Here is a 144179-nt window from a genome sequence, read left to right on the forward strand (position 1 = left end):
CAGATTGTAAAGTTAAGCAGATGTGTTCTTGCGAGATGTACAAAGTGCTGTACCATAGGAATATGCACTGTGGTTGCAGCTTTTCAACATATATGTTAATGACTTGGATGAAGAAATGCAAACTTGTGTATCCAAATTTGAAAATTGAATTTGGGAGGCACAGTGTGTGGATGGGAGCAGGATGTTATAATGGGACACAGATGGCTGTTAGTAAGGTAATTCAATGTAAAATAAACTGCAAGCAATTTGTACCTGAGCAAGGCAAATTCGATTTTTTCTCTGAATTATGAAAGAGTAAAAACTGTGGAGCTGCAAAGGGATTTAAGAGTACGTGTACAAATCAGTAAAACCTAATGTGCAGGTATGAAAGTAATTAAAATGGCTAATGAAATGTTAGCCTTTATCTCAAAGGAATTGAAGTACAAAAAGTGAGGAAGTGATGCTTTAGTTGTACAGTGCCTTTGTCAGACCCCCAGCTGGAGTACTAGATTCAGTTTAGGCAGATACGCCTTTTAAAAAAGGATGAAAGAGCTGCAAACTGAAACGCTAACTCCCTTTCTTTCTCCCTTTCTTGCTTGGCCTCCCCAGTGTTTTCTGTATGTATCTCAAAAATATGTATTGGTCTTTATATTGGAAGATGTACAGCATAGATTAATGAAACTAAAGGGCCAAGTTATCAGGATAAGTTTACAGGATTGAGAGGTGATCTAACCGTCACAGAACAAATGATGAAAGATCTTAGGAGTATACAAACAGAAAAGCTATTTCCTCTTGTGGGAGAAGCTGGAATACAAAGGCATTATCTTAAAATTAAAGCTGGGCTATTTAAGAGGAAGCACTTTATGCACAAAAGGCAACCTGGAACTCACTCCCTAAAAGGTTGCAGCTGCTAACTCGATTAAAAGGTTTAAGACAGAGATTGATAGATTCTTGTCAGATAAGAGCATGAAGGGACAAAAAACAAGGAAAGAAAATGGAGTTGAGGTAGAGATCAGTCAATATCTAACTGAGTGGGACAGTGGGTTCAAGGAGCAGAATAGCTCACTCCAGTTCTTTTGTTCCTCTGCCCCACACATTTTATTCCAATCCTGCATCATTCCAGAACTGTTGATTTCTGACTCCAGTCTCTTGTGCATCCTAGCCTCTTTCACACCACAACTCTCCTTCTCCACTTCATCAGCTTCCTTTCTTCCCTTCAAAACCTTGAAAACCCTTGCCTAAGGTTTTGATCACTCCTTTTTAATCGTGCTTTTCTTGATATAGCATGTTACTAAGAGAAATCAGAGAAAATAATGAGAAAGAGAAAGAATTGAATGGCTACAAGAAGGTAGGTGAATATTGACGACAGGAAACAATACAGAGAAATATAAATATAGAGGTTTTGGGGCGAAGGCAGGCAGTGGACTATCTGGAGTTTTGGAGAATTCAACTTTGTACTCTAGGCCCTTTTTGTACACCCTGACTTGGACTCCCAGAAGCAGGACTCAGAATCGGTGAAGTGTCAGATTTCTGCAAGAAACCACCAGAGTAGTTTCCAGCAAAGTATGTTCATACGGTAAGTTCATATGGTTTTCAGCAAAGCCTTTGACAAGTTCCAACATGGGAGACTTACAAAGCACGTGGGATACAGGGTGACTTGATTAGGTGAATTCAAAATTGGCTTAGTTGTAGGAGACAGAGGGTGATGACAGTGATTGGAGCCAATGTCCAGTGATTGTAGCCAATGTCCAGTGAGGTACCACAGGGATCTGTGCTGGGTCCCCTATTATTCATCATTTATATGAACGAGGTTGATGACTATGTGGGGGGGTGGGGGATCAGTAAGTTTGCAGATGACACAAAGATTGAACGGGTGATTAACAGTGAGGTTGAGTGTCATGGGTGACAGGAAGATATAGATGGGATGGTCAAATGGGCAGAAAATTGGCAGATGGACTTTAACCTTGAAAAGTGTGAGGTGATACGCTTTGAAAGGAGTAATTTTACAAGGAAGTATTTAATGAATGGCATGACACGGGAATTTTTGAGGAATGAAGTGACCTTGGCGTATCTGTCCCTAGATCTCTGAAGGCAGATGGCCAAGTTAATACGGTGGGGGAAAAGGCACATGGGACACTTGCCTTTATCAACCGAGGCATAGATTGAAAAAGCAGGGAGGTCATGTTGGAGTTCTATGGAACTTTTGTCAGGCCACAGCTGGAGTACTGTGTGCAATTCTGGTCACCACATTATAGGAAGGATATGACTACACTGGAGCAGGTGCAGAGGCATTTCACCAGGATATTTAAGTTATAGAGAGAGATTAGATGGGCTTAGGTCGTTTTCACTGGAGCAGAGAAGACTGAGGGGGTGTCTTCATCGAGGGGCACAAGATTATTAGGGAAAGACAGGTTGGATAGGGACAGCTGTTCCCCTTAGTTAAAGGGTCAGTTGAAGGGACACAAGTTCAAGTTGAGAAGCAGGAGATTTAGGATGGGGATTTGAAAAAAAGCTTTTTTACCCTGGGGTCGGTGATGGTCTGGAATGCACTGCCTAGGAGGGTGGTAGAGGGGAGTTGCCTCACATTTTGCCTCTTTTACCTGCTATAAATAGGGCAGTCAATAAGGTTGCCCTTCTTTCTTTAGATAACGATACTATATTGCTTTCAGACTCGCCAGGTATCAAATGATACCACCACAAGGTTCAACTGGATATCGATCAAACAACCAGTTAGTTAGTTCAAGATCAATGGTACTTTATTTACACACAAGATTAACTTACACATGCAACATAAATGCTATGAACTAAATGACACCTAACAACTATGACAACCTGTACTTAACCTCAGGCACCCGGCTTAAGTCAGAGGAGCAGTGGCCTTTGTTCGAATCTGGATCTACCGGGTCTGGAGAAGTAACTGCTGTTCAGCTGGGCTCATCCGTCTGGTAGAGAGCATTGAACTTGAACTTGCTTCTGGTCGTGGTTCTGTGATTGGAGATGGACATTGCCGGAGCGCCAGGTCCAAAAGAGATCAATCACATGGCAGTGTCTCTCTTTATCCTTGGGGGGGTTTTGCGCTCTTTTGGGCAGTCCTTAGGTTTGGACCCAATTAATTGGGTAGTTCTCGATCACTGCCTTCGATCTGAGCCAATAAAGGGGCGGGTGCCTTGGTGGCTGGGCGCGTCCTCAGCGCTCATTGACCCTGCTGTTTATGCTTCCTGAGTAAAGGGAGTGGCGCCGAAATGTCTGGACTTTTATCGGTTACCTTAGTATCAATCCTTTTTCTTACGGAGATGATCCATTAAAATTCTAATCGGTTGGGGGTTTCGATACCGTCTGGATTCTCTGCTCACAAATATACATGCAGGCTCTGTGCCTGCCTGAATCTTACATTGTCCACATTTCCCTTTAGGCTTTGTGAACGTCCATGTTTCTTGTTTAAATGGCCATCCCAGATGGCTACAACATCCTAAAAAGCAGTAACTGGATGAACACTTGGTAAGTCATAAAATTCAATGCTATGGACCAAGTGCTAGCAAATAGTATTAAGTACGCATGTCAGGTGTTTTTCATGTATCGGTGCAGACTCAATGGGCCGAAGGCCTCTTCTGCACTGTATTTTTCTGTAATTCTGAAGTCTATAACTGGAAAGCCAGGGCCAACTCTGGCATGGTCATTTTCAGAAGCCCCAACATAATTCGATGTACATCAGGCATTTGGCGCTTCTGTGCCTTGAAGGGAAGAAGTCCTGCCTCCAGGATTTTCTGTCCACCAGAGGGCTTGCAAGCTCCTCAGTCTGAGCAGCATCAATTGACCATTTGAGGGGCTCAATTGACCACCAGGCGGAAAGACCATCCTCGGGTTTGCCTGCCCTGACTGAAGCAGGCAGAGTTGGGAAAGCGGAAGTAAAAAACTAAAGTGCTGGCAAATCTGGGCATGTCTCGCAGCATCTGTGAAGAGAGAAGCAGAATTAATATTTGAGTCTGAATGACTCAGATTCATACGGACTCAAAACACATTTCTCTCTCAATCGATGCTGCTGAGCTTTCCCAGCATTTTCTGTCTTTATTTCAAATTTTCAGCATCCGCAGTATTTTATTTTAATTTTAAGAGTTGGGAATGTGATGAGCACTCTGTCCTCCCCACCTTCTCTCCGAATTATAAGTTGCTTCCCAGTCTGCTCCTGAGATGGGAAATTAAATGCCTCCCATGGTCGTAATTTTACACTGAAAATCTCAAATATATTTGGATATATCATTATCCAAATATTATACATATATACTTACATTCAACGAGGAATAAATGTCTCTTGTCGTGCAAGTTTGCTGAGAGAAAACGAGAAAAACATCACAGTAATGGTCCTGTAGCAGTTTGAAAGCTGTGAAAGTAGTTCAGTTCTGAAATAGTTAAATGTTACTATAATGTTATAAGTGATGCACAACACTATTATCCTCTGGAAGAAAATATTGTTGCATATAATGATCTAAATTCAAAGTTGAAAATTGTGTTAATAATGTTTCTTCCTACTAATATGCGCAAAGAGCTTTTGTCAGTTTTCATCTAATGGGGCTTTCCATTATGTATATCTTGCCTTAGGGATGCTGGCCAAGTCACTGATCAGCACTGACTCTGGAAGTCCTTGATGATTCTGCAGCACTGACTCTTTATGGCTCTCACATCTGGAGCAGGATGATGCGGAAAAAAGAAAAGATTGATGAAAAATATAAAAGTGCATTCTACAAGCTACAGAATAAAACACTGCCAGGGTTTTCAAATAAATTAACAGATTTCAAGCCTTGTCATATTTAATGATGCGGCATTAACATCATATTGTCATCAGAGGCATGTGCGCGACAAACACCAGAAATATACTAAAAATACCTTTCCGGCATCAACATTTTAATATTTAATGCTGTAGTATAGAAATGTGTCTGTTTGTCACTCAGAACTGAGGTGCTATTAGATATTTTTCAAGTATAATTGCTATGTTTATGTAGAAAGAGGTTGTTCCATTCACTCTGGTTTCTATAGTTTGGCAAAATAATAAGTGACAGATAATCCACTTTCAGATGACAAGGGGCTGCCGAAGAAGCTATGATCTGCTCAGCAAATAGACAAGTGAGAAATTTGTTTGGAGGGTCACCATGTACTGAGTGATATGTTATGACCCATCACAAAAAATGGTGTTGCATCTGAAATCAGAGATGAGTTCGACAACATAATGGAATGGAATTTCCAGGGTGCCACACCCCTTCCCGCCAGCTAAAGATTTGTGCCGGGGTCCTGCCCATGATCCCTTTGGCTGCCAAGCAGCATTAATTGATTTCTGGCAAGATCTCTGCCCCTTTCATGGGACAGGAGCTGGGGCCACTGTTGAGACTACAGTAGTCCCTCTGCACCAAAGGAGCCTGTTAGATCCAGGGTCAGGGGTCTTGATGAGGGGTGGATGAGATGGTGGGAGAGTCACAGAAAAATACAATGCAGAAAGCCATTTGGCCCATCGGATCTGCAACGCTGCATGAAAGGCACCTGATCTGCCAATTCTAATCCCATTTGCCAGCACTTGGCACAAAGCCTTGAATGCTAAGACGTGCCAAGTGCTCATCCAGGTACTTTTTAAAGGATGTGAGGCAACCCGCCTCTATCATCCTCCCAGGCAGTGCATTCCAGACAGTCACCGCCCTCTGGGTAAAAACGTTTTTCCTCAAATCCCCCCTCACCTTCCACCCCTTACCTTGAACTTGTCTCCCCTCGTAATTGACCCTTTAACTAAGGGGAACAGATGTTCCCCATCCACCGTGTCCATGCCCCTCAATCAGGTCACACCTCAGTCTTCTCTGCTCCAGCAAAAACAACCCAAGTATCCAAACTCTCTTCATAACTTAAATGTTCCATCCCTGGCAATATCCTGGTATGATGCCTATACACCCGGTCCAGGGCAATCACCTCCAGGTTCAAGAAGCCGATGAAGGGGGGGCAGTGGTTAAAGGAGCGGATGATGTTTGGAGGACAGACGGCATCTCCAATGGGGCCAGGGGTCTATCAAAGACTGTCCCCCGCCTTAGCTGACATCAGCCCATGCAGCTTATGTCTCCCCCCATTGCGAATGCAGGTATGAGCCCCTTAAGTGACAATTAACAGGCCTGAGAAAGGCTTCATTAGGCCCAAGGGTGGACCCAACACTGCACTCGTCCCCCACCACATAAAATTTCAGACAGGTCTGGTGTGGGTATGTAGGTGGCAGGAAGGCCATTTGCTGCTTTTTACATGAATCACCTTCAAACCCTGCTGATGGCAGAATGCAAATTCCAGCCCAATGAGAGGGCAGATTAGGCTGCAAGACTACCAACTGTGAGACATGCATGCACTCTGTCCCTTCATATGTGGAAGGAAAATTGTTGTCGGCAGGCTGGTCAATATTTATTTGAGCTGTTCACTTACACATGGTTCAAATGACATTACTCCACTACACGGCAAAATTATAGGCTCATGTTTAATGTTAAGTAGAATTTGCGACCTAGTGTGTTATCAGTTGGTAAACCTTTCGATTAGCAGCAAGGCCAGTTCATCCTTGTTTGTACCACTTGTCTATTACCCTCCAGGCCTAAATTGAACATGAAATCTGCGAAGCATTAATGTCCAAATTGGAATCTCATCTGAAAGCAGAATCTTATCTGAAGTTGGAATCGTATTCTAAGCTCTGAAAAATAATCCTTCGATTGTGAAGTGTACTTTGACTTAATTAACTAAGTAACAGCAAATACATATATATGAATACATTCTGAAATGACAAATTAGTCAGCACAGAAAATACCTTAGTTTAAGTGAATGTCCGATATATTCATGTGTGGCCATGAATAAAGGACCATGAACACAAATTTCAGTATTGCCCCATTAGTTACTAAACATCAGTCAAGTTAACAGCTTCGCACAGTTACCTCAGGGTCAGAAGGCTGAAGGTTCAAGCTCCACTCCAGGGCTTGAGCAGGACCTTGGACTGGCACACAATCAGCAATTCAGTGGGGATAGGCTGCTTCAAATAAGAGACAAATATTGCCTTGCTGACCTCTTTCGGATAGGTATTGAAAATCCTATGGAACATTCTCCTGATGCACTAAGTAGCCAATTCCATTAAAAACAGATGAGTTGGTTTAATTCTTCATTTTTTTTAGAATCATGCTGTGCACAAAATGACTCCTATGTTGCCAACATATCAACAATTAGCCACTGAAAAATATAGAAAGAAACACACTATGTAAATGCAAGTCTTTTCATTTCAGTATTTCATTATAAGTCAGAGGGAATTTGTGAACCAGGGCACAAACATGCCAGTTCATAAAAGCAAAATACTGCGGCTGTGAAATACTACAATAAAAAGGAGAGATTTGGGAAATAGTCAGAAAGACTGGCAGCACCAACAGAGAGAGACACAGAGACAGCTGAACAGACAGGGGTGAGGTGAACCAACCTCTATTTGGCCATGTCACCTCACTGTGATTTAACAACAATGGACCATTAACTGAATCAGGGCAATACATCAGCCCTCATCCCAGAGGAACTCCCACATCCGAGAACTGCTAACCAATCCAATGGTTGGCAGATCTCTTTTTTCCAGCAGTGTCACCAGGAATGGTCACCACTCCTAGATCAGCAGGCAGCCCCTCATGCTGATGAACCATGCTGCTGGAGGCCCAGGCAGGTGTGGGATTTCACCATGGCTAGGCCAACAGCCTCCAATGAAGGGGTTGAAGGGTCAGGATCAGCAAGTCTGGGAGAGGGATTGCACAATGGGGAGAGTACCATGGTGGGTGCCCCCTGTTGGGCACAGGGTGCCAGAATAGGAGGGACCCTCTCCCTAGCTGTAAAAAGGCTGCATCATCGTGTGACATTGACACCTCCCACTGCTGGTAAAATACCAGCAGTTGCAGGAGGAGTCCCTTAAGTAGCCATTAATTGTTATACCACCCAACATCTACTCCTACATGACTGGAGGAGTTTGTGAGTCGGCAGGCACAGCGCATTTTCTTGACATTGTACTACCACGCCACCTCCCAGCCTAATCTAAAATTCCACCTAATGCATTAGGTAAATGCCCTTTCATCACCAGGAGCTATGATATTACAACTGGGACACACTGAGGTCATGAAAATGGTCGTATAACTGCATGTCTTTCTTGCTTTCATCTTTGTAATGAACTCCAACTGGCTTTATTGGTTGGTCAATTGGAGTATGAGCTCCCTCAATGATAGCTCATTGAGGGGGCCCATATAATCACCTGTGAAGGCTTGTGAGCCAATTTTAAGTTGACTGGACTGCTAGCAGCACTGTTTGTAGCTGCTCCTGTAATATCGTTATTGTAAATAAATATTGGTGTGGTGACGGAACTCCTGCCTCCCGTGGATTACTACAGTGGCGACGAGGTAAACTAAGAATTTTGCGGAGACCAGCTGCCGCACTCGGAGGGTAAGCCTTGCCATTTTAAAAATGCCGTTTTATGGGAGGTTAGAGGCATTCAACCCGGCTATTGAGGACTGGTCCCAGTATGTGGAGAGAATATGTTACTTCTTCCAGGCAAATGATATACTGACGGGCGAAAGGAGACGGCTTATCCTGCTGTGTGCGGACCCACCGCTTTCGCCATTATACGTAGTCTGACTTATCTCGATGCGCCGGACACGAAAACTTTCCAAGGATTAACGGAATTGGTGAAAGAGCACTACGACCCAAAACCACCCCTCATTTTGCGTAGGTACAGATTCTACACAGCGAAGCGGGTAGACAAGGAGTCAGTCACAAATTTCTTGACCCGCCTGAGAAGGCTGGCGGAAAAATGTGAGTTCGGCCCGACGCTAAATGAAATGCTTCGGGACCGGTTAGTGTGTGGTATAAACGACCTCACAATACAGAAACACCTCTTGGCGGAAACGGAGCTAGACTGCAGGCAGGCGTTACAGCTCGCACTGTCCCTAGAAAAGGCAGCAAGTGGGGTGCAGGAACTACAGGGCATGCCAATGGAGGTAGATACCTGTGAGAGGGACTACCACAACGGGTCCTGCTACCAGATTGCCGCTCTCAGGAAAAACCTGAGGAATAGAGGGAAAAAGGAAAACCCCAGAACTGCCCCTAAGTCTGCCAGGACTAACTGGAGACAGAGGGAAGTACCGGCTGAGGCTCCCCCAACAGAGAAGGACCGTTTCTGGCACCAGACAGAGTGGGGTAACAACGACAGAAACCCTAGAAGGAGGTGGCAAAAGAGGAATAGCAGGTGGGGACGCAGGGAAGTACACAACCTAGACGCCCCATCCTCCTCCGAAGGGGAACAATTATATAATATTACAACGAAGAAAGCAGAACCCATTAGGATTACCCCACAGGTGAACGGGCGGCCGACAATAATGGAAATAGACACGGGTGCGGCCGTATCAGTAATGGGAGTGGCAGCATTTATAAAAATCAAAGATGGACTCCAGCCACTAACCCTAACAAAAACATCGGCGAAACTTAAAACCTACACGGGGGAACCCCTGGAAGTTCTAGGCACGACTCATGTACCTGTGGAATATGAGAAACAATTGCTGAGATTACTGTTGACGATATTAGAGGGCTCCGGACCGAGCTTAATTGGACGGAACTGGCTGAAAGACCTAAAATTAGATTGGATGAAAATTTTCCGGAGTGGAAGCGGGCAGTTGAGTGGAGTACTCCAAAAATACCCGGAGGTCTTCCAGGAAGGTTTGAGGGAAATCATGGGCGCCAAAGCAACTTTGCACGTGGACCGAGAAGCCCTTCCGAAATTTTGTAAGGCCAGGCCGGTACCTTTTGCATTAAGGAAGAAAGTAGATGACAAAATAGAAAGGTTACGGCGCGACGGCATTATCAGACCAGTACAATTCTCGGAATGGGCAGTGCCGGTGGTACCAAGTTTGAAGCCAGACGGCTCGATACGTCTCTGTTGAGATTTCAAACAGACAGTAAACAAATACGCACTGCTGGACAAATACCCAATCCCGAAAATAGACGACCTGTATGCCAAATTGGCAGGTGGGCTTTTGTTCACGAAACTAGACATGAGCCATGCCTACCTGCAGTTAAAACTCGACAAGGGCTCCCACAGGTTCGCTACGATCAACACCCTGAAGGGCCTTTTTCATTATATTAGGCTACCTTTTGGAGTGTCATCAGCCTGCGCTATGTTCCAGCGTACGAAGGAAAATATTCTGCAGGGACTACCGCAGGTGGCGATTTATTTGGACGATGTCTTAATCACGGGTAGGACAAACAGGGAACACTTAAGGAACCTGGAGGAAGTGCTCAGGCGTTTCGCAAAGGCAGGCGTACGGCTAAAAAGGGAAAAATGTTTTTTTCTGGCCCCACAAGTGACATACCTGGGATATAAAGTAGACGAGTCAGGCTTACATCCATTAGAAGACAGAGTAAGGGCAATAAAAGAAGCCCCAGCTCCCACCACAGTCCAGGAGTTACGATCATTTCTAGGGTTGGTAACCTATTATGGAAAATTTATTGAAAATAGGGAGTCCATCCTAGAACCCCTCCACCAGCTACTAAAAAAGGGGCAAGAATGGAAATGGTCCACTCGCCAAAACCGAACATTTAGGGAAATTAAGGAACAGCTGTCATCTGAAAATGTCCTAGAGCATTATGACCCAAGGAAGGAGTTGGTGGTCACTTGTGACGCATCCCCTTATGGGGTAGGAGCCGTCTTAGCCCATAGAGGAAGGAATGGGGAAGAACGGCCAATAGGCTATGCTTCGAGGACCTTGGCGATGGCTGAGGGGAAGTACGCCCAAATCGAGACGGAAGGTCTGGTGGTGATATTCGCAGTAAAAAAATGTCACCAGTATCTGTACGGGCAGAAATTCACCACAGTGACGGACCATAAGCCGTTATTAGGGTTATTAAAAGAAGACAAGTCAATACCCCCGATTGCATCAGCTAGAATCCAACGCTGGGCGTTGCTACTGGCGGCATATAGATACATTCTGGAGCACAGAACGGGAATGCGAGTAGCACATGCAGATGCTTTGAGCAGACTTCCCCTCCCGGACACTCCGCCGCAAATACCAAAAGTAGAGGAGACAGTAATGACTCTAAATATTTTGGACACCCTACCAGTAGACGCACAACATATTCGGTTGTGGATGCAAAAAGACCCAGTTTTATCCAAGGTGAAGCATTTACTGCTAACAGGGGAACTGGAAAGACCAGTGGAGCCCCAGGTGCACCCATACTGGAGCGGAAGGGACCAAATAACCGTAGAAGACGGTATCCTATTATGGGGAGCCCGGGTAATCGTCCCAGCTCAGGGCCGTCAGGCAATCTTAACTGAGTTACATCACGAACACCCAGGGGTGTCTAAAATGAAGATGCTAGCTCGAAGCTATGTTTGGTGGCCAGGTTTGGACACAGACATAGCAGCCTTGGTACGTCGGTGTCAGGAGTGCCAACAGGGGCAAAGAGTGCCACCAGTGGCGCCATTGCACCCGTGGGAATGGCCAGGCAGACCATGGACCCGCCTGCATATTGACCATGCCGGCCCTTTCATGGGCTCAATGTTTTTGGTGATAGTGAACGCCCACTCCAAATGGTTGGACGTCCACCGGGTAAACACGGTAAGCACAGCATCGACAATAGAAAAGCTCAGGGCCTCATTTGCAACACATGGACTTCCGGAGGTATTGGTATTGGACAAAGGAACGGCATTCACAAGTGGGGAATTTGGAAAATTCCTGAAGGAAAACGGAGTCCGTCACATCACAACGGCCCCTTACCATCCAGCGACCAACGGCCTGGCAGAGAGAGCGGTCCAGACACTTAAAGCGGGACTCAAGAAGCAGCCGGCAGCGTCAATGAACACAAAGCTCTCCCGCTGCCTGTTTAATTACAAGACCACACCGCATTCCACAACGGGCATACCGCCAGCTGAACTCTTAATGGGAAGGCGGCTGCGAACGAGGCTGAGTCTCCTTTTCCCAAATTTAAAGGGGAAAGTGGAGAAACATCAGGAGGCCCAACGCAGGGGGCATGATAATAGTTGGCACCAGAGACATTTCCAGGTGGGCGCACCGGTTTGGGTCAAGAATTATGGAAATGGACCAACGTGGGTCAAAGGCACAGTAGAGTCCCAAACAGGGCCCATATCCTATGAGGTTTCAATAGGAGGTAAGGTGCTGAAGAAACACCTAGACCAAATAAGGGCAGCGGAACCACACCTGGAGGCAGGCGAAGCAGGACCGTCTCAAACTGGGATAGCCCAGACGGAAAGGATACCCACACCCCAGCCCCGAGCAATTTCTCCAGACCCCGTCATTCAGTCATCAGAGTCGGAGATGGACACACTCGACGAGGCCGCCGCGACACCTCTCCCCGAGGAGGAAGAAGAACAACTTCCAAGGAGGTCATCAAGGAAAAGACGGGCACCTATAAGGTACACCCCGCCCACTTCGGAGAACGACCCGGCGGACGACACAGAGGTGACTGACCCAGACATGAGGAGCAGGAAGAAGCTCAGAGGAATGCCAGCTGGCAGGAATTCCTAGGACCTTGGGGGGGGGGGGGGGGGGGGGGGGGGGGGGGTAATGAACTTCAATTGGCTTTATTGGTTGGCCAATTGGAGTATGAGCTCCCTCAATGATAGCTCATTGAGGGGGCCCATATCATCACCTGTGTAGGCTTGTGAGCCAGTCTTAAGTTGACTGGACTGCTAGCAGAACTGTTTGTAGCTGCTCCTGTAATATCGTTATTGTAAATAAATATTGGTGTGGTGACAGAACTCCTGCCTCCCGTGGATTACTACAATCTTTCCTTTCTTTATAGAAACTGGAACCCTATATTCAGATGCTTTAAGTGGCAATGGACACAAAATGTATAGATCTCCTAAGAAGCTAGAGTCTTAAATATATTTGATTAACGATATATCCTCTGGCTGTAAGACTAATTGCTGAGAAACTAGAAAGTGCAAAATGTTACTGTGTGAAAGGAATTGGCAGACTGGAATGTTTTTTTTAAAAAGGTAATAGTTTGTCCAGGAAACTACAGGCCAGTCAGCTTCAGGTGAAAAGGAGAAAATATAAAGGAAAAATCAATAAACACAGAGGCCAAGGCCAGAGCTTGATGATTACCGGTGGGTTTGCAGGCAGGGGAGAGCTTGTGATATTCTGCAAGTGCTTTTCCTGCCTCCTACCGCTTGCCTGCCCTGGCTGCGATTGAATGGGTGGCGGACAAGGCACTGGAGAGCCCACAAATCACATGCCATTTGAGACCTTTACGTGGAAAATTAATGGCCACTTAAGGGCCCGTTTGCACAGCAGGAGGAGTTTGGCGATGGTGGGAAGCATGTCAGATGGGCTTGGGCCTGCTTGGGCCACAAACGGGAAAGGGTGGAGGAGGGGAAATGCTTCCTTCACAGGTCCCCTTTTCTGATCGGAGTCCACCATGCCAACCACCTCCCAAGGTCTACTTGCCCGTCCTGGGTACTCCATCCCCACTTTGCTGAGGTACCACAAAATAAACTAAAGATTAAAGTCAGAGCAGTCCGCGTCAGGGAACATGGGCAGAAAGGATGGATGTTTATCTGAAAGACAGAAAGAAAAGGTTAGGGGCAAAGGGGTAGCTATTCAGATTGACCGAATGTGAGAAGCACGATTCAGCAAGGATCAGTGCTGGGATGATTGTGGTTCATAATTTATAATGGTCTCCTTCTGCACTGTCGGGATTCTATAACAATTGAGCAAAAACACAACTTCAAAATTTTTGGATGTCACAAAACTGGGAGAGATTGTAAAAGCTGATGAGGAATGCAGCAAAGGAGATATTAAACTTGAAGCATCAGCGGGATTCTCTCCTACCCGGCGGGGCGGGGGGTCCTGGCGGGACAGAGTGGCACGAACCACTCTGGCGTCGGGCCACCCCAAAGGTGTGGAATCCTACGCATCTTCAGTGGCTAGGCCTGCCCCGGAGTAGTTTGCGCCCCGCCGATCGGCGGGAAAGGGGCTTGGCGCCACGCCAACCGGCTGCGAAGGGGCTCCGCTGGTCGGCGCGAGTCGGCGTATGCGCGGGAGCACCAGCATGTGCTGGCGTCATCCCCGCGCATGCGCAGAGGGCTTCATGTCCGCACCGGGAATGGCGGAGGACCACAGCCTCCAGTGCGCAAGGATAGAGTGCTCCCACGGCACAGGCCCGCCTGCGGATCGGTGGGCCCCGATCACGGGCCAGGCCACCGTGGGGGCACCTCCCGGGGCCAGATACCCCCGCGCCCCCCAAGAACCTCGGAGGCTGCCCGCGACGCCAGGTCCCGCTGGTAAGGGACCTACTCCAATTTACGCTGGTGGGACTGGCAAAGAACGGGCAGGACTTTGGCCGATCAGGGGCCGGAGAATCCGGGCGGCCCCGGGGCCCATTGTGTCACGCCGGACCCCGCCATTCTCCGAGGCGGGCGGGGCAACTCACGCCGGGCCGATTTTTGGGGGCCCGCAGAATTTGTAGGACGGCTTATCTATCTCCCTCTGTAACTTGTAATATCCTTCCGCACTGTCCACAACTCCACCGACTTTAGTGTCATCTGCAAATTTACTCACCCATCCTTCTACACCCTCCTCCAGATCATTTATAAAAATGACAAACAGCAGTGGCCCCAAAACAGATCCTTGTGGTACCCCACTAGTAACTGGACTCCAGGCTGAACATTTCCCATCAACCACCACCCGTTGTCTTCTTCCAGCTAGCCAATTTCTGATCCAAACTGCTAAATCACCCTGAATCTCATAGAACATAGAATTTACAGTGCAGAAGGAGGCCATTCGGCCCATCGAGTCTGCACCGGCTCTTGGAAAGAGCACCCTACCCAAGTTCAACACCTGCACCCTATCCCAATAACCCCACCCAACACTAAGAGCAATTTTGGACACTCGGGGCAATTTATCATGGCCAATCCACCTAACCTACACATCTTTGGACTGTGGGAGGAAACCGGAGCACCCGGAGGAAACCCACGCACACACGGGGAGGATGTGCAGACTCCGCAGACAGTGACCCAAGCCGGAATCGAACCTGGGACCCTGGAGCTGTGAAGCCATTGTGCTATCCACAATGCTACCATGCTGCCCTTAAAATTGGCAAGTCACGTTGCAGCTGATTAGAGCACATTACCAGAAGGATGTGGTGGCTTTAGACAGGGTGCAGAAGAGACTTTTCTTTTTTAAATAAATTTAGCATACCCATATCATTTTTTTTCCAATTAAGGGGCAATTTAGCGTGTTCAATCCACATACCTTGCATATCTTTTTAGGCTGTGGGGTGAAACCCACGCAAACATGGGGAGAATGTGCAAACTCCACACGGACAATGACCCAGAGTCGGGATCGAACCTGGGACCTCAGCGCCATGAGGCAACAGGGCTAACCAACTGCGCCGCCGTGCTGCTCGTAAATTGTCCTTGCCGCAATGAGGCAGCAGTGCTAACTACTGTGCCACCGTGCGAACCCCAGAACCTCAAAGAGGCTTTAAGAATAAAGCTGGTTCCTTTGAGTGCTAAGACCCTAAAAAGTATGTTTTAAAACTTTTAAATATCATGTCTGCTTTAATTCAGTAAGAAACTAGCTAATCTATTTGAATTATTCACACATTTGTGAAGGTAAATTTCAGTCATTTGCGAGATGGTGGTTTGAAATTTGTGATTAAAAATGGAGGTCATTGTTATAATTCTCATTGAGACTGACAACTTTTAAAAAGGGATGAATTTCCCAATGACTGATGGAAGGAACTGAAGGACAAAATTTTATATTTTAGGCTTTTACTGTAACAAACTAACTGAAATCAATATAAATCATTCATTACTGAATCACTCATTAATACATCAAACTACCATGGTATTTTTGCATTAATTAACAAATGCAAGTGAAATATTTCTTACAGAACCTCTTCATCATGCTCCGTATGTCTGGCAAATATGTTGCATTGCAGAAATTAGCCCACCGTCATTCCCACTGCCCATTCAGGATCACTCCTCTTGTTATGACAGGTAAAATCTCCAATGTCCCTCAATAATTGTTCCACTCCATGTCCCAGCATATCACCAGCATGAAGCACCATGACAACACCCCATTTCCTAAATCTCCAAAAAGTTTATCTGTTCGGTTTCCTTTCTTCTGAACTGAATCCAAACTCTCACCAGCATCCTGTTTGATCAGGAGCACAAAACACTCCACTTGCTTCTCCACAGTAGTAGCTTCCTTGTCTCTGTTTCACAAACTGTCCTTCTCCTGTAAAATATTGTGAAAAGCTGTTAAAATTATACCTGACACTTCAATGCGTTTTGGTTTAAATTTCTCTTCTCGTAGTAACAGAATTACATGGGCATGTTTCCAAGTGAGGCATTTATCATGACTTCACCATCCACCTCTTCAGAGCATTCTGTTTTACTTTAAGTTAAGTGGGAAAATTTAAAACATAATTGTTTGATAAGATTCAGGATTCATGGCACCAGAATGAAAGCAACTCAAGGATTAGAATTTATTTCTATGTGGATAGAATTGAAAAGTAAGGACATTTTTCTGAACTTTTATCAAACCTTGTTCGACTGATATTAGCATATGGAGTGCAGTTCTCATTGCCATGTTGCAAAAATGAGATAGAGGCACTGGAGATAAAAAGATTTCCAAGGATGGTACCAGAATTGCAAGCTAATACCTATGAAAAAAGGATGAATAGTCTGAGTCTCTGTTCTCTCGAAAAAACAAAGCTGAGGGGTGACCTCGTACAGGTCTTTAAAATAATGAAAGGATTTTATGGGACCGGGAGAGATTTTGTGAACTCATAATGGAACCAACTAGAGGCGGGACAGTACAAAAATAGCCACTGGTCTGGGCAGAAGTCTTGCTTCTGTTTTCACCAATGACCATTTTGCAAGACACAGGAAAGGGCATGGAGCAGGAAGCTCCATGAAAGAACCAAGGTCCTGAAGGATTTTCAATGGAGTGGGAGGGCTTTAGAAGTTGTCCACAACCCCACTGGGTCAGAAGAAGCTAGAATAGCCACAGGGCTGGAGTCTCCACCTTGCGACGTCAGAAATGCAATTCGCAATGGGGTGGAGAATCAGGCATGCGGCAAAGATCCAGGTTTGCTGCCAATGGGCGCCATGGTCCAGTCCCTCCCTGGCAGCAGAAATTAGGTTTCCACCACGCGCCGGCAGCGACAGGCAAAACCGGCAATTGCATGCAATTAAATGTGATTAGCGGGTTGGACACAGTATGCTTCGTCCTTCCGCGATGTTTCGCCCCTTTCAGGCATAAGTCTTGTCTGTTCAAATTACTACAAGTATTTACTAATAGGGGCTGGATGTCATGATTGCAGAGGGCGAGCAGAACGCTAACAAAACACTGAAAAACCATTTTAAAATGTCGGGCTTGCTGGAGGTTGGCTGCCCGGGCCAAGGGCAACAGCAGGGAGTGACTTGAATCTGATCTGTGGACTTGGGTTGTCTCCCTTGGGATTAGGGTGGCCTGGCTCAGACCACCATAGAATCATAGATTCATAGAAATTACAGTGCAGAAAGAAGCCTTTCGGCCCATCGAATCTGCACCAGCCCTTGGAAAGAGCACCTCCACCCCATCGCCATAACCTAGTAGACCCACCTAACCTTTTTGGACACTCGGTAATTTAGCATGGCCAATCCACCTAACCTGCACCTCTTTGGACTTTGGATGTTGCTGCGGTCTGTCTTTTAAACTTACAGGCTCCTGGCTGCTCACACTGCTGAGTGCTGCCTGTACCCTTTGAACGTTCAGAAGGCCTCTGGTTATCTGGGAACCCACCCTGGCTGCCCCTCTGGACACCCTCATATCCCAGCTGTATCATCAAGGGATTGGGAGTGGCCACACTCAATCAGCCAGCCACCATGTGTAGGCACTCCTTGTGGTGATATGCCTGTGCACAGTTCTGTATGTAGTTCGCAATGCGACCTCCAGCCAGTTGGTGGCGATAGAGATATATCAAGTGACTCAAGGCCAGTTGGTAGTAAGACGTACAAGACGTTAGTTGCATTTAGAGTAGCTCCAGGAGAATTCACTGAATTCATTTAGCAGCCAACGTCTGTATTGTAGTTCCTTAGTTATCTTTTCCACTTGTTTATTAGTAAGTCATCATTATCGTTAAAAAGTATATGTTCTGTGTACATCATTACAAGGGTTACATCACAGAACACAACATGGTACCTGTCAGAGGTGACTTGCGGTTGAAGGTGCAGTCATGCAATTTTAGTACTCTGAAGTCGTCGATGATCCACGACCAGATAGTGTTTGGGATATCAAATGATAAACTAAGTGAGATATTATTATGGGAAGAAGTCCTGAAATTAGAAAATGCGATCAAGATCCTCCATGCAAGTGAGTTGGCTGCACAGCAGATCAGTACGCTCAATCCTAAAAACTTTTGTCGCGGGCAGCACGGTGGCACAGTGGGACTTTGTCGCCAATCTGGATGGAGACGCCAATGCCATCAGCACTGTGATGCAGTTTAATAAAAACGTGGGCTGGGATTCTCCCCTACCCAGCGGGGTGGGGGGCCCCGGTGTGATGGAGTGACGTGATCCACTCTGGCATCGGGCCGCTGCAAAGGGGGCTGCGGAAGTCTCCGCAACTTAGTTGCCAAGCCCACACATTGAGAGGCTAGGCCCGTGCCGGAGTGGTTGGCGCTCCGCCGGCTGGCGTGGACGGCCTTTTGTGCCACGCCAGCCGGGCCCGAAAGGACTTCGGCGGCCGGCGTAAGTCCGCGCATGCGCAGGAGCGTCAGTGGCTGCTGACGTCATCCCCGCACATGCGCAGAGGAGGGGGTCTGTTCAACCTCCGCCATGGTGAAGACCATGGCGAAGGTGGAAGGAAAAGAGTGCCCCCACGGCACAGCCCCGCCCGCCGATCGGTGGGCCTCGATCGCGGGCCAGGCCACTGTCGGGGCAACCCCCGGGGCCAGATCACCCCGCCAGTCCTGCCGGTCAGGTCGGTGTTTTGATTCCCGCCGGCAGGAGAGGCTTGACAGCGGCGGGACTTCGGCTCATCGCATGCCGGAGAATCGCCGGGGGGGGGGCCCAACGACTGGCGCGCCGTGATTCCCGCCCCCGCTGAATCTCTGGTGATGAAGAATTCGGGACACAGCGGGGGCATGATTGACGCCAGGCCCCGGCGATTCTCCGACCCGGCGGGGGGGTCGGAGAATCCCGCCCGTGGTCTCAGTGCGGGTGGCCTTTTTAAGCAGCTGACCGGGTCTGCCACCTTATGCCTGTGATGCGGTAATCATCATAGGCCACGGCAATGTCCAACATTTGGGAAATTGTGTTCCAAGTGTGTCCGTATAAATCGTTTTACGAAGCAAAGTTTTTCGCATCCTACAGAGGATCAAACAGGGTCATTCAGCGCAGTTGATGAGATGTCCCCTGAAGAACAGTTTTTTGATGATCTGATTTCAATGTTGAGGAAGGGATGGTGTAGAGTTGGTGTGATGACTCCATAGAAAGGCCAAATTATGGGCAGGCGTTGATTTTAATTGGCCATCTTCAGAGTCCCCAGAAGCGTCATATATGCACTTTTAAGCAGTGGCAATTATGACTTGATCTTTTGCTGCCACTTATAAGGAATCATTGGAACTATTGAAAAAAATGGCAGCTGAGATAGGTCCTTAAGCAGGCCCAGGCTGTGAGTCTCTTCAGCTGATCCAACTTTGCAGAAAATTGGGCCATCCACTGGGAAAATCCATATTTTGAGAACAAAGGCAGGATCACAATGATGGAATTTGCTGCCTTCCAATTTCCACCTCTGACATGAAAAACCGGTCCACTTGTGGGGTGAACGGACAATAGACAATCAGTATAAAATAGTCACCAAGAACTCAACTGAGGAGGGTCAGAAAAAGGACAATGGTGGTGTTGTGGTAATGTCACTGGACCACTAATCCAGCGATCCTGAGAACATGGGTTCAAATCCCACTTGACAGCTGATGGCATTTAAATTTAATGAATGAAACCTGGAATTTAAAGCTATTCTCAGTAAGAGTGAGCATTAAAACCTTTGTTGATTGCCTGGAAAACCAGTCTGGTTCATTCATGTCCTTTAGGGGAGGAAATCTGCTGTCCTCACCCGGTCTGTCCTGCATGTGACTTCAGACCAGCAGCAATGTGTTTGACTCTTAACTGCTCTCTGAAATGGCCTGGCAAGTCCCTCAATTATAGGGCAATTAGGGGTGGGCAACTAATGCTCACCCAGCCAGTAGCACCCACATCACAGGAAAGAATAAAAACAGAAGAAATGTCTTTACCCAGAAGGTGGTGAAAATGTGGAATTCTCACAGGAAGCAGCTGAGATGAATATTACGGATGCATTTAAGGGAAAGCTAGATAAGAGTATGAAGGAGAAGAGTATATAGACTTACACTGATAAATTTAAATGCGGAAGGATGGCTTGAGTGGAGCATCAACACTGATATGGACTGGTTGTACCAAATGGGCTGTTTCTGAGATGCATATTCTACATAATTATAGTTACAAATGCAACGCACTTGAATTTCCACACGCAACCTCTACTCATTTCACTTACATCAGTCCATCTATAATCTGACTATCATGCCGATCAATCTTTGTAACTTGGACACGCTTTATTGATTATATACTTTCACAACAAAATTGTAAGGCTATGTAGTTACCAAGTAGACTCACTCTGATTGTGTTTACTTCATACCATTGAGATTATAGATTTCAGTATATAAGGGACACAATTAACAGTTGAGATGAAATAAATCTTTGTTAACGTTTCTTCTAATTAAAAAAGGCTTATGGACAAGCATAGTTATGCAATGGACAATGACGGAGTAATTCTATACCATGTATTTTCTCAAAGAATACGTTTGATGTCCTGATGCAGCATCATGTCTATTTTTACAACAATGAGCCACTGCTGTCCATCTTTTTTTTTTAAATTCCTGCACTTCTCCATTCGAATATTCTTGGTCTCTCCTGCTTTTTGCAGTGCTCTCATCCATGCATTGATGCACGTATAAAAAAGATCAAAATGATGAGAAAATGCAGCTGGATCTGGCCACAGCAACACTCACATTTCCTTTCAGTTCAATAACCCTTTGTTTCATCACCTGTATTTTCATCCAGTAATACTGCTACTAATAAAAATGCATTTTAGACTGAAAAAACTGCAGGCATTCTTTTGGGCAGTTGGAAATAAGGATTACTATTAAGTCAATCATGCTCCATTTGCAGCTCCAGTGAGTATTGACTTAACACCAGAGGAAAGTCAATGCAAGTAATTAGATGCTGGTTGAAATTATTCAAATAGTCAAGTATACCTACTTAATGAGTGGAAATTAGTCCCTGGACATATTACTCTAGTGACGGTAAAGGGTAAAAAAGGGCAACATGGATGACCGTGTTTCTTTGAAAGGAAATTACTTAAATTAGCAGTTACACCGTACAAAAAACTGAAGAATACATCCGGCTTTCAACAATATCACCCATGTGGTACAGTGGTTAGCACTGCTGCATCACAATGCCAGGGACCTGGGCTCAATTCCAACCTTCGGTGACTGTCTGTATGGAGTTTGCGCATTCTTCCCATGTCTGCATGGGTTTCCTCTGGGTGTTCCAGTTTCCTCCCACAGTCCATAAATGTGCAGGTTAGGTAGATTGTCCATGATAAATTGCCTCTTAGCTTCCAGGGACGTGCAGGTGAGGTTACGAGTAAAGTGCGGAGTGGATTAGTGTAGACTCGATGGGCCGAATAGTCTGATTCTGCATTGTAGAGATTCTATGATTCATCAGTGTTTATCAGTTAATGATACTTTAGATATGCAATGTGATTGGGGGAGTACACAATGTAAAAAGTTGTAAGAACTAAATGTAATATATAATGTCCACATCACTTGCATTATGAAGTCACAGTCCTGAGCAGCTATTCGTTAAACTTTTGGATTGGTTTTAACAGCCCTTTGGAGACAGGCTGATGATCTCGTGAAATGGTGGCACAAAGGAGCCTAATGTAAGAGATTACCAGTAACAGGAACTCAGTGGTGTGGCCAACAACCAACGAGAAGTGGGCAACTCATTTAAGTGGCTTTCAAGGGCCACTTCCCACTCCTTTACTGCCAATCAGGAGGCACTGCCATTGTATGGCGAGACTGCCAGGTAGGCCCTGGTGACCTCCCAGGTTTCCTGGTGTTTGGGGGGGGAGTCTCCATTACTACTATCCCAGCTCTGATGCAGCTGCCGGTGCCTTCACCTCACCTCCATTGTCAGAAGCCTGCCTGCCTAGCCTTGGCATGGAAAATAAATAATAAGAATAATTCTTCTATCTCCCGTAGCCTGAGCAACAGTCATCTTAAATAGTGACACTGTCAATTCTATCAAGCTGCTGGATCTCTGTTTGGCAATGTTAAAACACGCACGGAGGTCATGGGATCTGGACCATGTGTTTCCCTGTGACCTCACCTGAATACAATCTTCGCCAATGTGGTGAACCACTGTGTGCACCTGTATTAGGGGATGTAAGGTAGGACCTGCACTACAGGTTCGCCGGTAGCCCCTGCCGGCTAGCTCCGCCCACAAGGAGCTGTATAAATATGTGTGTCCTCCTTCTGATCAGCCATTTCGCCAGCTGCAGCAGGAGGCCACGCATCTGTTGTAATAAAGCCACAGTTGTACCAATCTGAGTCTTTTGTGCAATTGATCGTGCATCAGCCAATGAGGGAGCGGGGCTGAACCCTTAACCAGGAAGCTCTGTTAAAACCATTAAAGCCCCAACCTGAGTGTGGGGTGGGGCAGGGGACCCTTCGGGCATGATAAGTGTAACTTGTTATTTGTGTATTAAAACTTTTTGTTCCATATCCAATATTGTTTCCTTGTGGTCACTTGAAATGAAATGAAAATCACCTACTGTCACAAGTAGGCTTCAAATGAAGTTACTGTGAAAAGCCCCTGGTTGTCACATTCCGGTGCGTGGTATGGGAATTGAACTGTGTTGTTGACTTGCCTTGGTCTGCTTTCAAAGCCAGCAATTTAGCCACATGCTAAACCAGTCCCAGTCCTGGATCCTACAGGCAGCTGGGCCATATCCTCAACTGGATGACTGGCGTGATGATGGCCTCTTAATTGGCTGTCTTAATTACCTGACATGATAAAATGCACCCACCACCCACCCATATGGGCTCAGGTCCTGTTTAAGGTCCTGTGCTGGGAAATCCTGCTCTTTGATAAAATTCTGGCTTTCATATCAAGTGGAATAAAACAAATTCTCACAGACTCAATTGTGATATCTGGGTCGGGATTATCCCCTACCAGCGGGACTGGGGGTCCCGGCGGGATGGAGTGGCGTCAACCACTCCGGCGTCGGGCCGCCCCAAAGGTGCGTATTTCTCCGGACCTTTAGGGGCCAAGCCCTAATCTTGAGGGGCTAGGCCCGCGCCGGAGTGGGTTGGTACCTCGCCGGCCGGTGGGAAAGGCCTTTGGCACCATGCCATCCGGGGCCGAAGGGACTTCGCTGGCCGGCGTAAGTCCAGGCATGCGCCGGAGAATCAACGACTGCTGACGTCATCCCCGCGCATGCGCAGGGGAGGGGGTCACTTCCGCATCCACCATCGTGAAGGCGATGGCCAACGCGGAAGGAAAAGAGTGCCTCCACAGCACAGGCCCGCCCACCGAGCGGTGGGCCCCGATCGCGGGCCAGGCCACCGTGGGGGCACCCCCCCGGCACCAGATCGCACCGCGCTCCCCCCAGGACCCCAGAGCCCACCCGTGCCACCAGTCCCGGTAAGGGAGGTGTTTTGATTCCCGCCGGTGGGACCGGCATGACAGCAATGGGACTTCGGCCCATTGCGGGCCAGAGAATCGGCAGGGGGGGCCCGCCGACAGGCGCGCCGCGATTCCCGCCCTTGCCGACTCTCTGGTGCCGGAGCCTTCGGGAGACGGCAGGGGCGGGATTCACGCCGCCCCCCCCCCCGCCGATTCTCTGACCCGGCCGGGGGGGTCGGAGAATCCAGGCCCTGGTCCGCGTAACATGGTATTGATACATGACTGTCAGAATACGTCATAATAACTTCCACAGCATCTTCTGGAAAATATATGCCAGCAATTGTTAATAGATCATAACTTTCAAGTTCCAGGGATTTGTACAAAAAGTTGCACTAGGAACCCCACTCCCTCCTTCCCACACTCCCAGCTGTCACCCCAAACACCAACCCCTCACCACCTGCAAGGCCCAACCCGATAACCCCCAAGGCCTGAGCTGACCCAATAAACCCCCGCAAGACTCCACATGACACGTCACGTCCTCTCAGTCATACCCACTTTCCTTACATAGTTACCTACTCCCTGTCTTGTCAAGGACCTTTAAACCTGGCTGGGTCTTTAAACTTACCCTGTTTACGTAGCTCGTGACATAAGGATTCTCCTTACCTGAGAATCCACAACCCTTCAATTCTCGGCCCCGGGATGCGCTGCATTGTTCATACCTTGCCCATTGTGAGTGAAAGGTCGGGCAAAATAGGATCGCTTGGATTTTAACCAGGCGCTTTTGAACAGAGTGGCAATCCCACTATTTTGATCCCATAACCATTTGCTTTACTTTGAACTTTGCTCGGTTCTTTCCTCTGTATCAAATACTCAAAGATTGGTCATTCAGTCGGTGAAGCCCAATGTTAAAAACTGTCTACATGGAGCTCCTGAGGTTTCCTGAACATTCCACTACATTTAGTGGGCGCGATTCTCCGCACCCGCGGAAAATCGCGAAGTTGGCCGTGAAAACGGCCGACTTTTGCGACGGCCCGACACGGCCCATTTCCCGAGGTATTCACGTCCGGGAAATGGGCTAGGATCGGGGCCGCGTCAATCACGTGCGCGATGACGCCGGAACGTGGCGACGCTACGAACACGCCCACTTGATGCCGCCCGATGCTGTAAAAGGGCGCGGGCGAGCACAGAAACTAGGCCAGGATGTCGGAGCTCAGGAGAGCAGCCCCGCGATTCGTTGAGGCTGACGTGGAGATGCTGCTCGAATCAATCGAGCAGAGGAGGGGCATCATCTGCCCACGTAGAGGGCATCGCCACCCTGCCAGCACGGTGCGCCCGGCCTGCCGTGAGGTGGCTGCTGCCATTAGTGCTGTGGGGCAGATCCCTCGCTCTGCAGACCAATGTCGGAAGAAGATGCACGACCTCACCAGGGCTGCCAGGGTAGGTGCAAAGAGGGTGCCCCCGGGTCACAACCACCCCTCCCCCTGAACTTAATCACCCACCTTCCCCCCACACCCCCGGCACGGGGAGTGGACGGGGATTGGGGCAGAGTGAGTTGAGGGTGGTTCACAAAGTTGTCACAGACCCAGCGCTCTGGCCCCCGTGGAGAGATGCAATGGGCTTATTACAACTTGACCCCCAAACTGTGCCAGTATCTGAACGGACTGCTGATACCTGCCGTATTGTAATGATGTACCTATGCCCCCTCCCCCCAACACCTCACAACACCCGTGAGCGGAACAAGAATGGAGGGGGTTCGCCCATCCTGAGCCCCCTCACCACCTTTGAGCAGAGGTCACTGGACCTTGTTGGGGGATCTGCCACCCGGGAGATCGCGCAATGCGAGGTTGGCGGAGCTGCAACAAGTGAGACAACCCTGCATGACAACCAACCCCCCCTCCCCCATCCTCTGTTCCTTCACACCCTGCCCACTGGGTCACCTCCCCCATCCTCTGTCCCTTCACACACCCTGCCCACTTGGACACCTCCCCCATCCTCTGTCCCTTCACACCCTGCCCACTGGGTCACCGTCCAGCGCCCGGCCGAGCGAATCTAAATAACCCGTTTCATTCTCTTCCGTAGGACGTGATGCCGAACGACCAGGGCCGTCTGCCTCCAGGCAGACACAGGCATCTGCCCCCACCTCACCCAGGGCCGCACAACTGAGGGTGCCCGATCAGCGGGGAGTCCCATCTCCCCAACAGAATCTGTGGAGCAGGACGCCCAGAGGGCGGCGACACAGCCAGAGAGAAAAATGGCCCGCCAATGCCCTGCGGCCTCTTAGCGGGCCGATGACATAGAGGAGGCGTCAACCCAAGACGACCTCAAGCTTGCGGCACAGCTATCTCCCACACCATCCACCATCCCAGAGTCACTCACCCCGGTTGGCCTATTTAGTGATGAGGCTCCTGGGTCACAGTCTGGGTCGCACATCACAGCTGAGCAGGTACAGCAGGTGGAGGTCGGAGCAGCCGAGGGCCCGGACTGGTGGAGGCCAGGCCATGCCCAGCATGCAGCTGGTTCCCAGACGTTTTCCGAGTTCCTGGACTTTCTCAACCCACCCGCTCATGGCAGCAACCCAGGCCGACACCGCACGGGTGGCATCGCGGTGGAGGCAATAAGAACTAGGAGCAGGAGTAGGCCATCTGGCCCCTCGAGCCTGTTCCGCCATTCAATTAGATCATGGCTGATCTTTTGTGGACTCAGCTCCACTTTCCGGCCTGAATACCATAACCCTTAATCCCTTTATACTTCAAAAAACTATCTATCTTGACCTTAAAAACATGTAATGAAGGAGCCTCAACTGCTTCACTGGGCAAGGAATTCCATAGATTCACAACCCTTTGGGTGAAGAAGTTCCTCCTAAACTCAGTCCTAAATCTACTTCCCCTTATTTTGAGGCTATGCCCCCTAGTTCTGCTGTCACCCGCCAGTGGAAACAACCTGCCCGCATCTATCCTATCTATTCCCTTCATAATTTTAAATGTTTCTATAAGATCCCCCCTCATCCTTCTAAATTCCAACGAGTACAGTCCCAGTCTACTCAACCTCTCCTCATAATCCAACCCCTTCAGCTCTGGGATTAACCTAGTGAATCTCCTCTGCACACCCTCCAGCGCCAGTACGTCCTTTCTCAAGTAAGGAGACCAAAACTGAACACAATACTCCAGGTGTGGCCGCACTAACACCTTATACAATTGCAACATAACCTCCCTAGTCTTAAACTCCATTCCTCTAGCAATGAAGGACAAAATTCCATTTGCCTTCTTAATCACCTGTTGCACTTGTAAACCAACCTTCTGTGACTCATGCACTAGCACACCCAAGTCTCTCTGAACAGCGGCATGCTTTAATATTTTATCGTTTAAATAATAATCCCGTTTGCTGTTATTCCTACCAAAATGGACAACCTCACATTTGTCAACATTGTATTCCATCTGCCAGACCCGAGCCCATTCACTTAACCTATCCAAATCCCTCTGCAGACTTCCAGTATCCTCTGCACTTTTCGCTTTACCACTCATCTTAGTGTCATCTGCAAACTTGGACACATTGCCCTTGGTCCCCAACTCCAAATCATCTATGTAAATTGTGAACAATTGTGGGCCCAACACGGATCCCTGAGGGACACCACTAGCTACTGATTGCCAACCAGAGAAACACCCATTTATACCAACTCTTTGCTTTCTATTAATTAACCAATCCTCTATCCATGCTACTACTTTACCCTTAATGCCATGCATCTTTATCTTATGCAGCAACCTTTTGTGTGGCACCTTGTCAAAGGCTTTCTGGAAATCCAGATATACCACATCCATCGGCTCCCCGTTATCTACTGCACTGGTAATGTCCTCAAAATATTCCACTAAATTAGTTAGGCATGACCTGCCCTTTACGAACCCATGCTGCGTCTGCCCAATGGGACAATTTCTATCCAGATGCCTCGCAATTTCTTCCTTGATGATAGATTCCAGCATCTTCCCTACTACCGAAGTTAAGCTCACTGGCCTATAATTTCCTGCTTTCTGCCTACCTCCTTTTTTAAACAGTGGCGTCACGTTTGCTAATTTCCAATCCACTTGGACCACCCCAGAGTCTAGTGAATTTTGGTAAATTATCACTAGTGCATCTGCAATTTCCCTAGCCATCTCTTTTAGCACTCTGGGATGCATTCCATCAGGGCCAGGAGACTTGTCTACCTTTAGCCCCATTAGCTTGCCCATCACTCCCTCATTAGTGATAACAATCCTCTCAAGGTCCTCACCTGTCATAGCCTCATTTCTATCAGTCGCTGGCATGTTATTTGTGTCTTCCACTGTGAAGACCGACCCAAAAAACCTGTTCAGTTCCTCAGCCATTTCCTCATTTCCCATTATTAAAACTCCCTTCTCATCCTCTAAAGGACCAATATTTACCTTAGCCACTCTTTTTTGTCTTATAGGTCAGGTTTGGCAAGGCATTGGGCTTAATGTGCACGCGTCATCCTCGGCCCTGGACAGGGTTGCCCTCTCACAGGCAGCAATGCGCCAGAGCCAACATGACATTGCCGGCGTGCTGCGGGCCTTGGCCGAGTCTCAGCAGGTCATGGCCCAGTCGCAGCATGCCATGGCACAGTCACAGCAGTCGATGGCACAGTCCCAGAAGTCGATGGCACAGTCCCAGCAGTCAGTCGCGGAGAGCATCAACCGCCTGACACATGTGCTGGATGGTGTCGTGCACTCACAGGTTGAGATCGCACAGTCCCTGGCGGGAATGTCTAACTCCCTGGACTCCGTCTCTGCAAACCTTAGGATCCTGGTGGATACCGTTGCAGGCCTCCAGGACTGGCAGCGCCAGGTGTCGGTGGCGCGACGGGGTACCTCCCTGCTTGCACCTCTGTCCCAAAGTGAGGCCCGGGGGCCACTGGGCTCCCCGAGGGAGGAGGTGGTTTTCGGAGCCCGTCCCATTAACTCCATCACGGGACGTCCCGGAATTCACGGCCTCCCCCCGTCCCATCCCTGGTGCATCGGGTGGGCAGCAGGCAGAGCAGGGTGGCACAACGTCACCCGAGACGCCCGCAGAGCAGCCTGGCCCATCAAGGCCGGGACGCCACAGGATACGCTTGCCGAAGGAGAAACGAGTCGAAGGGGGCGATTCGCAGCAGTGCTCCTCCACTCCTGCTGTATCATCTGGGGAATCACTTAGACGCAGTGGTAGGGCCCGTAAGGCAACAAATAGAGACACTGAGTAAGTTGGCACGGGTGAAGGGCACAGTTTAGTTGTAGGGGCTAGGGCATCTGTAAATTTTTGTTCACATTAAACGCACTGTTCCACCTTACTTGTAATACCGTGTGATCGTTCCACAGCCACAGGAATCGTGATGGTAACCGAGTGTCGCTGGGGTTGACGAGCGATGAAACTTCGGTGCCGGGTGTGCAGTCCCTTCCCCCCCCACCCCCTCCCACAGCTAGCCCACGTGGGCATGTGATGGAGTGTCCTTGATGATCTCAGCGGCCACCAAGGTGGATGGTTCAGCTATTGCCATGGGTCAGACTCTCTCTAACGATTCTGAGCTCACAGCTCTTTGCAGAGCAGCCTGTCATCATTCCACATGGCACTGATCACACCCGCTGACACAGCCATCAATGTTGTGCCATACTGTCTGGACCCAGTGGTAAGGGTGATGTCGAAGTGGAGCAGTGTACACTGAGAGGGGGGGGGGGGTTGTGGTGGTGGCAGTTATGTGTTGACCCTCTGCACGACTAGCGATGCAGGTGGTGGTTTGGTGTTCAGCGGGGACGTCGCATACGACGCGTGAACCGTGCTGCCACCAAGGCGTTGCATGCCCGCCGTCCTCGCCGGGTCCGTCGTGACGCCTCCTGGACATCACCAACACCAAGGTCGTGTCTGCGTGCTGCGCCCGCCACTCCGCCACCCTCCTCCTCCTCTTCCTCCTCCTCCTCTGTGCTGGCACCACTGCCACTTGCTTCTCCCTCCGCCTCCTGCAGCAGGTCATCTCCCCTCTGCATCGCGATGTTGTGCAGCGCACAGCAGACCACAACAATGCAAGCGACCCTGTCGGGCTGGTACTGCAGAGCCCCTCCGGAGCGGTCCAGGCACCTGAATCTCATCTTCAGGAGGCCAAGGCAGCGCTCCACCACACCCCTGGTTGCTGCATGGGCCTCGTTGTATCGTGTTTCCGCATTGGTCTGAGGCCTCCGTATAGGCATCATCAGCCAAGACCTCAGCGGATAACCCCTGTCGCCTAGCAACCAGCCCCTCAGCCGGGGGGGGGGGGGAATGTCCCTCAAACATCGCAGGGATGAACGACTGCGCCAGTATGTAGGAGTCATGCACACTCCCTGGGAACCTTGCACAGACGTTCATGATCCTCATGTGGGGGTCGCATACTACCTGGATATTCATGGAGTATGTCCCCCTCCTGTTTGTGAACATGTCCCTGTCCCCTGCAGACGGGCGTATGGGGACGTGAACACAATCGATTGGCCCCTGCACCATCGGTATCCCGGCCACGCTGGCAAATCCACGAGCTCGTGAGTCTTGAGTTGCTCGGTCCTCGGGAAAGGTGATGTAGCGATTGGCGATGGCATAGAGGGTGTCGGTCACATTCCGGATACACCTGTGCACCGATGACTGGGAGATCCCGGAGATATCCCCGCTCGGAGACTGGAAGGAGCCGGTCGCACAGAAGTTAAGAGCAACCATCACCTTGATGGCAACCGGGATCGCGTGTCCTCCCCCCGTTCCACGTGGGGCGAGGTGCGCCACGAGGTGACAGATATGTATCACCGTCCGCCTACTCAGCCGGAGTCTCCTCCTGCGGGTAATGTCCTTCATTGTTAGGAAAGAGATCCGGGCACGGTACACCCTCGGCCTTGGTCGTCGCCTCTGGCGCCGTGGCTGCACCCTCACTCTCTCCTCCTCCCCCTCCTCCTCCTCCTCCCCGCCATGCTGCCCGACGACTGGCAACTCCTTGGCCCTTCCCTCTGCTGCTGCAGCTGGCCCTACATGCACTGCAGTGCAGCGGCCCCAACCACTGCGTAGAACATAGCCGTTCTGTTCGCAGACATTGTGTTAACCTGCAGAAGGGTGGTGGGGGGCAGAGAAACGGGACATGTTAGACGGAGGTTAGTCGACACCTCGGCAGCCGCCTGCCACGGGATACCTGTGTGTCCCGGTGGCCTGGTCGCGCTGCTGACACGCGGGCAGCCTAACCCCTAGTCACTTTCTGCATCCAACGGGCAGTTAACTACGTCCTCTTCACCGGTGCGTCAGTGGCCTGTGGCCGTAATCCACAGGGGAACCAGCGGCCGTGTACTCGTGACCGGCACGCCATGGCATGGTGGCAGACATTTTGTAACCGGGGTTGGACAAGTCACTCGCTCACTCTCTCCCTACCCCCCCACTCCCACTCCCCCCCTCCGTCTCCCCCACTCCCCCCTCCATCTCCCCCACTCCCCCCTCAGTCTCCCCCACTCCCCCCTCAGTCTCTCCCACTCCCCCCTCAGTCTCCCCCAGTCCCCCCTCCATCTCCCCCACTCCCCCCTCCATCTCCCCCACTCCTCCCTCAGTCTCCTCCACTCCCCCCTCAGTCTCCCCACTCCCCCCTTCCATCTCCCTCACTCCCCCCTCAGTCTCCCCCACTCCCCCCTCAGTCTCCTCCACTCCCCCCTCAGTCTCCCCACTCCCCCCTTCCATCTCCCTCACTCCCCCCTCAGTCTCCCCCACTCCCCCCTCAGTCTCCCCCACCCCCCTCAGTCTCCCCCACTCCCCCCTCAGTCTTCCCCCTCCCCCTCATCTCCCCACTCCTCCCTCAGTCTCCTCCACTGCCCCCCTCAGTCTCCCTCACTCCCCCCTCAGTCTCCCCCACTCCCCCCTCAGTCTCCCCCACTCCCCCCTCAGTCTCCCCCACTCCCCCCTCAGTCTCCCCCACTCCCCCCTCAGTCTCCCCCACTCTCCCCTCCATCTCCCCCACTCCCCCCCTCAGTCTCCCCCACTCCCCCCCTCAGTCTCCCCAACTCCCCCACTCCCCCCTCAGTCTCCCCCCACTCCCCCCCCACTCTGGACCCCCCTCCCGTTCTCGGGGATGCTTTCCCCGTTGTGGCCAGACTCCAGCAGTGCGCTGAGCGGTGCGCTCACCTAATCGAAGCTCTCGTCAGCCAGCACGACTGGTTGACGAACTTGAAAAGCAGGTGTGTTGGCCGGCATGAAAACAGTGCGTGATGATGTCGGGACTTCGGCCCATCCGGGCCGGAGAATAGCGGGGGGCCAATACGTAGCGATTCTGGTCGTGTCGGGGGCGCGTTCGAGGCCTTTGCCGGGAATGCCGACGTGTAGTTTGTGCGGGTTTTCGGAGAATAGCGGGAGGGCGTCGGACCTGCGTTGCCGTGAAAATGTGCGCGGCCCACTATTCTCTGAACCGGCATGAGTGCGGAGAATCACGCCCAGTGTCTTCCGGTTGAGATGTGGGCCTGGATTCTCTGCCCTGTGGAGCCGGAAACGCGAATTGCGATTGGGTGGAGGATCGGGAGCCTGCCGAAAATCAAGGTTCACTCCTGGCGCTGAAGCGAAAGCCATGAGGGCTGCATTGGTGGCAGAAACACAATTTGCTCTGGCGGCGTCATGCAAAACAGGCATTTTCATGCGTTAACATGTCATTACCGGGTTTGACCCAGTGTGCTCTACACCTCTGCAATGCTCCGTCCCTCTCAGGCAGAAGTCACGTGGGCACAGTTTCCGAATAGGAGATTACAAACAGGAACTGGGAGTCATAGCTGCTGAGGGAGAGATGAGAAGGTAAGAAAAGTTTGTAAAATTGTTAAAACTGCACTACTTGTTGGGGGTGGTTGCCAGGGCCAGGTGTGTAGCAAGGAGCAACTTGCTGACACATCAGTGGATTCAGGGTGTCCCCCTTGGGATCAGGGTGGCTGGACGCTGACCACCATTGCTGCAGTTTTTAATTTAAACACACCCATTTGGTACAAGTTACAGGCCCCTGGCTGCTCACTCTGCTGACTGCTCACCGTGTACTGTAAATGTTCACAGAGCCACAGCCCATCTCTCTGGAACCCCTCATACCCCGGCTGGCCCATCAACGGGATTGGCGTGGCCAAGCTCAGTCACCAGGTACTGCCACTCCTCAGTACACTCATCAGAAGCACAGTCCCACTGCAGGGGAAGCAGGGGATTAGCAGAGCTCACCCCAAACAATGTTCACATGCACCGTGGCCTTTAGTACTCTCCCTGGTACACTGCCTCTCTCAGGGCAGAGGCCTCACTAATCACACTGTCAGCTATCCCACTCCACAGGACCACCTGCTGTTTCCAAGCCCTGCCTGCCCACTGCTCCCCTGCTCCCATCCACCCTGCCCTCAGACAGATTGTCACAACCTGTGTCACACCCAGGACCCACATCACACTGCAGCTAAGACCTCAGCAGATGCCGACCTCCCCTCACTTAACCCCATCTGCAGGACCTGCCCGCACACTAGTCTAAGCATAGATGTGATTGGTGGCACACCATCACCTATCCACCGTACAATCAGGTGCAACTCTGCTGGCAGGATAACACCTGACCCACCCAGTGAAGACACCCATAGTAACCCCACTGGGGGGCTGAACAGGGGCTGTAGAGCCTACCACTGACAGGGGCTGTGGCAGCCACCTCTGTCGATAGGGACGGAGGGTGAGGATATCGGCTCCCTGGTGACACTCACTGATGGGGTCAGGCATGTAGGCTGATAGGCAACATCAGCACACAGGTGCATGCGTGCCATTATGGATGCCCTGTCTGCCCGGGCAGCGGACTACATAAACTTCAGTCTGGACCAAGCCCATCAGGGATGCCTCGGAAGGATTCGCCGCCATCGCCGGTATTCCCGAGGTCCGGGGGATGATAGATGGGATACCCCATACCCCCCTCCTCTGAGAGTACTCCCTCCCCAGAATAGAGACCCATATCTGGAAGCTAGAGAGAAGTCCAGACAAGTACAGTGAAAACAATTACATCTGTAACACTTACCAGGAAGCTTCACTGCCCATTCGTGAAGGAGAACAGCTGTGACCAGTGTTTAAATAATAATAATAATCTTTATTATCATAAGTAGGCTCACATTAACACCGAAAAATAAGTTACTGTGAAAAGCCCCTAGTCGCCACATTCTGGCGCCTGTTCATGTACACAGAGGGAGAATTCAGAATGTCCAAATGATCTAACAGCACATCATTTGGCACTTGTGGGAGGAAACCGGAGCACCCTTAATGAAGGAAACCCGCACAGACACAGGGAGAACGAGCAGACTCCACACGACAGTAACCCAAGCCGGGAATCGAACCTGGATCCTGTGAAGCAACAGTGCTACTGTGCTGCCCCTTCAAATCCAGTAGCTCCATGTCATTCATTCATTTCCAGTAGTGGGCTGTGATTGACAGCTTCTGTAAGTGTATTCCGATCACTAAGTGCATTTCAACCACTCAAGCATTTGATTGCAATCCACACACCACTCTTTAATGTGTTTGATGTTTGTAAAGATTGGGGTTCCAGCACTTAGCGTCACTCATCCATGAAGGGCGATGAATGAATCAAGGCTGCAGCTGGTTTGTGGAAGCTGTCAATCACGGCCCACTACTAGAAATGAATGAATGGCTTGATGCTGTTCTCTTTCCAGGAATGGTAACGTGGAGCTTCCAGGTAAGTATTACAGCTCCAATTCTTTTCACTGCTGGACTGCTCTCCAGCTTCCAGACAGGGGTCCCTTATCTGCAGGGGTGGGGGACAGGTGGGGAGGTATGTGGCAGGGGAAGTTCCTTTAGTCAGGGTGTCCCCATGATTGGTCCCTTTAGTTAAGGTGTTGCTGTGGGGCTGTGGGGGGGGGGGGGGGGTCCATTAGTTAGGTGATCCCTGTGGGAGGGTCCTTTCATTAGGGTGATCCAAGGGGGCTGGGAATTACTTCAAGGCGGGGGTCGCTGTGGGGGGTCCTTTATTTAGGGGGTCTCTATGGGAGAGTTCCTTTAATTATGGGGTCCTGGGACGGGCCTCCCTATTAAGGGGGTCCCTGGGTTTCTCCCTATTAAGGGGTTCACTGGGGAGCTCTCACGTTCTGGGGATCCCAGGGTGTGGGTGTGGGGGGGGGGGGGGGACATGGTTAGTAGAGGAGGGCGGGCAGGTTGCATATTGTGGGGCAGGTGACTCTCGGGTGGACTTTGGGGAAACTCTCTTCCGGAGTTACCCCTTTGGCCCACCAAGAGGTCCACCATGTCAGACACGTTTGGTGAGTCCTCTATTGATCCATGCCCACATGATTTCTGGCCTAGGGGACCGGAGAATGAATGATGGCTGGAGGATAGAATGCCGGGCCTGCTAAATGGAGGCAAATGGGTTATTAAGACCTATTTACATTCATTTACATCAACCTGCTGGCGTGCAGGCGCAAACTTCCATCCCGCTGCCAGCCAGAGTTCGGAGCATTGCGTTCAGATCGCTGCCCGCTGACTCCCGGAAATAATCCGATATTTTGATTCTCCGCCGCATCGGTGACCGCACTACCGACAGCGGGTGGCGGAGAATCCAGGCCCTAGTCTCCCAAACAGAGAAATCTGGTTGTGGCTTCCTTCACTGTCGCTGGGTCAAAATCCTGCAACTCACTGACTTTGTGGTGGCTGTAGATCACCACCATCTTCTCAAGGAGAATTAGGGATGGGCAATAATTGCTGGCCTAGTGTGGCGATTAGGGGATTTTCACTGTAACATCTTTGCAGTGTTAATGTAAGCCTACTTGTGACACTAATAAAGAGTATTATTATTATTATGTGTGAGTAAACAATCTTAAGAATGAAATCTGAAAGTTATTTGATTTTGGGTGCATCAAATTGAGCCTAAAGAAAACTTGCCTACAGACACTTTGCAGCACTGGTTATCCAATAGAAATCTGGAGCTATCCCCCTCCAGCCCCCACAGGAACATATTGACAATTTTGGGGCCATTATTGGTGCTATCATTGAAATGAGCTAATTGATCACAAACAAGTGTGATCTTTGGAATGTCAGTCTCGGATCAGCAAGAGTACTCTCACCTTTGAGTTAGCAGGTTGTGTTTCAAGTCTTACTTCAGAAATTTGAGCCTATAAATGAGGTTGACACTTCAGTGTGGTGATGATCAAATGTTGCACTGAGTTTTGGCGAAACACAGGCCCTGACTACCCTCTCAGGCATACATAGTAGAACCCATAACATGATTCAAAGCAGAGACACAGGGCAAGATTTTCCAGCCCAGCCCCGTGGTGTGTTTTCCGGTTGTAGCTTGTCATTGGCTGCCAGCAGGATTTTCCAGACCCACCAATGTCGGCGGCTTTTTCCATGGCTCACACCTCCGCCACTGGGGAAGCTACAACTGAGGATTCCCATCTGCAGGACCAGAAGAGCCTGCCAGGAAAAGGGCTGGAAAACCCCACCCGTTGTGTTCTACCCTATCATGGCCAATTTTTTTGCCACAGTGAGACATATCTAAATAATAATCTGGTCATCTATCTCATTGCTGTTTGTGGAACCTTGTAATGCAAATTGGCTGCCTCATCTCTCAATATTACAATTACATTTCAATCACTGCTCAGTAGCTTTGAAATGTTTTGAGAACATCCCGAGTTAATGAAAAGTATTATTTCAATGCAAGTTCTTTCTTTCTGGACTGTATATTTAATCAAGTCCATTTTAACTGCATGATAGATATATTCTCTTTAACAGTAAACTGGAATCAAAATGATTGACAGTCTCCAAATAGAACCTGATACAAGTGACGGCACAAGAGGATTTTCTCATTGATTCAGCAATGTATTCCAAATAAATTTGATTTTGGCAAAGTTCTCTTAGAGTTCATAGTTCAGTGCCATGACAGTTCTTATCTAATGGTGATAATTACCAACATAACTAATGTAACAATCAATGTTTTACTAATATAGCTCTTTGTCAAAAACATAATTACCACAGTTAATTCAAATTTCTAAGACTGGGTTTGATAGATTTATTAGGTAAGTGTACAAAGGGGTATGGATCTAGACAGCTAATGGGCCAGAATTTGTCATCAGTTGGGCAAGCAAATTCAACAAGTCTGGAACCGAGTGCAAAGCACACTTCTGGCCACAGTCTGCCCAAGAGCTCTATTTCATGCTGGCTGACCAATTAATGGCCAACCAACATGAAGCGTGCTCTGTAAGGCCGAATCCTGCTGGGGAGGGCGGGGATAGGATTGGCGGCGAGAGAAGTGAAGGTACAGGCAGGCGTTTTGTTCTGTGATATGGCCGTTGTAATGAGATACCCAGAACATCTTGTTGTTTAACCAGAAAGATGATTTATTAACAAGCACGTGGAAAGATACTTAATCAGATTACTATATAGACAATGACTTGAATTAATTCAGTGAATTCTCCTGGAACTACTTGAAGTGCGACCATCCTCTCGTACGTCCTACTACCAACTGAACGGGTATCTCAAGTCATGTGAAGGATGTCTGATGCGACCAGCTGGTTGGAGGTCACATAACTAACTATCTACAAAACTGTGCACAGGCATATCACCATAAGTGAGCATTTTCAACAGGCCTCCTGAAGGTTGACAATTGCCTCAGGGAGCTGGAGTATTGTTTCAGTGACATACGTACTGAAGAAATGCTACAAACTCTCTTTATCACGCAGAACCAAGCAACTGGCAGCATAACACATAACGCATCAACCCTAAAATATTTTCTTTTATTTCATCCTGGAATTTTAACCTGCACTCAATCAAGAATGGTGAAAACGTGAGCGCCGCCTGACGATTGCCCATGCACCAAGCATCAAGGCCACGTAAGATTAGGGTCAGTTGTATGCTAAATGTCCTTAACTGACCTTTCAATTGTCGCGGGTGAACTTCCCACTCTTGCTTGCATCTGCCGACGGAAAAGTTGTCCATGGGCGCCAGTACATCGGGAAGTGCGCCCAAGGTCCTCTAGCTCGATTGCACATGAGTTTGGGTCGGGTGCACATCTGCTCAAGCTCCGTAGAATTCTGACCAAGGCATTGATGTACAGATTAGCCATGATTGCCACAAGGCCTGCAATCAATCAAGAATGTGGCTCACACCATCTTTTTAAGAGTAACGGGATAGAGGAACTGAATGACCTACTCCTGTTCCAAAATGAGTCTGAGGTACTTGTAGGGCGGCAGCATCACAATTTTCCAACAATCAGAACTCGAGCATCAATACGTACATAGCAGACAGAGGGAGAGTTAAACACAGAAAATTAATTTCTGAATGTTCCTTGAAGTTATAATAATGTACACGTCGTTCAGTGGAAACTATTTCCAAAAACAACAGGACAAATTATGAACTCAATCAGAAGCATAAACTATGGTTGTTACAATCACTGGTTCAATAGATTTTTCTCACTCAAGAATGCTATTGTTTGTCACTTACTTGAAATCGTAGATTTAGGTTACTATGGTTACTAAAAGCTAAACATCATCACGTCCAAGATCTGAATTGTATGTGTCTACAACAGGGGTGGGCAAACTTTTCCGTGCAAGGGCCACATTCAGAAATTCACAATTTTAAAGGGCCGCATAGCATATTAAGTAAAATAATTAATATTTAAAATAGCCAAAATAAAAGGTTTTTAAAGAAAAAAACAATTAATTTTTATTAATTAATATTTTAAAGTAGAAACTTTACATGAAACACATTTATTTGAAAAACAAAGTAACTCAGTTTAAAGAAAAAAAAGCAATTAATTTTTATTAATTAATATTTTAAAGTAGAAACTTCACATGAAACACATGTTGTGCCGAGCAATGATCACCCTACTCAAGTCAACGTATCCACCCTATACCAGTAACCCAACAGCCCACCCGCCTTTAACCATAAAATTTAAAAAAAAATTTTTCATGACTTGATCTTGGTGGGCCGCATAAAGACCTTTGGCGGGCCGCATGCGGCCCGTGGGCCGTAGTTTGCCCACCCCTGGTCTACAACAATGAAACAAAGTTGCTTCGATGTTATTGTTTACCGGCCCCAACTATCACCATGCTTTTGCAGGTTGTTTTTTCTTATTTTGCAGCTCTGACAGTGTTTTGTAGTGAGGGAGAAATTAAGAATTGTATACATTATCCCACGAGAAACAACAATATCAGGCCTTCTTGAAAGAATGGGCAGGACTGTTTGACCCTTCCCACTGGCGAGATTTTCCGGCCCGCTGATGTCGACCCACCTGCGGCTGGCATAACGTAACATACAGAGCCACACAAACATCTGTAGAGATCAGCAGGACCAAAAGTGTTTTAAAGGAATGTAGAAGTTTTTTAAAAGTTCTTATTGCTCTGTCTTTTAAACAGGGATTATTGTTATTGTTGATTCTTTAAAAGTATTTTTTTATTTTTTTATGATGTTGGTCGTTCTGGGTGAGTGTGCTTAACACTCAATTTGGCTCTGTTTCTTTACTTAGCTCAGGAGTCGCCAGGTATCGTTAAGATACCGCCACAAGTTCAAGGTGAAGTTCAAAGCAATGAAACCATAAACCAATTAGTAAGTTCAAACAACTGAGTTTATTATAATACAATTATAATAACTACCCATGCACACGCTAAAAGGATTAAGCTATTCCTACCGCTAAATAAATTAATACTTATCTCGAAGGAACTGCCGGGTCAGGGAACAAGGCCTCTTGCTCTGCTCTGGTCTGCAGACTTCAGGTTGGTATAAGTTAAAAGGGGTCAGGAGTGTCTATCTCTGGTAGCGATCGCTGTGAGACACTTACTTGCTGGCGGCTGCTGTCTGAACCCTCTCCTCTCCTTCAGGGTCTTCTTGGTAAAAGCTGGTCGAAGTGCTGGTCCACGGAGGAGTGCTGGTCAAAGAGAGAGGAGGGCTGGACAAGAAGACTGAACCATGTGTGGGACCTGTCTTTTATAGGTCCCAGGGATCCGCGCCCCTTTGGGCGGACTCCCTTACCTGCTTGGAATCGATTGGGTCTCTTCCCAATCGATATGTTTGAATCCCCCCAATACTGAGGCTGTTCCTTAGCTACTGGGCGGGCTCTCAGGCTCTTTGTTTTCGAACCCTGTCGGTGCCTGAGTGTCTGGTATCCTTTACAATGTTGCAGTTGCTACCCCATTTGTGTCCATTGTATCTGGAATCGTTCCATTAACATGCTAAATATCCCGGTAATTGCCTCATTACTATGCGGGACGCTTGTTTCGGTGCTGTCTGCTTTCTTAGCAGACAGAATCCACACCTGCAAGGTGCAGCCTGCTGGGGCTGCAAACATTGTCCATTTTATCCTGTATGCTTTGCGTTCCTCCATTTTGTATTTAGGGAAATGGCCAACTTCGGTGGCTAAAATGATTAAAGGTGATTATTTATTTATAAGAGAACATGGATTTGGTTATTTGTTTTAAAACTGTGAAACTATTTAAATCTGCACAAAATTATTACATAATTTTACGTATGGCATGCTTCAAAATGTTCATATGTTTTAATTTAGATTATGGTCATCAGATAATAAAAGCACTCAGGACTTTTTGCTGTCACTGTCCTTGTAACATCTGATTTTTAAAAATTTGTATTTATAGAATGATAGAACTACTGCAGTGCAGAAGAAAGCCATTCGGCCCATCGATTCTACAGCGACACTCCGAAGAACATCCACCCAGGCACACACCCCGTCTTATCCCCATAGCCCCACCTAACATTTGGACATTAAGGGGCAATTTAGCAAGATCAATCCACCTAATCTACACATAGAACATAGAACATAGAACAGTACAGCACAGAACAGGCCCTTCGGCCCTCAATGTTGTGCCGAACAATGATCACCCTACTCAAACCCACGTATCCACCTATACCCGTAACCCAACAACCCCCCCTTAACCTTACTTTTTAGGACACTACGGGCAATTTAGCATGGCCAATCCACCTAACCCGCACATCTTTGGACTGTGGGAGGAAACCGGAGCACCCGGAGGAAACCCACGCACACACGGGGAGGACGTGCAGACTCCGCACAGACAGTGACCCAGCCGGGAATCGAACCTGGGACCCTGGAGCTGTGAAGCATTTATGCTAACCACCATGCTACCGTGTTGCCCTTAATCTTTAGACCTTGGGAAGAAACTAGAGCACTCGGAGACACCTCCACCCTATCCCCGTAACCCAGTAAACCCCCCCCCCCCAACACGAAGGGCAGTTTAGGACACTAAGGGCAATTTATCATGGCCAATCCACCTAACCTGCACATCTTTGGACTGTGGGAGGAAACCGGAGCACCCGGAGGAAACCCACGCACACACAGGGAGGATGTGCAGACTCCGCACAGACAGTGACCCAAGCCGGAATCGAACCTGGGACCCTGGAGCTGTGAAGAAATTGTGCTATCCACAATGCTACCGTGCTGCCCCATGCTACCGTGCTCCCCAATCTTGCTTCCCACAGATCAAAGATATGCAGGTTAGGTGGATTGGTCAGGCTAAGTTGCCCCTTAGTGTTCATGGATGTACAGGTTAGATTTTGGGGATTGGGTGGGGGAGTGGACCTCGGTAGGGTACTCTTTCAGAGGGCTGGCGCAGACTTGACAGGCCGAATGGCCTCCTTCTGCACGTAGTAATTCTATGGTTCTAATGCCTGGTAGACCTTTGCTCCAAAGAGACTTACTTGGATGAACCTTCTGATTGAAGGGTGACAATTCTTCGAGAATGCCCGACTGCAAGAAGAGGCCTGGAGAAGGAGCCTGAGAAAGGAAAACCCATGAACTAGTATCCAAGGACTAATCACACCTTTTGGAAATTCCTGCCAAGTGATTGATTGAAGATGCAGCTCTAGGATTGGGCTCAACAGCCATGTGAGGATCTGTAGAACCCATGACCAGTAGCACTGAGTATCTTAGTTGGACAATAATACCTGTTAGCGAGCGATGACCACATCTGTCCATTATAGTTCTTTTAATCAAATTAATATCTTCATGACAAACAACAGTTAAAAAAAATAATTATTTCACCTTCTGTGACTCCAAACTCACTTTATACAGTAAAGTACCCTTTCAATGGAATTAACAGCCTCATGACAAACCAAGTTTAAAAAACTATATGTATATATCTTGCTTTCATTTTATTTGCATTTTAAACATATATATAAACTCTAAACACTATTAATATAAAACATTAACTTACCAAATAAAATGTCCCCCAATGTCATCTGCCTCTGCTGGACTGAAAAATAAAAGTGCAAATAAAAAGGTGGAACATCTCACCTAAAATCTGGTCAAGTGGCCCAAGTTAGCACCGTCCCTCCATCTTTCATTCAACAGTTCCAGTGCAGCGCAGGACTTCAAGCTTGTAAAAAAAAGTTGGCTGGGGGTTCGAATGCCACACGCTTCCAGCGTGCATGCCCGTATGGCCGCACTTAGGGAACATCATGCAGCGTACGCGCAGTTGCATCAACAATTTAAGTCGCTTGCTGGAGAGGAAGTTACAGGCCAATAACTCTGTGGAAAGTTGAACTTCTAAATGGCAATTTACCTCTTCCCAGGACCCTCCAAAAAGGTCTTCAACTTTGAGTTAAAGTTGGAGAGTTTGGATGGTTGAAATTTATTTACCTGATGGTTTCCCAGGAAATATTAAACAAAAAAATCCTAGTCTAACTCCTAGATTGCTAGACAACTGATCCTCCAAGTCACTCACACTGACTCCTGGACTCGCCAATTGATATCTCACTAACCCCCGAACTCACCCCCTGATCCCCCCAACTCCCCCAAACTGCCTGCCAACTGCCCCCAACCTGACCTGACCTCAACAGGTGACTCCACTACCAAATCCTCAAATCCCCCCCAACCTGACTCAACCCAACCTCACTACCCTACCCAGCTGCCTCCTTAGCCACTTATCCACTAACCTTACCCAACTCATCCCCTTACCTCGTCAACCATACCCCCATTTAAAAAATTGCCTTCTCTCCTAAGTTTTTGAAAGACTTGGGGCGCGATTCTCCGCACTCACGCCGGTTCGGAGAATAGCGGGCCGCGCATATTTTCACGGCGACGCCGGTCCGACGCCCTCCCACTATTCTCCGAACCCCGCACAAACTACACGTCGGCATTCCCGGCAAAGGCCTCGAAAGCCCCCCCGACACGACCAGAATCGCAACTTATTGGCCCCCCGCTATTCTCCGGCCCGGATGGGCCGAAGTCCCGACGTCATCACGCAATGTTTTCACGCCGGCTAATACACCTGCTTTTCAAGTTCGTCAACCAGTCGTGCTGGCTGACGAGAGCTTCGAATAGGTGAGCGCACCGCTCAGCGCACCGCTCAGCGCACTGCTGGAGTCTGGCCACAACGGGGATGGCATCCTCGATAATGGGAGGGGGGTCCAGAGCAGGGGTAGTGGGGGAGACGGAGGGGGAGTGTGGGAGACTGAGGGGGGGAGTGGGGGAGACTGAGGGGGGAAGTGGGGGAGACTGAGGGGGGAGTGGGGGAGACGGAGTGGGGGAGACTGAGGGGGAGTGGGGGAGACTGAGGGGGGAGTGGGGGAGACGGAGTGGGGGAGACTGAGGGGGGAGTGGGGGAAACTGAGGGGGGAGTGGGGGAGACTGACGGGGGAGTGGGGGAGACGGAGGGGGGAGTGGGGAGACGGAGGGGGTAGTGTGGGAGACAGAGGGGGGAGTGGGGGAGACGGAGGGGGGAGTGGGGGAGATGGAGGGGTGAGTGGGGGAGATGGAGGGGGGAGTGTGGGAGATGGAGTGGGGGAGATGGAGGGGGGAGTGGGGGAGACGGAGGGGGGAGTGGGGGAGATGGAGGGGGGAGTGGGGGAGACTGAAGGGGAGTGGGGGAGACTGAGAGGGGAGTGGGGGAGACTGAGGGGGGAGTGGGGGAGATGGAGGGGGGAGTGGGGGAGACTGAGAGGGGAGTGGGGGAAACTGAGGGGGGGAGTGGGGGAGACCAAGGGGGGAAGTGGGGGAAACGGAGGGGAGAATGGGTGAGACGGAGGGGGGGGGGAGTGGGAGTGGGGGGGTAGGGAGAGAGTGAGCGAGTGACCCGTCCAACCCCGGTTACAAAATGTCTGCCACCATGCCATGGTGTGCCGGTCACGAGGACACAGCCGCTGGTTCCCCTGTGGCTAACGACACAGGCCACTGACGCACCGGTGAAGAGGATGTAGTTAACTGCCCGTTGGATGCAGAAAATGACCTGGGGTTAGGCTGCCCGCGTGTCAGCAGCGCGACCAGGCCACCGGGACACACAGGTATCCCGTGGCAGGCGGCTGCCGAGGTGTCGACTAACCTCCGTCTAACATGTCCCGTTTCTCTGCCCCCCACCACCCTTCTGTAGGTTAGCACAATGTCTGTGAACAGAACGGCTATGTTCTGTGCAGTGGTTGGGGCCGCTGCACTGCATTTGGAGATGCAGCAGCATCCACACCCACAACCCGCAGTGGATGCAGGGCCAGCTGCAGCAGCAGAGGGAAGGGCCGAGGAGTTGCCAGTCGTCGAGCAGCATGGGGGGGAGGAGGAGGGGGAGGAGGAGAGAGTGAGGGTGCAGCCACGGCGCCAGAGGCGACGACCAAGGCCGAGGGTGTACCGTGTCCGGATCTCTTTCCTAACAATGACGGACATCACCTGCAGGAGGAGACTCCGGCTGAATAGGCGGACGGTGATACATATCTGTCACCTCGTGGCGCACCTCGCCCCACGTGGAACTGGGGGAGGACACGTGAACCCGGTTGCCATCAAGGTGACGGTCGCTCTTAACTTCTACGCGACCGGCTCCTTCCAGTCTCCGAGCGGGGACCTCTCCGGGATCTCCCAGTCATCGGTCCACAGGTGCATCCGGGATGTGACCGACGCCCTCTATGCCATCGCGGACCGCAACATCACCTTTCCTGAGGTCCGAGCAACTCAAGACTCATGAGCTCGTGGATTTTCCAGCGTGGCCGGGATACCGATGGTGCAGGGGGCAATCGATTGTGTTCACGTCCCCATGCGCCCGCCTGCAGGGAACAGGGAGGTGTTCACAAACAGGAGGGGGACATACTCCATGAATATCCAGGTGGTATGCGACCCCCACACGACGTTCATGAACGAGGAGGAGAGGGAGGAGGAGGAGGAGGAGGCTGGCGGAGTGGCGGGCGCAGCACGCAGACACGACCCAGGTGCTGGTGATGTCCAGGAGGCGGCACGACGGTCCCGGCGAGGACGGACGGCACGCGGCGCCTTGGTGGCAGCACGGTTCACACGTCGTACGCGACGTCCCCGCTGAACACCAAACCACCACCTGCATCGCTAGTCGTGCAGAGGGTCAACACACAACTGCCACCACCACAGCACCCCCCCCCCCCCCCACCCCCCCCCCCCCCCCCCCCCCCCCCCACCCCCTCTCAGTGTACACTGCTCCATTTCGACATCACCCTTACCACTGGGTCCAGACGGTATGGCACAACATTGATGGCTGTGTCAGCGGGTGTGATCAGTGCCATGTGGAATGATGACAGCCCGCTCTGCGAAGAGCTGTGAGCTCAGAATCGTTAGAGAGAGTCTGCCCATGGCAATAGCTGAACCATCCACCTTGGTGGCCGCTGTGTTCGTCACTGACACTCCATCACGTGCCCGCGTGGGCTAGCTGTGGGAGGGGGTGGGGGGGGAAGGGACTGCACACCCGGTACCGAAGTTTCACCGCTCGTCAACCCCAGCGACACTCGGTCGCCATCACGATTCCTGTGGCTGTGGAACAATCACACGGTATTACAAGTAAGGTGGAACAGTGCGTTTAATGTGAACAATAATTTACAGGTGCCCTAGCCCCTACAACTGTGCCCTTCACCCATGCCAATTTACTCAGTGTCTCTCTTTGTTGCCTTACGGGCCGTACCACTACGTCTAAGTGATTCCCCAGATGATACAGCAGGAGTGGAGGAGGACTGCTGCGAATCGCCCCCTTCGACTTGTTTCTCCTTCGGCAAGCGTTTCCTGGGGCGACCCGGCCTTGATGGGCCAGGCTGCTCTGCAGGCGTCTCGGGTGACGTTGTGCCACCCTGCTCTGCCTGCTGCCCACCCGATGCACCAGGGATGGGACGGGGGGAGGCCGAGAATTCCGGGACGTCCCGTGATGGAGTTAATGGGACGGGCCCCGAAACCTCCTCCTCCCTCGTGGAGCCCGGTGGCCCCCGGGCCTCAGTTTGGGACAGAGGTGCGAGTGGGGAGGTGCCCCGTCGCGCCACCGACACCTGGCGCTGCCAGTCCTGGAGGCCTGCACCAGGATCCGAAGGTTTGCAGAGACGGAGTCCAGGGAGTTAGACATTCCGGCCAGGGACTGTGCGATCTCAACCTGTGAGTGCACGACGCCATCCAGCACATGTGTCAGGCGGTTGATGCTCTCCGCGACTGACTGCTGGGACTGTGCCATCGACTGCTGGGACTGTGCCATCGACTGCTGTGACTGTGCCATGGCGTGCTGCGACTGGGCCATGACCTGCTGAGCCTCGGCAAAGGCCCGCAGCGCGCCGGCAATGTCGTGTTGGCTCTGGCGCATTGCTGCCTGTGAGAGGGCAACCCTGTCCAGAGCCGAGGATGCCGCGTGCACATTAAGCCCAACGCCTTGCATAACCTGACCCATTGCCTCCACCGCGGATGCCACCCGTGCGGTGTCGGCCTGGGTTGCTGCCATGAGCGGCACCACTCCCTGCTCGTCGGCGCGGTTCGACTCCTCTAACAGCATCTGCAGAGTCTGGAAGACAGCCCTCATCCCGTCATTGTTTCCCTGGGTTTCTTGATGCATCGGCTATGCGGGTGGGTTGAGAAAGTCCAGGAACTCGGAAAACATCTGGGAGCCAGCTGCATGCTGGGCCTGGCCTGGCTTCCGCCAGTCCGGGCCCTCGGCTGCTCCGACCTCCACCTGCTTTACTTGCTCAGCTGTGATGTGCGACACAGACTGTGACCCAGGAGCCTCATCACTAAATAGGCCAACCGGGGTGAGTGTCTCTGGATGGTGGATGGTGTGGGAGATAGCTGTGCCGCAAGCTCGAGGTCGTCTTGGGTTGACGCCTCCTCTATGTCATTGGCCCGCTGAGAGGCCGCAGGGCGTTCGCGGGCCATTTCTCTCTCCAGCTCTCTCGCCGCCCTCTGGGCGTCCTGCTCCACAGATTTGGTTGGGGAGGATGGGACTCCCCGCTGATCGGGCACCCTCTCTTGTGCGGCCCTGGGTGAGGTGGGAGCAGATGCCTGTGTCCGCCTGGAGGCAGACGGCCCTGGTCGTTCGGCATCACGTCCTAGGGAAGAGAATGAAACGGGTTATTTAGATACGCTCGGCCGGGCGCTGGACGGTCCCAGTGGGCAGAGTGTGAAGGGACAGAGGATGGGGGAGGTGTTCCAGTGGGCAGGGTGTGTGAAGGGACAGAGGATGGGGGAGGTGTCCCAGTGAGCAGAGTGTGAAGGGACAGAGGACGGGGCAGGTGTCCCAGTGGGCAGGGTGTGTGAAGGGACAGAGGATGGGGGAGGGGGGGTGTTTGTCATGCAGGGTTGTCTCACTTGTTGCAGCTCTGCCAACCTTGCATTGCGCGATCTCCCGGGTGGCAGATCCCCCAACAAGGTCCAGTGCCCTTTGCTCAAACGTGGTGAGGGGGTGCAGGATGGGCGAACCCCCTCCAGTCTTGTTCCGCTCACGAGTGTTGTGAGCGGTCTTGTCCTGTTGGGGGAGTGGGCATAGGTAGATCATTACAATACGGCAGGTATCAGCAGTCCGTTCAGATACTGGCACAGTTTGGGGGTCAAGTTGTAATAAGACCATTGCATCTCTCCACGGGGGCCAGAGCGCTGGGGCTATGACTACTTTGTGAACCACCCTCAACTCACTCTGCCCCAATCCCCCTCCACCCCCCGTGCTGGAGGGGGGGGGGGGGGGAGAGGTGGGTGATTAAGTAAAGGGGGGGAGGGATGGTTGTGAACCGGGGGCACCCTCTTGGCACTTACCCTGGCAGCCCTGGTGAGGTCGTGCATCTTCTTCCGACATTGCTCTGCAGAGCGAGGGGTCTGCCCCATAGCACTGACGGTAGCAGCCACCTCACGCCAGGCCTGGCGCACCGCGCTGGCAGGTGGCGATGCCCTCTGCGCCAGCAGATGATGCCCCTCCTCTGCTCGATTGATTCGAACAGCGTCTCCACGTCAGCCTCAACGAATCGCGGGGCTGCTCTCCTGAGCTCCGACATCCTGGCCTAGTTTCTGTGCTCGCCCGCGCCTTTTTACGGCGTCGGGCGGCGTCACATGGGCGTGTTTGTATCGTCACCGTGTTCCGGCATCATCGCGCACGTGATTGACGTGGCCCCGTTCCTAGCCCATTTCCCGGACGTGAATACGTCGGGAACTGGGCCGTGTCGGGCCGTCGCAAAACGGCCGACTTCTCGATTTTCCGCGAGTGCGGAGAATCGCGCCCTTAAACTCTTTACTTACCAATATATGGCAACTAGTGCTTTAAAAAGCGGTGTGACTTCTGTGCAGATTCTCTCAGCTGCCTTCTCCAAAGTTTCCCACGCTGAGTCAACTTGAAACGACCCTCCATCGAAAGATTGCCCATAAAAATCAGAGGAAGGTAAGTGGTTGATGTTAATGATGGTAAGCGGTTGAAGGTAATGTTTTGATTGATCATGGTCATAAATAAAGGTTCTGATCCCCATCCCTTGCCACAGATGCTGACAGACCTGCTGAGTATTTTCAGCATTTCCAGGTTTATGCAACCTGCGCCAATAATTTAACTCTTTCAACTTTGATTTCATTCTGGTGAATTTGAGTTGTTTCCCCGAGCCAATTGACGTTTCTTGATTTTCTGGGTGGAGTACTGAATGCTTAACTTCCACCAGGTCTATTCCAAATCCCTCAAGGTAAAGGGCAATATTCCATTCGCAATTTTGATTTATTTTTGTATTTGTGCACTAGCCTTTGTTGATTTGTGTTCTTGGGCACTTGAATCCCTTTCTCTTCTTTACTCTAGTCTGAGTATTTAGAAAATAAATTGATTTATTTTCTTGGATCCAGAGCGAATTACCTCACACTTCTGCAGATTGTAGTGTATCTGTCATAGTTTATCTGACTCACTGAATCTGCCTTTTATTCTTTTGTAAACTTCTTGCTCTCATCCTCACACCCACATATTACTGTGCCACCTAATTTAGAACAACCTGTATTTGGTTATGCAGCTGTCTATTACTTTATCTATATCACTGATACATATGGCGAAAAGCTGAGGCCCCACACAGATCCTGAGAGGGCACCACTTATCACATTCAGCCATTCTGTACACATTCCCTTTATTTCGACTCTTTGACTCCGACAATTCAACCAATTACAAACATATGGCACAGAGCTACCCCCAATTCCATGTGCTCTCATTATTGCTAATAATCTCTCATGTGGAGTCTGATCAAATGCCTTCTGGCAATCTATAGTTACCACACCATAGGAAGAAATTCAAGGCCTTGCAGAAGGTGCAGGAGAGATTTATTGGAATGGTATCAGTGATGAAAGACTTCAGAGGTGTACAGAAGGGAATTTGATAAAGACGTTCAAAATCATGAATTGTTACGATAGAGTAAATGAGCGCGGTATGTTTCCAATGGCAGAAGGGTCATTATTAACCGGAGGACACAGATCGTCATTAGAGAAAGAGCCAGAGATGACATGGTGGGGGTGGGGGGGGGGGGGGGGGGGGGGGGGGGGTGGGTGGGAGAAACATTTGTTTTTTAACACAGACTGTTATCAGTGTAAAATTCATAGGGCCCAATCATTCAGTATCATGTTAATACAAACGCTAATAACAGATATGGAACCAAATCCAAGAATATTTATGGTAGCCATAACTCTGTAACCAAACCATCTTTCCAAAGATAACATATATTGACGTTTTAATTTTTAACACTTCAGTATCAAACCTTCTAACTTCCTCAATCTATTGTGGCATACGACAGATAAAAAAAAAACATAAATGGAGAAAATCTGAAATGAAAAATTATTGGAGGTTTTGAAGTGAAAAACCTATTAATTCTTCACATGGGGCCGGCCCATTATCGGACGAATGGTCTTGCTTGAAATGCTTGAAAATACTCTCTTCTCTTTCATAGACAGACAAACATTTATTGCATTTTGGTGGTGTAGTGGTATTGTCACTGGACTAGCGAACCAGAGACCCAGAGTAATGCTCTGGGAATCCAGATTCACATCCCACCACTGCAGATGTCTAATTTGAATTCAATAAAATAAATCTGGAATTGAAAGTCTAATGATGACCATGAAACCATTGTCTATTGTCTCAAAAACCCATTTGGTTCACTAATATCCTTTAGGGAAGGAAATCTGCCATCCTTACCTGATCTGGCCAACGTGTGACTCCAGACTCACAGCAATGTGGTTGACTCTCAAGGGCAATTACGGATGGGCAATAAATTCTGGCACACCCTGCGACGCCCATGTCCCATGAACGAATTAAAAAACAACTTTTTTTTCTAAAATTCTCATTCAATTTTCCCACATCCTGGATTAACCACTTATCCCTTCTCTGGACTTTAGACCACAGTCAATTTGGTAGACTGGAGATTATTAACAAAAATGTGATCATGCATCCTCATTTCAGTTTTTAATTCACCGTTTCAAATGTGCTTTACACTGTTAAAAAAAATGAAGGAAAATGGAACCCAATTTAACATTTTTAATAGTATACTTGTTCCTGATCAATCACCATTGCAGTCATGATCCACCAGATTGTCTGTTGATCATTATCTTGGACTTGCAGTGTTCAATTTTGCCCTGTTAGAGGGTTAACTGTCAACATTCTTCACAGCGGCAGGGTGGCACAGTGGTTAGCACTGCTGCCTCACAGCGCCAGGGACCCGGGTTCGATTCCGGCCTTGGATCACTGTCTGTGTGGAGTTTGTATGTCCTCCCTGTGTCTGCGTGGGTTTCCTCGGGGTGCTCCTGTTTCCTCCCACAGTGCAGGTTAGGTTAATTGGCCATGCAACATTGTCTCTTAGCATCCAGGGATGTGGGGAGGTGGGTCCAGGTCGGGTGCTTTTTTGGAGGAGGGTCAATGCAGACTCGATGGGCTGAATGGTCTCCTTCTGCACTGTAGGAATTCTATGGTTTTGTGTTCTACAATTCTTGATTGGTGAGTGGACAGATCCTTACAACTTGCATATGGGATGATTGTCATAGATGACGGCATTAATACAAGGACAGCTATGCAACTAGTTAATTGTGATATTAGATCATGTTTTGTTCATGTTCTGAAGTTTATAGAAATGTTCAGGAAATCTAGAAAACATAAGCAAATTGTCCTTGAATCTGTGGACACTTCCACCCTTCTGCAAAGCCATAATGCAATCAAAACATTGCCATATCGTTCTAGCCATCATATGATACAAAATGTTGCAATTTTAAGCTCAGCGAAACAAAACAAAATCCTCTTGACAACTGATTAGAAGAGAACTTGGAGCATCAATATTGAACTGTGGTTAAGGAGGCTGCTGTTCCACAGTAAACAATTTTTTAAAAATCCTTATGGGTTGTGGTGAGTGACAAAACTATGCACACACGTGTGTACAAGCATGCAGATTTATGAATTTATCAAAGGAAGGCACAGCATCTTAAGTGATGTGTTGAATTTGATATTGGCCAGGATTCTCCGTTGCGGGTCCACCTCGCTACCACTGCTATCGCGGACGAAGAGGGGCTGGTTTAGCTCACTGGGCTAAATCCCTGGCTTTTAAAGCAGGCCAGCAGCACGGTTCGATTCCCGTACCAGCCTCCCCGGACAGGCGCCGGAATGTGGCGACTAGGGGCTTTTCACAGTAACTTCATTGAAGCCTACTCGTGACAATAAGCGATTTTCAATTTGATGCTCGGCCAAATGTCCCATTCACTGCAGCAGCACCGGAGAATCCCGCTGGAGTGAACGGACGGAGAATCTCATGCATGATGATTGGTCCTTTCCTGTTCTGTCCATCTCTAATATTATTAGCCAGTTCCGAAGAAGAGTCAAATTGGACTCGAAACGTGAACTCTGTTTCTCTCTCCACAGATGCTGCCAAGCATGCTGGGTTGATCCAGCATTTTCTGTTTTTATTTCATACATTCTTAAATTCTTCTTTCACTCACCTCCGCAGCCAGAGATTTGAGCGCATTAACCAGGTGAAAACCTCAGTACAATACTGAGGGAGTGTCTTACTGGGGCCAATCTCCCTTATCAGTTGGACATAAAAGCTCCCATGACATTGTTTGAAGAAGAGCAGTGAGGTTCTTCCCATATACAAAGAACAAAGAAAAGTACAGCACAGGAACAGGCCCTTCGGCCCTCCAAGCCTGCGCCGACCATGCTGCCCATCCAAACTAAAATCTTCTACACTTCCGGGGTCCGTGTCCTTCTGTTCCCATCCTGTTCATGTATTTGTCAAGATGCCCTTTAAACGTTACTATCGTCCCTGTTTCCGCCACCTCCTCCGGCAGCGAGTTCCAGGCACCCACTACCCGCTGTGTAAAAAAACTTACATCTGCTCTAAACCTTGCCCCTCGCACCTTAAACCTATGCCCCCTAGTAATTTATCCCTCTACCCTAGGAAAAAGTCTCTGAGTATCCACTCTGTCTATGACCCCCATAATTTTGTAGACCTCTATCAGGTCGCCCCTCAACCTCCTTCATTCCAGTGAGAACAAAGCAAGTTTATTCAACCTCTCCTCGTAGCTAATGCCCTCCATACCAGGCAACATCCTGGTAAATCTCTTCTACACTCTCTCTAAAGCCTCCACATCCTTCTGGTAGTGTGGAGACCAGAATTGAACACTCTACTCCAAATGTGGCCAAAGTAAGGTTCTATACAGCTGCAACATGATTTGCCAATTCTTATACTCAATGCCCCGGCCAATGAAGGCAAGCATGCCGTATGCCTTTTTAACTACCTTCTCCACCTGCGTTGCCCCTTTCAGTGACCTGTGCACCTGTATGTTAGACAATATCTATCCTTCGACCAACACCAGTGAAGCAGATTGTCTAATTATTATCTCATTGTGGTTTGAGGTACTTTGCTGTGAGAAATTGGCTGCTGTGTTTCCCACAGTGCAGAAGTGGACGACACTTCAGAAATACTTCATTACCTGCAAAGCATTTGATGGCATGGGATCATGAAAGGTGCCACATAAAAATGTGTTTGACATTGAAAGGCATAATTGAAAGGGCAGCATAGGGCAGCACGGTAGCATAGTGGTAGCACAAATGCTTCACAGCTCCAGGGTCCCAGGTTCGATTCCCAACTTGGGTCACTGTCTGTGTGGAGTCTGCACGTTCTCCCCGTGTGTGCGTGGGTTTCCTCCCACAGTCCAAAGATGTGCAGGTTAGGTGGATTGGCCATGATAAATTGCCCTTAGGGTCCAAATTGCCCTTAGTGTTAGGTGGGGTTACTGGGTTATGGGGATAGGGTGAAGTTAGGTCTCTTTCCAAGAGCCGGTGCAGACTTGATGGGCTGAATGGCCTCCTTCTGCACTGTAAATTCTATGAAATCAATACCATTTCAAGAATCAAAATATTTTTGTCACTGTGATGGAATCTATGGTTTCAAAGCTTGTATTTTGTGAGACGGACCCTGTTTGAAAAAGAGAAATCGAAACGTGAAACTAAGAACGGAAACAGACCCTCCCAGCTTTTAAAGAAAGAAAAACTGAAACTGAGGTTGGAAACTGAATATTCTGGGGAGACTGAAATTCATTGAAATGTTTAAAAGGGCACAGATCAATACAAGGTCAGCAGAAGTTGATGAGTCTCGTGGTGGCAAGTGGAGGGAGCCAGAAGCTACACCCAGAAGCTGAGAATAAGGAAATACACAGTTGCTGCAGCTGCTTCTATTGCTTGAATATAAAGTTGGTGGATTTAGGGCATTCAGACCAAGTTGAGGATGTTCTATGGATGTTGCAGGGGCTAGTTTAGCACAGTGGACTAAATCGCTGGATTGTAATGCAGAACGCCAGCAGTGTGGGTTCAATTCCCGTACCAGCGTCCCCGAACAGGCGCAGGAATGTGGTGACTAGGGGCTTTTCACAGTCGCTTCATTGAAGCCAACTTGAAGCCAACTTGTGACAATAAGCGATTATTTATGGTGACCACCATACGTGTGGCATTCAGATTGGTTGTGTGCTTCTGCCGTCCAGGCATCAGGCTAACTCCTGGGAGGAGAGGAGCTGAAATTCTTTGTGAGGAAGGCTGAGCTTTGAGGAACTTTGTGACTGAGCTGATTGATCGATACACTGAATGGACTGCTGAACTAATTTTTAAGATTTATCTTAGTCATATCTGCCATTTAATGTGTGATTTATAATTTATGACCAACCGTCATTTGCTTGTTAATTTATGATTAACTTAGATTTTAGAGTATACAGGGGTGCCTAAGATAATATTTAATACCTGTGGTGTTTGTACCGCTATTCCTTCACCGTCCCTGGGTCAAAATGTATGGGCCAGTTTAGCTCTAGTATGGGCTGGTTTAGCTCAGTGGGCTAGACAGCTGGTTTGTAATGCAGAACAAGGCCAGCAGCTTGGATTCGATTCCCGTGCCAGCTTACTCAAACAGGCGCTGGAATGTGGCGACTAGGGGCTTTTCACAGTAACTTCATACTTGTGACAAGGAAAGATTATTGTTATTAAGATCCTTGAACTATTTCCCCAACAGCACTGTGGCCGTACCTGTACACATGAGGGTCTGCAGCAATTCAAGAAGGCAGTTCAGCACCGCCTTCTCAAGGGCAACTAGGGATGGATAATAAATGCTGGTCTAACCAGATATGCCCATACCCTGTAAATGAATTAAAAAGCAAACAAGCTGAGAAGGTAGGAATGAGGATGGAGCATCTAGCAAACATGTTCAGTCTATCATTTAAATTTTGTACTTCACCTGCAAATGCGAAATAGAAACTCAAACGGTGTCACTGGATTTGAGATATGTCAGTACTTTCACTTCCTGCTTTGTCTCTGTCATGGGTCAGCTCAATAGTAGCTTGATCTTTCATCTGTGAGTCAGAAGGTCATGAGTTCAAGACCGACTGGACCAGATTTAAGCACATAATCCAGACTGATCTTCCGTGGTGTAGGAAATGAATGTGGTTGGGATCACCATTTTCTGAATGTGGCTTTAAACTGAGGTGCTGTCTGCCCTCTCAGGACAATGAGATCCCGCAGCTGTGTTCAGAAAGGAACATGGTATTCTCCTGCTACACTGGCCAACATATATCTTGCAATTAACAGCTAAAATAGATTATCTTGTCATTTATCTCATTGGTGTTGTGGGATCTTGCTGTGCACATGTTGACTGTTGCATTTCCTACATTATACAGTCATATGATCAAAAGTAAGTTGGTTAATTGGATGTAAAACATTTGGGATGTGCAGAGGTCATGAAAGGAGCTCCACGAATGCAACGTTATTTCTTTCCTCATTCATTGAAATGAACTGCTGTTAGGAATGAGCACCCAGCTGGTCCATCCATTCTGCTCATGGCACAGAATAACTGAGCAACTCCTGGCTGTTTAATTGGTAGTACAGCAGGCCAGGATAGACGAAGATTTAGGCAGATGGGTTTTCATCTAAATGGCGCTTCCTTGATGGTGGGTATGGTAGTGTGGCCCCTTTGAGAGGTGAGCTCCACTGACCACATGACTGGCTCGGGGCCAATCGATTATTCTCCAATATTTTAAGTGTAACTCTGCAGTGAGGGTCCATGAAGAGTCTTTCTCAACCTTCATAGCCAGGTTTCGCCAGCTTGCTGAGCACTGTGAGTTTGAGACTATGCTCAGCGACATGTTGCACGACCAGATGGTTTGTGGGATTCATGACCTTAATATCCAAAAGAGCCTTCTGGCGGACACCACAATTATGTTGGAAGAAGCAATCAAGATTGCTCAGGCAACGGAGTATACCAATAAAGGCACCACTGATGGGAGGTTATCCAAGTACGGTATGGCCGGGAGATCTGCAGTGGGATCAGTGAGCACAACTCAGAGCCAGACATGGGGCGAGATTCTCCGCAAATGCGGTGCCCACCGATTGGTGCCCACCGATCGCGGGCCGTGCGTCCGTAACGGACAAACTCTTTTCCCTCCGCCACCCCGCAAGATCAAGCCACCACGACTTGCGGGTCGGCTGAGGGAAAAGACGGCAACTGCGCATGCGCGGGTTGGCGTTGTCCAACCTGCGCATGCGCGGCTGATGTCATCGGCCGCGCCAGCCGGCATGACGCTTGGCGTGCGGCCTTGATGACGGTCACCAAGGCCGAGCCGCCGTGACGCACGGGGCCGCGCTCCTAGCCCCGCCCGGGGGGGAATCGGCCCCGGAATTGGGCGTGAAGGCTGCCGTGGGTCACGGCCTGTCCCATGGCAGCCTTTACGATTCTCCGCATTTGCGGAGAATCTCGCCCACTGAACATAGTAGGAAAGAGTTCTGGAGAAGAGAATACGATGAATTGGTTGAATGCAGTCCAAGTGAATAAAACGATTCTGGTTGAAACTGACTTTCAAGGGTAAATGGTAGACCTTTTAAAATGGAAGTTGACACCAGGGCTTCGGTGACCCTTTGTTTACTATTGGAAGCCTGCAGCATGTGTCTTGAGACCCCGCAGTGGGCTCAGAAAATAATAGCAATAAATTCCTTTTGGATCAACTGATATTCAATTTGCCTCTGATTGGGGCCTACATACAGCGAAGAATGGCACCGACATGTATTTCCTCCTACTGGTCTGCTGACCACACCACATACTCCTGAATAAGTGTCTGAACATACTTCAATCTACAATTAGGATTCAGGGAGTGATGTACCATCAATTGAATGCGAGCCGAGTTGCTGAACAAAAGTATGGCTTTAATCTACTAGATGTTAGCCCTGCGGTCGATTACAGTAGAAGGACGACCGTCGGGAGTACTGGGTATTTATACACCGCCCTGGAGGCAGGGTTAACTCAGCCTCTCGACCAATCGGGGAGCCGTCTCATGACTGGTCTCAACCAACCGGTTGAGAGGCACATGACCGACCAGGGCCAATGGTAAGCTGGTGTTCTGCACCAATGGCAGGCAGCTATGCTAATCATACCACCACATTCACCCCTTGTGGAGAAAGAAGCCGGGGGGGGGGTGTCAACGAGAGCTTGGGGAGGGAGGGGGTGTCAACGAGAGCTGGGGGGGGGAGGGAGGATTGGTGGTATGAGTAGTAAGGAGAGGAAGAAAAAAATGTATCCTTGGATTCCCACTGGCCCAGACATTTAGCAACAGTACATAGTGTCCATACAAGGTCCATGGTGGTGTTGAAGTTAAATGGACTCAATTAGCCTTTTCGTTGCCCGTGACGTCCTGGCAGAGCGCCGCAGGAGAGTTGGTGACGTTGGTTCAGCCGATGGTGGTGGTTCAGCTGATGTCCTGGACTCCGGGAGCGATGGTCCTTGAACTGTCTCCGTACCCCGGGCTGGTAGTGGCGACGCCATAGATGAGGAAGGGGTGGCCTGGGTGGGGTGCTGGGGGAAAAGGGGCAGGGGGGTGGTCTGTGGTGAAGGGGGGGAGGGCCGCACGCCGGCGGGTGCCAGGTCCCAGAGGGAGACAGTGTCCTGCCGACCGTCGGGGTACTCCACGTACGCATACTGCGGGTTAGCGTGGAGTAACTGGACTTGTTCCACCAACGGGTCGGACTTGTGCACCCGCACATGCGTCCGGAGCAAGATGGGTCCGGGGGCGGCCAGCCACGTCGGGAGAGGGGATCCGGAGGACGACTTCCTGGGGAAAACCAGAAGACGTTCATGAGGTGTTTGATTTGTTGCGGTACAGAGTGAGCGGATAGAATGTAGGGCATTGTGGATAACCTCTTGCCATCGGGAAATAGGGAGATCTCTGGACCGGAGGGCCAGGAGGATGGTCTTCCAGATGGTACCATTCTCCCGCTCGACCTGGCCGTTACCCCGGGGGTTATAGCTAGTCGTCCTGCTAGAGGCAATGCCCCTGCTGAGCAGGAATTGACGCAGCTCGTCGCTCATAAAGAGGACCCCCGATCGGTATGTATGTACGCGAGGTAGCCGAACAGGGAGAAGATGGAGAAGAGGGCCTTAATGACGGTCGATGTGGTCATGTCGGGGCAGGGAATGGCGAAGGGGAAGCGGGAGTATTCATCGATCACCATCAGGAAGTAAATGGTGCAGCTGCTAGAGGGAAGGGGCCCCTTGAAGTCTATGCTGAGACGTTCGAAGGGGCAGGATGCTTTGATCAGATGCCAGCGCTTGGGGCGGTAGAAGTGCGGTTTGTACTCTGCGCAGATGTGGCAGTCACGGGTTACTGTCCTGACTTCCTCGATGGAGTAGGGCAGGTTGCGGGTCTTTATGAACTGATAGAAACGGGTCACCCCTGGATGGCAGAGGTCCGCGTGGAGGGAGCGGAGGCGGTCTATCTGCGCGCTGGCGCAGGTACCTCGGACAGGGCATCAGGAGGCTCATTGAGCTTCCCAGGACGATACAAGATATCGTAGTTGTACGTGGACAACTCGATCCGCCACCGCAAGATCTTGTCGTTCTTAATCTTGCCCCTCTGTGCATTATCGAACATGAAGGCTACTGACCGTTGGTCTGTGAGGAGGGTAAACTTCCTGCTGGCCAAATAATGCCTCCAGCGTCGCACAGCTTCGACTACGGCCTGGGCTTCCTTTTCCACTGAGGAGTGGCGGAGTTTGGAAGCCTGGAGGGTTCTGGAGAAGAAGGCCACGGGTCTGCCCGCTTGGTTCAGGGTGGCTGCCAGAGCTACTTCTGATGCGTCGCTCTCAACCTGGAAGGGGAGGGACTCGTCGATGGCCCGCATCGTGGCCTTTGCGATGTCCGCTTTGATGCAGCTAAAGGCCTGGCAGGCCTCTGTCGCCGGCGGGAAGGTCGTGGACTGAATGAGGGGACGGGTCTTGTCCGCGTAATTGGGAACCCATTGAGCGTAGTAAGCGAAGAAACCCAGGCAGCGTTTGAGGGATTTGAGGGTATTGGGGAGAGGGAGTTCCATCAGGGGGCGCATGCTTTCGGGGTCGGGTCCTATCACTCCGTTACGCACTACGTAGCCGAGGATGGCTAGGCGGTCGGTGGTAAACACGCACTTATCCTTATTGTAAGTTAAGTTAAGGAGTTTTGCGGTTTGGAGGAATTTTCGGAGGTTGGTGTCATGGTCCTGCTGGTCGTGGCCGCAGATGGTGACATTATCGAGATACGGGAAGGTAGCCCGTAATCCGTACTTGTCGACCATTCGGTCCATCTCCCGTTGGAAGACCGAGACCCCATTTGTGACACCGAATGGAACCCTGAGGAAGTGGTAGAGGCGCCCATCTGCCTCGAACGCGGTGTACTTGCGGTCACTCACGCGGATGGGGAGCTGGTGATAAGTGGACTTGAGGTCCACCGTGGAGAAGATTTTGTATTTCGCAATCTCGTTTACCATGGCGGAAATATGGGGGAGAGGATACGCTTCCAGTTGCGTAAACCGGTTGATGGTCTGGATGTAGTCGATGACCATCCGGTTTTTCTCCCTAGTCCGGACCACCAGCACTTGGGCTCGCCAGGGACTGTTGCTGGCCTTGATGACCCCTTCCTTCAGCAACCTATGGACCTCGGACCTGATGAAGGTCCGGTCCTGGGCACTGTACCGTCTGCTCCGGGTCGCGACGGGTTTGCAATCGGCGGTGAGATTAGCAAACAAGGAGGGGGGGTCCACTTTGAGGGACGCGAGGCTGCAGACAGTGAGCGGGGGGTATCGGGCCACCGAATTGGAAGGTCAAGCTCTGCAGGTTGCACTGGAAGTCCAGTCCTAGGAGTGCCGGTGCGCAAAGGTCGGGGAGGATAAGGAGTTTATCATTTTTAAAAACCTTCCCCTGGACCGTGAGGTCCGCGATGCAGCACCCGGTGATGCGGACGGAGCGCGAACCTGAGGCTAACCCGATTTTGTGTTTTACAGGGTGGACAGGGAGCGCACAGCGTCTTACCGTGTCAGGGTGTACGAAGCTTTCTGTGCTCCCGGAGTCCAGCAGGCAGTCCGTCTCGTCGTCATCTTGGCGAGCGTGCGTGGACGTGACTGGTCGAGTTGAATGGCCGCGAGCCGTGGAGAAGATCCATAGTCATCGTCGTCGGCCGAGTGGGTGCTGGCAGGACCTTGTGTGCCAGTCCAGGATGGCGGCGCCCAGGACCCGCACATGGGGTCGGGGCCCCAAGATGGCGGCGCCCAGGACCCACACGTGGCATCCGGGGCCCAAGATGGCGGCACCCGCAGGACCCTCGTGGTTGCTGGGGGCGGGGTTAGCGGTGCCGGCGGGCCGATCAGAGCGGCTGAAAGTGGGGGCAGAGAGGTGCGCAGGCCGGGCGCGGGGGCGGGGGAGGGATTGATGCGGTGCACTGGAAGGGCCCGGAGGAGGAGATCCTCGGTCGCTGCGCAGCACAGCAGTATTTATACCCGCCCTGGAGACAGGGTTAACTCAGCCTCTCGATCAATCGGGGAGCCGTCACATGACTGGTCTCAACCAACCGGTCGAGAGGCGCATGACCGACCAGGGCCAATGGTAAGCAGGTGTTCTGCCCCAATGGCAGGCAGCTATGCTAATCATACCACCACAGGGAGGTGGAAAGAAAAATGCATGCCAATTGAAATTTACTGTCAATGCATTGAAACCCAAAATTCCAGTTGCTCCAATGCTCCAATTCTAGCCAAAATAGAAGCAGGATCTCTAAACTATTTCTGTTTCCAAATTGTATTCTGGACCCTCAGTGATTCATTAAAATCACTCCATTATGCTTTGTAATTTATAGACTGTAGCATCCTTGCAAAGTGAATGGACATGGAACTGCCTGCTGGAGGCAATAATACGTTTATTCTCAGCACACATAACTCTCCACTCCCCAAAGGCTCTCCCTCCATGACCTGCACCCAGGTTGGGGTTTTTATACTATGAGGGTTCCCCTCGTTAAACGGGAATCCCCGTTCTAGTACTGGGGAAGTTCATATTCCGCAGAAGTCATGGGGAATCGGATGGTCCACACCTCGTGACCTCCTTAGGGGATGTAACATCGACAAACAAACCTATCACACGGGGCCTCACGGTAGCATAGTGGTTAGCATCAATGCTTCACAGCTCCAGGGTCCCAGGTTCGATTCCCGGCTGGGTCACTGTCTGTGTGGAGTCTGCACGTCCTCCCCGTTTGTGCGTGGGTTTCCTCCGGGTGCTCCGGTTTCCTCCCACAGTCCAAAGATGTGCGGGTTAGGTGGATTGGCCATGCTAAATTGCCCGTAGTGTAAGGTTAATGGGGGGATTGTTGGATTACGGGTATACGGGTTACGTGGGTTTAAGTAGGGTGATCATTGCTCGGCACAACATCGAGGGCCGAAGGGCCTGTTCTGTGCTGTACTGTTCTATGTTCTATGTTCTACATGCATTTGAACAGCAGCACATTTCCTGAGTACTGAATAAGAGCATAAGCTCACAACATCAACTGCTTGTTTGCTCCACAGGTGCTGAATCACCTGCTGTGCATGCCAATAGATTTGCAACATTTTGCTGCGTCACTTCGTAAGTATTTGATTTGACACTAAACTTCGGTTAATAAAAACTGGAGATTCTAGCTGGAAAGATGACCGAGGGAATTAAAGAACTCAAAAAAGTTTGAGGTGAGCAAAAATAAAATAACCTGATGCAAAAATGTTGTATTCCTCGACCTCGATGAGCAGAAGAAAATCTCCTCTCTTCAAAAGAAATGTTTAAGAAGACCATAAAACTGGATACTTGACTTATTGCTCATAGAAAGAGGCCAACATTTTAAAAAGGATAATAATGAGAAAATTCCCTTGTAGTGCAGTCCTTATTCTTCATACACATTACCAAGCTTTCATTATGAGACAAGCTTCTTAACTTGCATACACAAATAAATTGCATTGTGAAAAGTGCATCAGTATTGTATTGTGACAGAAACACTCAGAAACTCACTAAGACAGTCGATGAGGTACCATGCATTATGTAAAAGTACATCAGAGATTTCAATATAACAAGGATTTAGAATGCTTTTATATCTGAACCAGGTAGATTTTATGCAGCGTGGAATTGTTTTAGATTAGCCGTTTTCTTTCTCGCCTTGGTTCAGGAATTTTCTTTGAGGGAAATATGTGTTTCTCATCTGCTGCCAACTCCGCACCCTGAGATAGGAGTGCTGTATAATGAATAAGAAGTGAGTTAATGCTCAGCAAAATTATTCTGAAAGGATAAAATAAATACCAGGTGTGTGGTTATGTGGGATTTCAGTGCAGCACAAACCACAGCAAGTAAAGCTTGAAGGGTTACAAGGTCAATTATTTTGAATCCAGCAGGGCTCCGAATATTCCCTGTTTGCTTGGCATGCACGTCTGCAGCCGAGATGGGATCTGGCACCACATCATGCTCACAGTTTGGACCCATCAATCAAACTCATCACCCTAATTACACTGGGAGCTGAAACTGATGGACATTAGCAAATCAAAGAGCTGGTGCTAATACTAGGCACAGAGGCCATTTTAAAAAAAATAATGAAAACTACTTGTATGAATTCATAGGAAAAGAAATAAACAAATGACGCTGTAAAATTTACCATTATGTTTTTCAGTGCTTCTTTGGAACTCATTAGCAACCATTTTATTTAGTCCTTTTATTAGCCCTTTTAGTATTACATTTTTTCTATCAAAAAAACATATTTATTCTCTTCTTCTCACCCCCTGCAAGCATTCAGAATGGATGTTTCACATCTTAACGAGGTAAAATACATGTATTGTGAAATTGTTCTAGATTAACAGTTTTCTCTCTTTCCTTGATTACAAGAACTTGTTTGGAGGAAAGTATGTGTCACAGTAATATACGTTCCCTGACAATATCGAATAAGATCCCTAACCTCTCAGTAATTCCATTAGATGTGCAAGAGTGGCTGAATTAAGTTGGCTCACACTCCCATCCCTTTTCCTTTCTCTGTAGTCATACTTTTTTTTACCTTCATTCAGGAACTCCTCCAACTAACCCAACACCTCAATCTGTGGGGAATCAGCAAAACAGGTTTGACAATTGCAACTGGGCTCCTGGTTAATCTCATTCTATTTTACAGTGAAAGTAGTCTGGTTCAGTTTGAGGACAGAGCCTTATTAAAATGGGGTTGATGGGCTGGAGATGATAAATGAGTGGCCTGGGACAGCCTTTCAGCTCCAGACCACCATAATATTAAGCAGCCAACAGGAAAAATGGTGGGATACTGCACTTGTTGGTCAGGAAGAATTGGTGCGGCTCTGGCACGTTATATTCCTGTAACTCAAGGAAACTCCAGTGTTCCTCCGGACCCCCAAAAGGTAAATAACATTTTTAACTTTGGACTCTGTTTTAACTGAGCGAGTGACGAGTCATAATTTTGCCCGAGTCTGTGTCCAAAAATGGGATTGGTGTCCTCATGACATCTTCAGACCCTGACTTAAATACCATAATTAGTCATGAGGTTACTTCAGGGATGCCTATTCCGAGCAATATGGCAAGATGGCCACAGCAACCTTTAGTTGATCCCTGGGTTTTTCCAGCTGACAGGAGTTCTCAGGATCTTCAGTTAAGAGCTGTTAAGCAAAGATGACCAGGGTTGTGGATCTCGCCGCTGGCATGAACTCCCAAATTAAGGAGGAGAAAGGAGGCTAGTGGAATGAAATTGCAATGTCCGTCAGTACTTATTGACAGGTTGATTATTGTGTGCATTTTCTTAATGTTTAAATAACGAATGGTAGAAACCAGTAACAACACCACAAATCGATGTGCAGCGCGAGACAGCACATTTGACACCTCTGATCATCATCTCACCCCCCCACCCTGATCACCATCTCACCCCCCATCCTGATCACCATCTCATCCCCCCATCCTGATCATCTCACCCCCCCGATCACCATCGAACCCCCCCACCCTGATCACCATCGCACCCCCCCACCCTGATCACCATCACACACTCTCCACCCTGATCACCATCCCACCCTCCACCCTGATCACCATCGCATCCCCTCCACCCTGATCACCATCGCACCCCCTCCACCCTGATCACCATCGCACCCCCTCCACCCTGATCACCATCGCACCCCCTCCATCCTGATCACCATCTCACCCCCCACCCTGATCACCATCGTACCCCCTCACCCTGATCACCATCTCACCTCCCATCCTGATCACCATCTCACCCCCTCCACCCTGATCACCAACTCACCCTCCACCCTGATCCCCATCGCACCCCCTCCACCCTGATCACCATCGCACCCCCTCCATCCTGATCACCATCTCACCCCCCACCCTGATCACCATTTCACCCCCTCCATCCTGATCACCATCTCACCCCCCATCCTGACCACCATCTCACCCTCCACCCTGATAACCATCTCACCTGCCACCCCGATCACCATCTCAACCCCTCCATCCTGATCACCATCTCACCCCCCACCCTGATCACCATCGCACCCCCTCCACCCGGATCTCCATCGCACCTCCCCACCCTGATCACCATCTCACCCCCCCACCCTGATCACCATCGCACCCCCCCACCCTGATCACCATCGCACCCCCTCCACCCTGATCACCATCGCACCCCCTCCACCCTGATCACCATCGCACCCCCTCCACCCTGATCACCAACTCACCATCCACCCAGATCTCCATCGTACCTCCCCACCCTGATCACCATCTCTCCCCCCTCCACCCTGATCACCAACTCACCCTCCACCCTGATCACCATCTCATCCCCTCACCCTGACCACCATCTCACCCCCCACCCTGATCACCATCGCACCCCCCCATCCTGATCACCATCTCACCCTCCACCCTGATCACCATCTCATCCCCTCACCCTGACCACCATCTCACCCCCACCCTGATCACCATCGCACCCTCCCATCCTGATCACCATCTCACCCTCCACCCTGATCACGATCTCACCCCCACCCTGAACACCATCTCATCCCCCCACCCTGACCACCATCTCACCCCCACCCTGACCACCATCTCACCCCCCACCCTGATCACCATCGCACCCCCTCCATCCTGATCACCATCTGACCCCCATTCTGTTCACTATCTCCCGTTCCCCATCCTGATCACCATCTCCCATTCCCCCATTCTGATCACCATCCCACCCTGATCACCCCTCACACACACCACACACTGATCAACATCGCACCCCCTCCACCCTGATCACCATCTCACCCCCCACCCTGATCACCATCGCACCCCCTCCACCCTGATCACCATCGCACCACCCCCCTGATCACCATTGCACCCCCTCCACCCTGATCACCATCGCACCCCCTCACCCTGATCACCATCTCATCCTCCACCCTGATCACCATCTCACCCCTTCCACCCTGATCACCAACCCACCCCCTCCACCCTGATCACCATCTCACCCTCCACCCTGATCACCATCTCACCCCCTCCACCCTGATTACCATCTCACCCCCTCACCCTGATCACCATCTCACCCCCTCCACCCTGATCACCCTCTCACCCCTTCCACCCTGATCACCAACGCACCCCCTCCACCCTGATCACCATCTCACCCCCACCCTGATCACCATCTCACCCTCCACCCTGATCACCATCGCACCCCTCTACCCTGATCACCATCTCACCCCCTCCACCCTGATCACCATCTCACCCCCTCCACCCTGATCACCATCTCACCCCCACCCTGGTGACCATTTCACCCAGCATCCTATTTATAATCTCCCCCTACCTCATATCCTGATGACCACCACGTCCCCCTGCGTCTTATTTACAATCTCACACCCCCCACCCTGATCACCATCTAACCCCCCACCCTGATCACTGTCTCACCCCCCACCATGATCACCATCTCACCCCCTCACCATGATCACCATCTCACCCCCCCCCCACTCTGATCACTATCTCACCATCCCAACCTGACCAACATTTCACTGACACCCTCCATTACTGCCTTACAATCAGCCATTCCTAACCACCATCATCTCACTCCCTCCGATGCAGCATATTATCCCGTCCTGACCACCATTTTGTCCACACCTGCCCAACATCTCACTGTCACTTAATAGGCAGCACGGTAGCATGGTGGTTAGCATCAATGCTTCACAGCTCCAGGGTCCCAGGTTCGATTCCCGGCTGGGTCACTGTCTGTGGGGAGTCTGCAAGTCCTCCCCGTGTGTGCGTGGGTTTCCTCCGGGTGCTCCGGTTTCCTCCCACAGTCCAAAGATGTGCGGGTTAGGTGGATTGGCCAGGCTAAATTGCCCTTAGTGTCTTAAAAATAATGTTAATGGGGGTTGATGGGTTACTGGTATAGGGTGGATACGTGGGCTTGAGTAGGGTGATCAATGCTCGGCACAACATTGAGGGCCGAAGGGCCTGTTCTGTGCTGCACTGTTCTAATTCTCTAATTCTAATATGTCTCACCCATCCCAACCACTATCTCGCTCCCGTCCCGAACACTGTGTCGGCTAAACATCTTGATTCCTCCTGAGCACCAGCTTGCTCGTTGGCCCAGCCAGCATTTTGCCTCCTCAGAACCAACTTCACATTCCTCCAACCCCTTTCCTGGATCAGCAACCCTTGCTGCATCTTGTTCTTTGCTTGGAGACATCCTTCTGCATCTATGTCTCCCACCCGATATTCCAGCTGCCTGTCAATTAGCGTGGTTTTTGTGCGGGAAACATGCAGAAAATATTTCAAAAGAACCCTGCTGTCAAAACATGGGTTTGTCACTGCAAGTGACACAGGGGAGGGTGGCCCATAGCAATATTGCCCCCTGAAGCAAAAGCTTTAATTGGCAGTGAGGCGAGAAGACTGACCACCACATCAGGGCTTTGATTGTAGAGACCACAAATGAACCGTGCCCGGAGAATGATGAGAGGCCAGAGAATAGGGTGCCAGGCCCGCTATCACCCATTTACATTTATTTACATACACCTGCTGGCCTGCAGCGAGGAACTTGTTCATGCCGCCAGCGGAGGTTCGGAGCATTGCGTTCGGGTTAGCGCCAATCCCGATTTTGCCCCAACACCCAATTCTCCGTCCCATCGTGGAACGGATTATGGGCATCCCAGGATGGTGAGCCCAGCCCTGTATTACATCTCCCAAATTTTTGCCTACTCACTTAACCTTTCTCAATCCCTTTGTAGATCATTTATGTCCTCTTGACAACTTATTTTTCTCCCTATCTTTGCATTATTAGTAAATTTAGCTGCAATAAATTCAATTCCTTGATCCAACTCATGGATTGTAAAGAGTTTAGGCCCCTGCACTGATCCCTGTGGCACTTCTTTCATTAAATCTTGCCAACCCATAAATGAACCGGTTCTGGGGGAGGTGGGACCAGTACGAACCGGACGGTCTGCATCTGGGCAGGACTGGAACCAATGTCCTCGTGGGAATGTTTGCTAGTGCTTTTGGGGAGTGTTTATACTAACGTGGCAGGTGGATGGGAACCGTTGCAGGAAGTCGGAGGGAAATAAAGTGGGGACTGAAACAAAAGGCAGTAAGGGGAAAAGTGAAAGGCAGAGAAACCAAAGTCCAAAATCAAAAAGGGCCACAGTACAGAGTACAGAGACTGTGGAGAACTCAGTGAGTGGGTCCAGTAAGGCAAAGAGAAATAAAACACAGGGAGAGTGTACAAAACATGACCGGACAGATTGTCTGAGAAAGCAGGGCAGAGAGCAAGGGAAGTCTAAATTACCCTGCATTTATTTCAATGCAAGAGGCCTAATGGACAAGGCAGATGAACTCAGGGCATGGATGGTTACATGGGACTGGGATATTATAGCTATTACTGAAACATGGCTCAGGAGGAGCGGGTGGGGGGGCGGGGGGGGGGGGGGGGGGGGGGCGCTCAATGTTCCAGGGTACAAATGCTCTAGAAAAGATAGAACAGGAGGTAAGAGAGGAGGGGAAGTTGTGTTTTTGAATAGGGAGAATATCACGGCAGTACTGAGAGGGGATATATCCGAGGGTTTGCCCAGTGAGTCTTAATGGGTAGAACTGAAAAATAAGACAGAAGAGATCACTTTGATAGGATTCTACTACTGACCTCCAAATAGTCTGTGGGAAATTGAGGAGCAAGTATGTCAGGAGCTTACAGATAGCTGCAAGAAAAATAGGGTGGCAATAGTTGGAGACTTTAACTTTCCCAACATTGACTGGGACAGCCATAGCATTAGGGGCTCGGATGGAGAGAAATTTGTTGAGTGTACTCAGTAGGAATTTTTCATTCAGTATGTGGATGGCCTGACTAGAGGGGGAGCAAAGCCCGGCCTCCTCTTGAGAAATAAGGATGAGCAGATGACGGAAGTGTTAGTGAGGGATTGCTTTGGAATGAGTGACCATAACTCTATTAGTTTTAAGATAGCTGAGTGGCACGGGTGTGCAGTGGATAGCACTGCCTCATGGTGCTGAGAACCCAGGCTCAGTTTCGGCCCTGGGTCACTGACCGTTTGGAGTTTGCACATTCTCCCCTTGTCTGCGTAGGTCTCACTCTCATTGCCCAAAGGATGTGCAGGGTAGGTAGATTGGCCACAACAAATTGCTCTTTATTTTGAAAAAAAGAATTGTGTACTCTATAATTATTCAAAAAAAAGTTTTAAGATAGCTATGGAGAATGAGAGGACTGGCCCAAAAGTTAAAATTCTAAATTGGGGCATGGCCAATTTTGATGGCATTAGACAGGGGCCTGTATTCCCCGATTTTGCGGCTATGTCCAGGGGAATTTACGGGGTGTGGGCATCTCTGGTTAGATCAGCATTTATTATCCATCCCTAGTTGCCCTTGAGAAGGCTTCTTCTCAAGACTGAGCTGCCTTCTTAGGGCAGCACGGTAGCATTGTGGATAGCACAATTGCTTCACAGCTCCAGGGTCCCAGGTTCGATTCCAGCTTGGGTCACTGTCTGTGCTGAGTCTGCACATCCTCCCCGTGTGTGCGTGTGTTTCCTCCGGGTGCTCCGGTTTCCTCCCACAGTCCAAAGATGTGCAGGTTAGGTGGACTGGCGATGATAAATTGCCCTTAGTGTCCAAAATTGCCCTTAGTGTTGGGCGGGGTTACTGGGTTATGGGGATAGGGTGGAGGTGTTGACCTTGGGTAGGGTGCTCATTCCCAGAGCCGGTGCAGACTCGATGGGCTGAATGGCCTCCTTCTGCACTGTAAATTCTATGAAAAACATTCTATGGAAGCATTTGGTCTTATGACCAATAGGTCGGTGCCGCCCCCACACCAATGCTCCACGCACTGGGGGGCTAACAGCCGTGCTATGTAAAGACCCCAGTTTTACCTGCGGATACGGATGCAGAATGGCCGAGTCTGTGTCCATGTATGGGCATGGTGGTGACCTGCGGTGGCCGCACCATACAACATGGCGCCGGCTGTGCATGGACCCGGCCTGCCAGATAGTGCCTCCCTTTAACACCCCTCGCTAGCCCAGGACCAACCCCCACCAGTCCTCCCAGCCCCAGTGGGAGAACTCGGCCAACGAAACAGCTCCCTCCCCCGACTGTGGCGGCGCTGGACACAGTCCACAGCCGCTACAAGAGGTCCCCGAAAATTGAGAGGATTCACGACCAACGCCTTTGGGAAGTTCGAACATCAGGGAGGGGCCTCAGGTGACATCCTGAGGCCGTCCCAACGGCGTATGTAGTATGCGTTTTTGAGGGGGCGGAGCATCTGCAAAACGGCTCTGCCCCCGATTTCGGCGTAAAAGCAGATTCTCCGGCAAATCGCCGAATGCGATTTTGGTGTCGGCAATTGGAGAATCCAGCCCAGGAACTTTCAAAAGTTGATTGGGGGAGTCTGTTGGCAGGCAAAGGGACGGCTGGTAAGTGGAACGCTTTCAAAAGTGTGTTAATTAGGGTTCAGGGAAGGGCGGCACGGTGGCCTAGTGGTTAGCACAACCGCCTCACGGCGCTGAGGTCCCAGGTTCGATCCCGGCTCTGGGTCACTGTCCGTGTGGAGTTTGCACATTCTCCCCGAGTCTGCGTGGGTTTCGCCCCCACAACCCAAAAATGTGCAGAGTAGGTGGATTGGCCATGCTAAATTGCCCCTTAATTGGAAAAAATAATTGGCTAATCTAAATTTATAAAAAAAAAATTAGGGTTCAGGGCAAGCACATTCCTTTTAGAGTGAAGGGCAAGGCTGGTAGACGTAGGGAACACTGGATGACTTGGGATATTGAGACACTGGTCAAAAAGAAGAAGGAGGCATATGACATGCATAGGCAGCAAGGGATCAAGTGGATCACTTGTACAGTATTGAGGTTGTCAGAGTAGAAATAAGAGAGAAGTCAGGAAGGGACAAAGTGGACATGAGATTGCTTTGTGGATAAGGCACAAGAGAATCCAAAGACCTTCTACAAATACATAAAGGGCAAAAGAGTAAATAGGGAGAGTGTAGGGCCTCTTATGTATCTATACAAGGTCATTTATGTGCGGATCCACAAGAGATGGCTGAGATCCTAAATTAATATTTCTCATCAGAATTTACTGTTGCTAAAGGCATGGATGTTAGGGAATTGGGAAATAAAAAGTGATGTCTTGAGGAATGTACATATTACAGAGGAGGAGGTGCTGGAAGTCTGAAAGCACATCAAGGTAGATAAATCCATGGGACCTGATGAAATCTATCCCAGGAGATTGTGGGAGGCTAGGGAGGAAATTACGGGTCCCCCAGCAGATCTATTTGAATTATCAACAGCCACAGGTGAGGTGCCTGTAGATTGGAGGACAGCAAATGTTGTGCGTTTGTTTAAGAAGTGCCGCAAGGAAAAGTCTTGGAAGTACGGTGAGCCTAACGTCTGTGGTGGGTAAGTCGTTAGAAGGTATTCTGAGAGACAGGATCTACAACATTTAGAGAGGCAAGGACTGATTAGAGACAATCAGAATGGCTTTGTGAGTGGAAAATCATGTCTCACGATTTTGGTTGAGTTTTTTGAAGGGGTAACCAAGAAGTAAGATGATGGCAGTGCAGTCGATGTTGCCTTTGACAAGGTACCGCATGGTAGGCTGTTGCATAAGGTTAAATCACATGGGATCCAGGGTGAGGTAGTCAGTTGAATACAAAATTGGCTTGACAAAAGAAGACAAAGGGTCTTTGCAACAGAGGGTTGTTTTTCAAACTGGAAGCCTGTAACCAGTGGTGTCCCTCAGGGATCAGTACTGGATCCACTGGGATTTGTTATTTATATTAATGATTTGGGTGAGAATTTAGGAGGCATAATTAGTAGGTTTGCAGATGACACCAAGATTGGTGGCATAGTAGACAGGGAAGTAGGTTATCTAGGATTGCAACGGGATCTTGATCAATTGGGCCGGTGAGCCGATGAATGGCAGATGGAATTTAATATAGACAAATGTGAGGTGACGTATTTTCATAGATCGAATCGAGGCAGGACCTACTCAGTTACTGGTAGGGAGTTGGGGAGAGTTATAGAACAAAGAGATCTAGGAGTACAGGTTTCTAGCTCCTTGAAGGTGAAGTCGCATGGTATGGAAATCTGTGAAATCGTCAGTGAACATTACCACTTCTGAGCTCATGATGGAAGGGAGGTCATTGCTGAAGCAGCTGAAGATGGTTGGACCGAGGACACTATCCTGAGAAACTCCTCCAGTGATGTCCCAGGGTTAAAATGATAAGCTTACAACCCCAACCAGCTTCCTTTGCACTTGGCAGAACAGGTAAGACTGCTCCACTGATTCTTATTGCCTTCAATTTTACTCAGACTCTTTTGTGTCACAATTATTCCAATGCTGCCTTCACGTGAGGACAGTCACACACACACCTTGCCACTTTGTTCTTTTCTCCGTGTTTGTCTATGGTAGGCTGCAATGAGCTTTCGAGTGGAAAGGGCTTGACAGATGTGCAGATAGAAAAACTGGATTAGAATTTTGAAGTTTATAAACAGGCAAATTAAAATGACCACAAAGGCTCTGAGGAAAAAGTTTGGGAGAAATTTCTTAACATGTGCTGATGGAGTGAAAATGTCACTGGCTATCAATCCAGAGACCTCGGCTAATGCTCTGAGGATACATGTTCAAAACCCACGATGGCCTTGGTGCCATATAAATGTATGTTGTTGACGTCCTTGCCTATGCTGTTGCCCAGTTATAGGACCTTCAATTTATCATAAAAGCATTGTGTGTGCATCTATACCACACACCTCTTAACTAACCACCTTGCATTCGGCCAGCGGTCAGGGACAGGAAGGATTAGATTGGATTGGATTGGATTGGTTTATTGTCACGTGTACCGAGGTACAGTGAAAAGTATTTTTCTGCGAGCAGCTCAACAGATCAATAAGTACATGGGAAGAAAAGGGAATAAAAGAAAATACATAATAGGGCAACACAAGATATACAATGTAACTACATAAGCACTCACATTGGATGAAGCATACAGGGTGTAGTAATGAGGTCAGTCCATAAGAGGGTCACTTAGGAGTCTGGTGACAGTGGGGAAGAAGCTGTTTTTGAGTCTGTTCGTGCGTGTTCTCAGACTTCTGTATCTCCTACCCGATGGAAGAAGTTGGAAGAGTGAGTAAGTCTGGTGGGAGGGATCTTTGATTATGCTGTCCGCTTTCCACAAGCAGCGTGAGGTGTAGATGGAGTCAATTGATGGGAGGCAGTTCGTGTGATGGACTGGGCGGTGTTCGCGACTCCCTGAAGTTTCTTGCGGTACTGGGCCGAACAGTTGCCATACCAGGCTGTGGTGCAGCCCGATAGGATGCTTTCTATGGTGCATCTGTAAAAGTTGGTCAGGGTTAATGTGGACATGCCAAATTTCCTTAGTTTCCTGAGGAAGAATAGGCGCTGTTGTGCTTTCTTGGTGGTAGCGTCGACGTAGGTGGACAAGGACAGATTTTTGGAGATGTGCACCCCTAGGAATTTGAAACTGCTAACCATCTCCACCTCGGCCCTGTTGATGCTGACAGGGGTGTGTACAGTACTTTGCTTCCTGAAGTCAATGACCAGCTCTTTAGTTTTGCTGGCTTGAGGAAGAGATTGTTGTCGCTACACCACTCCACTGGGTTCTCTATCTCCCTCCTGTATTCTGACTCATCATTATTTGAGATCTGGCCCAGTATGGTTGTATCGTCAGCAAGCTCGCAGATGGAGTTGGAACCAAGTTTTGCCACGCAGTTGTGTGTGCAGGGGGCAGGGAGCAGGGGGCGAAGTATGCAGCCTTGCGGGGGCCCGGTATTGGGGACTATTGTGGAGGAGGTGTTGTTGTTCATTCTTACTGATTGTGGTCTGTTGGTCAGAAAATAGAGGATCCAGTTGCAGAGTGGAGAGCCAAGTCCTAGGTTTTGGAGCTTTGATATGAGCTTGGCTGGGATTATGGTGTTGAAGGCGTGACGATGAGTGAGGTAGGTAGAGGAATCCAGGAGGTAGGGTTGCAGGAACCTCAGCCCTTGTCCCTATCCAAAAGGTTTGAGATTTCTGCTCCCTGTGTGGATGGGATTGGGGACTACAGGGATGATGAGCAAACTGACCACAGCACCTTGGAACAGGGAGCCATTCAAGTGGGGGGGACAGAACAGAAGTGTAGTCGTAATTGGGGATAGTATAGTTAGGGGCACAGACACTGTTCTCTGTGACCAGGATTGAGAATCCCGAAGGTTGTGTTGCCTGCCTGGTGCTCGGGTTCAGGATATCTCATCTGGGCTGCAGAGGAACTTGGAGTAGGAGGGTAAAGATCCAGTTGTCGTGGTCCATATAGGGACCAATTGCATAGGTAGAACAAGGACAGACTTTCTGCTGAAGGAATATGAGCAGTTAGGGGCTAAACTATAAAGCAGAACCAGAAAGGTGCTACTCTCTAGATTACGAGATGAGCCACAAGCTAATTGACACAGGGTCAATGAGATTAAAGAAGGCTCCAAGGTTGGTGTGTGAGAACATAAGAACATAAGAACTAGGAGCAGGAGTAGGCCATCTGGGCCCTCGAGCCTGCTCCACCAGTCAATGAGATCATGGCTGATCTTTTTTGGACTCAGCTCCACTTTCTGGCCCGAACACCATAACCCTCCATCCCTTAATTCTTCAAAAAACTATCTATCTTTAACTTAAAAACAACTGTTTCACTGGGCAAGGAATTCCATAGATTCACAACCTTTTGGGTGAAGACGTTCCTCCGAAGCTCAGTCCTAAATCTACTTCCCCTTATTTTGAGGCTATGCCCCCTAGTTCTGCTGTCACCCGCCAGTGGAAACAACCTGCCCGCATCTATCCTATCCATTCCTTTCATAATTTTATACGTTTCAATAAGATCCCCTCCCCGCATCCTTCTAAATTCCAACGAGTACAGTCCCAGTCTACTCAACCTCTCCTCATAATCCAACCCCTTCAGCTCTGGGATTAGCCTAGTGAATCTCCTCTGCACACCCTCCAGCACCAGTGCGTCCTTTCTCAGGTAAGGAGACCAAAACTGAACACAATACTCTAGGTGTGGCCTCACTAACACCTTATACAATTGCAGCATAACCTCCCTAGTCTTAAACTCCATCCCTCAGCATGAAAGACAAAATTCCATTTGCCTTCTTAATCACCTGTTGCACCTGTAAACCAACTTTTTGCGACTCATGCACTAGCACACCCAGGTCTCTCTGCACAGCGGCATGTTTTAATATTTTATCATTTAAATAATAATCCCTTTTGCTATTATTCCTACCAAAATGGATAACCTCACATTTGTCAACATTGTATTCCATCTGCCAGACCCTAGCCCATTCACTTAACCTATCCAAATCCCTCTGCAGATTTCCGGTATCCTCTGCACTTTTTGCTTTACCACTCATCTTAGTGTCGTCTGCAAACTTGGACACATTGCACTTGGTCCCCAACTCCAAATCATCTATGTAAATTGTGAACAAGTGTGGGCCCAACACTGATCCCTGAGGGACACCACTAGCTACTGATTGCCAACCAGAGAAACACTCATTAATCCTCACTCTTTGCTTTCTATTAATTAACTAATCCTCTATCCATACTATTACTTTATCCTTAATGCCATGCATCTTTATCTTATGCAGCAATCTTTCGTGTGGCACCTTATCAAAAGCCTTCTGGAAATCCAGATATATCATATCCATTGGCTCCTTGTTATCTACGTCACTGGTAATGCCCTCAAAAAATTCCACTAAATTTGTTAGGTACGGCTTGCCCTTTATGAACCCATGCTGCGTCTGCCCAATGGGACAATTTCCATCCAGATGCCTCGCTATTTCTTCCTTGATGATAGATTCCAGCATCTTCCCTACTATCGAAGTTAAGCTAACTGGTCTATAATTACTCGCTTTCTGCCTACCTCCTTTTTTAAACAGTGGTGTCACGTTTGCTAATTTCCAATCCGACGGGACCACCCCAGGGTCTAGTGAATTTTGGTAAATTATCACTAGTGCAAATTATCACGAGAGAAATGGGTTCAAATTCATGGGATGTTGGCACCAGGACTGGGGAGTGAGGGAGCTGTTCCGATGGGACGGTCTTCACATGAATCAAGCTGGGACCGGTGTCCTGGCGAATCACATAATGAGGGCTGTACATGGGGCTTTAAACTAAATAAGCATGCCGTATGCCTTCTTGACTACCTTCTCTACCTGTGTTGCCCCTTTCAGTGACCTGTGGACCTGTACACCTAGATCTCTCTGACTTTCAATACTCTTGAGGGTTCTACGATTCACCGTATGTTCCCTACCTGCATTAGACCTTCCAAAATGCATACCTCACATTTGTCCGGATTACGCTTCATCTGCCATCTCTCCGCCCAAGTCTCCAAACGATCTAAATCCTGCGGTATCCTCTGACAGTCCTCATCGCTATCCGCAATTCCACCAACCTTTGTGTCATCTGCAAGCTTACTAATCAGACCAGTTACATTTTCCTCCAAATACGAGCAGCAAAGGTCCCAGCACTGATCCCTGGAAACACGACTAGTCACAGCCCTCCAAATAGATAAGCACCCTTCCATTGCTACTCTCTGCCTTCTGTGACCTAGCCAGTACTGTATCCATCTTGCCAGCTCACCCCTAATCCTGTGTGACTTCACCTTTTGTACCAGTCTACCATGAGGGAGCTTGTCAAAGGCCTTACTGAAGTCCATGTAGACATCATCCACTGATCAACCTGCATCAATCATCTTTGTGACCCAGTCAGTATTGGGGAAGTTGAAATCTCCCATCACAACAACCCTGTTGTTTTTACCCATTTCCAAAATCTGTCGACCTATTTGCTCCTCTATCTCCCGCTGGCTGTTGGGAGGCCTGTAGTAAACCCCCAACATTGTGACTGGACCCTTCTTATTCCTGATCTCTACCCATATAGCCTCACTGCCCTCTGAGGTGTCCTCCCGTAGTATAGCTGTGATATTCTCCCTAACCAGTAGTGCAACTCCTCCACCCCTTTTACATCCCCCTCTATCCTGCCTGAAACATCTAAATCCTGGAATGTTCAGCTGCCAATCCTGTCCTTCCCTCAACCAGGTCTCTGTAATGGCAACAACATCATAGTTCCAAGTACTAATCCAAGCTCTAAGTTCATCTGCCTTACCCGTAATACTTCTTGCAGTAAAACATATGCACTTCAGGCCACCAGACCCACTGTTTTCAGCAACATCTCCCTGTCTGCTCTTCCTCAGAGCCATACTGGCCCTATTCCCTAGTTCTCCCTCAATGCTTTCACCTTATGATCTATTGCTCCAGTACCCACCCCCCTCACTAGTCCAGAGGAAGGTTCAATTGTATGAAAAATTAGAAAATCAAAGTTAAGGTAAGAGTGCAGGTTAATGATGAGGACTTTAAATTATTTAAATCGGGGAGAAGGCTCAGCAGAGCTTAGTAAAGTAATAGAACAGAGGCTATGGAAAGCAGCAATAATCTAATTTCAGGCAAAGCAGGGGGGTTAACGCAGGGCTGAGGGTGTTATACCTAAATGCACGCAGTGTACAGAACAAGGTAAATGAGCTTGTTGAGCACATTGAAATTGGTGGTAACAATTTTGTGGGCATCACAGAGATGTGACTTCAAGGGGATCAGGGATGGGACCTAAATATCCAAGGATATGTGTCCTATCGAAACGACAGGCAGATGTGGGCAGCACAAGTGGCTAGCACTGTGGCTTCACAGCGCCAGGGTCCCAGGTTCAATTCCCCGCTGGAACACTGTCTGTGCGGAGTCTACACGTTCTCCCTCTGTCTGCGTGGGTTTCCTTTGGGTGCTCCGGTTTCCTCCCCAAGTCCAAAGACATGCAGGTTAGGTGGATTGGCCATGCAAAATTGCCCTTAGTGTCCAAAAAGGTTAGGAGGGGCTATTGGGTTCCGGGGATAGGGTGGAAGTGAGGTCTTAAGAGGGTCGGTGCAGACTCGATGGACGGAATGGCCTCCTTCTGCAATGTATGTTCAATGGCAGAGGGGGCGAGTTTGCATTCTTCACAAGAAATGAAATTATATTGATAGCAAGAAGCAATACAGGATCGGAAGGCATAGAATCTCTATGGGTAGAGTTGAAGAATCGCAAAGGTAAGAAGACCCTAATGGGAGTTATGTACAGGCCCCCCCAGTAGTAGTCATGATGTAGGGCAGAAAATAAATCAGGAGATAGAAAAAGCATATAAGAAAAACAATATTACAATAATCATGGGGGACTTCAATATGCAGGTGGACTGGGTAAATTAGGTTGGTAGCAGATCCGAAGAAAAGGAATTCATGGAATGTCTACAAGATGGTATTCTGGAGAAGCTTGTGTTCACTAGGAAACAGGCAATTCTGGATTTGGTGATGTGTCATGAGGCAGACTTGATTAGGGAACTGAAGGTGCAGGAACTCTCAGGGCAGAGTGACCACAATATGATAGCAGTTTGAGAGGGGGAAGTCGGAATCAGATGTAACAGTATTACAATTAAATAAAGGGAACTAATGAGGAAGGAGCTGGCCAGAGTTGATTGGAAGGGGAGCCTAACAGGGAAGATGGTGGAACAGCAATGGGAGGAGTTTTGGGGGGTTATTCAGGAGACACGACAGAAATTCATCCCAAGGAGGAGGAAATATGCTAAGGGGAAGCCGAGACATCCATGGCTGACAACGGAAGCAAGGGTCAGCAGAAAAGAAAAAGAAAAAACATACAATGTGGCAAGGTTAAGTCCAAAGATGTGCGGGTTAGGTGGGTTGGCCATGCTAAATTGCCCGTAGTGTGCTAAAAAGTAAGGTTAAGGGGGGGGGGGGGGGTTTGTTGGGTTACGGGTATAGGGTGGATACGTGGGTTTGAGTAGGGTGATCATTGCTCGGCACAACATCGAGGGCCGAAGGGCCTGTTCTGTGCTGTACTGTTCTATGTTCTATGTTAGTGGGCAGCCAGAGGATTAGGAAACCTTTAAAAGCAAGCAGAGGACAACTCAAAAAAAATAAGGGAGTAGAAGATGAAATATGAGTATAAACTAGCTAGTAATATAAAATAAGATTGCAAAAGTTTTTTTGATACATAAAAGGTGGGAGATGGGCAAGGATGAACATTGGACCACTGTAAAATGAGTCTGGAGAAGTAGTAATGGGGAACAAAGAAATGGCAGACAAACTGAATAGGTGCTTTGCATCAGTCTGCACGGTGGAAGATATCAGTGGCTTCTCAGAACTTCAAGGGTGTCAGGGGGCAGTGGTGAGTGTAGTGGTCATCACTAAGGAGAAGCTGAATGGTCTGAAGGAAATAGCTGAGGAGATTGTGTAGGTATTGCTGGTGGTCTTTCAGCAATCACTGGAGGCAGGGAGGGTCCCAGACGACTGGATAATAGCTAATTTAACAGCACTGTTTAAGAAGAGAGGGAGGCAGAAGAAAGGAAATTATATGCCAGTTCGCCTGACTTCGGTCATTGATAAGATTTTCGAGTCCATTATTAAAGATGAGATTGCGGAGTATTTGGATGTGCATGGTAAATAGGGCTGATACAGCACGGCTTCATCAAGGGAAGGTCATGCCTGCCAAATCTGTTCAAATTATTTGAGGAGATAACAAAGCAGTTAGACAAAGGAGAACCAGTCAATTTCCAGAAGATCTTTGACAAGGTAACGTACAGAAGGCTGCTAAATAAGATAAGAGCCCATGGTGTTTGGGGCAAGGTACTGGTATGGAAAGAGGATTGGCTGACTGGCAGAAGGCAGAGAGTGGGGATAAATGGGTCTTCTTCAGGATGGCAACCGGTGACTCGTGGTGTTTTGCGGGTCAGTAGGAGGACCACAGCTATTCACTACATATATTAACCATCTGGAATAAGGAACTGAGGGCATTGTTGCTAAGTTTGCAGATAATACAATGATCTGTAGAGGGGCAGGTAGTATTGAGGAAACAGGGGGGCTGCAGAAGGACTTGGACAGGCTAGGAGAGTGGGCAAAGAAGTGGCAGATGGAATATAATGTGGAAAAGTGTGAGGTTATGCACTTTGGTAGGAAAATAGAGGCATAGACTATTTTCTAAATGGGGAAAGGCATCAGTAGCCTGAAGGACTAACTACTTAGGAATACTAGTTCAGGATTCTCTTAAGGTTAACATGGATGTTCAGTCAGCAGTTAGGAATGCAAGTGCAATGTTAGCATTCATTTTGAGAGGGTTATAATATAAGAGCAGGGATATACTACTGAGGCTGTATAAGGTTCTGGTCAGATCCCATTTGGAATATTGTGAGCGGTTTTGGGTCCCGTATTTAAGTAAAAATGTGCTGGCCTTGGCGGGGAGCCGGAGGAGGTTCACAAGAATGATTCCGGGAATGAAGTCTGTCATATGAGGAGCGGTTACCGACTCTGAGTCTGTACTCAATGGAGTTTAGAAGGATGAGGGGAATCTCATTGAAACGTGCAGAATATTGAGAGGACTAGATAGAATGAAAGTGGAGAAGATGTTTTCACAAGTAGGAGAAGCTAGAAGCCAAGGGCACAATCTCAGACTGAAGGGATTATCCTTTCACACTGAAATAGGGGGAATTTCTTCAGCTGGAGGGTGGTGAATCTGTGGAACTTATTGCCGCAGAAGGGGGGCCATTGAGTGTCTTTAAGACAGAGATGGATAGGTACTTGAGTAATAAGGGGATCAGGGGTCAGAGGGAAAAGGCAGTAGAATGGAGATGAGAAACACATTAGTCATGATCGAATGGCGGAGCAGACTCGATGGGCTGAATGATCTACTTCCGCTCCTATGTCTTACGGTCTTATGGCAGCTGGTGGAGTTTGAATTCAATTAATTAATTAAAAAATTCAATTTATTAATATTCAAAGCTAGTCTCAGTAATAGAAGTGCCATTGATTGTCATAAAAAGCCATCTGGTTTACTAATGCACTTTAGGGAAAGAAATCTGCCATTCTTACTGGTCTGGTCAACATGTGACAGTAGACCCATAGCAATATGATTGATTCTTAACTGCCTCTTGCAAGTTATTCAACTCAAGGGCGATCATGGATGGGCAAGAAATGCTGGCCTTGCCAGCAATGCCCACATCCCATGAAAGTATTTTTTAAAAAGCAGTTAACAGCATGATATATTTGTTATGGGAAGTGCTTGCAGCAGAAAGGATATGTATTTGTAGCAAAATCTGGGGAGATAGCAGGCAATGAAATTAGTTTCAGATGCTCTCGCAAAGGCAGCCCAAATGCAATGGGTTGAATGTTTTATTCTGCACTGTAAACATCCATGGTTCTATTGAACTGAGTCATAAAGCATCATTCCAGGTAGGATTTCACAATATTACTGTTAAAATAACAGGGCAGCACGGTAGCATTGTGGATAGCACAATTGCTTCACAGCTCCAGGGTCCCAGGTTTGATTCCGGTTTAGGTCACTGTCTGTGCGGAGTCTGCACGTCCTCCCCGTGTGCGCGTGGGTTTCCTCCGGGTGCTCCGGTTTCCTCCCACAGTCCAAAGATGTGCAGGTTAGGTGGATTGGCCATGATAAATTGCCCTTAGTGTCCAAAATTGCCTTTAGTGTTGGGTGGGGTTACTGGGTTATGGGGATAGGGTGGAGGTGTTGACCTTGGGTAGGTGCAGACTTGATGGGCCGAATGGCTTCCTTCTGCACTGTAAATTTTCTGATAAAATGAGTAAAAGTGCATAACAATATACGTCAGTGGCCTGGTACACCCCAAAGTTTTAATGACATGGTACACACTGTTCAAGGTTTACACTAAAGGTTTGCATTTAAAGCTGTACTATATACATGCACATACTTGTTTATAGCAGCAGAATTGCTAAAATTCCAAAATAAGCAGAACATTTTCAGAAGTCAAAGCAATCAGTCAGAATATGAAAGTGGAAAGCAAGTAACGTTTTGAGTATGGCTGCTTCACCGGAACTCAACCCATCTTCATCAAAATTGATTCTATCCATTCAGTCTCATCCTTATCCTGCTGCTGGCTGACCTACTCTGAATTTCCAAACTTCTCTTTGGCGTCCCTCAGTTCCTTTTGCCTTAACTGTCTGTATCTTTTTCCCACACCAAGGCAAATGAACACAAAAAGAAAATGACTTTTTCACAAATTGAAAGCAGGTTTATATGAAAGCTGGTAAAGGCCATTTTCGAAGCAAATATTATTGCAACCTTTCTTCTTGTTATTTCATTTTCTGTGGGTCTTGATGTTTATGTCTTATCTTACTACTGCAGTTTGCAGTAGAAAGCTCCTTTACAGTGGCTGAATGCTGCTTCATGAAAGGATCCTGCAAGGGTATGCAGCCATCCATTCAGAACAAAGGAGGGAACCAGATGACTTTGCTGGGTCTGTGTTAGACTTTACCCTGAGGGGGGTGAGTTCACAAGCAGTTATACCATCTGTTCAGTTAATACAGAGATACTTCAATCCAAATAAAGAAGGCCCCTGAGTAAAACTTACGTCAGACTTTCTTTAATGGTAGATATTTTAACAGCTCGGTTGTTTAACTATTTTCAACACCAACAAAAAGATGCGATCAAAAAAGTATAGAATAGCAATCAAAAGTCTTCAAAAGTGTTGTGTTAGCAGAGTTAGCTCTATCTGAATTAACATTTTCAAAATGCGATGAAATGCATATTAATCTGAATGTTTAATCTGTTTAATATGCTTTTCAAATGCTGTTCAATTAGGAAATGAGTATTAGGAATATTATGATGAAAGTCATCTAGCTGCTGGTAACTGAGTTAGACTGATTGACGGACCTTGATTCGAATTGATGAGCCAGTGGAAAATCATGCTCAAAATTCATTTCCCATTACTCATCAATTGCTAGAATTTATCATTTATTATAACCTCATTATCAAAGGCACATTGATCCTTTTGCATTAATAATAGAAAGTACAATAATTGAACTAGTTTCTTACAATCTAGGTACTTTCCAAAACAACGTGAAATTGCATCTGTAGAGTTTCCACTGGATCTATCAATAATTCCACTCACCTACAGAGTAGAAAGTGACATAGACTGCCTAATGCCCTGAGGCAAATGCACCTCCTGTCAGACAACATCAATTGGCACTGATGACAATATTCAACGCACAGACCGAACTTAAGAGCCTGCGTGAAGGCTGAAGTCTATGAAGCAGACAGTAATGGGGATTTATTTGAAGGAAGAACTTGCATTTGTAGTGTCTGATCTAGATGTCTAGAAGCATGGCTGTCAGTGCCGAAGAAAATAAAGGAAGCAATGCAAAGGAGGCCAAAGTGAGAGCGTCAGAAAGGTTGGAATGGCGGTGGTGGTTGGGAGCGGGGGTGGGGTATGGTTGTAAGACTCGGCCCATCGAGTCTGCACCGGCTCTTGGAAAGAGCACCCTACCCGAGGTCAACACCTCCACCTTATCCCCATAACCCAGTAACCCCACCCAACACTAAGGGCAATTTTGGATCTAAGGGCAATTTATCATGGCCAATCCACCCAACCTGAACATATTTGGACTGTGGGAGGAAACCGGAGCACCCGGAGGAAACCCACGCACACACAGGGAGGATGTGCAGACTCCGCACAGACATTGGGTGGGGTTACTGGGTTATGGGGATAGGGTGGAGGTGTTGACCTTGGGTAGGTGCAGACTTGATGGGCCGAATGGCTTCCTTCTGCACTGTAAATTTTCTGATAAAATGAGTAAAAGTGCATAACAATATACGTCAGTGGCCTGGTACACCCCAAAGTTTTAATGACATGGTACACACTGTTCAAGGTTTACACTAAAGGTTTGCATTTAAAGCTGTACTATATACATGCACATATTTGTTTATAGCAGCAGAATTGCTAAAATTCCAAAATAAGCAGAACCAAGCCAGGAATTGAACCTGGACCCTGGAGCTGTGAAGCAACAGTGCTACCCACTGTGCTACCGTGCTGCTCTTTGAGAGGGTGGTCGTGAGCTGCCCTCTTCAACCGCTGCAGTCAATGTGTTGCACGTACACCCACAGTGTTGGTGAGCAGGGAGCTCCAGGATCTTGACCCAGTGACAGTGAAAGAATGGCGATACATTTCCAAGTCAGGATGGTAAGTGGCTTGGAGGGGGGGGGCTACAAACCAGCAACAGCGGACGTTGCTCACTTGTATATGAATAATATTCTCAGGTATGCGATTGAATATGGATAAAAGTGAAAAAAAAGGAAGGGAAGAAGAGCAGAAATTTCTAAAACAGAATAACTCCACCCTGCACACGTGAACACTTTTCTTATCTGGTACCGGGTTTCGCTGGCCCATCATCTATGCCCTTGCTGAATACATTAATTCATAGTCTCCAATTACATATTTTTATCATGAAATGAAAATGAAATGAAAATCGCTTATTGTCACGAGTAGGCTTCAAATGAAGTTACTGTGAAAAGCCCCTAGTCGCCACATTCCGGCGCCTGTTCGGGGAGGCTGTTACGGGAATCGAACCGTGCTGCTGGCTTGCCTTGGTCTGATTCAAAGCCAGCGATTATCCCTGTGAGCTAAACTGCCCCAAAACCATTGGGGTCTTTTTTAACCTATGTATGGAAATGCGATGACATCACTGGGAGATGACTTCAGTTTTAAGCAGTGGGACTGAGTGGAAGGTGGCAGTTGGATCAGAAAAGGTAAGAGTGTTCCCCTGCAAGGAAATCAAAGTTAGGATAGATGGCATTGCTCCTGTTGCAAACATGCCCACTCCCAATCAGAGGGCTTCCTGATCAGGTTGGCAGCTGATCACCCCACTTATACACTGTCGAAGGACGTTCCTTCAGGCTGAATGATTTACTGTTGTGCCACTGCCAAAATGAGAACCTGTCATTTTAATTAGTTGGACAAAATAAGCAATGACGACATAAGAAAAACATGAGTGGTTAAGATACGGAATATACTACCTGAGACTATGGTGGAGACAGGTTCAATCGAGGCGTTAAAAATGGAATTGGACTGTTATCTGTAAAGGAAGATGTACAGGGTTACAGGAAGAAAGTCACAAAATGGTCCCAGGGTTAGGGAACAAAGAACAAAGAGAACAAAGAACCATACAGAAGTGAGAGATTAAAAGTACAAGAAATTACTTGAAAGTGGTTTTTTGCTAATATTTGTTTTCCTTGATTCTTATTAATAAAACTCATTTGCTTTTAAACTGTGGGATCTTGTAAGTTCATTATTTCACTAACTAACTGGGTGTCCAAATTTATCTTTAAATGTTAATAGTCTGTATGGAGATCATACAAAAATTTAAATTTGAATTGAAATCTAAGGCTCACTTTACAGTAGGGTGACATAGCTAGAGGATTATTTCCTGATTTCCTCTCAATGACAAATATAAATCTATGCAACACAAATGGCTCTCAACCTCTAAGATTTCTCTGAAGCCTCTAAAAATTTAAGATTAATCTCTTGGACACTACTTCATGTAACCTGGAAGAAAGATTACAGGAGCGTTAAACAAAAAATTTTTTTTTTTACTCCTTACCTGGCAACTCTAATGTTGTATCATATCTATCTTTGCACATGATACAATCTTATTGACATGTGTACCCTTTATGTGAAGAGCACATGTAGGAAAGACACACCAGTACAGCAGCATTGAGATGAGAGGGGGATTTTGCGTAGTGTGTTGGCCGCTGACCTCAGTTACGAATGGGATGGGGATGTTGGAGTGGCATGGGGGAGGGAACAGGGGCCACTCTGAGTGAACTGCAGAATACTGACAATTGGCACATATGTGATGTGATGGAAAGGTTAAAATGAGTCTAGGGACCACCATAGCATATTGTGTGGCCCTCAATGCTACCTTTACAATGGTATCATCTCAGACTATCCAATTTTCAGCAAAATCTGTTTTGTACTATCACTGTTTGCCTTGTTCAACTGTTAAAATATTGCTGTAGTTCATAGTTCTTTGTACCACATTCTCCCTGTGTCTGCTTGGGTTTCCTCCGGGTGCTCTGGTTTAGAACATAGAACAGTACAGCACAGAACAGGCCCTTCGGCCCTCAATGTTGTGCTGAGCCATGATCACCCTCCTCAAACCCACGTATCCACCCTATACCCGTAACCCAACAACCCCCCCTTAACCTTACTTTTTTTAGGACACTACGGGCAATTTAGCATGGCCAATCCACCTAACCCGCACATCTTTGGACTGTGGGAGGAAACCGGAGCACCCGGAGGAAACCCACGCACACAGGGGGAGGACGTGCAGACTCCACACAGACAGTGACCCAGCCGGGAATCGAACCTGGGACCCTGGAGCTGTGAAGCATTTATGCTAACCACCATGCTACCCTGCTGCCCTAACAACTCCTAGAACACGCGCTGTTAGGTAATTTGGACATTCTGAATTCTCTCTCTGTCTACCCAGACAGGTGTGGAATGTGACTAGGGGCTCTTCACAGTAACTTCATTTCAATGTTAATGTAAGCCTACTTGTGACAATAAAGATTATTATTATTGGATACAGAAAAGTATATTTGATTACATTTATTATGCACTTGAACTGAATCACTGCCCATAATTGCTTAAAGAATTGTTATGTATATAGAAAGAGGTTTCCCATTAACAAGTCAAAATCTTTACTGAGCGACAAAAGAAGAAATTGAAAGTGCAAAACTATTCCTTTAATGCACGGTAGTATTAGTGATTAGCACTATGGCTTCACAGTGCCAGGGTCCCAGGTTCCATTCCCCGTTGGGTCACTGTTTGTGCGGAGTCTGCACGTTCTTCCCGTGTGTGTATGGATTTCCTCCGGGTTCTCCGGTTTCCTCCCACAGTCCAAAGACATGCTGGTTAGGTGGATTGGTCATGATAAATTGCCCTTAATGACCAAAAAAGGTTAGGAGGGGTTACTGGGTTACGGGAATAGGGTGGAAGTGAGGGCTTAAGTGGTTCGGTGCAGATTCGATGGGCCAAATGGCCTCCTTCTGCACTGTATGTTCTATGTTCTAATGAGGCTTCATATCTTTGGAAGCCCTGGTTAGCCTTTCAAAAACGCTGACTGCTTACACCACAACCAAAATGCAGAACTTGGTCTTACGTAAGTCCACGGAACGCCTTTGCAGTTTTATTTTTATTATTCTCTTAATATTTAAGTGCAATTTTAACCTATCCCATCCACAGTAAAGCTTGTGAAATTGGATATTACTCCTGGTATGGTTTAAAATGAGCACTCTCCCCATTAAGAATAGAGATAAAAATTATACTTCTTTCAGCTCTAAGTCATCTCGTGGAAATAGTACTGTTATTCTGTGAATCGCAATCACTTGACAAATGAGGAGTATGTGCGAATGTTTACTTTCTCTTGGTATAACTGCTTTAATTCTATTGTCTCGGATAACTGAGGCAAAAATATGCTGATCTGAATAAGTTTAACTAGTTACTCTTGTTTATTTCATATTTATTAAGGTGAGAGACGCTGGGCATTGGAACATTGCATTTCAAGCGCCCAGTGGAAAATTCCTTCCTTTTTCTAAGAATGGCAGAATGTTAAATTTATTGTTTATATTGTTTTATTGATGAACTCTCAGTGAGAAACAATAGCACTGCTATTATATTTAAGTAACAGTGGGGATGCACGTGCGCACAGTAGCACAGTGGTTAGCACTGCTATTTCACAGCATCAGGGTCCCAGGTTCGATTCCCAGCTTGGGTCAGTCTCTGTGTGGAGTCTGCACGTTCTCCCTGTGGGTTTCCTCTGGGTACTCCAGTTTCCTCCTACAAGTCACGAGAGATGTGCTGTTAGGTAATTTGGACATTCTGAATTCTCCCTTCCTGTACCCGAACAGGCGCCAGAATATGGTGACAAGGGACTTTTCACAGAAACTTCATTTCAGTGTTAATGTAAGCCTACTTGTGACAATAATAAAGATTATGATTATTATTACTGGGAATACTCTCAACTACCAGCTGGAGTAAATTTGCAGAGAAAACACAATGCAAGAGTAGTAGAATAATAATAATGGGGGATATGTATAATATTATCGGCTGGTATAGTACTAGTGTAGGATAGAAGAAGAGTTTTTGAAATGAATTCAGGAGAATTTCCTTGATCAATATGTTTTTGGCTGCACAAAGAAGATGTCATTACTGGACCAGATTCTGGGCAATGAAGTGGGTGAAGTGGATCATGCTTGATTGAGTATTTTGATGAGATAACAAGGAAGGTTGAGAAGGGTAATGCTGTTGATGTGGTGTTAAGAGACTTTCAAAAGGTGCTTGATAAAATGACACACAATAAGTTTGCCAGCAAAGCTAAAGCACCTTATGGAATAAAAGAGTCAGCAACAGCTCAGCTGAAAGTTGGCTGAGTGACAGGCAACTGAGAGTAAGGGTGAACAAATGTTTTGTGGGCTGCAGGTGGGTATCAGTGGTATCCCTCAGGGGTTGATACAGTTTTTCTTGATATATATTAATTACTAAACTTGTGTGTGTGCAGTATATAATTTCCAAATTTGCAGATGTCACAAAACTTGGAAGCATTATCAACTATGAGGAGCTGCGTGATAAATTTTGAGAGCGCAAAGGGAATGGGCAGATATATAGCCGATGAAATTTAATGCAGAGAAGTGTGCAGTGATACATGTTGGGAGGAAGAATGAGGACAGGCAATTTAAAATAAAGGTTACAATTCTAAAGGTGGCACAGAGCTGGAGGGACCTGGAGATATATTTGCACAAATTGTTGAAGATGAAAGGGTTCCAGCTACAAAAATGGATGAAAAGGCATACGCAATCCAGGGAGAAGAATACAAAATCAGTGATCTTGTGATAATAATAATCACTTATTGTCACAAGTAGGCTTCAATTAAGTTACTGTGAAAAGCCCCCAGTTGCCACGTTCCAGTGCCTGTTCAGGGAGGCGGGTACGGGAATTGAACCTGCGCTGCTGCCTTGTTCTGCATCACAGGCCAGCTGTTTAGCCCACTGTGCTAAACCAGTCCATTTTATAGGACACTGGTTTGGTCTCAACCAGATAAGTGTTTCCATTCTGGGCACTGTCCTGTCCAAAGGATATGAAGGGTGCAAAAAGGGTTCACAAGAATGTTTTCCTGACTGAGGGTCTTCATTTACATGGATTAGATCTTTGAAGCTGAAGCTCTTCTCTTTCAAGAAGAAAAGATTGAGAGAAGATTTGACTGAGGTGTTCAAAATCATGAGAGGACTTTGGGCAGAGATAGTGAGAAACTGTTCCATGAGCAGAAGAATCATAAACACAAGAATACAGATTTAAGGTAATTGGAAAAAGAACCCGAGGCCATGCAAGTGAAAGCTTTTTTATGCAGTGAGTGATTAGCATCTGAAGTACATTACCTGATTGTGTGGCGGTGGCAGATTCAATCCTGACTTTGAAAAGGGAATTGAGTAAATACCAGCGATGGGAAAAGGGGAGGGAACAGAACTAGCTAAATTGTTCTTGCAGAGAGCCAGCACAAACTCGATGGGCTGAATGGCATCTTTCTGTGCTTTAACCATTCTATGAGTTTACGATAAATGCTTCTTATGCTGCCATCCCAAAGTTAATGCAGAGAAGGGCACAGTGACCCTATATTGCCTCTCCTGAAGTAACAGGAGAGGCAATATTGGGTATTCAGGAACAGAAAGGCCTGAGATTGTATGTTATATAAGTCATTGCAGGTGGCAGGGCAGATTGTATGTGAAACATATCAGTCAAGGAGTCCAAGCCTGGTGCTATTGGAGAGAAATGGTTGAACAGGAATCTCTCCCACTCTTACCATCTGGCCATTGGTGCATATCAGAAGAATTTTTGGGTTGATAATTAACCTGCTTGACCACATTATAAATGCAGATTTTGACTGGCTCACTGACCTCTCGGAATTTCTCCACCTGGAGAAGATTAAGTACGCCATCCGAGGGATAGAGGAAGGCTTCCTGGATACTTTGGGGCAGTTCGTCGGCCTGTTCCAAAACCTGTTCGAGGCCAGCAACGAGGAGTAAGCCAGGGAAAAAAAAAAGATGAAGAACCAAAGGACTGCGCAACCCGGGGGGGGCCTGGGGGGGGGAGAAAAATTGGGAAACCACAAGAGAAGAGGAAGGGTGATGAAACCAATGGGGGGGAGGGAGGAGGAAGGGGGGGGGGAGGGGGGTATATCATAGACCAATCCAGAGGGCATCAAAATGTATGTACAGTTAGTCAAATGAAGGACAAAACAAACGTTTCTGTAAAATAAAGCAAATTAGCGTGGGCAAGAAAAATGTAATGTCTATAAGTAACAACTGTTTATAAATATGGTTTAGCACAGTGGGCTTATTTGCTGGTTTGTAGTACAAAACAATGCCAGCAGCGCGGGTTCAATTCCCGTACCAGCCTCCCCGAACAGGCGCCGGAATGTGGCGACTTGGGGCTTTTCACAGTAACTTCATTGAAGCCTACTCGTGACAATAAGTGATTATTGGGGCTGGTTTAGCACAGGGCTGAAGAGCTGGCTTTTAAGGCAGGCCAGCAGCACGGTTCAATTCCCGTACCAGCCTCCCCGAACAGGCGCTGGAATGTGGCGACCTGGGCTTTGCACAGTAACTTCATTTGAAGCCGACTTGTGACAATAAGCGATTTTCATTTTTCATTTTCATTTTCATTTCATTTTCAATATGAGAAAAGCCAATAAAAAGATTTTCAAAAAATATAGATGCACATTTCTTGGCCATCAAGTCCTGGGATGGGATTCAATCTTTATAAACAGCGGAATAGTGAGAGCCAGAGTAGGAAATTATGAAGATCCTTTATAAAACTCTGATGTGGTTACAATTGAAGTACTGTGGCCAATTCCCCCGATGACCCCAAAATCACAACCAGAGCATGGGACTCCACCAGACGCAATCACGTACCTTCCATAAGGTCAGACCTCTCACATTGGATGCCAGGATCATCCAGAAACAGCTGCCGACCGAGACAAGTGGCAGTCTGCAGATGAGATTAAAACAACGTGGTTTCAAGTTTCCTCTCCCCAGCATACCCCTGGTAAATGTCCAAGCGATCGAAAACAAGCTGGACAAGCTTAATGCTTGACAAACCTCTCAGGGTGAATTAAGAGACTGCTGTGTGCTCTGTTTCATGGAGAAATTACTCACCCCTGCCTCACTGGACTGTGCCATACAACCTGATGGCTTCTCAATTCACCGGATGGACCGCAGGGCATCATCAGGCAAAGGGTGGTGGGGTTTGCCTCCTCATCAACTCCTCCTGGTGCTGGGATGTGACAACCCTGGTGAACTACTGCTCCGCGAACCTGGAAAACCTGACCATGAAGTGCCGGCCCTACTACTGTCCACGTGAGTTCACTTCTGTCATCATCATGGCGGTCTACATCCCACCCAGGTGGAAGTGAAGAAGGCCCTTGATAAATTGTACACCGCTATACATAACAATAAAACAGTATACCCGGAGGCATAATTCATCGTGGCCGGGGACTTCAACCTGCCCAACGTCAAGAGTGTACTGCCAAAATTCCACCAACACATCTCCTGTCCCACCAGGGGTGCCAATACTCTCAACCACTGCTGCACAAAGATCAAGGGCACGTACCAATCCATTCCCCAATCGCATTTTGAAAAATTGAAACATAAGGTGCTCCTTCTCATGGCATGCAAGCAGAATCTTAAGCGGGAGAATACGATTAAGAAGGTCGTGCAATTCTGGTCCAAGGCAACAGAAGAGCTCCTACGTTACTGCTTGGAGTCAGTGGACTGCTCCATATTGAAGAACTCAGCGGCCAACCTAAACCAGTATGCCACCACCATCACAGATATCATCAGCAAGTGTGTAGAAGTTTGCGTGCCAAAGAAGATAGTACACATGTTCCTGACCCAGAAACCATGGTTTAATCGGGAGATTCACTCCAGGTCAGGTCTGAGGCGTTCAAGACAGGCAATCCTGACCTAGACAAGAAATCCAGGTATGACCTCTGCAAAGCCATCTGGAAGATGCCAAGAGACAATACCAGACGAAGCTAGAGTCAAAAACTAACGACATGGACTCTCATCGGTTGTGGCAAGGTTCAAACAACATAACGGGCTACAAAGCAAAGCTGGGTAGAATCTATGGCAGCAGAATGCTCCTCCTTGATGAGCTAAATACATTCTATGCTTGGTTCGAGCATTAAATCGACAAAACATTGTCAACTTCCCCACACCCATCCTACCGTCACCGCTTCCAAAGTCAGATCGACTTTCTTGAAAGTGAACCCTTGGAAAGCGACAGGTCCTGATGGAGTCCCTGGGTGTGCACTCAGATTCTGCACGGACCAACTGGCGGGTGTGCTCCTGGGTGTCTTCAACCTCTCCCTATTCCATTCTGAGGTTCCACCTGCTTAAACAAGACCGCTATCATACCGGTGCCAAAGAAGAACCAGGAATGCACCTTAATGCGACCGTCCAGTGGACTTGACTTCTATCATTGTGAAGTGCTTCGAGAAGTTGGTCATGAGACACATTAGCTCATACTTCCAGAATGCGTGATCCACTGCAATTTGCTCACCGGTCGACAGCGTACACCATCTCCCTGGCCCTACCCTCATCCCTGGAGCATCTGAACAACAAAGGCACCTACGTCAGACTCGTGTTCATTGACTACAGCTCCGTCTTCAATGCCAAAATCCCAGCCAAGCTCATATCAAAACTCCAAAACTTAGGACTTGGTTTCTCCCTCTTCAACTGGATCCTCAGCTTCCTGACCTATAGACCACAATCAGTAAGGATAAACAACAACACGTCCTCCACGATAGTCCTCAATACCAAGGGCACGCAAGCCTGCGCACTTAGCCCACTACTAAACTCTCTATAAACACACAACTATGTGGAAAAATTTGGCTCCAACTCCATATATGTTTAGCACACTGGGCTAAATCGCTGACTTTCAAAGCAGACCAAGGTAGGCCAGCAGCACGGTTCGATTCCCATAACAGCCTTCCCGAACAGGCGCCGGAATGTGGTGACTAGGGGCTTTTCACAGTAACTTCATTGAAGCCTACTCGTGACAATAAGCGATTTTCATGTCATTTTTCATTTTTTCATATATAAATTTGGTGATGACACGACCGTAGTGGGTTGGATCGTGAATAACAGTGTCAGAATACAGGAGGGAGACAGAGAACTTAGTGGAGTGGTGTAATGCCAACATTCTCTCCCTTAATGTCAGCTAAAATAAGGAGCTGATCCTTGACATCAGGAAGCAAAGTACTGTGCACACCCTGGTCTGCATCATTGGTGCCAAGGTGGAGATGGTTGACAGCTTCAAATTCCTAGGTATGGACATCACCAACAATTTGTCCTGGTACAGCCACAGCGATGCTAAGACTAAGAAAGCACAACCGTGCCTATACTTCCACAGGAAACTAAGGGGCGGGGAGATTCCCGGCAACCGGGCCAGGCCGCCAAGACGCCAGCACGTGATTCTCCGCGGAGCGGCGCCGGTCATGGGCCACTCTACGCAGCTGGGCCGCCGATTCTCCGGCCCGGATGGGCTGAGCGGCTGTTCTAAAAAGGCTGAGTCCCGCCGGGGCTGTCCACACCTGGTCACAGCCGGCGGGAACTCTGCGCGCAGGATCGGGGGGGCGGTCTTTGGGGAGGGTGGGGGGCTCCGACCCCGGGGGCCTCCGATGGGGCCTGGCCCACGATCGGGGCCCACCGATCAGCGGGTCGGCCTCTCGCTCCCCAGGCCTATTTCCTTCTACGCTGGCCCCTGAACTCTCGCACCATGTTGCGTCAGGGCCGACGCGTTGAGGGAGGCCACCGTGTATACGCGTATTGGTGCCTGAGCCACTGCGCATGTCCTCGTTGACGCCGGCACCACTGCGCATGTGCCTATCCCGCGGTGCACAGTTCATGCCGGGATGTGAGGCTGGAGCGGTGTGTACCACTCCAGTGCTGTGCTGGCCCCTTGTAGGGGCTCCCTGCAGCCTTTTCATGCCATGGTAAAACGCGACGGTGTTTCCGACGGCGTGGACACTCTGCCGCCGAAAGGGAGAATCCCGCCCAGGAAATTTGGCAGGCCACACTGACTCTTACCAACTTTTACAGATGCACCACAGAAAGCACCTTTTCTGCATCACAGCCTAGTATGGCAACTGCTCGACCCAAGACCGTAAGAAACTACATAGAGTCGTGAATACAGCCCAGTCCATCGCGTGATCCCGCCTCCCATCCATTGACTCTGTCTACACCTCCTGCTGCCTTGGGCAAGTGGGCATCATAATCAAATACCCCTCCCACCCGGATTATTCTCTCTTTCAACCTTTTCCATTGGGCAGGAGATACAAAATTCTGAGAGCACGCACTAACAGGTTCAAAAACAACGTTTTTCCTATTGTTACCAGACTGCTGAATGGCCCTTTTATGGACTGAACTGATCTCTCCAAACATCTTCCCTACTGAGTAGTACTATACTTCTGTGTGCTTCACTCGCTCTCTGTGTCTATGTAGTTACATTGTATATTTATCATATGTCCTATGTTTTTTCATGTATGGAACGATCTGTCTGGACTGTACGCAGAACATCTTTCACTGCACCTCAGTGCACATGACAATAAATCTAATACAAATCCTTATTTGCATTGGCACAATTGACAAAAACATACCTCAAGAAATCATCTTAATACTGCTTTGTCTCCAAGTTGTTACTTCTTTGTCAGCTGTTAATCAGAGGCCCTGGAGCTCTGTACAGAGCTGAAACTAGCACTGCTCTGTCCTGCCTTGGACACTCCTCAGTAGCTCCCTCCAGGAGATTCTGTTGTGAGATCCTGTCCAATAGGTCAACTGCCTATTTGTGACTCTGACCATCTCTTGTTTTTAAGAAAACCAGTTATCTCCACAGTTCACTTGCCTTGCTTTCCAACAGCTGGAAAATGGAAGCAACATCGCTCTGTGATTTTGCACCACAAGCATGTACCTAGATGATACCTAGCATGATGTCAAGTGTGTGTACAGGGCACGTGACCTGCTCTCTGCTGCCACTTCTGGCCAGAAGACTCTGCACAGCCTCATTTATCTCAGTTTAAAAGGCGGCAGCGGCTGCCATTCTCGATGTAAAAGCCTGTAGCAGCTGTTGGGTGCTTCCCCAGCAATCACCATGGGAACGGCGAGACCAGTCAATCCATGACTCTCCCATACATCACCCGCAGGTTGCAACCCACAATTTGAAAAACCCTATTTAGAGAGAGCAGATGAAGAGAAACAGGACAGAATCTTATGCCCCTCGGAGTTGTGTTTGGAGACAAGGGCCATCATTTGATCATGTAAGAGGGTGCAGTTGGAGACTTCCCTACTTTTTCAACTTTCTACAGTAAGCTTCAGATAGGAAGGGTAAATAGAGGCCTTCTCCCCCTTTAGCGCCGCATAAGTGTCTCATCCTACCACCGCTTGAATCCTACCAAAGGCTGGTGGGGTACAGCCATGCAGGAACAACACCCAAAAAAACCAGTTGTGTTTACCTGTGACCTTTTGGGCAGGGATGGGGTCCGGGGAGGGGGGGGGGGGGGGGGGGGGGGGGGGGGGGAGGTGTGGAGGGATCCCTCATGGGCAGTCTGTCCCTAATCCAGGGACCTGGCATTAGGAACAGGGACCTGCAGGAGTTCACACCCCTGACCTTACTGCCAACCCCCTCACTTTTCCTCATTAACACCCTGCTCCTTTGTAATTTCCACATCCTGCCCCACTTATTTCTCTCTAGTGGCCCATTGATGATCCCTGGTGATCCTTTGTGAAGGTTCGAGTGTAGTACTGGCAGTGGCCCCTGGCTCCTGGTGGCACTGCTGGTACTAGGGAGTTTTCAAACTCTGATTGGTCGTCAGCTTTCGGGCAGGAGCTTCACTCAGGAGAGACACAGCTACAGTGGTGTTTTCACCTAGATCCAGGGACCTAGAGTATTGAGCTGCAGATATCGCTTTTAATCCCACCGTGGCAGATGGGGAAATCTGAATTGAATGAAAATCTGAAATAAAAAATTTAATGATGACCATGAAACCGTTGTTGATTGTCATTAAGACCCATCTGGCTCACTGATGTCATTTAGGGAAGGAAATCTGTCATCCTTATCTGGTCTGGCCCACATGTGATTCAGGTCTACAGCAGTGTGGTTGACTCGTAAAATGTCCTCTAGAATGTCCTAGCAAGCCACACAGTTGAAGGACCATCAGGGATGGGCAATAAATGCTGGCACAGCCAATGGTGCCCACATCCCATGAATTAATAAAAATAAAAATTCATCAGGAGGCATGATGCTGCCCAGGTAAGTCTCTGATTCTTACAAAATGGCATTGGACCGACCAAAACACGGTGGAGACATATTCAATCATGGCATTCTAAAGGGTGTTAGATAAGCACTTGAAAGGCAGGGGGATAAATTGCAGAACTACAGAGAAAGGGCTGGGGAGTGTGATTTTGTGAATTGCTCTTACAGAGAACCAGCAAGGACTCGAAAGGCTGAATGGCCTCTTTCTCTGCTGTGACCATGATTTTATGACTGTGACCGTACAAAATAAAATCATAAGTCAATCAATCCCAAAGTCGCGTGAGTTTTTGCTGCTGGTTTGTGGAACTCGATTGAACGTGGCTAAACCTATTTAACGTAGAAACTTAACATCCAGCAAAATTGACCTATATTCATGCAATATCGTTAAGCACAATATTCCATTCTGGATCAATTATATACATTGAATCTACTGCTTCAGATCAATGTGACACTGTGCAGCCTAACGTACTGATCTATGTTAATGTAATACTGTAATGCCATAGAAGAAAGGTATATTTCAAGGTTTTTCTGAGAAATGCGTTATTGAAAATGACAGCATCCTAAAGTATTCAGATCTCCTCCATCAAAGAGTGCAGAAGTCTGATATTATTTCAGATTATTAAGTAGATTTTCTTGCATTGGCACGTAGATACAATGAATCACCTGGGCAGAATGAAGGTAAAATAATCAAACAAGCACGTGAGTCTGTCAAGGAACCAACCTAATATTCTCCCCAGCTACTTAAATCGAGGAAATTTCCATTTGAAGCTCAAGCTCTGAAACATCTGAATTTCCAATCCACTTGGCTACCAAGAAAAGCAGTGCACATACGTACAGACCAAAAAGGTCTCCTCTTCTTGCTACGATTATTGGAGGTGGGTGGAAACAGCCTGTTAAAGCATTTTTTATTTTAAAGGATACAACTCAAAGGAACAATTACTGGAATGATTTAATTATAACAGTGACGACACCTCATTCATTCCTCATTGGCTGTAAAGACATTGGACACACCTGACCTTGTGAACATACAAATGCAAAGCTTCCTTTCTTCATTTAAGGTATTCTCCCCAAATTTGAAAATTAAGGAAAATTTATAATTAAAAAAATTGCATGTGCACAGATATCACAATTTCTGATATGATCTCGAAGGCTCATGGGGTGAGGTGGGATGAGGTGGGGTGGGGGGGGGGGGGGGGGGGGGGGGGGGGGGGAGGTGTCAGGATGGAGGATAGGATGGGGGCTTGGGGGGGGTGATGAGGGGTGATGTGGGGAAACATGGAAGCCAAGGAAATGTGCAAATTCAGAGCATCTGTCAGTGGTAATTTAATTTAGCCAACTGATTGTCAATTTACTTCCAGGCTGACATTAATGGTACAGCAACGGGTGTTATGGGCCAGGGTTTAGAGAACCCCAATGTGTATCATGGAGTTCACCTGACCCACAACTTTTACTAGATTGTGGTATGGGGAGCACACGGCCCACTCGACAGCAGAAATCGAAAAGTATTTTTTAAAGCAAAACAATGTTTATTCTATTAGAACATAAGAACATAAGAACTAGGAGCAGGAGTAGGCCATCTGGCCCCTCGAGCCTGCTCCGCCATTCAATTAGATCATGGCTGATCTTTTGTGGACTCAGCTCCACTTTCCGGCCCGAACACCATAACCCTTAATCCCTTTATTCTTCAAAAAACTATCTATCTTTACCTTAAAAACATGTAATGAAGGAGCCTCAACTGCTTCACTGGGCAAGGAATTCCATAGATTCACAACCCTTTGGGTGAAGAAGTTCCTCCTAAACTCAGTCCTAAATCTACTTCCCCTTATTTTGAGGCTATGTCCCCTAGTTCTGCTGTCACCCGCCAGTGGAAACAACCTGCCCGCATCTATCCTATCTATTCCCTTCATAATTTTAAATGTTTCTATAAGATCCCCCCTCATCCTTCTAAATTCCAACGAGTACAGTCCCAGTCTACTCAACCTCTCCTCATAATCTAACCCCTTCAGCTCTGGGATTAACCTAGTCAATCTCCTCTGCACACCCTCCAGCGCCAGTACGTCCTTTCTCAAGTAAGGAGACCAAAACTGAACACAATACTCCAGGTGTGGCCGCACTAACACCTTATACAATTGCAACATAACCTCCCTAGTCTTAAACTCCATCCCTCTAGCAATAAAGGACAAAATTCCATTTGCCTTCTTAATCACCTGTTGCACTTGTAAACCAACCTTCTGTGACTCATGCACTAGCACACCCAAGTCTCTCTGAACAGCGGCATGCTTTAATATTTTATCGTCTAAATAATAATCCCATTTGCTGTTATTCCTACCAAAATGGATAACCTCACATTTGTCAACATTGTATTCCATCTGCCAGACCCTAGCCCATTCACTTAACCTATCCAAATCCCTCTGCAGACTTCCAGTATCCTCTGCACTTTTCGCTTTACCACTCATCTTAGTGTCATCTGCAAACTTGGACACATTGCCCTTGGTCCCCAACTCCAAATCATCTATGTAACGCAAGTTAACCTTTTTAAAACATACAGTGAACATCTCAGCAAGCATTAATTCAAATACAACTCCCAAAGAATACAACACTAAGTAATCCTTAAGAAATTCCCAAACAACACCCAGAAGACAAAAGAAACACCTTTTAACAGAAGCACATCAGGTTTAAATTCACTATTGAGAACATTTATGATGCTGAATTCACCAAATGATCAAGAGATAGTCTTTTTATGGCAGAGAGATCAACAGTACACCTGCTCTGTCTGGCTTCAGCTCCGACACTGAAAACGAGACCAAACAAACACAGACATACCCAAGCTTTTCTCAAAGTGAAACTAGAAAGCAGGGCCAGAGCTCAGCTCCACCCACACTCTGACATCACTACAGTAACATGAGCCACCAAACATTTCTTAAAGTGACATTCTCATGACACCTCCACTCCCCCAAAAAAATAAACCATCAACTTCAAGATGGTTTCATTTTTCGCCTTTTCACTATCCTTTAAGAAATGCACACAGGAAATATACTTTTTCGTTTCAAAAAACAACACACGCAAACAGGTATAATAATACTGTCCATTTTTGCTCTCCTTCCTCCAACTGGAATCCCTCTTGATTGACAGTTTCTTTGAAGAAGAAGGTCTCTGCACAATCCATCCATTTCTCTACGCCTTGGCATGTGTCTTTAAAGTCAGATACTTTAGTTCAATCTGATCATGGAGTCCCTCGTAATTCTCCAACACTGGAGCATTGGTTATCACAGGTTTCAGGCAGTCAAATGCCTGTTGAAACTTTCAACATTTCTTCAACAATTCCATCAGTGGAGCAATATCGCCCCAAACCTTTTGCACAAATGTTCGATCAAATCCACTCATGACAAGAAATCGCATTATTTCCTTTCGTCTTGAGGGTATTGGAAACTCCTCAATAACATTTGTTTTCACATCCCGTGGGACCATTCGACCCTGTCCGATTGTGTGGCCCAGGAAAGTGACTTGGGATTTTCCAAATTCACTTTTGACTAGGGTTATCACCAAACTTGCCTCCTGAAGTTGATTGAATAACTCCATCAGATGTTTTAAATGTTTTTTACACGTCTGGCATGAGGGACTGGTTTAGCACAGGGCTAAATAGCTGGCTTTTAAAGCAGAACAAGGCAGGCCAGCAGCACGGTTTAATTCCCGTACCAGCCTCCCCGAACAGGCGCCAGAATGTGGCGACTAGGGGCTTTTCACAACAACTTCATTTGAACCATACTTGTGAAAATAAGCGATTTTCATTTTATTTCATTTCAATTACCAGATCGTCGATGTATCCCGCACAATTGGGCAATCCTGAAACAGCTTTGTTAGTTAACCGTTGAAATGTGGCTGGGGCGTTTTTATGCCAAATGGCACATAACTTTGAATTGGTATATATCATCTGGAGTCACAAAAGCTGAAAGCTCCGTTGCCTTTTCGGATAAAGGTACCTGCCAGTAACCTTTAAGTAAATCCAGTCTGTGAATAAAAGCTGATTGTCCCACTTTCTCACTGCAAAACTCCAAACATGGGATAGGATAAGAGTCCGTTCTTGGAACTGCATTAACCTTTCTATAGCCCACACACAAAAGTTGGGTACTGTCTGGTTTAGGTACCATCACTCTGGGTGAGCTCCATTGGCTGAAACCCACTTCAATGTCATTTTTAAGCATACTCTCAATCTCTTTGTTAACCTGTGCCAATTTTAAAGGGTTAAGTCTATATGGATATTGTTTAATTGGAACAACATTTCTCACATCAACATCATGTATAGCCATTTTAGTACTTGCCAATTTATCTCTACAAACTTGCCCGCGTAATATCAATACCTCTTTCGGGTCAGTCCCGTTTTTCCTCTGGAAGGTAACTCAACAATTTATCCCAATTTTTAAGACCATCCTCATTTTCCAATTTAATTTGAGGTATGTCAAATTCAAAGTAATCTGGATTTGGTTCGTCACTTTGAGTTAGAATCATTAAAACCTCCTCCTTTTTCTCTCCTTCCCTTTCAAAGTACCTTTTAAGCATATTTGCATGACACACTCGGTAAGTCTTCCTTTATCTAGCATTTTTAACCACATAATTCACCTCACTTAATTTCCTTTCAATCTGACAAGGTCCACAAAACCTTGCTTTTAAAGGTTCAGCTACCACTGGTAACAAAACTAAAACCTGGGGCGGGATTCTCCCCTACCCGGCGGGGCGGGGGGTCCCGGTGTTGCGGTGTGGTGCCAACCACTCCGGCCAAGCTCTCACATTGAGGGGCTAGGCCTGTGCCGGAGTGGTTGGCACCCCGCCGCCCGGCGCCGAGGCTGGCCGAAAGGCCTTCGCTGGTTCGTGCATGCGCCGGTGGTGACGTCAGCAGCCATGGTGGAGGCCGTGGCGACGACGAAAGGGAAAGAGTACCCCAACGGCACTGGCCCGCCTGCCAATCGTTGGGCCCCGATCGCGGGCCTGGCCACCGTGGGGGCACCCCCCCGGGTTCCGATTGCTATGGGTAGTCCATATCTGGTAAATAATTTAAATAACTCCTCCACAATCTTTTTAGCTGTAATATTACATACTGGAATGGCCTCTGGAAACCAAGTAGACACATCCATTATCGTCAAAAGATATTGCTTTCCACTTTTCGTTTTAGGAAGCTGTCCTACGCAATCAATTAGGACACTTGTAAAAGGTTCCTCAAATGCTGGAATGGGTATTAAGGTCACTGGTTTCATCACTGTTTAAGGTTTCCCTATCACTTGACATGTGTGACATGATCGCCAAAATTTAACTTCATCTTTATGTCGTCCAGGCCAATTAAAATGTTTTTGTATTTTAGCTTGAGTATTCCTTATTCCCAATGACCTCCCACTGATACCTCCCATGTGCAACTCACAACACTTCCTTTCTATACCCTACCGGCAATACAACTTGATGAACTTTTGCCCACTTTTCATCCGCCTGCATATGTAAAGGTTTCCATTTTCTCATCAATACATTACTTTTGCGCTAATAACACTATCCACACATATTCCTCTTCCGTGTATGCTTTCTGATATATCCGTTTTAATTCAACATCTTTCCATTGTAACACCGCCAATTTTCCTGAACTAAAAATATCCTCCTCATCCTCCACCTGTTCTTGTACTTTTTCAACCATCTGATCAAAAATCGTTTCTGATAATTGCACTTCAACTTCATCCTCATTCTTTGATTTCTCCTCTTGCCTTAACCTGTATCTTTGCGAACTTGGTACTACACAATCCGGAAAAATCCCAGGATATTCATCGTTCAACATTTCAGTGAACTGATTTTCCACTGGCTTATCAACCACAGTAGACATCACTCCCACCTGTGATCCAGCTACATCAATACCCAAGATAAACTGTATTCTTGGACAAGATAGTTTCTCTATTACTCCTACTACCACTTCACCATACGTCACTGGACTTTCCAACCTTGCCTTATATAATGGAACACTACTTCTCTCACCCTGAATTCCACACATTACCACATTTTCTGGCAACATTCTTCCCAAACTACATAACCCCTTATCTCTTCCCATTAAACATTGACTAGCTCCCCTATCTCTTAAAATTGTGACTACTTTACCTGCTCCTCCTGATACACATGAGTAAACTTTACTCACACAAGTAAATTCTTTAAAGAGATCTGGCACCTTCTTGTCAATCACCTCTTGATCAGGCTGGACAATATTTTGCACCTCCCACGCTTCACTTGGGCTTTCCTTTACCACTTTAACAAATCCCACTGTCTTATCCTGTTTACCACATCAGCCTTCTCAGTGCTTTTCTTCAACCACCAACACTGTGACTTTACATGGCCTAGTTTATGACAGTGAAAACATTTGAAACTTCTCATTTCTTTTCCACCCTCCCTGGATTTATTTTTTAGTCTGAGGTACACTCCCCTTATTATCTCACATCAGATCACTTTTGCCTCTACCACTTGAGTATTTCTCATGCTCCCAGTTTCTAGCATTCACAGGATGAAACGGATGTCAGAAACCAAGCTTTGATTTATTAACTAATTCATCATCATCTGCCATTTCTGCTGCTAAGCTCGCAGTTTTAATACTCTGCTCTTCCACATGAGTTCTCACTACATCAGGAATTGAATTTTTAAACTCCTCCAAAAGTATAATTTCTCAAAGAGTTTCATACATTTTGTCTATTTTTAAAGCCCTTATCCACCTATCAAAATTACTCTGTTTGAGCCTTTCAAACTCTATGTATGTTTGACCAAATTCTTTGCTTAAATTTCTGAAACTTTGTCTGTAGGCTTCAAGCACTAGTTCACATGCACCTAAGATGGATTTATTTTACCTCCTCATATGTCCCAGATACCCCCTCCGGTAGTGATGCAAACACTTCATGAGCCCTACCTGAAATGAAAATCGCTTATTGTCACAAGTAGGCTTCAAATTTAGTTACTGTGAAAATCCTCGAGTCGCCACATTCCGGCGCCTGTTCGGGGAGGCTGGTACGGGAATTGAACCGTGCTGCTGGCCTGCCTTGGTCTGCTTTCAAAGCCAGCTATTTAACACTGAGCTGAACCAGCCCCTAAGGGAGGCTACCAGCCCCCCTACCAGGTAAACCTACCAGCTTTGTTTGAATCAGTAATACCCACATGTCCTGTGGCCATTTCATTTGTTTAGTTACCTTCTCAAATGAAATGAAAAAGGTTTCCACGTCTTCTCTTCAAACCTTGGCAATGCTTGGCCATATTTAAATAGATCCCCACCAAGCTTTTGACTATGACGCTCTTTCTAACTGTCCTCATCACTATGATCCAACTGTATGTTTCCCTTTACATCTGCCAATTTTAACTGACTGTCATGCTTCATGGCCATTTTCTGAAGTTCAAACTCTCTCTCTTTACCTTTTTCCCTGATCTATATCTCCCTTTCTCTTTCTTTTTGTTCTGCTAGAGCTATTCTTTCTTTTCTCCTTTCTTCTCTCTCCTTTTCTTTTTCCTCTCTCTCTCTTTCATATTCAAGCTGCTTTCATTCTTTCTCATGTTCCATTTGTTTAATTTGTAAATTAATTTTTGCCATTTCGAATGAGTTAAACTGTATTTCAGGCAACTTTAAAAGCTTAGCCATCGCCATAATTACCACATCTTTTTGCATTTTGTCAGGTAAAGTTAACTGCAATGTTTTTGCCAAATCTAACAATCTGCTTTTAGTCTCTGCCCGTAAGGTACTGCATGTGACTGTTTCCACCTTCAAAAACTTCAGAGCCTCTGAAAGAACCATTTTCCATGACACACTCCCCACTTCAACTGGAATACCACACATGAAAAGCAACCACAATATGCTCACCATTCACTATCTTTAAGTTCACTAAGCTAATCCAATAGATAGACTTTGGTTAAAAGCAAATTACTGTGGATGCTGGAATCTGAACCGAAAGGGAAAATGCTGGAAAATCTCAGCAAGTGTGGCAGCATCTGGAGGGAGAGAAAAGAGCAAACGTTTTGAGTCAGATGCCTCTTTGTCAAAGCTCAGCCTGCGTCAACGGCCCCCGAAAGTGAGGAATTATCACCTTTCTAATGGGCTAGGTTGCCACCGGAGCCGTCCCCACAGCTCCAGCCGGCGGGGAACAGCCCACGAGCCCATGCATGCGCGGAAAGGCCGGCATGATCTCGCGCATGCGCAGAATGGCCGGCGTAATCTCGCACATTTGTGGAACGGCCGATGTATTTCCGTGCATGTGCAGGGGTTCCCTCCTCCACACCGGCCCCCGGGAAATATGGCGCAGCCCTAAAGGGGCCTGCCGTGTAGTAAACTAGGCCCCCATGGCAACAGCCCGCCCGCCGATCGGTAGGCCCCGATCACAGGCCCGGCCACCGTGGGCAACCACCCCCCCTGGTTCAGATCCCCCCCCAGGACGGCTCCCGCACACGTACCTTCCAGGTCCCGCCATGTGGGAGCTGAGTAATCCACACCGGCGGGGCTGGGACAAACTCGTCGGCCACTGTGCCCATTGGGGCCTGGAGAATTGGCGGGGGGGGGGGGCGCTGTCAACGGCCCCTGACCGGCATGGCGGCGATCCCGCCGGCACCTGAAAAATGGTGCCGGAGAATAGGGAGGCTCCCCCAGGGATTCCACCACCCCCCACCTCCGGGGATGCTCCGACCCGGCGCCAGGTCAGTGAACCCCAGCCTATATTCTTTAGGCTGATGCATAAATGCCAGGTTATGCATTACAGGTTATTTCATGCCTGTGGTGCATTGCTTTGTTTGTTACCTGCCCTAAGTTTTAGATCTGATACCAGTTCTGCAGATTATAAGGATCAATATGTGGACCTTTCAGAGATTGGAAGGAATTTTCCTGTGCAATTAATTTGTCTTGTAGCCTATGAAGCATTCGCGGGCAAATGGGACCCTCTACTCTGTGACAATCTGACAAGGCTGGGTAAGTTTGTGTAAAACTGGCAGAAGGTACCAGCGTACTCTGGAGCCACCACAAGAAGGAAAGGTGTGGTTTTAAAGATATTTGTAGCTGGTTGGTGCTGAGGTTTGCTTTGATGAGTTGGGCAAAGAGAGCTGTCGGTGACAGAATGAGACACATTTTTCTGGTGCATGATCTGTCCAAATTTTGAAATTCCAGTTGAAAAGATTGGACACTTAACATCAAGTTAGGAAGTCAACATTCCATTTCCCGTTAATGTTCACCCTTTTTCATATAAATTATTTATTGAGTCTGCTAAAACAAACTATTTTACAAGAAAAGGATTCTTACTTTGAAACCGCTTACCAGAACATTGCTCACAGGGAATTTATATTACAAATTATGGTGTCCAACCAACATTATTCTTCATCCATAAAGAACTGAAAATTCGTAGTGCTGTGGAGCAGGTGAGTTGCACAGTTTCCTAATAGTCTGAAAAAGCCGTGCTTCTGGAAAATATTCCTATTATTTTGGAAAATTACCCTCGTTGGCTACCTTGGAGAGTGTCAATCTTCTTTCAGCAATTCACCCTTTTAATATCAAATGCTGCCAAACATATTTGTGGAATTGTGTATCTTTCTTATTGTAATAGCACAAGTGTTACTTTTTGTAGAATTGTACTACTTGGCTTTAGAAAACCAACTTTAATTGCATTTTTTTACAATTACTCCTTTCTCAAACAATTATAATTTTATAATAATTACCATTTTCACAGTCATACAAAAAATAACACCGGCATATTTACAAAACATGTGTTTCATCTTGGCTTCAGGGTCTACATGGAGTTTCTTTAGGGTTTGCCTCAGACCATGGACTATTATTTGTAAAAAAAAACATTCTTGTTTATTTACAGATCTATATACATCTCAATACTCTGCGCGATGTTGTACTTATGCTTCAATGTGACATTGTGGCATAGTGTAGTAACAAGTGCCCAGATGTTAATCTTTTCCTCTGGATCTCTCCCAGCATCTTTATCCCAATTATATGCATCCGCTTGCACCGGGGCCAAGAAGGGGGTGAGGGGTGCGGGGATGAGAAGTGAAACCGAAAAAAGGCAAAGCAGAGCTGGAAAATTCAAAGATAACCTGTGAGGAGCAGAGTGTAAATATTGTTTGAACAGGAGTTCAGGTGGAAACAAAAATACATATCAGCTTTCTTAATCGGTGGCACAGTGGTTAACACTGCTGCCTCCCAGCTCCAGGGACCCAGGATTGATTCCCACTTCGGGTGACTGCGTGGAGATTGCACATTCTCCCCATGTCTACGTGGGATTCCTCCAGGTGCTCTAGATCCTCCCACAGTCCAAAAATGTGCAGGGTAGGTGGATTGACCATGTTAAATTACCCCTGATTGTCCAAAGGTTAGGCTGGGTTATGCAGTTACGGATAGGGCGGGGGAGTAAGCCGAGGTAGGAGGCTCTTTCGATGGGTCATCATGTGGTGGTATGATTTGCATAGCTATCTGCCATTGGTGCAGAACACTGGCTTACCATTGGCCCTGGTCGGTCATGTGCCTCTCGACCGATTGGTTGAGACCAGTCATGTGACAGCTCCCCGATTGGTCGAGAGGCTGAGTTAACCCCACCTCCAGAGCGAGGTATAAATACCCAGAACGCCCGGCGGTCGTCCATTTACTGTAGTCGACCGCAGGGCTAACTTCTAGCTTATTCAAGCCTAACTTTTGTACAGCAACTCATCTCGCGTTCGATTGATGGTTCATCACACCACTGACTTGATGGGCCAAATGGTCTCCTTCTACACTGTAGGGATTGTACAATTCTATGAAGAAAAAGGCTTCCGGAAGCCTCCATCACTGTGCAGTGGCAACCTTTTGGTGGTGATATCCTGGCTATTTTACTCTTAAGAACTTAAAATGAATCACTCACTTTGACATGAGTAAAGCAAAATTATCGTCAAAGTACCTATTTTCAGTCTGAATGAGGACAGACAGCTTGGGCAACAGGAGCTCCAATAATTGTTGATTGCAAAGATATTGTTCAGAAAATTCTTGAGAAAAAAAGTGCTGTGGAATGTGAATAACCAATTTGGTAAATAATTAAAGAGGAGCAAAATGTAGCCAATGACATTGAAGTAAATTTAAAAATGGGACTGAAATTGCAACAGTGCCAAATCTTGGTCTCACCCTACTTCCATACTTTACAGCAGGGGTGGCTGAGCAGTTATCAGGAACAACAACCCTGACTGTTACATTAACCTCCCTGTTGCAAGAGCTCTGAGACCAAGTGCCCAGCTGAAGCCAAATTCTGGATCGCCCAGCTGTTAAATGGGCAGCCTTTCTGCTTTGCAACACATGGTTTCACGGGAGCCAAGCTACTTACCAAGTAAACCATTGGCAGATGTCCAGTAACATATTGAATAATTAGGAAAGTAGCAAGTGAACACAATCCACCCAGAATCAAGCTAATTTGGAAAATCACTAGGAACTGAATCCCAATTCTGAACCTTAACTCAGGCCAGTTGAGGGTGGGGCGTGGGCAGAATTCAGGGCTGGTGCCAAACAGCTCTGACCTGGGCAGCATGTGCCCAAGGAGATTTTAACACTTGGGCCTGAGCTGCAGAGGAGCTTCCTGTTCAGAACTGCCAGTAAGTGGCTGCTGGCGGAACATCAGGCAACAGGTCACTAAAGAAGCAGTCTCTGTCACTCAGATAAATCACCAAGAGCGAGTTTGGAAGAGCCTCAGCTCTGATTTGAAAAGTCAAAACAACTAAAAACACTTACTTTTCTGGGTGTTCCTTTGGCCTCAAACTCCTTTTCTCACTAAGCTGGCCTGCAGGAAACCCATGGACAAGTGTACTGACACAGGCCTTTCATTGAAATAACAATTGGGCCCCATTTATGAAATAGAAACCTGATCTGATCTCAGGGATCCCCTGAGAAATCATAACCTCCAAAGTTATGAGGAGATTAGAATTCTCAGGCAAGTTACACTGGCAGCCAAAGATAGATTTTCCCCTCCGAGTTCTAGATCCACAGAAACAGGGCATCAGGTGCCCATATTGCAAAATTATGTATCCCACTTTATTACAGACATTATTCATGTTTTCAAAGCACAATCGCATTTGTATACCAGAGTGAAATCTTTCGCTTGGATGGAACACCGCTAGGTTTAACGGTCTGATGTTTCTGCTAGGTTGCCCTGCATTTTTCAATGCACTTTGCTCGCTATCAGTTAAATCGGTGCAATATGGATCATTGAATTTCAAGCCGTAATTATGTCCAGCACAGATTGTGTTCCATTGATCTCCTGCATTGATTTAAAAAACATTGTGCTGATAACTGGTCACATCCCCAGATTCAATTAACCACCATGGCCATTTCTGTTAATTTTACCCAAATTCAGACGTTCAAGGAGTCTCTTAAAATTTAACTGGTTCTTTTGGGTGCAAGATCGCTAATAGAAATGTTTCAAAATCATGAGCTGGATTCTCTGCACCCCGACTCCGAAATCGAATTCAGCGACGGGGCAGAGAATCTGTTTTCCGACATGAAATCGGGACCGGCGCCGGTTCCGCTATTCTCTGCCCCCCACCCCTTCCAAAAGCATGTACACGGGGAGTACGTCGCGCTGAGTATCCACCACCTCAGGCCATTGCCTGAGGCCCGCCCCGCTATTCTCCGGCCCCGACCAGCCGAATTCCCGATGGCGTGTTTCTAATGTCGTCTTGCCATTCGGCAAACTCACGAGTCATACGAGTGCCGATCGGAGGGCAGGGGGGGCCTCATTCAGGACTGGGGCTATGTGTGTGGGCGGACCGAGTCAGGCGAGCAGCCGATTTGGGGCATTTTTCCAGCGGTCCAGGTCCGCAGGCTGAGCCCGCTTTGGAGTACAGCATGGCCGCTGGAGGCTGCCGCCGTGCGCATGCGTGGCCTCTGACCAGGAAGTGCAGGAGGCCATATCGGCAGCGGGAGCTGTGAGCTCCACGGCAGCTGCCTGCACGCCCCCTGCAAGATGGTGAATCTGTGGCCCTTTCATGCCAGTTTTACTGGTGTTAAAGGCCATGGTTGGGATTCTCCTGCACATGGCGCAATGGCTGACTCCGGTTCCAAGAGCAGCGCGAACCACTCCAGTGTTGGGCCCCCGGTAAGTTGCAGAATCCTCTGCACTTTCGGGGGCTAGGCCGGCGCCGGAGGTGTTGGCTCCGCGTAACCGCCGCCAAAGAGCCGGCTTGAGTTGGCGCATGCGCAGAACCGCCGGCATGTTCTGGCACATGAGCAGAACCGCATGCGCAGGGGGGGTCTTCTCCGCGCCGGCCATGGTGGAGCCCAACAGAGGTCGGCAGAGAGGGAAAGAGTGCCCCCACGGCACAGGCCCGCCCGCAGATCGGTGGGCCCCGGTAGTGGGTTAGGCCACTGCGGGGGCCCCCCCTGGGACCGGATACCCCCTACCCCCCCCACCCCCCGAGGACTCCACTAGCCGCCCTCCAAGCCAGGTCCCACCAGGATGGACCGGGATGGACCATGTCCATTTCATGCCGGCGAGACTGGCCAAAAACGGGGGCCCGCTTGGCCAAACACGGCCCGGAGAATTGCCGGGGGGGCCACCGCCCAAAAACCGGCGCTGGAGAATTCGGTAGCCGTCGTCAGAGCTGCGGAGTGGGATTCACGTCGCCCCCTGGAGATTCTCTGTCCCAGCGAGGGGTCGGAGAATCCCACTCCACAGTTTTCACGACGACATGGGGACATAGTCCCTGAAATGGTGAATCCAGACCCATATGTAACTGTTCATAAAAAAGTTGACTCCTATACAATGAGCAAATGCTTCTGTATAGTTTTAAAAATTAATTTTCACTTATTTAAGATCTGGACCGGGATTCTCCCCTTCCCAGCGGGGCAGGGGGTCCCAGCGTGCTGGAGTGCCGTGAACCACTCCGGCGTCGGGCCGCCCCAAATGTGCGGAAGTCTCTGTACCTTTAGGGGCCAAGCCCTCACATTGAGGGGCTAGGCCCACGCCGGAGTGGTTACCTCTCTGCCTGCTGGCGTGAACAGCCTTTGGCGCCATGCCAGCCAGGGCCAAAAGGACTTCGCCGGCCGGCTTAAGTCCGCTTATGCGCCGGAGTGTCAGCGGCTGCTGACGTCATCCTGGCGCATGCGCAGGGGAGATGCCCCCATGGCACAGGCCCGCCCGCCGATCAGTGGGCCCCGATCGTGGGCCAGGCCACTGTGGGGGCACCCCTGGGGTCAGATCGCCCCGCGCCCCCCCCCCCCCCAAGACCCCGGAGCTCGCCCGCACCGCCAATCCCTCCAGTAAGACAGGTGGTTTAATCCACGCCGGCGGGAGAGCCTTGTCAGAGGCAGGACTTCGGCCCATCACAGGCTGGAGAATCGCCGCGGGGTGCCCCGCCGATCGGCGCGCTGCGATTCCCGCCCCCGCCAAATCTCGGGTGGCAGAGAATTCGGGACACGGCGGGGGCTGGATTGACGCCTGGCCCGGGCGATTCTCGGACTCGGCGGGGGGTCGGAGAATCCCGCCCATGGTTACTCACAAGTGGTGGCCCAGACACGCGATTTAAAAATTTTACATTTTGGTGATCATTCCATTTTCTTCTCTGTCAATTAGACTGCATCATGTTCGCACTCCTTAATCTATCAAGGAATATTTTGTAAAGCAATTTTTAAAAAAATATGTTATAAAACACTGCAATTATGTGATAAAATACTGCCCACTTGCATTGGTTTATGGCAGTATTTGTGTTTGGTGAAATGAAAATGAGTTTGAGCAGAAACTTGAGAGAAGAGAATAGGAAAATTGGTGGGGTGGTAAATAGTGAAGAGGATGGCTTTTGATTACAGAATGATGTAGACGGGCTGGTCAGATGGGCTTATCTGTGGCAAATGGAATTCAATTCGGATAAGTGTGAGGTGATACACATAGGCAGGGCAAACAAGGCAAGGGAATACATTATAAACAGCAGGACCCTGGGAAGCACCAAGGATCAGAGGGACCTTGGTATGCATTTAGACAAGTCCCTTAAGGTAGCACAGTGAGTGGATTCAGTGGTTAAGAAGGCATACCTACTTTTATTAGCCGATGCATAGAGTTTAAGAGCAGGGAGGTTATGCTGGAGCTTTATAAAACATTGGTTCGGCCACACCTCGTGTATTGTGTGCAGTTCTGGAATCCACATTATAGGAGGGATGTGATGCCACTGGAAAGGGTACAGAGGAGATTTACCAGGATGTTTCCTGGGCTGGAGAGTTTTAGTTCTGAAGAGAGATTGGATAGACTGAAGTTGGTTTACTTGGAGTAGAGGACTCTGAGGGGGGACATGATTGAGATGTATCAAATTATGTGGGACATAGAGAAAGTAGACAGGAAGAAACTTTTTCCTTGGTGGAAGGATCATTGACTGGGGCATAGAACATAAGAACATAAGAACATAAGAACATAAGAACTAGGAGCAGGAGTAGGCCATCTGGCCCCTCGAGCCTGCTCCGCCATTCAATTAGATCATGGCTGATCTTTTGTGGACTCAGCTCCACTTTCCGGCCCGAACACCATAACCCTTAATCCCTTTATTCTTCAAAAAACTATCTATCTTTACCTTAAAAACATGTAATGAAGGAGCCTCAACTGCTTCACTGGACAAGGAATTCCATAGATTCACAACCCTTTGGGTGAAGAAGTTCCTCCTAAACTCAGTCCTAAATCTACTTCCCCTTATTTTGAGGCTATGTCCCCTAGTTCTGCTGTCACCCGCCAGTGGAAACAACCTGCCCGCATCTATCCTATCTATTCCCTTCATAATTTTAAATGTTTCTATAAGATCCCCCCTCATCCTTCTATATTCCAACGAGTACAGTCCCAGTCTACTCAACCTCTCCTCATAATCCAACCCCTTCAGCTCTGGGATTAACCTAGTGAATCTCCTCTGCACACCCTCCAGCGCCAGTACGTCCTTTCTCAAGTAAGGAGACCAAAACTGAACACAATACTCCAGGTGAGGCCGCACCAACACCTTATACAATTGCAACATAACCTCCCTAGTCTTAAACTCCATCCCTCTAGCAATGAAGGACAAAATTCCATTTGCCTTCTTAATCACCTGTTGCACTTGTAAACCAACCTTCTGTGACTCATGCACTAGCACACCCAAGTCTCTCTGAACAGCGGCATGCTTTAATATTTTATCATTTAAATAATAATCCCATTTGCTGTTATTCCTACCAAAATGGATAACCTCACATTTGTCAACATTGTATTCCATCTGCCAGACCCGAGCCCATTCACTTAACCTATCCAAATCCCTCTGCAGACTTCCAGTATCCTCTGCACTTTTTGCTTTACCACTCATCTTAGTGTCATCTGCAAACTTGGACGCATTGCCCTTGGTCCCCAACTCCAAATCATCAATGTAAATTGTGAACAATTGTGGGCCCAACACGGATCCCTGAGGGACACCACTAGCTACTGATTGCCAACCAGAGAAACACCCATTTATCCCAACTCTTTGCTTTCTATTAATTAACCAATCCTCTATCCATGCTACTACTTTACCCTTAATGCCATGCATCTTTATCTTATGCAGCAACCTTTTGTGTGGCACCTTGTCAAAGGCTTTCTGGAAATCCAGATATACCACATCCATCGGCTCCCCGTTATCTACTGCACTGGTAATGTCCTCAAAAAATTCCACTAAATTAGTTAGGCATGACCTGCCTTTAACGAACCCATGCTGCGTCTGCCCAATGGGACAATTTCTATCCAGATGCCTCGCAATTTCTTCCTTGATGATAGATTCCAGCATCTTCCCTATTACCGAAGTTAAACTCACTGGCCTATAATTTCCTGCTTTCTGCCTACCTCCTTTTTTAAACAGTGGCGTCACGTTTGCTAATTTCCAATCCACCGGGACCACCCCAGAGTCTAGTGAATTTCGGTAAATTATCACTAGTGCATCTGCAATTTCCCTAGCCATCTCTTTTAGCACTCTGGGATGCATTCCATCAGGGCCAGGAGACTTGTCTACCTTTAGCCCCATTAACTTGCCCATCACTCCCTCCTTAGTGATAACAATCCTCTCAAGGTCCTCACCTGTCATAGCCTCATTTCTATCAGTCGCTGGCATGTTATTTGTGTCTTCCACTGTGAAGACCGACCCAAAAAACCTGTTCAGTTCCTCAGCCATTTCCTCATTTCCCATTATTAAAACTCCCTTCTCATCCTCTAAAGGACCAATATTTACCTTAGCCACTCTTTTTTGTCTTATATATTTGTAAAAACTTTTACTGTCTGTTTTTATATTCTGAGCAAGTTTACTCTCATACTCTATCTTACTCTTCTTTATAGCTTTTTTAGTAGCTTTCTGTTGCCCCCTAAAGATTTCCCAGTCCTCTAATCTCCCAGCAATCTTTGCCGCTTTATATGCTTTTTCCTTCAATTTGATACTCTCCCTTATTTCCTTAGATATCCACGGTCGATTTTCCCTCTTTCTTCCGTCCTTCCTTTTTGTTGGTATAAACCTTTGCTGAGCACTGTGAAAAATCGCTTGGAAGGTTCTCCACTGTTCCTCAACTGTTCCACCATAAAGTCTTAGCTCCCAGTCTACCTTAGCTAGTTCTTCTCTCATCCCCTTGTAATCTCCTTTGTTTAAACACAAAACACTAGATTTAAGTTTTGGTGCAGGAGGTTTAGCGGGGACGTGAGGAAAAACGTTTTCTCCTAGAGGGTGCCTGAAAGGATGGTGGAGGCAGAGTCTCCATGGCATTCAAGGCTATGGGCCAAGTGCTGGAAAATTGAATTAGAATAGTTAGGTGGTTGTTTTTGACTGGTGCAAATGTAATGGGCTGTAGGACCTTTTTCGTATTGTAGACCTCTATGACTACAATTTTCCAAAACTAGCACAACTTTGAACACAGTTTGTGTTGGATCTTGCCTCCGAAGTGAAATTGGAAACTATGGTCGCGATTCTCCGCAACCACGATGGGTGGGAGAATAGCGGGCCGCGCCGTTTTTTTCCCGCGACGCCGGTCCGACGCGCTCCCGCTATTCTCCCCACTGGCCAAATGTCCGTGGTCGGCATACTCGCGGAAATCCACGGAGAGTCGCCCGACGGAGGCAGAACGGTGACTCTCCAGCACCCCCGCTATTCTCCGGCCCGGTCGGCCGAGCGGCCTGCCGTTCCCAACCTGTTCACGATGGCGGCAACCACACCTGGTCGCTGCTGTCATGAACATGGCGCGCCAAGTAAGTGTGGGGCCTGTGGGGGGCGGATCGGGGATCGAACACCACGATCGTGCTCGGGAGGGGACTGGCCCGCGATCGGTGCCCACCGATCGTCGGGCCGGCGTCTCTAAGAGACGCACTCTTTCCCCTCCGCCCCCCCGCAAGATCAAGCCGCCACATCTTGCGGGGTGGCTGAGGGGAAAGACGGCAACCGCGCATGCGCGGGTGATGTCATTAGGCACCGCCGTGGCGTCATTCTTGGTGTGCTGGGCCTTGACGCCAGGGACAAGGCGCGGCGGCCGAGTTTCTCGGCACTGCCCTCCTATCCCCGCCGGTAGGGGAGAATAGGGGGAGAGCAGCGGCCTCCGAGGCCGTCATGAAACTCGGCCGAGTTCACGTCGGCTTTGCCGATTTTTTCCGGTTGCGGAGAATTCCGCCCTATGTCAGTGTGTACTGCATCTGCACAGAATGCAATAGAACGATTTTAACCTCCTCATGTTCAGCTATTAAGCATTTCAATATGTGATAAACTAATAGTAATGGAAAAACAGAACATTTGGTGTCAAGTAATGCCAGGTCAGATAAATTGTGGGCTAATAAGACTGTTGAAAACTTCTGATAACCTGTATAAAAAGCATCTCTTATGCTGCCAGTAACATTCTCATTTATATTCATGGAACTGTGATCTTTCTGAATTGGTTTCTCCAACTTGTGGCAAATTGTAGATCATTCTGCGCTGTGGACTCATGCCCATTGGAGACTGGATTGGGCCTATCAAATTCAGTTTCACATAGGACCCTTAACAGCTGTCAGAGAGAAAAGCTTTTAATCCCATTAGTTTGAGATGGTTTCAACCCCAGATCCGGGGAATGAAAGAACTGTGTTTTAATCCATGGCATCTTGTCCCTGAGGCTTTGCAGTGTAATTCATTTTAATGTTATGTACAGTAGGGCAACTCAGAAAGACCAACAGAAAGGTATCACTTTGATGTTCAAATGAAATTTACTTCCTGGCAAAAGCATAAAGTAGAGCTGACTATTTTTTTAATTGACAGATGGTAGATACAATTCTGCATGCTTGAATTATACGTGTTGTTTGCCATTCAAACCGTTCCTTACAGATTTCTGTGACTTGTAGCGTTCTATCCATATTGAAGAAATCCCTCAGTGACAATAGAGTATTTCCCTGCCATGCTGCAATATGGATTGTTAGCCACGAAACCAAAGTCATTGTGGGCATTGTTTACAATTTGTCCTTTGTTAGGTCAAATGCTCTACATAACTTCAATTTCTGTGAATATTTTAATACAGGATGTCCTGGATTCTTCTAAAGGTCTGTGTGTCTTTGGTTCGAAAAACTGATCTGAAAAAGAAAGTATGTTTTGATGAGTGTCACGACTGCGTGGTCAATTCCAGCCCCGCTTGAGCCGGATTCGCAATACAGGTGAAATTAGATTATATTTAAAATACGCGAGGTCCTTGGTTGAACCAGTAAACTGCAGTTACCAGGTTTGTAACATTAACACAAGTAACCTTTTATTATCTGCAGTATTATAATTAAACGGACAGAAAATGTAACTGACTCTCTAATACCAATTTCCCAACCCCCCCCTCCTAAGGACCCCGCTCTCTACACACACACACAGACAAGCAAGACAGAGGGGAAGGGGTGGTGGAAAGAGAAAGAAAACATTAATAAAACTAGGAGGATAAAGATCTTTGGTGCACTGGGACACTGGTTAGTATCTTTCAGAAGTTTAGCTTTTGCTTTGATACTTCTTCCTTCCAGACTTGAGAAGGTCTTCAACGGAAAGGTTGTCCATCTTCTCTGCAGACTCCACATCATTCCAGGTTCATAGCAAAGAATGTGCCAGGCACTCATTGCTTTCAGAACAATAAAGCAGTTATTGCACTTCAGTAAGCAGGAGAGAGAGAGAGAGAGAGGGAGTGTGTTTCTTTTGCTTCCAAGGTCTAAAAGCTTCTGCCCAGTTTTCTCAGAAAGCATCACGCAGGCAGGAACCAACCACTCACCATTGTGAGGCAGAACATTGTCCCTGGCCAACCCACCAGTTGCCAGTTAACCATTAGATTCAATTCCCTCCAAACCTTGTCCAAAGATCCACTTGGTGCCAATGAGTCTGGCCAAAAATAATACCTGGGAACTCAGTGTCTTAACAAGAAGGCTGTTTCAACCTTCAGTCTTCTGCTCAAAGGCACATTCTGATTATGGGTCCATGGGCCAAAATAATAAAATATACGTAATATAAATGGGAACAAAGGAAATAAACAGGAAGGACTCTCACATAAGATTGAGTGCTTCACACATGAGATAGAATAGTTGACTGGAAGCTTCTGAAACCAGGAGCAACATTTTCCATTCCAGGACTAAGTCCTGTGCTGGGGATGAGAATAGGCACAGGATGCTGCTCTGATTAATCATGGAGTCGGGGGTTTCCTGACGTTTTTAACAGTGGGACGGTATTGATGGCTCACACCCCGTCATTATATCCGGGTGCCATATTTAAAAGGGATGCAGACAGCAACTGACCCACTGTTAAAGGAAAGATCCTCCTCCTGGAAACTACTGCAACGCGAATATTAATCCAGCAGAAGGTCCACCCACCGACTTCTGTATGTGGTTCTCCAGGACCAATGGTCCATGGACATCCCTCCAACCCGATCTCCAGAGCCTTCCCAGGTCTTTTTCAGATAAATCCCGATATTTCCACGTCACGTGGGTGCAGATGTGGCAGCATGGACAATTGGGCAGGGTGTGATGATTCGGGCCAGATGTTCATCTACATTAACGGGATGCAAAACAATTTCATGCTGGCATCTGACATGAATGGCGACTTGCCGGTGGCGATGTAGCACAGTGATTATCACTGTTGCTTCGCAGCACCAGGGACCCGGGTACGATTCCCGGCTTGGGTCACTGTCTGGGCAGAGTCTGCACGTTCTCCCCGTGTCTGAAAATGAAATGAAATGAAAATTGCTTATTGTCACGAGTAGGCTTCAATGAAGTTACTGTGAAAAGCCCCTAGTTGCCACATTCCGGCGCCTGTTCGGGGAGGCTGGTACGGGGATTGAACCATGTCGCTGGCCTGCATTGGTCTGCTTAAAAGCCAGCAATTTAGCCCAGTGTGCTAAACCAGCTCCTCCTGGTGCTCCGGTTTCCCACAAGTCCTGAAAGATGTGCTTGTTAGGTGAATTGGACATTCTGAATTCTCCCTCTATGTACCCCAATCAGCGACTAGGGGATTTTCACAGTAACTTCATTGCAGTGTTAATGTAAGCCTGCTTGCGACACTAATGAAGATTTTATTATTACCAGCATGGCAAGCAGGAGCGCAAGTTCCCACCATCATTTTACAAACCGATTTTTCAGCTCTTGTTTCATTGTGCCGTTAAACATGTCACGGAGGGACTGGGAAATTTTGCCTATGTTTCGAAGCAAATTGTGTCCTGCAAAGAACTATCAACTGGACATTGTGTGTCAGTGATAGTGGGAGTAGAAAGCACTGCCCCAGATTAGAATACTACTGAACTGCACTCTGGCGGAATTATTTGCTAAAGCACTGCATTTGTGTGGTAGGCTTGTTAAGGTAATTATTGCTGACCTAATAGATTTAAAGGCAAAGTGTACCATATTTTAAAGTCCATTACACAAATGACACGTTTCAAACCCAAATATTAAACTAGTGTTGCAATAGAGGTTGAGAACTATTTGCCTGCACAGACAGATAGGCTACGACAGTCATTATAAAACATATAGTATCAGTTCAGGCAGGAGAGTGGAGTGTAGCCCGCTGGCTGCCTTTCCGGCATTTTCCGCCATTTATTTTGACATTTTGCCAAAAGAAAAGGTGGGTTCCACGATGTCACGCTGGTGAGGTGGGCTCTAAATGAGCCCAATCCGCTGGCAACTTTGGCTTTTAAAAGATTTGTTCACTATTTTAAAAGGTCACCATGTATAAAATAATGATGGAAACCAACCCCGATACCACACCGCAGAACAACCCCCCCTCCTCCCGGACAGAACTCACCCCTCCTCCCACTATGGAAGACACGGCACCTCCCATTGAATCTCATAGAATCCCACAGAATCCGACAGTGCAGAAGGTGGCCATTCGGCCCATCCTGTCTGCACTCCACCCAAGCCCACTCCCCTACCCTATCCCAATAATCCTTAACCTAACCTACAAATCTTTGGATACTGAGAGGCAGTTTATCATGGCCAATCCACCTAACTTGCACATCTTTGGACTGTGGGAGGAAACTGAAGCACCCGGAGGAAACCCACGCAGACGCTGCAGAATGCATACATTCCACACAGACAGTCACCCAAGGTAAGACTTGAACCCGGGTCCCTGATGCTGGGAGGCAGCAGTCCCACAAAACCCCCGTACTACCACTGTACATGCCCCCCGGTGCAGTACTCACCTGTGTGGCTCCTATGTGCTTTGTTTCCCAGGTGCACATTGTGGAGGGGAAGTATGATTTACGTCAGTTTTCTATTCTCTCACACCAATTCCCAGTTCAAAACTGGGTGAACTGGGACCAATTTTACTGGAATTTACATTTCAAATATGGGGAAGATTGGGACACTCTGTCCACTTCCCTCCTGAGACAATGATCATAAATCCTGGAATGGCAGATCAAAAATATGCTAAAAAGGACAGCTAGTCCAACTAGCCTATGCTCAGCCACCTAACTCTCTTATTCTAACTCTATCAGTATTCCTGATCCCCACAAATGCTTGACAGCTTCCATTTAAATCCATCCATGCTGACTGCTTCAACTACACCTTGTGGTAGAATTCTGCTTTCTAATAACACATTGGGTAAATAAATTTCTTCTGAATCATAGAATGACCACAGCACAGAAGGAGGCCATTCAGTCCACTGTGTCTGTGTCAGCTCTCTGCACGAGCAATTCGCCGAGTGCCATTTCCTAGCCTTTTCCCCATAGCCCTGTTTCTTTTTCCTTTCCACATAATAATCCATTTGAAAGTCCCGATTGAACATATCTCGATCATACTCTTCGGCAGTGTACAGCAGATCACAACCACTCGCCGCATAAAAACAGCATATTCTCTTGTTTGCCAAATACCTTAAAGCTGTGCCCTATGGTTCTCGCTCCTTCCTTCAAAGGGAACAGTTTCTCTCCAGCCACTCTGTCCAGTCCCCTCATAGTTTTAAATTCCCTGTTTGATTTATTATTTGAGCATTAAGTTAAATATAAGCTGGTTCCTTTCCTTAAATAAAAGCAAAATACTGTGGATGCTGGAGATCTGAAATGAAAATAGAAAGTTTTGGAAAGAAATAGCTGGCCTGGCAGCACTTGTAGAGAAAGTTCACATCCAATATGACTCTTTCGAAGTTGTTCCTAAGACGAGTCTCAAACTGTCACACTCTTCCACAGATGCTGCCTACCTCCTGCATGTTTCCAGCACTTTCTGTTCTTATTTTGGTTCTTTTGCTTGTCCATTGTTGTCCTTTGAAATTGCAGAACAGGAATATGTCCTCAACAGTAATTACTATCACTTAATTCCCCCACCATCAACACACTGGGGGTTACCATTGACCAGAAACTGTGGGAGGAAACCGGAGCACCCGGAGGAAACCCACGCACACACGGGGAGGACATGCAGACTCCACACAGACAGTGACCCAGCCGGGAACCGAACCTGGGACCCTGGAGCTGTGAAGCATTTATGCTAACCACCATGCTACCGTGGGCAGGCTCCATCAGAGAGCAGGATACAGTAAATCACATTTGGCTTGGGGTGTAACTAGCATATGGAGTCAGGTTAGTGTGACCGAAGAAGAGAGGAAGGAGGAGAGAAACAAAAATGAAGAGGCATTGCTGAGGTGTCCCTGCCATGAAAAGTGGCGGGTAAGCACTCACAGTTTGCATGGGGCAGCTGGGACCTTGTAGCTGCTGTGGGTGGTGTTCTCTTTCATATCTGGGGGCTAGTCTAGCTGGTGGTGGGCGTCCCCTGCAATCTCGGGCGAAGTGTCCTGACTGCCCACAGTTGTAACATGATCCCTGGGGCACATAAGGTGGAGCAGGCTCTCTGGGGTATTGCTCCCTTGGGTATGGTTCCCTGGGTGGGGGTTTGGGGCTCTTGGTGTTGTTGCGTTCGGGGGGCATTTGTGGGCTGATTCCGTTGCTGTTTCAGGGGGGCTTGACATTCTCGTGCGTAATGTCCTAACTGTCCAGAATTATAGCATTCTTGTGATTTAGGCTGCTGTGGGCTGTTTCTTCCCTCGTTTACCCATGCGGGGTTTTGATGTGTCCTGACTGGATGCATGTTAACATCTGCCTGCTCTTCATCTGCTTTTCCGTATTCTGACTTTCCCTGAAGGGACTGTTCCCAAGCTCAGGATAATCTTTTTAAAACCCTTTCTCATTGTGTGTATCGTCTGAGGGGTCATAATTGGCGCAAGCTCTCTGTCCAGCTTCGGTGGAACACTAGGATTCAAGTCCATTTGGCCATATTTTCTGGTGTCAAATGGGTGCGGGCTAACTCTCCAAATACTGCTGTGAAGTGGGTCCACAGGCATCCAGCAAATGCTGTTGGATGCTTGGTCTTTTTCTGTCTGCATTTATTCAGTCCTTCTACGGAATCTCCCTTATTGTAGCTGATTGCATCTAGGATCGCTGCATGCATTTCTTGGAGGGTGCCTCCTCCTACATTCTGTGGGTTGGAAAGGGCTGCCACGGCTGAGGGGTCGAGGTTCAAAAGTGTGAGCATAACTTGCTCTCTTTCGTCCAGGCCGTACATGGTCGCCTGTTGTTTAACCTTTGCAAAATGATGGTGCGGGCCCGATGTGGGTTGGAATGGTGTTATTTTGTCACACGCGTCCCTTAATTGGGTGACAGTGTACAGAAAATCGGGGTCTCCGTTTGTTGTGGTCCTGCGCTGTGTGGTGACAGGGTTTGTGGAATTGTGCACTCCCTGTGCAGTCAGGGGGTGGGAGTGCTTTCCTTTTCTGGGTTTTATCCTGAGTACATGTTCCATGTACATAGCGATGGGCTGTTTCATTTAACTCCTGCCAATCGGGGCCATTTTCCTGATCAAACTGGGGTCCGAATGTATCTTGGAAACCATTTGTACTGAGAGCAGGGATTGCAGGTCTGCAATTTGCTTTCAGCATTTGCGTGATCTACCGAACTCTGCCTTTGTTCCGTCGTGGACCTGTGAAGTGCTCATAGGGCCGCTTTTAAATCCTGACATTGTTTCTTTAATTGCTCAATTTGAAGTTCTGTCTCTTCTCGTACCAACACTGCACGTTGCGTGCCTTGATAGGCCTTATCACACTGTGACTGAAAGCTGCCTATGTGAGCGAGACAAGATTGGTGTGCCCGTTTGACATCAGCCATCTCCTTGCCCTTCGCCGCTAACTGCTCTCTAAGTTGCCTGTTAACTTTCTCGCACTTGCTAATGTCACCCTCACTATTCTTCCCTCTGTCCTGAATCTCTCTGCGGAGCGTCTTCACGACCTCCTCTGTGCCTCGCAATTGTGCCAAGCAGCACATGATTGCCATCGGCTTACGAGCTTTTCCTAAGCTTTTCTTATGCATCTCGGTCAGGTTCTCCCACCAAGTATGTCCTATACTTCCAGGATCTGTTTCCTCATTTGCACAAAATTTGCTCCAGAGGGGCCATCCTTTCCCTTTCAGATATTTCCAAATTTCCTGTTCCCATATGGGACACTGCCCTGCTCTATTGGTCGCTGCGACCTCGAATTCCTGGGGGTTCATAAGGCGATCCATTGCCTTCATTGTCGTCTCTACTGTAATCTCTGGGTTTCTACCCTAAATTTGGAACAGGGGGGAATAAAGCAGTGATGCAAACACGGCTATTTTCCAGTCTACAAAACTCCCGACAGTTTAACGCAACAAAATCTATCAAGGTTACCTTATATTCCTTGTTAGTATGCATGCAAATAACACACTTCCGAATCTTGGTGGTTTTGTGAATTGCGCTTTCACGTATCTGATCGTCAGTCCAGAAGTAAAACACTCGAACACGTCAGTAACGAATATTCGTTTATTTACGGCCGGGACAAATCTCTAAGCAGTCGGGTAACTACCTTCGAGAAGTGCCAAAGTCCAAAATATGGACGGTATCTTTATACAATCACAGCTTAGAGGTGGTCCCTTTAAATTCCTACATACACCTATGATTTTGCAAGGATCCAGAACATGTACATATATGGAATTATTCTTCGAGGTCGGGAGGTTATTTTTGACATAATCATTAGCACAAGTCACTATCAATATTAATACAAAGGTTTTTGTATCCCATGGCCATATGGCTCAACTCACTCCAAAGACAGTCCCCCTTACATTTCAATGTTTAATTGTTCCAACTGGTCAAACGAGCTTAATTATGTTTATCTCTGCAATAAAGTAACGGTTCCCATTCATTCCATTCTTTGCCTTTTTGACCTCTCTGCTTTTACAGATACGGGTCAGAACATTAATTAGTACCAATGCCACACTCCCTATATTCCATCCCATAACCTTCTGACATCTTTGCTTTTACAGATACGGTCAGACACACTCCCTTTATTTCATCCCTTGACCTGTTGACATCTCTTTCACAGAGCTTTTCAGAACTGTTATATTAACCCTATCAGCGAAGTTCCAAATGAAATCCACTTCTACATTCCCCCCTTTGATCATTCCTTGATCACATAACACTCAGGATACTTTAGATGGAAATGAGAGCGAGGCGGAGGTACTCCTCCTCTACTAGGCTCCGGCAGGATGCCACTTCCTCATATAGGTCAGGGGTAGGTGGAACCAGTGTTTCTTTTTCGTCTAGGGCAGATCTCTGAAGCATCTGTGGTAATGCAGTGGCACCCAAACGGTTGCATAGGCATTTCACACCAGTAGCTATGATACAGAGCAACAAACAGATGGTAACGAAGATAATGAGCCCATGGAATAGGTAAGTGGCCCAAGAATTGGACCACATCCAGCTCCACCAGTCAGCCTGACCGGCGAGTCGCAAGCGCTGTACTCCATCTCTGATATGGGTTACCAGACGCGTGATATTCTCTGAACTGTCTGGAATATAACCCATGCAGCCGTCTGTTCGATCGAGAAAGGAACAGATATCAAGGGAATGCCTCCATGGGCATGGGTCGGGACCTGTGTACATACCCAGCAAGAGGAGACACCCACTTTCTTAGCATAGACATAGGACATAAACAGAAAAGAATTTGCCGTTACATGGTGCGTTGCCCGCTTCCTTCTGGAAGGCGAGTAGGGGTGAGTAGTCCTTGATGGTAAAATTTGTACCCTGTCCTTATCAATGCACCGGTGGTTCCACCGGCATGTGCGGCGATCGTAGATCAGAACCATGTACGTAGTCCGGAATCGGGGCTTCTGGTCGTCGGGATGAACGGTGGTTGGGCAGGTTTTGATAGCCGTGGTGATCCATCGGAGATCTGTCGTTGTTCCACATCGTGGGGTTCCTTCTCGGCACAGGGGTGGACGTCGGCTTCCATACGGGCATCTCCTTCTTCTGGATGCAGCGAGAGAGAGCAGGGTGGCGAGTATTGTGACGGTGAAGAGGGACTTCATCCTGGTACTCGTGTTCCTAGGACTTAAAGGAAAAGTTTAGAACATCATGGATACTTAATTAACTTACAATGGTGCATATGTACCCATGCGTTCCGGCCCTCCACTTTTACTGCAGTGGGGGTAGTGAGTAGAACCTGTAGGGGACCCTCCCATCGAGGTTCCAAACCCTTACGTGTCCAATTTCGAATTAGGACATAATCCCCAGGGTTGATGGAGACGTCATGAGTAATGGAGGGGACTTCTTCCTGGGTGGCACGAACTCGGGAGTGTAATCCTTTCAAAATTCTAGTTAGTGTTAATATATAATTAGCCATCTCGGTAGTCATGTAATGGAATTGAACATTCCGTGGAACACTGCTGTCCCAAGGCGTTCGAAAGGGTCTGCCATATAGTATTTCCGCTGGGCTTAGGCGAGTTTTTCCTGCGGGGGTGGCACGTAGCTGGAAGAGTGCTAAAGGCAGGAGTTTGAGCCAAGTGGCCCCAGTGTCTGCTTGTAGTTTAGCGAGTTTAGTCTTTAGAGTCTGATTAGCCCTTTCCACCACTCCAGCGGCTTGTGGTCTGTAGGCACAATGAAACTGTTGCTTTATTCCTAGCAGAGCACAGAATTCCTTATTGATCTGACCTATGAAGTGGGGACCGTTGTCAGAGCTCAGCCGGGCTGGAATTCCAAATCGCGGAACAATTTCTCGCATTAACACCTTAACTACTGTCGAGGCCTTGTTATCCGTAGTCGGGTAGGCCTCGATCCATTTGCTAAAAGTGTCCACAATGACTAACACATATTTATAGCATTGACATCTTTCCAACTCAATGTAATCCATTTGCAGGGTCTCAAATGGACCCTCAGGTAAGGGGGTTGTGCCAGGATCACAGGGGACGGCCTTACCGGGGTTGTGCTGTTGACAGATTAGGCACCGACTGCTAATTTGTTGGGCCATTTCTTGCAGTCGTGGGTGCCACCAGCTTTTTAACAATATGTCCCCTGTGGCACGAGCTCCACAGTGAGTTGCAAAGTGTACACATTCGGTCACCCAGGCTGCTAATGCATCGGTCATACATGTTTGTCCTACCGGGGTGACCCACAGCTTATTTTCGATATCATATATACATCCTAAGTTTTTCCACATATTTACAGCAGTTGCAGGAGCGTCCTCCTGCATTTGGGTTATGTCAGCAATGGTTGGCATAGGTTTTTCAGAGGGGGACTTTCCCGAGGGGGTTTTAGTCTGCCTCATCATTCTAGGCACCATTAGTTTGCCAGATTTAGAAATTTCTTTTGCCTTCTCGTCCGCTCTCCTGTTGCCCGTTTCCACCAGTCCTGTGCCTTTTGTATGCGCTGCGCATTTTATCACCGCTATCTTGTCTGGGAGCATAAGGGCCTGCAATAACTGGGTTACTAACTGCTGGTGTGAGATGGGTGTACCAGCGGAGGTTAGAAATCCTCTGTTTTTCCATCACCGTCTTGATCGATGATTGCATAGCCAGATTGTCTATCCCCCCTTTCGCCGACGGAAGAACTTCCATCGGTGAAAAAGGAACAATCTGCACTCGGGATGGGTATATCGGAGAGGTCGTCTCGAACCGAGGAGACTTCCTGCAACAGTTGCAGACAGTCATGTGTTGGGTCGAGCATGTCTGTGGGAGGATGCGTCAAAAAGTCAGCAGGGTTGATAGTGGTGCAGTGGGCAAACTGGACTTTCGGGTTATTAAGGAGAGCAATCTCATATTTGTTCTGACGAGCCATCGTGAGATGCTGAGTCTGTAGCTGTCCCAAAAGGGCCGTAACAGAATGGGAACTATAGACAGTGATATCTTGTTGGAGGGTAATATTAGCAGCCGATTGCAGGCTGTGTGGTTCTGCTAGTGACTGTTTGTGATCAGCGGGCACTAGGACCCTGCGGAGCCATGCAGTGTCAATTTCAACGCAGCAGTTTCGAAACTGCCCAGCACAAATTCTTTATCTGTTTATTCTGAGACCAATGTAGTTCTGAACATACTGAGTTACTCATAATACTGATCACATTCCAGGGGCGGTGGCGGAGGTGGCTGTGGGGGCTGTGGGGGCTGTGGGGGCTGTTGACGTCCCCCGCAATTGAACAGATGTTCCTCATCCTAATCGTCCCCCTCCCCCAACCTTGCTTCGCATTGCTGACCGGCGCCGGGGGAGGAGTAGCATTCTTACGTTTCTTATATTCTTTACATTCCCTTTTTAAGACCTCTACTGTTTTAGCAATTCCCCCTTCAGTGAGGCCAATACCCAATTTTGAGGCATTTGCCTGCCAGCTAGCCAGTATAGATGCATCTTTCATTAACTGACAGTATTCCCTCCACAAGGCAATTAATTTCTTTGCGGTGGGTTCTTGATAATACAGAAAAATGTGTCATTTGAAACATGAAAGTCTGGCAATATCTGGTTTGAGAGGGTACAGGGAAAGATCCCACAAAAGGTTAATAGCAGCTGCAAAGAGCAGGGTTATAAAATGCAGATACTTGCTCACAAGCAGGCCTCAGCAGACACACAGGCTTCATGTGGTAAGCTAAAACAATGGCTCACACCTTCATGGAATGTAACTATCTCAGAAAGCATCTGAAAAAGCATGGATGAGAGTTTCAATTGCATTAAGTGATGAATGTTTAAAACAGGCAAGTCTTTCAAGTCACAACCAAGTTAAATTTTAGCATACAGCTAAGGGCAAAGTTTCACACCTTAATTGAAATAAACTCTCTTAGTAAACAGCTGGAAAGAATGGAAGATGCTCAGTCGAATTTAGTATCAATTTAAGGGGTAAAATTCTACGAACATCAAGTTAATTAAAAGAAAATTGGAGATGACCTGGCTACGAGAAACATCATTTAAGTCAAAATCAAAGGCAAAGTTATGAACTGGGGACAATTGGAAAATTAAACGATTTGAAACCACAGAAATAAAAGTTAACTATTGAAACAAAAGCATTTTTTAAAATCAGATCTGAGAGGAGACGATATGCCTGAAATGAATAATTAGTTGTAGTAAGATGTTTACATCAAAGATACTTTTAAACTATCAAAGTGAAACAAGCCCATATACAATACAGTCGTTAAAACTTAATAACTCTTCGAAAGAGAATATAAACCCAGGGAGCAGAAGCACCAGCACTCTGCAACAGCAACAGGAGAGAGAGAGAGAGAGAGAGAGACACAGCCTGCTGGAGAAAGACAAGGAAAGCAGCCGAGTTTAAACAGCTAATTCAACTCAAGAAGACCAGATTTTAAGTGGTTATTAGCTTACTTTACTTCCTTAATAACACAGGACCCAGGACACCAATGCTATTAAGGGGTAAGTAGGTAAAATTCTTCAGTGAAGGTATGGGTTACACCGGGGGATAGGCTCCGAGAACCCCGCCCGTAACTTCCAGAGAACGCTGCCTGGAATCACGGCGGCAGTCCCGTCCAGAGCCCACAGCCCGTTAACCGTCCCCTAGCAGTCCTGAGAACCCCGCCCGTAACTCCAGCGAACGCTGCCTGGAATCACGGCGGCTCCTCAGGCTGCCCCTAACAGTCCTGGCAACCCCGCCCGTAACTCCAGCGAACGCTGCCTGGAATCACGGCGGCAGTCCCAGGCTGCCCACAGCCCGTTAACCGTCCCCTTGCAATCCTGAGAACCCCGCCCGTAACTCCAGCGAACGCTGCCTGGAATCACGGCGGCTCCTCAGGCTGCCCCTAGAGACGATAACCACAGGGTTCACTCACTTACCCTCTTTAAAACGGGTTCGCTGGACTGACCTGGATCTCGCAGAGGCTTCTCGACAAACCAACGGCAAGGCTGAGCAACGATCAAACTAGTAGTAGGCGAATACCAAGGTGGAAAAGAAATTTTTACTCACGTTGGGGGCCAAATTCGTCCTCTACTTTGAACGAGCTCAGTCGATTACGCCGGTTAGTTGCGCAGACCCCTCTGGAGATCCCCGTACGGGCCACCAAATGTGAATTGCGCTTTCACGTATCTGATCGTCAGTCCAGAAGTAAAACACTCGAACACGTCAGTAACGAATATTCGTTTATTTACGGCCGGGACAAATCTCTAAGCAGTCGGGTAACTACCTTCGAGAATGGCCAAAGTCCAAAATATGGACGGTATCTTTATACAATCACAGCTTAGAGGTGGTCCCTTTAAATTCCTACATACACCTATGATTTTGCAAGGATCCAGAACATGTACATATATGGAATTATTCTTCGAGGTCGGGAGGTTATTTTTGACATAATCATTAGCACAAGTCACTATCAATATTAATACAAAGGTTTTTGTATCCCATGGCCATATGGCTCAACTCACTCCAAAGACAGTCCCCCTTACATTTCAATGTTTAATTGTTCCAACTGGTCAAACGAGCTTAATTATGTTTATCTCTGCAATAAAGTAACGGTTCCCATTCATTCCATTCTTTGCCTTTTTGACCTCTCTGCTTTTACAGATACGGGTCAGAACATTAATTAGTACCAATGCCACACTCCCTATATTCCATCCCATAACCTTCTGACATCTTTGCTTTTACAGATACGGTCAGACACACTCCCTTTATTTCATCCCTTGACCTGTTGACATCTCTTTCACAGAGCTTTTCAGAACTGTTATATTAACCCTATCAGCGAAGTTCCAAATGAAATCCACTTCTACAGTTTGATCGATATTGGTCTTACGCTTGTGGTTTTTACTTTTTCCAATTGGATTGGATTGGATTGGATTGGATTTGTTTATTGTCACGTGTACCGAGGTACAATGAAAAGTATTTTTCTGCAAGCAGCTCAACAGATCATTCAGTACATTGGAAGAAAGGGAATTGAACAGAATTCAAGAAAGTACATGAGAATACATAATAGGGCTACACAATATATACAATGTAACTACATAAGCATTGGCATCGGATGAAGCAGACACGGTGTAGTATTAATGAGGACAGTCCATAAAAGGGTCGTTTAGGAGTCTGGTGACAGTGGGGAAGAAGCTGTTTTTGAGTCTGTTCGTCCGTGTTCTCAGACTTCTGAATCTCCTGCCCTGCCAATTGGGTTTCTAATTCAAATTTGGGTTCTCTCGGAGTGACAAAGCCACTTCTAGGTCGAGTCCTGTCAGATGTCGCCAGTAATGTTGCTATATTTACTTGCTAAAAATATGGCAGTTAATAAGGTCACCTTTCTTAATCCTAATTATGAGTATGCTTTCAGAGTCGCCAGGTATCCCTCGATACCCGCCATAAGGTTCAACCGAATACCGATCAAAGAGCCGATACACCAGTTAGTTAGTTCAAAATCAATACTACTTTATTTACACACAGTATACTCATGCACAATAAAACTACAGGCTAAACTATCTCTATCGCTAACACCTATACTTAACTTTGGGTGCCCACTTAGGTCAGAGGAACAATGGCCGTTGTTCGGATCTGAGGCTGTTGAGTTCGAAGAAGTAACAGGAGTACAGCTAAGATCGTCCGTCTGGTCGCGAACGTTGAACTTGAACTTACTTGCTTCTGGTGGTGCAGGTGGGAGCTCTCTCCGCTTGAGAGCCAAATCCAAGAGACTGAACCTTTGGCGGGTGTTCCTTCTTATACTTGGAGAGGCTTTGCGCGCTTTTAGGCGGGCCTTAAACTTGGTCCCAATTAATTGGGCAGCTTCTTGATCACTGCCATCGATCCAAGCCAATAAAGGGGTGGGTGCCTTGATGGCTGGGCGTGTCCTAAGTGGCCGTTGGCCTTGCTTTGTTTGTGTCTTCTTGCTGGGGTAGTGGCGCCGGAATGTCTGAGACAGTATCGGCTACCTGAGCACGAGTTCTTTGTTCCTCAGAGATGGGCCATAAATATGTATATCGACCCAGAGTTTAGGTTCCGTCTGCAGACTGCCTTCCAAATATACATTCAGGCTCTGTGCCTGCTTGTTGCTTTGTATTGTCCATTTTTCCTTGTATGCTCTGCGACTGTCCATTTTATATACTGAGAGTGGCCATCCCAGATGGCTACAAAAAGGTGGTGGGTGATGCACTAGAGGCCTGAGCTGGAGGAACTGAGAGTTCTCAAAGGGTTGCAGGGCTGGAGGAGGTAGAGATAACACCATTATAATAGGCATTATAATTTTTGAATGCATCTTACTAAGGACCAGGTTGCTTTTTTCAACTTTCACCTTCATATCAGCTGATGGCTCATTTTCAAAGCTGCATAAATAATGACTGGCATTTTAGACATTTAATAAAAATGCCATGAAGGGAGGTCAGTACTTCATCAATTCATGAGATTGTCCACCAAATCCCTAGGTCAAAGTAGAGCAAATCATTGGCCGCAAAAGATAGAACAGTGATCCGGTCAGAGACACTCAGCTGAAATTCCAGGCGAAGCAAGGGTTCCTTCTTTTAATTAATGTATATTTTCATGCAGATAATTGAAAGGTAAATTATACCTGACATTTTTTTTGTCCTTCGTAGTACTATGCCCACTCAAGAGGGAGGCTTTCACCATTCACAGTGCTCCTTTGTCTGAATACTCGGTTGTAATTGCCTCTGGAATTTTGAAATTGCATGAAGGAAAGAGGGATAAATCCAGGAAACTCATTTTAAAGTGGCAGGATGACGACACTATATATTACCAATTCACTGAGCAGTGGAAATGAAATTGCAGAATCATAGAATTTTACAGCACAAAACCCATTCAGTCTATCATCTACTCTGGCTCACAGAAAGAGATATGGGCTCAAAGGTTCGACCCCAGTGGAAAGGAAAATCAGGCAGGATGTATAATGGGTGGCCAATCCAACACCAGAAATTTTACAACATTTAAAGTGCCGCTCGTTTTCTCACTTTTATATCCCTGGGTTTTGTCTGTGCTTTTTATTTTTAAAAATCAACTATTTAGCTACTTTTAGCTACTTTTCAAGATGGATTTTGCTCCATCACAGTTCCCAACCAGTGTAAGACAGACATCTTTGCCTTTCCATTGATATTTTTACAGTAAAGTGGTGAAGGACTGTGTCGAAAATGTCTGCACAAACTGTAAATGGGTGTATCTCCTAGACAGCTTTCTCACTGAATTTCTTTCTGCGTTACTTCCAGTTTTGAGGGACTACACCATCATACCTTGAAAGAGCACCAGGATACTCTTTTCCAATTTGATGGAAAAAGAAAGTTCTTCCAATCCTTGCTTCTTCCATTAAAGCCTCCAAGGTATTATTAGAGAACCTTGGTCAGTTTCCAGTTCATAATTCTTACTGTCCACTGCATGAGCAGCCTTCAGTTGACCTCCACAATGAGCAGTGTACACGTCCCTTACGAGGTGCAGATCACAGGAAATTTAATCGAGTTCATCTAAATCCAACTCTCCATTTAGCAGCATGTTCATTTGGAAATGAGATTGAGGTTTACAATTCACCCATCATATTTAAATAAGATACAAGACTTGTGCCTTGGGCTGCTCCATTGGGTGGGGCATTCTCTGCCACCAGAAATGGAGCTCCCGGTGTGGCAGAGAATCTTGTGTCAGACAAAAAACAGTATCGGCATGATTCTCTGGTCCCCCGTTGGCGGCAGCATCGAGGTTCGCGTTTCACGCCAGGGAGGGAGCAAATGGGTCATTTGTACCTATTTGCATCCTATTAGTGGTCTGGACACAGGATTCTCCACGTCTCTGTGATGCGCTTACCCTCTGTACCGGGATCTCCACGTCTGTGAATTGGTGCAAGTATTTGCCAGCACAGTCATGACGCAGTGCATCTCGCAATGGGAGACAGGTGTAAGTATTTAACGTGGGTTCCCCCAAAGTCCATCGGCGGGACCCCTACCCCACACAAAACAAATCCTAGTTATCCCACCCCCAGCCTCCCCATCAGACCCTCTCACTGGAGACTCCCATCAGATATCCCCATCATAGACCCCCTACATCAGAGACCCCACATATCAGAGACCACCCTTCTGAGGCCCCGTAATTATCAGAGACCCTTCATATAAGACTCTCCATCAGAGACGCCCATCAGAGACCCCCATCAGAGGCCCCCTATATCAGAGACCCCTCATATCAGAGACCACCCTTCTGAGACTTCGCAAATATCTGAGACCCTTCATCAAAGACCCTCTGTCAGAGACCCCCATCAGAGACCCAATCATATTTCAGGCATCCATCAGAGACCCCCCATCAGTCACCCCCCAGAAGAGCCTCCCCCATATCGGATCCCTATAAGAAACCCTACTTCATATCAGAGATCCCCCCTACTCCCCGTCAGTCACCCCTGCCTTGAAGCTCAAGAGCAGTCCAGACAGAAACAGTGAGAAATCACTGCTTTTTCACTAACCTGACCCTTACACCTGCTACCACAGACAGAGCTGTAGAAAGCAGCAGCCATTACTTCATAGAAAGCAACAACCACAACCACAACCACAACCCACTTTGAACTGCTAGGCTCTTAAAATAGCTTTTCGTGGGCTGTGATTGACAAGGTAATGGCTTCCAGACAGTGAGGGCATCTGGGTTGTTTATTTTCCTTTCCCTACATGCTCCAATGCCTAGAACATAATCACAATGTTTACAAATATCTAGCTTTGCTTGACAGCTCCTGACCACATCAAAAGCAATTAAGTGCTTTCTGCTGGGGAAAAGAGGATTTCCGATGAGTGGTCTCTGATGTGGGGTGTATCTGATATGGGGATCTCTGAAATGGGGGTCTGATGGGGGTTCTGGTGGTTATCTTTGGTGGTGCTCTTTGATGGGGGCCTCTGATGGATGTCTGTGGGTGGGAAGTTGGGTCACCCTCATGTATGCATGCTGCTGGGAGCGGGGGGGGGGGGGGGTGTGTGACCTAGAATTTCCCATGGTGGGGGAGAGAATGCCCCTGCTTGTCAATGGAGGGGTACAGTATGTGCGTTGCGGGGGGTGACAGTTACTGGACCTCGGTATCGGACTGCCTGGTCAAAATGGCGACCCGATAGAGAGATTCGGAACAAAATCCCTTGAGCTCCCCACCATGCATAGATTTGCATGGCAAGGGACAGGGAATCACTTCTGGGCACCGCTCCCATTGCCAACGCAAACCAGAAGTGATTCACTGCTGGCGGGAGAACAGTGGGCTGGATTCTCCGATCATGATTCCAAAATCACGTTCGATGATTGGCCGTAGAAAATGTTTTTATGCCGGGATCAGAGGTGGTGCCGTTTTCGGATGCTCCGTCCCCTCGAAAATGGCGTACTCAAAGAGTACACCACATGTCATCGGGACAGCCTCAGGACATCACCTGAGGCCCTCCCCCGATGTTCCAGCCCCGATGAGCCGATTTTCCAATGGCGTGGGGCGAGTGTCATCTCTCTTCTCGGGGACCTCGCGTGGCGGTTGCGGACTGTGTCCAGGGCCTCCACAGTCAGGAGGGTGGAGCCGTTCTGCTGGCGGGGGGGGGGGTTTCAGTGAGGGCTGAGGGGACTGGTGGGGGGTGGTCCAGGGGTGGTGAGGGGAGTTAAAGGGGGGCACTATCGGCAGGCCATTCCCGCGCGCAGCTGGCACCATGTTGTACAGTTTGGTCGCTGCAGGTTGCTGCCGTGCGCTTGCGTGGCCACGGACCCAGCCATTCTGCATCCGTATCCAAACATAATGCCGGGGGCTTTACATGGCAAGCAGCATCGGTGCAGGCATTTGGTCGTAAGTTGACGCTTCCTCCGGACATAGCTGCGAAATCGGAGAATCCAGCCCATAGTCTTCCAAATGGAGAATCCTGGCCAATGTCTCTTATTATTTATATAATTTGGAAAATCTATACTCTCTTTGACCTTCTCATCTATCCTAAAGTAGGCTCCATAACAGAATAGCTATAGCATAATCAATGATGTGCATACATTTGTGGTTCCATCTTTGCCTTTGTACTTGACTGATTTCATTTGGGCTGTTTTTGAAAGTTGAGCTTGGAAATAAAACTTACTATCACATCAATGCTTCATATGATTGTTTTGATTAAAAACAACTACACGCTTATTTAAAACTGATTAATACTTCCATTCGGAGACCAGACAAAAAATAATTAATGCAAACACATCAAGCATTTATAAAATAATAACATGTAGGGCTATTTCCAGGCTTTTTTAACTTTACCCCAACAAAAGAGGCAGGCAACCCAATTGTGATATCTTGTTTGTGATTCCATTGTGTGAAAGCTGTAATTATCGCATGTTATATCACATGATCGCAATACGTCGTTACTCTTTTGCTTACTCCCAAAATAGTCTGATGGTTGTAGTTCAATGAGACTATCAGTCTTTGATTTAAAGCAAATAACATTTAATGAATAACAAACAGAAATAGTAATGAGTTTGTTCATTCTCCACGACTATAACTGATGACAAAGTAAATCAGAAGAAGTATTAACTATTTTTAACTATACGTGACAACTAAGCTATATCTCTCTAACTCTCTGTTGTCTAGTCACTCCTGGTTCGAAGAGAGGGAAGATCCTCTGAGTTCAGTTTATATACATGAATCTAGTGCTGCCATCTAGTGGTTATCTAATGCTATGATACGGTTGTTAACCCTTTACACACCAGCAGATATACAGATCACTACACCCCATAGTTGAGTGGTTCTTGTATTGTTTCTACTGTTGAGTTAGCTTCTTTTACAGGTATGTTTGTGTACTTTGATAGATAAGTAAATAATACATTGTTGTTCCTAACAGTGTGGCCCAATGAATGTAAAATGTTCAGTTCCTGTGAAAGATACGAGCAAATCTCTCGTAGCGGTGACAGGAGGTGCAATTCACCTGGAAAATGTCATTTTTGGCACATTTAGCAGGGTGTTTCATGTTGGATGTAATGGCAAGGTAACAACTTGTATTCAGTGCAGAAAATGAACTTCCACGTGAATCTCGCCATACCTGGCTCACTCACTATCTGATTTGCCTGACTCATGCCTCAGCTGCTTGCCGTAGGGTGACCAGACCTTCTTCTAGGGTGACCAGACCTACTGCTAGGGTGACCAAACCTACTGATAGGGTAACCAGACCTACTGCTAGGGTGACCAGACCTACTGCTAGGGTGACCAGACCTTCTGCTAGGGTGACCAGACCTACTGCTAGGGTGACCAGACCTTCTGCTAGGGTGACCAGACCTACTGCTAGGGTGACCAGACCTTCTGCTAGGGTGACCAGACCTACTGCTAGGGTGACCAGACCTACTGCTAGGGTGACCAGACCTTCTGCTAGGGTGACCAGACCTACTGCTAGGGTGACCAGACCTTCTGCTAGGGTGACCAGACCTACTGCTAGGGTGACCAGACCAACTGCTAGGGTGACCAGACCTACTGCTAGGGTGACCAGAACTGAACACAGTATTCCATGTGTGGTCTTACCAATGTCTTGTACAATTCAACAAGATGTCCCAACTCCTGTATTCAATACTCTGACCAATAAAGCCTAGCATGCTGAATGCCTTCTTCACCACCCTGTCCACCTGCGACTCCACCTTCAAGGAGCTATGAACCTGTGCTCCTAGATCTCTTTGTTCTGTAACTCTCCCCAACTCCCTACCAGTAACTGAGTAAGTCCTGCCCTGATTTCATCTCCCAAAATCCATCACCTCACATTATGTCAGGAAAGATAAATGTGACGTCTTCCAGTTATCTGTACAATATCTTGGAAATGTAATTGACAGTAAAGGACTGCATAAAGCACTTAAAAAATGAAAGCTCTTATGGAGGCTCCAAGATCAATGGACATCACTCAGCTTAGGTAATTCCTAGGGTAAATCGACTACTGTGGAAAAGTTGTCCAGAATCTATCGACCCTATTGAAACCGTTACAGACGTTGTTGTGCACAAAACAAGTATGGCGATGGACACCAAAATGTGAAAAAGCATATCAACCTGCTAAGGAAGCACTGAAAAAATTGGAAGTGTTTGGTATACTTCAACCCGAAGTTACCATTGCAACATGCCTGTGATGTTTTGCTATACGGTGTTAGAAAGATGGTGTCACAGATGCTACTTTCAGGGGAAGAGAGACCAATAGCTTCTGCATCTCGTACACCAACAAGTGTGGAATCTAACTACACTCAGTTGGAGAACGAGGCACTGAGTATCATATTTGGTGTGCAGAGATTTCATCAATAAGTGTATGGTCATTATTTCCCCATTGCTTACAGGCCATGGGTCCTTAAACGCTACTTTTCGGCCACACAAAGGCATCTCTTTGTTGGCTACAAGAAGACTGCAATGATGGTTATTAATATTATCTGCTCATTCATATGAGATCAATCACCATCAATCTGAAAATCATGCCAATACGGATGCATTACCATGCTTACCTTTACCATCTAGCCAAATTCTACTCGTTATGATAATATTTCTTTACTGTTCACAGATTGAGAATATTCCAGTGACTGCAGCTCAAATCCAAAGTCAGACCAGAAATGATCCTGTGATGGGGAAGGTACTGGAAATGGTACGAAAGGGGAGGATAGAAGGAAAACATCATGAATTAAAATGATACATTTCCAGGTGACTGAAATTAAAAGCACAGGGTGGATGTCTGTTGTGAGGGATGAGAGTAATTATTCTTTCAATTATTGTCAACACGCGTTAGTGCGCCAGTGTCATAACTACCTCAAGGGTAATGGTCTCCGTTCCATCTTACTGGGTGACTTCTCTTTCATCTACACAAGAAGAGATTGCATCAGAAGTACCTACCTACTACTAGTCTTCCCTTAGAAAAAAATTATAACGCCTTCCACGGTAGAGACATCTATTGGAGATGAAAATATATCAAAGGTTGAGAATGACAAAGTGCCAGAAGTGTGCAGGCAACCAGCAAGAAATAGACACCCACCTGATTGTCTACCCTATTGACTGTGTTATTACAATATAATGATTTGATGCCTGCACTTGTGTATAGATTTAAATGACTATGTTAATGTATGAGTTAGTAGTTGTGTTGGACCTTAGAAATAAAGGAGTAGGGATATTATATATGTGGGTTTTGTAGTTGTGCGCAATGTTGCTTTAATAGAGTCACGCACATGCATTAAATCAATGGCTACTTTGAGAGTTTTTGCCCAGTCTAGGAACAAGCCTTGCACAGTGAAGATCTATTCAATAAACCTCTGTTGATCTTGCATTAAACTCACATGCTTTGACAATCTATTTCTTTTGTTCTGTTAGTCCAAAGGTAAAGTGGTGAAACCTCCGCCTCCTCAGCCGAATGTTTCTTGGTGATGAGCCGTTGCTGGCAGCGGGACTCTCTGCTCCTCCGCTGGCCAATGGGATTTCCCATTATAGCCTCCCCATGACTCCAGAAAACCAAGGGTGGAGGTGCACTTCCGGCGGAATGGAAAATCCGCCAGTAGAGAATTCACCCCAAAATACAACTGACCAGCAGAGGAATTCCAACCAGAATGGACTTCATACTCACCCACCTTAAAGCAGCCTAACAGGGCTGCCCATTGCATTTAAAATGATCCATTCTAACTCACCAGGTTGTAACACTGGAGCCTAACTGGTTTGGATGTGGGAAAGTGAATTATCCAGTGTAATTTTGAAGCCTTTGAGAAGGATTGCCTCATTTATATACACTCTGGACAATGCTTATTTTACCTGTGGTCTTTGGCAGTTAAATATTTCTTTCCATGTCCCACTTCACTGTATGAATGCACAAGGAGCTACATAATGACGGTCCTCCTGTGCTTTGAGTGTGTGCAAGTAAGTCAGCTAACTCTCTGAGTTCATCCAATAGCCTTGTTGTGGGTTTATTGGGAGAAAATAGGACCAGACCAAAATCTGAGGGATTGGGAAACATGCACCATATACAAATGGGGAACCAAATCATAACACCTTTCAGGTAATGGATGGGAGGTAAGAGGAGAAATGAGTGCTTTTTAAATTAACCATCTTCCTGTCCATAACAATAGATACAAGATAAGGGGCAGGATTCTCCCCTACCCAGCGGGCCGGGGGACCCGGCGGGATGGAGTGGCGTAAACCACTCTGGCATCGGGCCTGATGTGTTATCTGTGTTGGTCTAACATCGACTGCAACTGGATGCAGTAAAACGAGAAACAGGCTTCCGACACAGGAGATGATACAACACTGTTTTATTGAACCTGTTGATTGCTGTGCATAATCTGCTGTGGGTTGACACTCTATTAACCTAACTGATAAACTCCTAATGGCTTGACCAGACTAGCTCTCTATCACATAGTGATGATGTTCATTGGCCTGTGCACTGCGACTATCTCCCTAGCCGTGTCCTGTGACAGAGGGAGAGCCTTAATGCCTTGTCGGCTTTATTGTGGTGGTGTCCTGTCTGGTGATTGGTTGTTCTGTGTCGTGTGTGTTCATTGGTTATTCTGTGTGCCAATCACTGCCTGTCTGCATCTCATGATATACATGAGTGGATATTATGACATCTCCCCCTTTTAAAATAAATTTTGGAACATGGCTGTCTATGCATGCATAACGATGTACAAGTGGGGAATGAATTAACATATATACATGGGAAGGTGTCTATCATGCAGATACACAGCAAACTGAACAAAATGTACAAGATTTAAGTCTATAGATTCAGTCTTTGAGGTGGGCGACAAATTCTTGTCGATCGCCGCAGAGGTGGATGGGGAGATGCCGGCACCTGGACAGACGGGATGGCTGCCATCCCAGTGGCCTTATGGACAGGTGGGATTGCTGCCAGATCAGTGGCCTCGTGGTGCAAGACGTACGGAGGAGGCATGATGACATGCGGAAAAGTGCGGTCAGGTGATGGGCAGGGAACTTTACGCAGCGCCCTCCTGTTGCATCATAAAATGGAGCCATCAGCTATTTGGACAATGAAAGACCTGGGAGCAGCCTGTCTGATGACAACAGCTGAAGATGACCAACCTCACTCAGGCAGCTGAACACGAACAACAGCATCTGGAGCCAACGCAGACAGACCCGTGGCATGAGCATCATACGTGATCTTTTGCTGGTCCCTGGATCGCTGCACCTTCTGCCGCACCGTGAGGTCGTCAAGGTCGGGAACATGGATGGCTGGAACAGTCGTCCTCAAGTTGCAGTTCATGAACAACTGCGCCGGAAACGAACCAGTCGACAGAGGGGTTGCCCTGTATGCCAATAGTGCCAGGTTGAAATCCGAGGCTGAGTCTGCAGCCTTGCACAGCAACCGCTTGACAATATGGACCCCTTTCCCGGCCTTTACGTTTGATTGCAGGTAATGGGGACTAGATGTGATGTGACTAAAGTGGTAGGATCATGGAAAGTCGGACCACTCTTGGCTGTAGAAACATGAACCGTTGTCACTCATTACCGTGAGTGGTAGCCCATGCCTGGCAAATGTCTCTTTGCGGGCTTTGATGACGGACTTGGATGTGAGGTCCGACAGTTTCACCACTTCCGGGTAGCTGGAGAAGAAGTCAACCAGGAGCACGTAATCATGCGCATTGGTGCGAAAGAAGTCTATCCCCACCTTGGACCACGGAGAGGTCATGATCTCGTGCTGTTGAAGCGTTTCCTTGGGCTGAGCTGGTTGAAACTTCTGGCATGTTGTGCAGTTGAGGACCGTGTTGGCAATGTCCTAGCTGATGCCAGGCCAGTAAACTGCCTGCCGAGCCCTGCGTCGACATTTCTTGATCCCCAGGTGACCCTCATGGATCTGTCCGAGCACCATGTTTTGCGTGCTTTGGGGAATGATGACTCTATCTAGTTTAAGAAGGATCCCCTCAACAACCGTCAGCTCGTCCTTAACGTTGAAGAACTGGGGGCACTGCCCCTTTTGCCAGCCATGTGCGAGGTGCTTCATGACGCGCTGCAGTAGGGGATCTTTGGCAGTTTCTTCGCGTATTTGTATAACTCGTTCATCAGTGGCGGGAGGTTGCTGGCACACAACTGCACCTTTGCATCAATGTGGCGAATGAAGTCGCCCTGTTCACATGGTGTGGTGACGGATCAGGATAGGGCATCTGCGACGATCAGCTCCTTACCCAGTGTGGAGACGAGTTCCAAGTCATATTAGCAGAGACGAAGAAGAATTCGCTGCAGCCAAGGTGTCATGTCATTTAAATCTTTTTGGATTATGTGGACTAAAGGCCTGTGATCTGTTTCCACCGTGAACTTTGGCAGGCCGTATATGTAGTCATGAAACTTGACTATTCCTGTCAGGAGACCCAAGCACTCCTTTTTGATTTTTTTTACGAGATGCAAGAGGGCTGTGGTTTGGGATGCCATGTTGGGAATGAATTTGCCGAGAAAATTCACCATCCCGAGGAAACAGAGGACTGCCTTTTTGTCCTCTGAGGTTTTCATGATTGTCAGCACCTTGTCAGCGTCAGGTTGCACACCCTGCTGTGAAATGTGGTCACCCAGAAACTTGATAGCAGACCTGACAAATGAGCATTTGGCCCTGTTGAGCTGGGGGCCGTTTTCATGTATCCTCTGGAAAACTTGTTTGAGGTGAGCGATGTGATCTTCGGGCGTCGTGGACCAGATGATTATGTCGTCCACATAGACTCGCACCCCCTCGATGCCCTCCATCATTTGCTCTATTATGCGATGAAATACTTCGGAAGCCGATATGATTCCAAAAGGCATGCGGTTGTAGCAATACCTGCCGAAAGGAGTGTTAAACATGCACAGCTTCCGACTGGACTCATCCAGCTGTATCTGCCAGAACCCACGGGAGGCGTCCAGCTTGGTAAAGAATTTGGCATGAGCCATCTCACAGGTTAACTCTTCATGCTTTGGGATCGGGTAGTGCTCACGCATGATGTTGCGATTCAGGTCTTTGGGATCAATGCAAATACGGAGTTCACCAGAGGGCTTCTTGACGCAGACCATGGAGCTGACCCAGTCTGTTGGTTCCGTGACCTTTAAGATGATATCCTGGTCTTGGAGCTCTCGTAGCTGTGTTTTCAGACGATCCCTGAGAGGAGCCGGCATCCGGCGCGGAGCATGGATGACTGGGATGGCATTCGGTTTGAGCAATGTCTTGTAACGATATGGGAGCCTGCCCATTCCATCAAACACGTTGTGGTATTGCGTGAGAATGTCATTTATCTCAGCCTGGACATCTACATTGGGCGAGGCAGTTTCCGGTGTCGAGGACATGGCATGGATGCGCTGGACCAGATTTAGGAGTTTGCATGCGCGAGCACTGAGCAGGGATGCCTTGTCAGGCCAGATGATCTCAAATCGTAATGTCACTTTGATTGCCTTGTGAGATACACCTAACTGATACGATCCAGTGGCAGCAATGGCATTGCCATTGTAGTCAAGAAGCTGGCAGGCTGGTGGAAGAATGCTAGGTTGGTCTTGGATGCTGTCGAGGTCCGACTGTGATATGAGGTTTGCAGATGCACCAGTGTCCAATTTAAATCAGATGCGAGACTGGTTAACCATGACAACAGCACACCACTCATCGTCAGGATCCACAGTGAGGACTGAAAGGCGGTTTGCAGGCACGGTGGAAGCCAGCTCGCGCGTGGTGATTATCCCCATCCGGTATGGAGACTCAAGGCAGTCAGCATCGGGGTCCTTGGGCTGTTGGGATCCGAATCCTGCATGCCTTGACGTACGCAGTGGACACGTCTGCGCTGCAGCTGGGATCGCTGGCTGTTGGTCGGTGGAGCGGTCCTGCATAAAGCCGCGTAATGCCCAGGCTTTCCACATTGGAGACATCACCTTCCTTTGCCTGGACATTGCCGCATTAAATGGACGGAGCCACAATTTGTACACGTCATGACGCTGACGTCAGCGCGTTCTGTGCGCCATCGCAGTCGGCCGACGTTCATACATGCGCATCGGGGTCTTCAGCCCCGTTGTTCACCCGGTCGTGGCACGCATGCGTAGGGACCTGGGAAAAGCACACGAAACGGCCAATCTCCTTGATGTTCAGGCCTTGCATTGTTGCGATGGCCTGCACCCTTTCTGCCTTGTGGGAGACTAGTTTTGCATTTTCTGCCACCCTAATGCGGGAGTAATGATTCCTGGCATGCTCATGGAGAACGCACGTTTCGATGGTGATGGAGAGAGTCAACTGTTTGATTTTGAGGAGCTGCTCCCGCAGGGAGTTGGACTGGACCCCGAATACAATCTGATCCCGGATCATGGAACCAGCCATCGAGTCATAATTACATGACTGCGGGAGGATGAGAAGATGGGTCAAGAAGGACTGAATAGGTTCATCCTTACCCTGAAGCCTCTGTTGGAAGATGTACCGTTCAAAGCTCTCATTCACCTCAATGTCGCAGTGGTTGTCGAATTTCAGCAGAACCGTCTTGATCATTGTCTTGTCTTCGCCATCGGCAAACGTGAGCGAGTTATAGATATCAATGACGTGGTTCCCCCGCAGTCGACAGAAACAGAGCGATCTTCCGGGCATCCAATGCTGCCTCTAGATCGGAGGCCTCGATTTACAGGAGGAACTTCTGTTGAAGACTTTCCAGTTGGCACCAAGGTTGCCGGAGATCCGTAGTTGCGGAGGAGGTTGGACCTTTTCCATGCCGCTGGATGGTCGTTGCAGATTCACTCGAGGTAGGTTCTTTAGAGTTCACAGCTCTCTGATGCCATGATGTGTTATCTGTGTTGGTCTAACATCGACTGCAACTGGATGCAGTAAAACAAGAAACAGGCTTCTGACACAGGAGATGGTCCAACACTTTTTTATTGAACCTGTTGATTGCTGTACATTGCTGTGGTTTGACACTCTATTAACCTAACTGATAACCTCCTACTAGCTTGACCAGACTAGCTCTGTACCACAATGATATTCATTGGCCTGTGCACTGCGACTATCTCCCCAGCCATGTCCTGTGAGAGAGAGAGAGCCTTATGCCCTGTGGGCTTTATAGTGGTGGTGTCCTGTCTGGTGATTGGTTGTTCTGTGTCGTGTGTGTTCATTGGTTATCCTGTGTGTCAATCACAGCCTGTCTGCACCTCATGATATACAAGAGTGGATAGTATGACAGGGCCGTCTCAAAGGTGCGGAATCCTCCCCGCCCCGGAGTGGTTGGCGCCCCGCCGGCTGGTGTAGGAGACCTTTGGCGCCACGCCAGCCGGCGCTGAAGGGACTCCGCCGGCCGGCGCATGTCCGCGCATGCGCGGGAGTGTCAGTGGCTGCTGACGTCATCCCTGCACATGCACAGGGGTGGGAGTGGGGGGTCACCTACACGTCGGCCATGGCGGAGGCTGACATGGTCGGTGCATAGGAAAAGAATGCCCCCACGGCACAGGCCCGCCCGCAGATCAGTTGGCCCCGATCGCGGGCAAGGCCACCATGGGGGCATTCCCCGGGGCCAGATCGCCCCGCACCCCACCAGGACCCCGGAGCCCGCCCGCGCCACCAGGTCCCGCCGGCAAGGCACCTAGTTCAATTTACGCTGGCAGGACTGGAATAGAACTAGCGGGACTTCGGCCCATCGCGGGCCGGAGAATCGCCGGTGGGGTGGGGGCCGCCAACCTGCGCGGCAAGATTCCCGCCCCTGCCAAATCTCCGGTGCCCAAGAATTCGCCGGCCGGCGGAGGCATGATTCACGCCGCCCCCCAGCGATTCTCCGACCCGGCAGGGAGTCGGAGAATCCTGCCCAAGGTTTGGTTTTTGTAAGGAAACCAGAAGCAATTGCTCACTTTCTCTAAGTACAAAATAGCCTTCAGCATCCGACGATCTCTGATTGCTGCTCCGAAAACTACAAATTTGATGTGGTTTTGCAGGATGAACTCACTTTTGTGAACCTTCAAATATTCCAGTCGGCTGATGTCCCCATTTGACCATCCATAGATGCATCAACATTGAAGACCGCATCCTGACGTAGCTAACAATGTGGTCAGTGCTTGGTGATTGGAGCAAAGAGAGAATGTTCTAGAGACATGTGTCAGTGCTCACAAGCATAGCTGCAAGCTAATGTTTCCAACTCTCTGGTAGAGTATTTGCATTCAATGTCTGACAAGGGGCAAGACATGTAACCAATTGGTCATTTGCTTCCTTTAGTGCACCGTGAGAGTACAGCTCCAATCACATGCTTATCTGTTGTTGAAATGTGCGAGAACTGGCAGAGATGTTGGCTTCATCGTTAATGTGTCAATATCTGTTTGCTGTGTGATTGTTCATTCCCATTGTGTAAGAAGCACATTCTGGCTTTGATGTTGTTGTTTGTCACCTTTACTCTCGCTGCTGTCACGCTGCAGTCTAGAAAGTCAATCTAGGACGTTATGAGAGTGCATTAGTCCTTGTCTAGTGTCAAGTTTTCTTCGGGTTGAATGAGCTAAGGTGGCTGCCAAATGTCAGGTAACTTTTTGAATTTCTGTGTCAAGAGTTCGCAACGTTTCTGATGGAATAATCATGTCTGTTGACCATCCCTCCCCCTCCAACCGGCCTGAATGGACATATCAAGACAAAACCCATTTATGGGATTTAGAAGTGCTTTGTTTGCGGTTTACTCAAAAGTCAAAATCTATAGAATCCCAGACAATCCACCATCAGGCACAATATTTAACCAAAGACAGCTGCAGAAACCAATTAATCATCAATAGATGTGAATAATCATCACCTATTTTCCATTGTGTAGCAATGGTTTCGGACTTCCAACCCGTTCTAGGCGGACAATAGCATTTGATCATGAGACCAAAACAGACTTCAGATCATAAATCATTTATGCCAAGAACGAAAGAGAAATTGGTCAGTCTTCATCGAACACAAGCTGCAGGCAACAACGGCAGACAAAGGCAATAAACTCTCCTTTTTAAAACTGGAGCCAGTTAGATCTTAAATTCTCCCAGTTATTCCTTCTCAAAGACCACCATTACTGAAACGTGAACACCTGGTAAGAAAATTACAAGGAGCTAACTTTATGATATGCAGAAAAAACCATTTTCTTCAAGGGAACCATGCAATAATGCTTACATATGACTCCAACTATTATAACCACCTCGATCATCCTTTTAGAGTGAAAACACTTTCCTC

The sequence above is a fragment of the Scyliorhinus canicula genome, chromosome 3 (genome assembly GCF_902713615.1).
Source record: "Scyliorhinus canicula chromosome 3, sScyCan1.1, whole genome shotgun sequence".
Lineage (NCBI taxonomy): Eukaryota > Metazoa > Chordata > Chondrichthyes > Carcharhiniformes > Scyliorhinidae > Scyliorhinus > Scyliorhinus canicula.